This window comes from Asterias amurensis, chromosome 4 (genome assembly GCF_032118995.1).
Source record: "Asterias amurensis chromosome 4, ASM3211899v1".
In the NCBI taxonomy this organism is placed as follows: domain Eukaryota; kingdom Metazoa; phylum Echinodermata; class Asteroidea; order Forcipulatida; family Asteriidae; genus Asterias; species Asterias amurensis.
This window is the reverse complement of record NC_092651.1, coordinates 12999211-13114096: the sequence shown is the minus strand read 5'-3', so window position 1 is coordinate 13114096 and position 114886 is coordinate 12999211. Positions and strand designations below refer to the sequence as shown.

General features: G+C 38.6%; 5 protein-coding genes across 6 annotated transcripts; 4 read left to right on the top strand and 1 right to left on the bottom strand.

Annotated features, from left to right (window-relative positions):
• The first annotated feature begins 22787 nt into the window (after nucleotides 1–22787).
• On the top strand, nucleotides 22788–53501 carry LOC139936628 (uncharacterized). The gene is made up of 5 exons (XM_071931482.1): nucleotides 22788–24989; nucleotides 40391–40535; nucleotides 48453–48682; nucleotides 49321–49598; nucleotides 49949–53501. Exons 1-5 carry the CDS (start codon nucleotides 24477–24479, stop codon nucleotides 50043–50045), a joined length of 1263 nt encoding a protein of 420 aa, XP_071787583.1. The 5' UTR covers nucleotides 22788–24476; the 3' UTR covers nucleotides 50046–53501.
• Nucleotides 53502–55846: 2345 nt separating this feature from the next.
• Nucleotides 55847–65131, top strand: LOC139936284 (uncharacterized). Its single transcript, XM_071931075.1, has 5 exons — nucleotides 55847–56446; nucleotides 61023–61221; nucleotides 61346–61563; nucleotides 62119–62423; nucleotides 63064–65131. Exons 1-5 carry the CDS (start codon nucleotides 56219–56221, stop codon nucleotides 63446–63448), a joined length of 1335 nt encoding a protein of 444 aa, XP_071787176.1. The 5' UTR covers nucleotides 55847–56218; the 3' UTR covers nucleotides 63449–65131.
• Nucleotides 65132–65264: 133 nt separating this feature from the next.
• Nucleotides 65265–70162, bottom strand: LOC139936283 (carbohydrate sulfotransferase 11-like). The gene is made up of 3 exons (XM_071931074.1): nucleotides 69859–70162; nucleotides 69100–69371; nucleotides 65265–68761 (listed from the first exon to the last, which is right to left on the bottom strand). The coding sequence occupies exons 1-3, from the start codon at nucleotides 70013–70015 to the stop codon at nucleotides 67691–67693; spliced, it is 1500 nt and encodes a 499-aa protein (XP_071787175.1). The 5' UTR covers nucleotides 70016–70162; the 3' UTR covers nucleotides 65265–67690.
• Nucleotides 70163–70885: 723 nt separating this feature from the next.
• Nucleotides 70886–89172, top strand: LOC139935731 (sodium-dependent proline transporter-like). The gene is made up of 15 exons (XM_071930282.1): nucleotides 70886–71096; nucleotides 76520–76570; nucleotides 76757–77053; nucleotides 77608–77739; nucleotides 78208–78490; nucleotides 79129–79261; nucleotides 79676–79810; nucleotides 80629–80732; nucleotides 81134–81258; nucleotides 81937–82049; nucleotides 82651–82785; nucleotides 83211–83310; nucleotides 83506–83633; nucleotides 84470–84646; nucleotides 84993–89172. Exons 2-15 carry the CDS (start codon nucleotides 76555–76557, stop codon nucleotides 85506–85508), a joined length of 2394 nt encoding a protein of 797 aa, XP_071786383.1. The 5' UTR covers nucleotides 70886–71096; nucleotides 76520–76554; the 3' UTR covers nucleotides 85509–89172.
• A 421-nt stretch (nucleotides 89173–89593) lies between these two features.
• Nucleotides 89594–114227, top strand: LOC139935730 (sodium- and chloride-dependent glycine transporter 1-like). 2 transcript variants are annotated; one of them, XM_071930280.1, is made up of 14 exons: nucleotides 89594–89995; nucleotides 95104–95338; nucleotides 98259–98390; nucleotides 100885–101182; nucleotides 101511–101643; nucleotides 102088–102222; nucleotides 103885–103988; nucleotides 104494–104618; nucleotides 105674–105786; nucleotides 106781–106921; nucleotides 108157–108256; nucleotides 109819–109919; nucleotides 110844–111017; nucleotides 111685–114226. In XM_071930280.1, the coding sequence occupies exons 2-14, from the start codon at nucleotides 95107–95109 to the stop codon at nucleotides 111844–111846; spliced, it is 1950 nt and encodes a 649-aa protein (XP_071786381.1). In that variant the 5' UTR covers nucleotides 89594–89995; nucleotides 95104–95106; the 3' UTR covers nucleotides 111847–114226. The 2 variants fall into 2 exon arrangements, with proteins under 2 accessions (XP_071786381.1, XP_071786382.1); XM_071930281.1 differs by lacking the exon at nucleotides 89594–89995 and adding an exon at nucleotides 93042–93133 and having other exon boundaries at nucleotides 111685–114227.
• Nucleotides 114228–114886: the final 659 nt, after the last annotated feature.

Genomic DNA, 114886 nt, shown 5'->3' with positions numbered 1-114886 from the left:
CGAGTTATTTTGAAGTAACATGTGCAGACGGAACGGCGAGCTCATTTTACGGATTTGTATACAAATTGGCATAAACCCATTTGATTGGGTGGATCAGTTACGCATTAAGCCCACTTTTGGGCTTAATACTAATCTTTTCTACCGGAAGGGTCTTATGTAGTTGTAATCTATATCAAGGTTTTCCGAGTACCCTATTATGGCACCAACGAGAGTGTAGCGATCAAATCTTTGGAATTAGGGTCTCGAAATTCACAATACATTATTCGATGATTGAGATATTATAGGAAGGGCAACAGAGAGAGAGAGAGAGAGAGAGAGCTAAACAGAGAGTAAAAATTAAAGTTGACACATAGTTGATGATGAGATCAAACTATATAATTACGGGTGATAAACATGTAATGACATGTTGATTGGAACAAGTTGTTATTCCTGAGCATTTGGCCAGCATTCTAATGACGACCAACATATCACACTGTTCGAAACGTCGAGACCTATCAAGGTTCTTCTCAGAACCCCAACAAGAAGTGTACATTGCTATCTTCAAGATAGTTGTAAGGTTCCCCTCATGAAACCCTTTAAGCCTCAAGTGAGAAGAGGGTGCGGGTAGGGTGGTTGGGGAAATACTGTGTACCAGCCGTGACACTTGTGTCCTTAAGCAAGACACGTAACCATCGCTTCGACCTTCGGATGGGACGTAAAGCCGTTGGTCACATGTGTTGTGTAACGCATGTAAAATAACCCAGTGCACTTATCGAAAGGGGTTCGCCCCGGTGTTCTAGCTGTGGCTGCTGTATGCGCCGTAGCAACTTGTAAACCCTTACAATGTGCTAAATAATTGGGTCTCAGAATTCATCACTGCAATAATCTATCTCTCTGAAAGTTTGTATATACTCAGCGCCTTGAGTACCTTGTTTGGTAGTTACGTGCGCTATATAAGATTTCGATGTTATTACCACCAGTGGAAATAGCCCCACGTGCCTCATGTCGGTGAATGTGCCAGACAAACAGTATATCAAATGCTGACGTGGGAATGCATCCCCGTTGCATCCAGTTGCTCATAAAAATAAAAATAAATCATCAACTATGTTGTGAACATTAATCAACATGAATGTTTTCCAACACTAATCACCCTTTTGATTTATGTGCAGTTGCTAATCGAATGTTTGCATAACTCGACTGATCAGTTATGAATCATCGCGACAGCTAACGTTGCATGTTTCATGAATGTTCCAGATGAATTGACATTAAAGTATCATTAATGGCTCTGAAACTTGAATGTTTGATTTTTGTTTTGCACAATTATACTCCACAGACGTCAGCTATTTCGCTTTTTTCAAAACACGATTGCTTCAACATAGGGTCGAGGTCACATTTTTATCTTAAAAATGAACACAATTTTTAGAAATACCTCAACTCCCTTAATGAAACATAAAACGTCACATAAATGTCACATAATTGCTCACCTGTGTCTGCAATTTAACATCGTCTAGTCGAAACAATGCCTTGTCGCACATGCAAAGGAAAAAAACTCGAAAACCTTTCTATAGTAAAATGAAACTTGTGGACCTAGCACGACTTTGAAAAGGAGCAATTACTCTATCACAGGTGCATGGTAATCAAAATTGAAACATTAGCCCGTGCCCCCTGGATGTTGTTCAAATGACATGCTCGGCCTTGACTTCTTTAGTGGCATCGACCTTTTGGGAACTATTATTTACAAGAATGTCATATTATTTATGACAACAATTACCGAATTGACTGGGAGAATGTATTTATATTATAGCTTCGGTGAAGTTGCAAACAAAATTTGGTTTGATTTACTTGAGTTTAAGAGGTGGATTTCGTTTTAGTCCCACGTTTAAACCCTTCAACGTACCTTTTTAAAACTTAATAAAACACATAATATTCCATGGTGACGTGGGTTTATTTGATAAGCTTGTGTTGATAACCCTTCAAAGTGCAGAGCAGTGGTTACAAAATCCCATGGAAAATACTCCCAAATTTGGCAATTCCTTCCATCAGAATTGGTTGACTTTGATGTTGGTTTGTCCAGCGTCCCGATTCCTGAGTAGCATTGACGGCTAATCTTTGGCCGTCAACACTGCTGTAACATCCCGTACCCTGACTGGGATGTTCCCGCTTCGTCCCGTGATCTCCACCAGAAAAGTTGTTATCTACTCACGTCAATGACGGCTCAACTGCCACTTGCAGAGTTTGCATGTAGGTCAAGATTTCATGGTGGTTATTAATGTTTGGAAATGAAAACATAATATTTTGTTTTAATACATGCTACATTTGCATCGCTGTGTGTTAAAAGCTATGTAAACTCAGTGCTTTCCCGAGCTCTGTGACACAAACTTACAAGCATTACTCTGGTGGGATCCGAACCCAAGACCGTTGCAATTCTAGAGCAGTATCTGACCAACTATAGACCACTGAGATTGCCAGGTAGCTAGCTGCAGTTCGAATCCTAGGTTTTAAAGAAAAGTTGTGTTGAAATGTCTGATTTTGAAAGCTCCCTGTAGTATTACACCAGTGGTCAAAAGCACTCACCCATAGGCCTAATGGTCAACAAATCAGTTTGTTCCCTTGTACTTTTTTGATGAATTCTTAAAGAAGTTAATATGGCAGTTTTGATGAGAGTGGGCTTTTCATTGTTCATACCGAAGCCGCAATGCGAAAACAAACCAATGAGGTAAAATGGATGAGGAATTTCAGCACAGCCGACCAGCAGGCTTCGTGAATTGACGGCAACGACTCCGGTCGTTCTTCTTCTACAAATCAATTCGCTAATGGGGTAGTCGTGCTCTCGTCAGTGCGTGAAATCACCGGGGTTGGGTTGGGGGGGGGGGGGGGGGGTTATGGAGAGCCAGTAAACGGCCTTCGTACTTTTCTGATCATATTTTTCTTTCCCTGGAGCTTCCTTGTGATATTAAATGGTGACCTTTATTCGAATAACGTCGGATCATTGACCCGTAGGCTGATACTGGCTGTAATTTATTTGTGCACTTAAAAATATTTTGCTGTTTCGAAACGATGGTAGGCGCGTATGCACGGCCAGACCAGGTTTGGGGAAATTCAACCTTCAAAATCAATTTTCCCCAAACAACTGCGACTTGGGGGTAAGGTGTTAAATACGGTATCACTTGGTGTGTATTATTATTGACAACTTGCGGAACGCTTGACGCAGGTTATCTATTAACACTTTATTTTTTGGGCACAAAAGAACTTATGATAATTAATATTTCATCGAGGGTAGAGTAAACGCAGGGCATTTCAACAGATCGTTAATTGCCATACTAAATCAAAGAGAAAAGTGACAGCCATCTGATGGCACTCCAGTGTCTCGGCCAACAAAAAGCAGTCTTAGGGAGTAAGTATGGTTTAACCAGACATTTTCAGAGTGGGGGGGGGGGGGTCGAGTTAGAAAAAATCCATATCCACGATTTGATGACAGCCTTTGAATTATGAGTCTCAGTCAGCCAAATCCACTTATTTCATTTTATATAACTTATTAATGTTGTTTATAATTCGCACCTGAGGCATCAGTGTGGGGTTGGGGGGGGGGGGGGCAGGGGTGGCGGTAGCCCCCCTTCTAGAGCCTTTGTCCCCCCCCCCCCCACATAGACCTTCATTGAATAGCTCTGAATTTCCACCAAAATGACAAACTAACTGGTTAACAGAGAATTGTGAAAATGTCAGTAGGTCACCCAGGAATCGACCAAGCTGAGCTCTTCATGGGAAGAACCCATCAAAACATAATCAAAATGGTTTCGATGGGCCACATTTGGAGATCCGGGCTGTTTGTTAAGGACTGATTGCTGAGCACACAATGTCTATAAGCGGGATTAAATTTACTGGAGCGTTTTGAAGGTTTCCTTAATACCGGAACTGTTCAAATACTTCGAAACCGGGGTAACGAAGTAGACTTTACGTTTCCCATGAGGTGCCCTAACCTTTAGAATAGTAGTCGAACCTGGTAAACATACGTAGTCAACCCAATTTAACAAAGATTCTACTTTTTTATAAATAGGTCGGGTTTACGTTTACTGGACGTGACAATGTTGAATCTTTGTAACAAGCCACTGACTTTAGATAATATTTTTTTGATATTTTGTTTGTCAAAATATAATGAAGTCCTTGGTTACTTTGCTCGACTTACGTGATCTGCTGTATACATTACAGAACTATAGGAGCTACCCACACGGCATGGACAAAACCACTCAAGAAAATGTGAAACTTTTCGTCACTTTGATTTTTTGCGTGCGAGTTTTCTACTGTGCCGTGGTCGACGAATGCAATAAACATATATAAACTTAACAAAACAAATATTTTGTTCTTATTCTGAAAGTATTGATTTCAAAAACAGTGAAAAGGTCTAACATGTGTATTAAATGTTCTTCGTACTCAATCGAGAGGATTGACATTTGGAGAAAGAGGGAGGATTTCACGCATAGGCATTTTTTTAATGTATAGACCAGTATAATGTTTAGGGCATCATTTTACGTTTAACTCAATGTTGGATGTAATTTACCACGAGCATCCCCAGTACCCAGATTGCGCCCGCGAACATGACTCTTGCATTTAATAAAGCACGCCTCGACACAAGTCTTCTACCCCGAGAAAAAAATCCTTCTCGCGAAATATTGAAAAACTTGTAGCTTGTGTATTCCCTATGCATTGCAAGTAGTCATTTGCAATTAAAGTCATCCCAATAGAATAAAGATTGAACGGTAATACATAATTGCAAGTGTCAGTTGGGCGTGTCTGGACCCCGACTCTAATCAACCGTATGCAAGGGAACAAACGGGTAGATCTCCTCCAATTCAATCCACATGTAGCGGACCCTGCCGCTCCCAGAAATAACATTTTACTTTCCACTCGTGCAAATCTAAGATTATTTTTAATCCGTCCTCGGAAAAAAACAAGGCTCAAAAACAAGGCCGGAAAAGACACCAAAAACACCTCAGAGCGAAAGGAGTGGGCTACATTTTATGAAAAAAAAGGAAAACGTGCATTTGTCTGTCCTCGTTCTCAACTTAGGGCAAGAGTTAACGCAACCCCGACCCCTCATACCTTAATCTACCTGAGCGTGGATACCCCTGGGGTAGATATCTGCATGTGTCTGCCTCATGTTCGCTCATGTTCGAATCCCCTGGTCATTAGATCGTTTTATATTCCCCAGGATACAAATGCATTTTTCTTTTTTTGGCATGGGCGACCAGGTAGTCAACACATAATCTGTGTTTGTTTGTCTACTGGAATAATATTGTTCTGTGTTGGGAAAATCATGGGGTGAAGTGAACGTTGCTGGCAGAGGACCAGATGAAGACGTGCGGACATGTATTGAGATATACGTCATGATCAAGCTCCCGTTATCAAAACAATAAGGAAGGCAGAAGGAATCTGGTATGCGAAAATGTCACAAGACATTAGAACAGTAGGAATGCGGACTGCCGTAAACATACCAGGAGCATTGGAAGAGACCACAAGACTGTCAGATAGAATAAAGCATCGGTTAGACTGTGTGAATATACAGGGATCTTAAAGCTAAGAGTCTTTAACGAGCTTTTCAAGAGTTTTCAACACTAGATCAGTTTACCTTCACTGTACAAACTGGGTCAGTTATTGTGTCGAGAGGTGTGGACCACATGAATAGGGCGGGGGAGGGACACAATGTTACCGTTGTATATGGGATATGTTTTGGGTACAGGTATTTATATTCCCCAAGTCCATGTTTGAAAGAATATCAAACAATGTTTATTTATTGTAATCGAGTAGCCCCTTTCAAGCAACACCTCTGAAAAAAACCCACCCATGTGAACAAGAACTTAACAACCGACCACCATGGGAGGAATTTACCGCTCGGAGTCAACCCCCTGAGCATACGGTTTGTGGCCCCGCCCCTCAGTTACGCTCTGTCTCCATTTCATTTGTCAATCGTATGGAATTCCTTCGACAAACACTCACTGGGATGATCTCATGTATCCAAGTGTAACCCCAGATAAGTCTTAAAGCAGACAGGACTAGCCCGGGGAGAAATCTCTGTCTAATAGATTTTTTTCCCAAGTTGCACTTTTGCTCCGATCTAGATAATAAAACTTCTTGCCGCACATGTACCCTACCCTGAAATTGAAGTCGATACCAACCCCTGGCATAAACACACTTGGGTCTTACACCTTTTGGAGTGCTGTGTTTTGACACAAGACGCTGGGCCGATAGTTCGGGCTATCTGTCCCTCACTGTCACCGGGAAAGTCAACAACTCATTCCAGGTTTTGTCAAAATCACTCAAGTTCAAACAAGTTGTGACCCAATTTTCCCCATATTTCCCTCTTTATTTTTGTCTACTAGTTCGGACCATTATTCACAGAATGCGCCCAAGTCAGCATCCAAGCAAACTTTTGACCCAGTTCAAATTCCCTGGTGCGACCCACCCCTCGGGGAAGATTAAATTTTTGTGAGATGCGGAATCTTAATGTAGTTCCCATCCGGGGAAGGGAGCTATACTTGGGCCCATTGGAGCTCATTGGTTACAACCACATGATTCAACCAATCATTATTGAGCACTGTCATTGATATGTGTGACGACCATTCCTCATTTGCATATCCATAGCTTCAAATGAACCAATCAACGGACGTCGGTTGACCACGAAAGCTTCATGATACAGTCTCTCTTGAACAACCTTTTGTATTACATACTGGTATGGAAAAGAAACCCACTTTTATAATTTCATTTAACAAAAGAGCACACACTAAAGATTGGAAAAGTCAAATTGTCAAAAGGGGTTAATTGTTTCCCCGCTGAATTAGTGACTATACAGATACAAGAATAGTGAAATTGATAAATTTGTTCCCGTTCAATCTCAATATCAACTCAAAAGGGCATTTTCTCAGGTTGAAATATCCATACAATTGGTTATTATAGATTCATCAAGTCCATGCGACATACGTCCCTTGAACCTCCGATTAAGCTCATGTTAAACTCAGCCTACACCATTATAGCCCTTGTGTTTCTAACAGTTAACTGCGAGCGGCAAACTTGAGATAATAATCTAAGCTAAAAATGTAAATCCTTGTTAGATTCATATCAAAGGAAATTACATATGTAACTGTGTCACTTGTCGACCCTGTACAGTGATTAGCATCAAGCGACTCTGCCGATGGCCGTGTTCTATTACACCGATTTATTACTCCATATTTCAGCCCCTTGATTGCCCGCCCCAAGAAACCTGATCACAATGAACAACTACAGCCTCGATTAGCAGAACAAAATGATGTTAATAAATTATAATCGAAAATCGCAGTGCAGAAAACACATAACTCTGAGGGTTGCACTGCTATATTTCATCCAACTAATCGGTTTACATCAAAATTTGAAAGGTTCGTACTTCATCACAGCAAATAAGCTTGGCAAATGTACAACACATTTTTAAACACATCATGAATTATCGGAGAGATTCAGTTTAGTTTAAAGGCGAAGTATACCTTTTGATTTTGGAACCGTTCGGTTCTTTTAATCCTATGATGATATAGAAATATACGATAATAATACCAAAACTTAATAATACCAAAACTTGTATAGCGCCCTAATCATGTGTAAACATGCTCTAGGGCGCTGAACATGGAAAAATAGACAAACCAAAACATAAGAAAATACTGAATTATAACAACGGGAGTAAACATTCTTAAAAACATTCAACAACAAACTTAATCAATAGAAATCCTAAAGTATTAAAAAAGCAATTAGGTCTAAAATCTCAAATACAAAACATTGTTACACATTGCAAGCATTAATAGATGAAAACTAAACCTGTGAACATTTCATTTCAAAAGGTTTTTGAGATAATTATTATTCATGGTTTATTTATTTAAACACTGCAATACAGCGGCTAAAAAGCCGAAATGCACATTTTACAAAATAGTCATTAACAACATTACTATTATATACTGTACGCCAAAATATCTGGAGCGGTTGTATGTTCACGCGAAAAACGTTTCACACATAACCGCTTTTGAAATGCTCTTGAATACCTCTCTTTTAAACCACATTCCCTTGAAGTGAATTGTTTCTCAAAATGGTGAACATTATCAACACCTGCAATTTCTTACCAAGTACATTTTAATGGTCAATCGTACTTTGGAGTAATTTCTAAAGGCTACCCCGCTACCCCCTCTGAATGGATTCTATATCATAAACGCATATTCGATTTCATCCCGATTAATATTTCTTCCTTCATATAATCACAAATAATATAGATTACGTGTTTCCGTAATGTTTTAAAATAGTAATGCAATACTTTATTCATCAAAGGTAGGTTCCGGGAAACACCATAGCGTTATCTATCAATCATTACACAACACATCTATCTCATAGTTGAACTTTAAACTTTGAACTTTTGTCTAGGTGTCAGATACATTTTCTTAACGACACATACATTTACTTTCTATGATGAATGTTGTGTTCCATAGCTACTGACGTCCATCAAATATGATTAGGATTTATTTGCACTTATCAAATGTTATTTAATTATGTTTACCAATGGTACAGTGGGGTGGGGGGGGGGGGGCTGTAAATTAGATGAAGGTTATACCAAGTTCAGGAATGATGTGAGCTTGATGTTTCCCTGTGAAACAAAATTTCGTTCCGTGTGTTGATCGTATTTACTTGTATACCCTCACAACAATTATTTCTTTAAAATTTGACGTTATTGTTTTTAGAGTCAGTATAATTGCTCACTCATGTAAGAAATAGGTTCAGAACATTTTGAACCAAATGGGTTGATTTTAGCCCCAAGAACATCCACTAGAACTAATCTGAGGTTCACATCAGTTGACCTTTCCACGGGCGTCGAGTCGAGTGTCACTTGGGCACTCCAAAGTAACTCAGTTGGAACAAATATAACGACAAAGCAATATTTTTCACAGAGTTTCCATTCTTCGTCGTTTCCATTCTTCGTCGCAAACTCGTCGCCAGCAGCCCACGCAGCCGCAGTTGGCCGATTGTGCCGTTGTCAGGCCCAGTTAACATCATCCGTGATTTACAAATTGTTTGTGTATTGGTAAAGTTATTTTTTTTACGTCTGTGCTTCAGTGACATATACACTGCGCATACAACTCGACCATGTATCCCCGAGTTGAACTTGACAAAATATGTGTTAGTGTCCACAAAGTTTATTCATGGCATTTTATGGCCGATAAAATTCAAACAAGATTCTAAGCATATGCAAGATCATACCAGTTAATTATTCAATTTGAAGTTTACGATTTAACGCATTGACGACCTTGATGTTAGCTGAAGTAGTTTTATGAGCATACCTGTTTTTTTAGGTACCGCTAAGCATTGCAACTTTCTTTTGGAGACGAAATTCTAGTCAAAAACTGTTTACTTCACTTTTTGTTCAAAAACCTTTTTTTTATTGCACTAATGTAGTGAGCACAGAGCTACTTTACGACTAAAAAAAACGACAACAAACTTTGAAAACAAAATATGTACCTTCTATTCAAGCTGGTACAGGGAATTTGATAAAAACATTTGAAAGACCAGTCCCTGTTTTTCCCCAACCCTGTAAATACTTTTCTTATCGCTCAATCAGAATTCCAGTAATGCAAGCTGTTTGTTGTCAGTGAGCCATAACGTTTCTTTACAAGTTACGAAACTATAATAACCTTATCCACGGAATGCGTACAGATTTGAAAAATCAGTTCGTTCACTACGAGAAAACAAATTCAAACTGCGACGCCAACGACAAATGCATATCCATTGGAAATGTATAGTAGCTAAAGGTAGCAGAGTTAAATCAAAGTTCCGTGAACAAAATGCTTCCCTTTCCCTATTGGGTGAGTCTGGGCACCGGCTAGTGTGGTGCTTGCACCCAGGAAAATCAGAGGGTTTTGTGGTAATTTTATGCCTACACGTCCAACTGTGACGTGTTTTTTTATCAACCATCCAGGTTCATGATGACCAATCAATGAAACATTAGAAAACATGTTCAGGTGCAAATACTCCACGTCAACTTAAATTATCAAATGGTTCACAATTTACAATGACTGCCAAAATAATCTGCAACTGTAGCGAGGTACAAAAAGGTAAAGCAATCGACCCTATGAACAAAGTAAAAGAGCGGCACTTGCAAGGCTCACCGTGGTATGTCAATGCATGTTACGTTTCACTTTAGCAACAATCGAAAAATAAAAATAACAACATTTGAGGCACACAAGAATGGCGCCCGATCATTTGTATTCGTCTACTCTGCCCCTTCTCCCTACTTTACCAGCACCTTCAATCCCTTTAGACTGAGCAAGGAAACTTCACAAAAACATGGTGTCTAAAGGCCAATGATTCTTTGCTCAGATAAACGGCAAATTCGGAAGTAAATATCGACTTTCAAATAAGATGTGTTTTACCTTTTAGCCCACCCTGCCGTCTGACTTTACTGTCAAACACCTTTTAGACCCAAAGTAGCACCGACACTTTCCCCCGTTGCAAACCGATATACGTCCCCCTTAAACAACTAAGGGTAAGTCTAGCCCCTGGTCGGTGCTTAATCTTAGCCGGTGTCGTGTAAACCTTTTCTTTGCCTGACCTTAAGATGGGGGGTAGAACCGTTCTCTTCCCGTCAATGATCGCGATTTGCTTTGTGCTCTGAACACTTAATAGCTAAACCAAGTAGTCACCTTTACATAAAACACGGTTTAACTTTATGTAGGCCTGCGGGTGGGATTGTTGCAATGGGGGCTTCCCAAGACGTGCGAATCCACGAGTTCACTTTAAGTGTTGGATAAGTAGGTATCAAAAAGGGTAGAGTTCAGGCCTTGATACGTTCGAGTTTATCTTATACCAAAGTTCTTCCGATTTGGGGAGCAGTAATTTACTTCTTAAAACGGCAATGTGGTTTGTTGTAAAATACGGGTCAATCGTCACAAGAGGTGCAATTAACCTTTCAGAACCAACTGGAAAGAGACCGAAGAAGTGGGCAATATATATGGTGTTTGTTACATGACCCCCTTTTCAATGCGTATGGCCTTTGAAATGCCTGGCCAGACTTATGATCATAAATATATACATAATCATCATCTGCTTAGCCTTCGCTTCGCATGAAGATGTCTCTAGCTTCAACAATTACTTGGTCAATGACTGAGTTCTCATGGGGGTCCAAATACCATACACAGAAAATAAGTGTACGACCTGTAATTCCACTTGTGAATGATTTTCAATTGCGGTAAGTCCTTGGTTTTTCTTTTTGTCGGTGTCTGTTGCAATTATTTCGTGTGAAAGTGGAAGAGCTATTTACCACCCACCATTATGTAGTTCAATCAGTGGGAGTGTGATGCCGGTAATCCAGGGTGAAATGGACAAGACTTTACCTTCTTGCGGTTCCTACTAGACCACTAATTGTAAACCACTTTTGGTTAGTGGAAGGCCCCCTACTACCCATGTGAAAACCATGGCTGAGGGCCTGAAATATTTCACTGTCTGTGTTTATTTTAACATATTAATTAAGCTAAAAATGTCAGTCAAAACTTGCAACTAAGCTTGAGATGAGAAATCAAAAGATGTCCGCCATTCAATTTAAAAACAAAAACCGCGACAAACTATGAATGAAGTTTTATAAAAACTGGGCTGCAAAACAGGGCTGTTGAAATGAAAATCTTGGGTGTTGTAACATTTGGAAACCAAAGAGAGAATCCAAATATTAAAATTTGGAGTTTTAACATTGCTTTCTTTTGCAGAAATTAGTGTTGTTTCAACACCTTGAATGGTGTTAATTTCGATTCCGTTATCGGTATCTATCATGTGACAACACCCATGGTGTTAATAATGTCAACAATCCAGTTCTGAAGTGTATCTTTTGTAAAATAGTTATAATTTACAAAGTTAACATTTGTCAATCTTTGTCTTGTCATCAAAATGAGGTCTTTAAACGACTTTTAAGGTTTGCATTTCTCATATCTGCTCATACTTATATTTTTAAAGAATATTATTAATAAAGGGGGGCCAATGACCTTAATATCAAAATGTAGCCGCCAACTTTACTGAGAATGTTGATCGGTGTCCCATTTTGCAACAACTCAAAAAGGCCACAAAAGAAAGGGTGCTGACTTTGGAAATGGTGCCATGAGCTCCTCTAAATAATTATTGTATGAATCGATCAATTTATATGACGAATGTCGTTGTCAATGGTACCCAATGGAATGAAAAGAAAACTTATTTCATATTATTCACAATGTGGTGTATATTGAAATAGACGATGAAAGTATGGATTTGGTGGTGGATTACGTGCTTTGAATTTGTTTTGACAAAAAGAGAATGCAAAGTGGTTGTTTTACTTTGGCAAACAGCTATGAAGGTATTTTGGTCTACATATATAATAAAAGACGACAAAAGCATTGAGGTTGCAAAGCCGTTGTGGTCGATTTATTTATTTCAATTTATTATCTCTTCTGATACGACAGTCATAAAATATAATATATATATTTTTTTTGTGGCTGCAAGAAAGCCTTGTACACGCTGTAAACCACGATAGATAGAATACACTTTAAGTTCATTATTACTTTAATCTATTGGCTTGAAATGATGAATTATTTTGCTGTCAACTTTGCAAAGTACAAAGAGTTACATTGTGATTTCATGGAGTACATTCATCATAAACCTTCCGCCAAAACCACAGTATCTACCATTGTGACGTCAAATCAGCAGACACCCGTTTTTAACAAAAAGAAAATGTACTACGAAAACCAGTCAATTGTCGATGATACATATTTTTTGTTGGGGGGGGGGGGGTATATGAGATCACAAAAGGCGATAAAATGAAATAAATTGTACCGTGAATGTCGGGTTAGGACTCATGCAGGACTCATTATCAAATTGAATCCAACTTTGGTTTATCAAACACTTAATAAAGGCAGTGGGCACTACTGGTATTTACTGATCCGAAAATAATTATTAGCATAATACGTTACTTGGTAACGAGTAATGGGGAGCAGTGTTGTGAGAAACGGCTCCCTCCAAAGTAACGTAGTTTTCGAGAAAGGAGGAATTTTTCCACGAACTTGATTTCGAGACCTCAGAATTAGACTTTGGTGTCTCGAAATCAAGCATCTTAAAGCACATAACTTCTTGTGACAAGGGTGTTTTTTTCTTTCATTTTTATCTCGCAACTTCGACGACCATTTAACCCTTTAATAATCATTTATCCAAGTCGACCTTTTTATATAGACTAATTTGACTTGTTGGGGCTCTTTATCTAGCCAAGACGACTAATTGTATTAAGTCTGAGTCGTCCTGGTAAGAATATTTATCAGGACAACTCGACCTATGCAGTAAGTGGTCTCGGGGGGGGGGGGAGTTATGAGGACAAGTCGACATCTTACATCTAGTGAGTCGACTTGGCGAGACAATTCATCATGCTACCTGGGTTAGTGGTATGGCACTCTTTGAGCCACGCACTGAACAGACACTTCTGGTCTGGCGCCCATTGATACAGAAATAGAGTAGGAAATGAATATTGATAAGTCATAATTCATGGGGGGGGGGGGGCTTGGAAAGTAGGACTCTAACTCAAAATTCTTGAAAATGTTGAGAACTTTGAGTGACCTCGCAGTTTCCGGGTCAACGTTCTCCATTCCATGGTATACTCGCCCCCTTTTAACAGAACCATTGGCAGCGTGGCATCATGGGACATAACAAACACGGACACCTCAATGTGTTCAGGAGAACTTGACCCCAATGACCTCAAATCGATTGAGCATCCGGCGCCACTAAGGACGTGCTAACAGCCGGTCCCTCAGGTATCAGTCCAGTGTGAGGGCCAACTTAACAACTTGTATAGAATCAATGGCAATGATGTGGTGCCCCCAGAGGCTTAACTGTCACCGATTTAACTCCTGCAGATCAAGACTGAAATAAAACAGACTTTTGGTCGTACGATTTTAATGATACATTTAATACATGAGCATTTTCTTCTCCCGGAACTGTTGCTTGGCTTGTTCTTGAACCCGAGATGGTGTCATAACCCCTGTACCCACTTGTCTTGTATTTCATCACAACTTAATAACAATGTACCGGACAGAAGTGAAAGAGCAAGTTTTCCACTTAAGGTAATTACTCATAAATACCAAAAGATTTGTAAAAACTTCTGTCACATTTTTAAATATAAATTTGTCACCCTTATTGAAATGTAGTGTTCTTAGTTTAGTTTTGTGATTTATCGTAAAATTTTGGGGAAATGGTTTCATTACATTATTCTTGCTCAATGAGATAAAACCAATCAAGGGTTAGGATGCAGAACACATTACTAAAGCATTGTCGATAATGAAGCAATCCAACCATAGGCCCCACGACCTACGAAATCCCTCTCGCTTTTGCTTTCGCCGCAATATATGTCCACGACATATGCTCGACTCTATTCCAAGGCATTCAGTGGGACATAATCACTCGTCGCCCCCAATTGGTTTTACTTAGAATGCTGTAATATGGTGCAATTCCATTACCATTTCCCTTCCCCCTCAGAGGCGGGGGTTGAAGAATTTTCCAATTAATTTATCCGCCACACTGTCGCAGTGGATTTCTATAATGGTTTTTACATAAGTACAAATTGAGACAATAAGTTAAAGTGTCTGATGAATCGTGAAGTGTCAGATATAAAAAGTTCAATTCATGGCTCATCATGTAAACCTACCAAGAACTGCATCGCCATACAGATTTTTGTATCTGTGTCTGAAAGAACATGCAATATCTGTAACGTCATTACCCTTTTAAAGGCAACGTGTACATTTGGTTTATGAACCCGTTGATTGTTTTAATTATATAAAAATATATATATGTTCAACAAAACTAAACCATTTTTTATTCAAAAGGTTTTTGAGATATCGCCGAAAAGGGAGCGGCTATGTATGTCCAGGGCGGTCATTCGTGATTGGAACTTACTACCTGAGAACGGTTTCTGATTGCAACGTTTCTCAGATTCAAATTTTCGGGGGATAAAAACGGATTTATTTTTGCAAAGCCACACTATAATTGAAGTGAAGCGATTCTCAAATACTTAATCGAAAGCTGCTGTACTTCTAACCAATTCAGATGTTATTGCTATTATTAATTTGGTAACCAAACATATACCTCCCCTTTAAGTCCTGTATGACACAAAAGCTAAACGTTCCTTTGATTGGTCTAATACATTTTGGGCAAGTATATGACATGTGATTTGTTCATAGTTAAAGTGACCTGTGGTATTCGGGTGTTTTTTTTGTTTTTTTTTTAACTCGGAACACAGTGTTATTTTCAGTTGATTTGAAGGTTACTTTGCTATATAGTTTAATTACCAATTAGAAGAAACGGAATTAACAAACAAACCTCTCAACCATTTCAAATTGCTCTTCGTCGAAGTTGAGCGCTGAGGTTACACTAGAAAATGGCACCACATTTAAAGTTCATTGTTTCTTTGTGTTAAATATCTCCCCCAAGTTGAACTTTTTACAAAGAGAAAATCAGTGTGCACGAAAATATAAGAGTCACTGAGATTGTTGTTAATTAAACAGCGGAAGACATCTAAGACTTGACCGAGTGTTGCCTAGGGGTATGAACAACAAAAAAGACAATCTTCAAATGAAAAAGGGTTTCACGCGATGAATTAAAAACGGCATACATGAAAGATCGGTTGATATCTATCGGGACTATATATTTCCTCATCATGTCAGGCGAAGGACAATTAAGTTGTTGTCCTTCTAAAAATTAAAATTGTGACTGGATGCGAAAGGTCACAAAAGAAGGTCATGTGTTGGGGACCTTAGGGGAAATGGCGAGAAGTTAAGATGGACATGGCGTCTCGGGTAGCTCCTTTCTTTATGGTCACTATTGTTCGCATGTTCTAATTAATTTTTGTTTAACCACCCTCTGTTTTAAGATTGGTTGTAAACTATCATCTTACGTTATGACAAGGATATTTAATGTCCTCGGTATCCTGCATTGTGTTTGGCCGGAGCGTGGACACACACACATTGGAGACACCATGAGCTGAGCTGAGTAGGCAAGACCCCTGACCGTGTTGTCGCCCTATTGCTTCATACTTCACAATAGGAGTTTAAACCATCTGCAAATAACAAGTGTTTCACTTTCCTTGTAGTTGTGAGGGTAAGCGCTTTGAACCGTCAGACAGATGGCGAAAGCTCGCCCGAACACCGGCAGGGACGTCCAATAGCACGCGGGGGACACCTCCCAAGGATTTGGGGCATCTATTGGAGCACCTTTTGGCCCTCTAGCAGACGCCCAGACTCCCTTAACAGACACGACTAACCTGTTAAGATATGTTCTTTTTATCCCTTTTCTCCTTTTTGAAGGGGGGGGGGACGGACTTGTTTACTCGCCCGACTACCAATTTATCGAAAATATGTTCACCGGTGATCGTGGGTTATTGTCCGCATACAGCATGGGGTCAAATGCTGATTGGGACGGCATTGGCAGATCGTAATGAACACGGTATCGAATATGAGGTGGCAAAATTTTCCCGGTATTAAGTGATGAATTTCACGGCAAATAGAGAAAACAACACACGGTCATCGAACCTGTGACTCTTTATAAAAGGGAAACCACACCGGGGTTTGTCCTCCTGGACAGGGGGGTGACGAAGATGAAAAATGGGACCCATCGATGGGTAGTTCCAATATCACCACAGCGCTTTGAAATGGGATACCACCACATCATTTATTTAATACTCTCCCTTGCATCGCTGCGTGCATAAAAGCAATTCTTTTTTGTTCCGTAAATACCTTCCTTCCATCAAATAAAAGAAAGATTTGGTGAAATTAAACCCATTTGTCACCTCCCGGGGAATGTTTGTCGATATTCCTCACTCAGAAACTTATTGTACAAAACAACCTCAAATTATTTATCAAGTGTCCGTGAGGTACATGTTATTTTGATGAAAAAAAAAAACAAAAAACAAACAAACCACAATAATTTTTAAAAAGTCGTTGACACCAAATACTTAAAAACTTTAAAAATGCAAAATGTGATCAACACCCAAATATGCAAGAGGAGGTTGGCAAACACTGTTTGTTTTATTTGTGTGTTTTCGCCAACAAGAATTTGAAGGAAACGATATAATATATCTTTAGTAAAAAAAAAACCGAGGTTTTGTGTTCCTAGACGACTGAAAAGAACTGCAAACCGCCGGCATTTATGGTAGACTAAATTTGCGGTGGGCGTATTCTGGGCCGTATTGTCAGGCATGTCAGTTTAAACAGCGGAATGTATGGGTGTAGGTAATTTTAAACATCAAATTGTTTGCATTTGGGGTTTGTTTGCTTCGCTCCATTTCAAGATTTTTCTTGGATAGAGTCATGCCGTATTGTTTTCATTTCCTTTTCACCTTTCAATAATGTTTTCATCGAAGTAGGCCAGCGATGATTTATTGGTCTCCTAAATGTGTATTTTGTAATTAGTTTTGCGTTAAATCCAACCTCCATACGGTAGTTTCAAACACCAATGAAACAACATCAACACGTCTATAACTCGGTGGTAAAACCATAAACTAACGTATTAATGTTCATACAGTAATTGGTATTGAAATTGATGTTGTTGACAAAGTGGTTCCTGGAATTGATTGTGTTTGAATTGTGACAATAAAATGCTTTTATTAGCATAATATGATTATTGTGATTTTGCACAATGCGCATAATATGCAGTGACACGAGGAAGTAAGGATTCTACGGAGTAATTTAAAAACTGTCCCAGTCAATGGGTGTGCCTGTACAATTCAATGGATTCTCTTGCAAAATATTCAACATTTATGTTTGACCTTTCCTATCTCCTGCCCATTTCGAACTTCTTGTTGCCTTTCTATTTTGTCTGTATTATTATATACACGCACGTTGTTATAACAAGTTATTGTTTCAATTTTTGTTTATATTGTTTCATTTTTTTATATGGAAATTTGTTTGAATATGAGATTATGAAATGTAACAGCGCAGTGTGGTTCCCATGCAACTTATCAAATTCCCATCCCATCGCTCATATCAATAACATGTAGTAATTACATGTTAAAAGGCAACTTGGGTGTGCCTGTACAATTCAATTGAAAACCACAATTTAGCCAATAACCGCTACATTACAATCTGACAGGCCAGGGAGCATGCCGTGTAAAGTTCGATTGGGGACACCCTCAGCCTGCCATGGGGGTATGCTGTAAACCCCCTCAAGGGTGTCTAAGGTTTCCATCAGAATGGGTATAAATGTCACAGACTCTCTCAGGCAAAAAAGGAACATAGTGCGATTCCTAGCTTAAATTACATGTTGTTAAAAGCTACCTGAATGATCGAGACAATATTCCATACAACATGTACACATATAATACCTAAGCATAATAACTCAACCAAATACCAAAATGCGCATCCGTGCTATATATAACCAGTTGATCTACAAGGGTATACGAGCCGAGCTGTGCTGGGCTCATACCGCCCAGAACCCGAGGAGCAAGTCGACCCGAGACGAGCCAAGTAAACTCAAGCCGAACTAAGACGAAACAGGTAAATTCAAGCCGAACTGAGACGAGCCAAGTAAACTCAAGCTGAACTGAGACGAGCCAAGTAAACTCAAGCCTAATAGAGACGAGCCAGATAAACTAAAGCCGAACTGAGACGAGTCATGTAAACTCAAGCCGAACTGAGACGAGCCAAGTAAACTTAAGCCGAACTGAGACGAGCAATGTTAACTCAAGCCGAACTGAGACGAGCCAAGTAAACTCAAGCCGAACTGAGACGAGCCATGTAAACTCAAGCCGAACTGAGACGAGCCAGATAAACTAAAGCCGAACTGAGACGAGCCAGGTAAACTCAAGCCGAAGTGAGACGAGCCAAGTAAACTCAAGCCGAACTGAGACGAGCCATATAGACTCAAGCCGAACTGAGACAAGCCAAGTAAACTGAAGCCGAACTGAGACGATCTCAGGCCGACCCAGCTCATTGGGTTGAGACGAGCCAAGTAAACTCAAGCCTAATAGAGACGAGCCAGATAAACTAAAGCCGAACTGAGACGAGTCATGTAAACTCAAGCCGAACTGAGACGAGCCAAGTAAATTTAAGCCGAACTGAGACGAGCCAAGTAAACTCAAGCCTAATTGAGACGAGCCAGATAAACTAAAGCCGAACTAAGACGAGCCAGGTAAACTCAAGCCGAAGTGAGACGAGCCAAGTAAACTCAAGCCGAACTGAGACGAGCCATATAGACTCAAGCCGAACTGAGACAAGCCAAGTAAACTGAAGCCGAACTGAGACGATCTCAGGACGACCCAGCTCATTGGGTTGAGGCGAGCTGAGTAAACTCAGGCCTAACTAAGCCGATTTTAGGCAGGCCCAGCTTACACGTTTGAGAAGAGCAAATAAAACCAAAGCCGAACTGAGCCGGTCTTAGGCCGCCCCAGCTCATAGGGTCGAGACGATCCACTTGATCTCAAGCCGAACGGAGCCGAACTCAGGCCGCCTCGACTCATAATGGTCGAGACGAGCCAACTAAACTCAAATCAAACTGAGCCGGTCTCAGGCTGACCCAGCTCATAGGGTATACACGAGCCAAGAAAATTTCAGTTCAGCTGAGCTCAGGCCCGTCCAGCTCATAGAGAGTGTTGAGACGAGCCAAGAAACCTCAAATCAAACTGAGCCGGTCTCAGGCTGACCCAGCTCATAGGGTATAGACGAGCCAAGAAAACACAATTCGAACTGAGCTGAGCTCAGACCGGTCCAGCTCATAGGGAGGGTTGAGGCGAGCCAAGAAACCTCAAATCGAACTCAGCTGGTCTCAGGCTGGCCCAGCTCTTCTGTTAAGGACAAGCCAATTCAGCTTAAGCCGATTTGTGCCGAGCTGAGGCAGGCCCGGTTCAAAGGGTCGACATGAGCCAAGTAAACTCCGACCGAGCTAAGCCGATTCCAAGCCAGCCCAGCTCTTCGGTGTTTAAGACGAGCCAATTTAGCTCAAGCCGAACTGAGCCGAGCTCAGGCCGGTTCAGCTCATAGGCTTAAGACGAGCTATGGAAACTCAAGCGGAGCCGAGCCGACCCCATTCGATCCAACCCCCCAAACCGAACTAGAGCACACCATCTGAACAACATGTCACCACTTAGCTCCCTGTTTATAAATTAGTAAACTCATGTTGAGAACACAAAAAGGTAAACACAACATCATGGTAGAGCGGAAAGGAACATAAATAGTCTTTGCATTGACCGGAAATTTGAGAAGAATTAATGTTCTTCAATGACTTGTGACACATTCGATTTAGACCAAAATAAAACATACTCTCCCGACCTGCTAAAACCCAATCCCTGTCTAGAACAAGAACAGTTATCATTTCAGTCCCCTGGCCGGGGATCTGTTTCAACTCGACCCCCCCCCCCCCCACAAAAGGAAACAGATTTATGTTTGCGCCATGAACGTCTTGCATGAGTTACAGCCTTGTTAACTCTAACATTATTGCAATGGCAGTCTATGTTCACATCGAGACTAGTATACCACCAAGGGATCGCACCGTGTCCTTCAAGCTTTAATAATGTTAGAGGTAACTTCATGGGAAATGAGAACAAACTGAGTTGGTGTATAAACGCTATTACATTGGATTTGTAACATCCTTTGCAAGAGAAACATTACACGTTAAAGTAAGCCTACATACCCCCATTCCGGGCTTATCTTCTCTTAAAGATAATAAAAAGTAAACATCCTAATTTAAACAACCATAACCGTTGACTTAAAAAATGTTCCTCGTTTTACAATGTGTGTGTCAGACGTATGTTGATTCTTCTCCAAAAGATGAGCAACCTGTTAACATGAATGTTTCGGTATGAACTCAACCAAATCCCATCTGACACGCGCTGTCCAGACAAGTGGAACACACCTCGATTAAAGATCATAAATCATTGTGAGTTAATGCCTTGTTTACCGTCTTGTGCCTAATGACCCGTCTTCAAGTTATCTATCACTGGTCCTGTGCGCCATCTTCCTGAGTCTCTAGGGAGTTGCCAAGTGCAACGCGTGAATGACCAACTCTAAAAATAGCTGCTACTTCGGAAATTGCACAAGTCTATAAAGTGGCCTGCGGTTTGCAGACGTTTAAAGGGAACGCACGCTACAGTTCCACCACTGCAGTCGTAGTCCATATACAACCCAATACCAATGTCACCCAAATATCATATCACGAACTGAAAAACAAGTAAAATGGCGGTTTTAGCTTAACAAAATTGCGCTTATCTTGATCAGGAACAATCTCCGTGAAGTTACTTCATTTACAAAGGTAATGAATTGCCGTACGAAGACGTGTTGAGTACAGGATACAAGTCTATGGAGGAGGGGAACGCCCCTTAAATTTCCCCCAGCAACGAACAAATAAAGTTAAACATTCAACAGAAAGTGAAAGCTTCACTAGTGGAGATGTAAAATCATGGTAAAATTAACACAACGAAACAGACTACATAAATCACAAATCAGCATCTAGATTTAAAGCTAAACAGTGATTTATAGTTGCAACAATTATAGAACGTATAATTAGAACAATTTTTGCATGCAAAATGGTGTTTGTTTACCACCTAACTGTCTTGGCCAAAGATGTGCATGGACACTTTGGATTTGGTCGTGAAATTGACGAAGGTATTAATATTCAGCTGTTCCAGTCACTGGTTTTTATTTGATGTATGGGTTATTTACGTCAAACAACTGGTCTGTGAAAGTGTTAGCTCATCTCGTCCAAACGAGGAAATTGGACAGAGTTTGAGGCAAAACAACACTCTCACAATGTCACACGAGACCGTTTCGCAAAAACCCGTTGCGCAAGCGCTTACTGTTGAATGAGGTGCATGCTGGTTAAGCTAGGGTTTCAAACTAGGGTTTTAATACTCTATTTTTCAACTGTGATTAAAAATGGGTGAATTATTTCAAACTGTTGCGACAGCATTCCGGGAATAACAAATCTCTTTATGACTATTTCATGCGTGTAAAATAGCATCGGATCTAAGTAGTTGCCCTGGTTCTAATTTATAAACCTCGTTTGCTTTATTTGTTATTTATCATTATTATATATTATTTTCTATTGCGTGACACGACTGTCTGACGACCTTTTTATAGATACCTATTAAAGCTCCTTGTGAAATCGTTCATGTGAAAACAGAAATCATCCAATCGGTTCCCAAACAAGTTAATTTCATTCTAAATGGTTAATTTACGGCCACAATACTGCACTATTTGGGCATGACCTTCGTCTTTTTAGTGAAACTAATTGCCAGCTATCTTCTAAAGAAAAAGTAGAGATTTCCAGGACTGGAAAAAACAAATTCAGAGTGCCTGGAAAACTGTTCAAATCACCTTGATTGACGGTTTACAAAATTACTGATGTCATGGTAAACGTAATTCAATTTGATTGCTTTCATTTTATGTGGGCATGGTTGATACTTGTTTTGACAAACGGTGAGTGTAATCCGGGCTCATTCAAGAGTGGTCAAAACTCCACCTGTTGAGGGGTATCTGGTGTGAAACGAATAGTAGAAGATGGCTAAAGTTATGTGAAAAGTTATGATAGGTCGATGTGGACTTTGTTTATGCATAAAATGAAGTCCGGTTTCACGATAATGCATTAAATGCAAAATGTGCACTTTTGACTTTTAGCACAAAAGTGTATAAATATATTAAAAATATTTAAATGTAACTATGATGTTTTCCAAATCACACTTGCTCCACACATAAATTGACGAAAACAGCTCTGTTTAGATTCACCTACTGAAACTTGTTTCACTTTATGACTTTCTGAACCCTGAGTTTTCTGCAGGATAGCAGACAAGAAAATCAGGGGGGGGGGTCCTGCCTGGCCGAACTTTCGTAAGCAGTTTGTGTTGCCACGAACACTCGACATGCGCACTGGTGTTGCAGCTTTAGTACTGGGCTCCACTGCCTGTCAAGTGTTTCTGTATGATCGGAAAGAGATATTTCCCCCTAAAAACCTTTACCAGATGTCTGGGGCATAATTTCTCCATTCTACTCCTCGGCATTGGTCGTTGTGTGTATCAAATTGCCTAAATAATATAGTTCGTGCTCCCTTGGCTTGGCTTGGAACGTGGGAGCATGGCAACCCTTTCTGCGTGAAAGTCCCAGGTGAACTGGGGGGCAATCATTTAGCACAGGCCCCGTCGTACATTTCCATCTGTTTCTACGAAGTACATCAACATTGACGGGGACGCCTGGGTACTGGGCATCTATTGGGTTCAAAACTGAATTATTTCAACCAACTTTTTTACAAAGTATGTTGTGGTTGGTGAGCGTGCTGGAGGCTGGTGGTGGTGGCTACTTTGATGCGGCCGGGGCTAGACACCGTTTGTGGATAATGATGGCGTATCACCAAACAACCCGTACTTGATCTTGCCCTTTCTCTACCTTTATATAAACACATGTAGATACATTCAATTGGCAGTTCTAAGTTCGTTCACATGTGGTGACTACGCAACATGAATGGGTGGGTGTATCGTTGACTGTCACCCAATAGGGTCTGATAAAGTATCCAACCTGAAGGGGTTTTCGTCTGCCTTTAAAGGGACTCCGTTACATCTCGTGTAACCTGCAGCTGTGACCTTAATTTGCATTGTGTCACCCAACAATTGGGTCCGCCCTCGCACCCAAATCCAATAGGTTGGAGTAGGTTTGTGGGACCAAGGGCGAAGCGGATTGGAGTTGAGCTCAAGAGCGAGGTGATAAGTTTACATCGGCGTGTGTGGGTCTCTCAGTCTTGATACCTACATCTGAAACAACCACACACTTAAGTAGTTGAGGGCCACGTGGTAGCATTATCAGTCAAACAACTGTCGCTCCCATCATCGGTATCTGCTTCATCAAAGCTAAAGGGCACTTCTTAATGAGGAAACAATGAAAAGTGTGTGACCCTCCTACAGAGGTTGACAACCCATCTTTCTTAGCAGTCACATCCGGACACACTGAGAGAAAAATACTCGCCACAGTTGTAATATTTATGTGTTAATGACACTGGTGTATGGAGTCAGGGAAGCGATGCGCTTGCGTAGGTGATGCACCAGTGATTACAAGTTGGTTTTTCATCGTGGTCTCTCAACCGAGAAGGCCGATTGGGATATTTTTTCTCCATATGAAATTGATGCACCACTGTTGAAATTGTCAGCGCGGTGGCGATACCCATTATGTGTGAGTTTTAAGGCTGGTCGTCGGAGGATTTTTTTTTTTTTTTTCATTTGTGTGAAAAGTTCCAATCGACAGGATAAGGTTAAATGCATACATACAGTGGGGTTGTTCCGCATTCACGACAGCGTTTTCTGATTTTCCCACTTACCCAGAGGAGAACATACCTTTATGAGATTGGAATCTATGAGAAAGTGGAGTTACTGCTTAAGTGAGACGCGTCCTCAAATCAACTGTTGAGGATTTCTGAAAATGTAACACTGGCATCGATGTATGACCGGTTAATGCCTACTTTCTGAATTTTTAAAGATGAACAGTCAACGAAGCGAGACGGGTTTAAATTGGTGCTCGGCCGACTGGGGAGGCTGCACACGGTATTTTGATTGTGGATGCGATGGCACAAACAGTAGTACATCGGCGGTGATCACACCAGGTACATGTACCAATCATCGTCGTAGCGAGACTGAGTCGCATCGTTGTTGCACCCATCGGTGTACCCCTGCCGTCACCGCCGGGACGATACAGGCTACTTGCACATCGTGTGTGAACCGGGCCAGCCCAAATGCAGGTACCGGCATGGCCGGGAGGTTGACTGCCGGAACATCCACGCCGTACTGGCGTCAAGCCAACGGGACTAATCATCGGAACTACCCGGACATGGGCGTATTAACTTTGCTGCAGAGCTGCCTCGCTATCACTTCAACATGGATGTCTTACTCCTCGCGGGCTCTTACCGGCGGTTGGATGGTTTATCTTTTCTTCTACCTCATTATTCTCAATACTGGATTGTCAACTTCTCATTCACTGGATGCTTCGCGACAGGTAAGATTCTTTAAAGTGGCCCAGGTGTGTGTACACTTCGCCCCCACTCTTATACATGCTGAACGGCTTAATTACATGAAATCCACTGCTGACTTGGGTACGTCTGGCTTCATATTAGACTTTATGAGGTTCGTTCATGTTCTCTTATAGGGGAATGGGGCACCGCGTTATCGTATACGAATACACCAAAGTAACACAACTTCACTAATTAGGCTACACTGTGAATCATCGACGTTAAGAGACGGGAAACACAACTTACAGCTAACCGAATTTAAACCACATTTTTTTTGTTTCATATTGCGACAGAGCTTGCTCCCCAATACGTTGCAACTGTTCCTATAGATAAATCACTGGTAGTCAAATTGACATATTTATGAATGTGGAAATACACAAAAATATGATGTTTGGCTGAAAGGTCAAGAATAAACTAGATCACCACATTTCATCGTGGACATCTGTCAGTTTGTGGCTATAGCTAGTTTTCTCGATGCTAATAAAAGATTGAGGGTTCAGAAAGCAATGCGCTACTTTAACCATGCTTTACGGACCTTTTTATGCCCCATCTGTACCACTGACGCAATTATCACCAGTTTAGATAGATTAATTTAATTTAATGGTGGTTGTTTGATACCTTATAACGAGCATTAAACACTGTGTTGTAACACGCAACAACTCTTACCCAACACTTGTTTGTTGTAAAGGAGCAGTCACACAATACACACACCATAGTTAAGTTTTTAAATGAGTCCGACGGGGATAATTTAATTTGAATAATTTGAACCTTACCAAGGCCATGTACGATTGAAGGTTTCACCCGACGAGGTCACGAAATGAATTATGAAAACGATTGTCTGATGGTTCATCGTGTCACGTAACAATAAACTGGAGGTTATAACTTGATGCCGGAGCCAACTTTAAAAACGAGCAAAATCCACAGAGAGGAAATCCGCTCGCCCGTCACACCGCACCCGAATCTTGTTGGAATCAACTGTTAAATTTTAGAAAAGTTTTAGAAACAGTTTTGATGTAGGGATAATCAAAAAGTGAAAAAATTCAAAACTTAGATTGTAGATTTTATTCATGATCATATAACAACCATAATTATGATACGCTGTGTGTTTCACACAATGGTAGGGCCTGAACTGTTGTAACATCTTTGGAGAACACATGAGCTTATTTGATAATGTGAACTTCATATCAGAACTGACCTTTGTTCATTTTTTATTTGTAATCAACTTTTACGAGGTTGAAGAATTTGAAGTATGTTCTCGTAATCACTCACATATTAGATTGTTTTTCCAGAAAAATGAGAAAGTTTTGCCTTAAATTGTGAAACAACACATGAGGCAAATCCTATATTCAGACGTATTGTATTTGTCGGCCTACCAAATAGGCCTAATTTGTTTCATTTAACGTTGTTAAAAAACACTTGATATTTGAAGTCAGCGGGGTAATCTTGAAGAGGTTAACATTCTCATAATGCGATAAACTGGCAAGGAGAATGTGCCCCGGGCCAGACTTTCTCCCCCCCCCCGATCTGACTGTCGAGCCCGCAGGGACGCATCATCCGTCATCAAATTAGGCAATCATATAGTGCCAATACCATGAACGTTTACTGCTAGACACACCAGTCGCCCACTGCTTCAACCGCTCAAAAAAAAAGAACACAAGAAAAGACTCTTTTGGAGTTTTTTCTTTCATATAGCATCAACACCTTATTTTTACCAGTTATGTCAAACGGGTAATAACATTCTTGGGTCTATTAACGTTTATGCACCGACTGACCTTGACTCGATGGTCTTGTTAACTTCTCAAAGTGACTACGTCATCACTTTGAGGGAAGTTGTGGGTGGACTGGCCGATTGCTCGATTTCAAGAGCGACAAATTGAATTTGTGGATCGACTCTGTGTAACAAAAGGCAAGTCGTAGTGTGATAAGAAAATGTATGCGGAAGGCTGGATAACTTGGTTAAAGGTTATCTTTAACTAACTACACGATTAAGGCTTCAATTTGAAATAGAAATACTTAGAGATCAGACCGATTGTAGACTTAGCATGGGTTTCCACTAACAGCAAAACGGTTTGCTCTTTTAGTCTAAATTGGTTAGGCAGTGGTTAGTTGTATGTTCCGGAAATGTAGGAGATATTCCCATATGCTGCGTTGGTACCATACGTACCTAGATCTTAATTCATCATCTGGTTTGTCTGGCAAAGATAAAACAAAAAAGTATCCAACCTTAGTCAGCTCACAATCCCAACCCAAAAGACAGACTAAAAATAGCTCGATGTTACACTTTTCGGGCCTGTTGTAAAGTTTAAAATTCCAACAAGGAGAGTTAGAACCAGCAGGCATCTCGCACACTTTGATTTTGTGTCTTGTGGGGGAGGGAGGGTTGCCTTTTGGGCATTCGGGCCAGGCCAGAGTTTCTCCTTCGTAGCCCGAGGTGTAACTCCTTGTAGCGGCAACTCTATAGCATGGTTGCCTTGGGGAGACGGGAAGTACAACTGAAACTGATTGGGGTCATAATATATATAAGAAAGAGTTGATTAATCTCAGCCTTATACATGGGGAGCTCTTGCTTATCTTTCAATGCGCTCCACCCCTAGTAAGGTACGATGCGTGGCCCCTCAAGTCATACAGTTCTCATTTCACCTTCAGACAAGTGTCAAAGTTTAAAGAGCACTTGGACAGCTTTTATGATGTTGTAATGTCCCCCCCCCCCCCCCCCAGTATCTACTCATTGATACCCTGCATCACTTGGAATGTATAAGTAGCCATGCTGGTAATGTCAAGGGAATAATCAGCATATACAAACAAAATACTCTAGAGAGCTTTCATCAACCATGGATCTCCTCCTTTGGAAGCACGTTATATGTAACTTTATCCCCTTTGTATATAAGATTTAAGAACTCTTCAATTCATAAACAATGCTTGAACAATTTATAGCACTGTGTGTTAATTTGTTAGAACAAACTTCCGATCCAAGTTCAACAAAAGTAATGCTCACATTTTAATTCAAGAAACCCTGATACCTTTGACTCATTTTAATTCAAGCACATCGTGCCCCCCCCCCCACCACAGTGTTGCTCATAAACTCTTGTATAGCAACTCATTGCAAGAATATCTGATAGTAAATTCAACTTCTATTTTTAGAGGAATAAAAATGACAAGTATCGGGTGACAGTGGCAATCAATTCTTGTTATTTCTGCCGAGCGGCAGAGATGCTAAGCGATATCCAGGGTATGGGAGCATAGGACCCCGGATATCTCAGCATATAGTCTAAGTCTGTGTATTATTATATATCTTGAAATGCATTTGGAACAGGACCTTGCATTACTGATAATAGTTCATGTACTTTTTATTTATCTATCTTGGAATAGCTTAGCTTTATCATTCTTTTCACGAATGATGTTGTTTTGCTCCTCGTGTTGCATTTTGTTAATGTCCTCATCACTGATGTTTGCGAACTCTACTTGGACTTGTGTATAATATCACTGCGAATGTGATCGGTCTGTGTACATGTACGTTTAAAGGCAAACCTTTGTTTTTTGGAGCTGTCCGATTGTTTCTATCCTATAAATGTAGATATATACAGCTAAATTAACCTTTGAACATTTTATTTCAAAAGGTGGTAGCGTTTTTGAGATACCGCCAGAAATCTGGAGCGGTTATGTCCACGCAGGAATACTAGTCCGTAATTTAAATACACAACCTCAGAAACGTTTCACACGGAAACATTTTCAGATGTTTGAATATCCCCCTCTCTCTCTCTCTCTAAAAACCTTAGTCCTCTGAAGGGAATTGTTTTTCAAAAAACAAACAAAAACAAAGGTATCCAAAAATACTCTTCCTTAAGACTTGTCAATTTATTAACAAAATATTAAGCGTGCACATAACATTTACACCGTGCTCATCTTGTCGACAATTGAACATGGATGCTTTGTTTAAAGTCGTGTTAGTGTCTTTTGTAGATAATGACTGGCATGCTATAGTAGTTTGAATTGCTTTAGTTAAATTCAAATGAAGTTATTATGGAACGTTTACAACAAAGTTCCGCGTACAAGCTTTTGAATAATAGTATGAGGGAAAGTAACCCGGTAGACAGTGGCTCGGAATAACGATTAAAACAATCTATACTTCGTGCTTTTCTTAAAATTTTTACAAAACAGTTACCGGATATCAGGAAGTGGTTGGGGCAGGCTAAACAAAATATGTCCGGTTGGAAAAAAAATCTCCCTCAACCTATCCACCAAAAGGCGCCTTTGCGATCAATACATCGTCATTATTTCATTGTTTGCAACCATATCAAAAGTGCAAATGCTTTTCTATCGACCCAGAAAGCAAAAAAAAAAAAAACATTTTACAGTAAGTGCAAAGTTATTACTAATCTATTTCCATGCTTTGTATTGCGTGACATGCATGAGGCATTTTTGTAGTCTAACTGTTAAAAAAGTTATGGTTAAGTTGGTATCCAGCCCCTGCCATGAAATTTGAATATACAGATTGGTATGCTGGTGGGATGATAGACTTTTACAGCTGCAATAAACCTGAACTTTGTCTGTCATATCACATTTATCTTATAGCTATATGATCTGCCGCTAGTTTGTAAGCTAAACCATTTGAGAGGGTGTGACTTTTAGCTCGCATTCTGAATGTCTAGCGATTTCATTTGCCAAAGGGTAGCACTGGCCCCCAAAGTAACAGGTTATTGTTAAAATGCCGCGACAAATCACTGTAACATGATCCGAGAGCCATTGTATGCATTCGGTTAATACACCATTAACAATTTATCAAGATGGTACGACTCAAAACGTTAAGAATGATACCAACTGATGACTCTTTTTTAGAGCAACCCTTTCGAATCCAAGCTAACTGCTGATTTCAAAATGACTAGAACAAATAGTCGTCAAGTTACTAAATCACAGTTTCTTGATTAGTGCAATTCATAATTATAGACCAATATTTGTATGAGAGAGATGAGCTGTTGGCAGCTTGGCGTTTATATTCCCTTGTGGAAGTTTGCAGAGTTCCCTTGACGGGAAGACCATCCAAACATCAAACAACAACCCAAAACAAACGGACAACACTCCTCAGTAGAACAGTGTAGGCTTCACAAGACAATGTTGTGACGAACAGTGTTAATTTCATACACGGTGGGACCTTCAATATTTATAAACGCAACATCCTTTGGATATTACCATAGGGCTGGTGTCACAGCTCAAGTTGTACGGCCTCATGTTGAGCATAAACCAGGAGCAACTGTCCCGCCAAAGAATTCAAGCCCTTTAAAAAGTTGCCACGTTTAAAGTTTCCCTCCTACCCAAACATTTTTGCTGGGTGACAAGAGCCAGGATTTATATTGACTGATCTTGGAATACTCCACGGAGACAGCAGGTGTTCCTAGAGTTGGAATACGAAACGCACTGCTCTGGATACTGTGCTTACGGGTCAACCTTTTACAGTTAATGGTTCGGGACATTATTTCGTAGCAAGATATCAGTTCTCTACCGATGTCTGCTGGATTTGTTGTCGTCCACTTAAAGGGATCGTGAACCCTTGTTTTTCTCTTCAAACCGTTCGATTGTTTTAATTCTCCTTAAATTTAAGACCCAACTGTAAATAATAAAAAAATCATGTTAAAGGTTGGTAGCCTTTTTGAGAGCGGTTTAATCCACGCAGGAAGAATAATTCGTAATTGTAATACACACTCTGAGAAACATTTCTGTCAGTAGCGTTTGCAAATCCAAACTTGTTGGGATGAAAACTGATATCTGTTTCCATGACCAATTACCTCGAGGTGAAATGTTTCTCAACATGCTTTATACTATCGAAAGTAACCAAGTAAGCTTTTATTACCATTCATTGTAGGAGTAGTTAGCTGAAACTGTCTTCATTTTCACGTACATGTGATGTCAATGATAGTTCTAGTTTAACTGAACAGAGCAAGGGTGGTTAAATTTCTGTATGGTTATTTTCAAGGCTTGTGTTTTCCTCGGAGCTTTTGGTTCAAACAAATAACATTCACTTGTAACCACATCGATGTTTTGCTCGGCCAAGTTCGCTCTGTTATGCTCCAACATCACTCTACACATGGTGGGTCAACAGCGATCTATTATCAAATTAAGAAGTCGTTTGTTATGCACTTAACCATTCCTTCCAATATGGTTATTAGTGTACAATAACCAGAACTTTAAAGTGGAGAAAAAAAAATCCACTGAATTTACTCGCTGCAAAGAATTGGAACCATCTGTTCTTTACTGAAAATCACTCTTCGAGTCAGAGCATTTTACTAAAACCACTTTGTAAAACAAAGTGATACGTTAAACAGTCATGAAAGATGCCCACGTCAGATGTTTCAACAGATAAAACACTATCCTAAACTCTTACATCGTTTAAAAATGAGCTATGAAAACTTCTCAATACATTGAAAAAAACATTTTCCGTCAAACAAGTATCGTACATAAGTCCTAAGTTATGAAATGGTTCACTGAAACCATACGATTTAAAGTGTGAACGAAGTGGTAAAACTTGAGTTGTAATGCGAATACTTTCCCAGCTAGTAACTAAATCTGCGCACTTCTGCTTTGTGTTAACAAAAGTTTGCAAGTTCACATTGTTTGCATACTTGGATGTTTTGTTCAAAACAGCCACTTTAGAAGTCCTGCCACAGGAAAATGTTAATAAAAACAACACCCTTATTTGTAAAGCCATTGGACCAGGCAACGAAATATAATTAAGTTTTTGCACGACCATCTATCATGTATAGTACTGTGAGTTTAGAAGTCACTTTGAACTGGATCTACGCGCAATATTTTCACGCAGTCTTCGGCGAGAGGAATTGCACATTGTCTGAGTCCCCGGAATGTTTTGAGTTTGCGGGAAATTAAAGGTTTATAGTGTTGTGTTAAACTGTCACAATTTGCTGAAGTGGAGTAACTCATTTTCTCCTGCATAAAAGTGTTATAGGAGTGGGTGGGAAAACATGAGACTAATTTGCATAGGGGTCATATGCAAACGAGGCAAAAGGTCATCTTTATAAGCAATCGTTTCAATACTTTTTTGTAACAGCCACACATAACTTTAAAATTGACTGCCGGTACTGTGTCACTTTGCTGTGTACAACTCTGAAAAGCAAAACCACAAAAGAACAAAACTGACTTTTTGTTAGGCATGCCCTGTTGCCGTTTTGGGCCATAAAGAGCCAGTTTTAGTGCATTTGCCTTGGGTGAAGTTTTATATTCAAAAGGGGATGCATGCATGACTTTTGATTTTGCTCACGGATATCAATAGGTCGCTATTGTTCGGCTCAGTTCCACTGCTGTGTTGCAGACCAAGTATGGACACAATTCATTGCGGTGTACACACTCCCTGCTATTTACTTATTGTCAGCATCAATTCAAAAGTACTTGTTTTTCCTTCACCGAAGGCTTGTCTATAAAACAAGATTAACAACACCAACTCCAATAAAGAAAGGCCGACCATGTATCAAATAATAACTAATCAAGGGTATCCTTGCAATCTACGGGATACAAACATTAGCATATTTAAATTTGCATATATAAATTATACATTATGGAAATAAAAGCAGAACTATAAACAATTACCAAGGCGTTTCTTAATTAAGACCGACAATGACCTTAAAATCTGATATATTTTTCCCTTGGCACCCCAAAAAAAATCCACCATTGGTCATTAGCAATTCCCAATTCTTAAACCTGACACGGGGAGACAAGGGTGAGAAATTCATAGCGTATTGCCAAGAATTAAAGTTTGAGACAAACAGCAGGAACCCGCTTTAAATGTGGGGCTAATGAGACGGGAAACAAAACAAGTCCCCGAGTGAGGAGGGAGACTTTGGCTCCAAGCAAGTCCACTTTTCGGTCTCGTTTGATCCGTCGCTAGGGGATAACATCCCGTGCCCCTTCAATGTATTTCATTTCATATTTCAGAGCTCCCTGAGGATTTAGAGTCAATCAGCAGTACTTAAGATATGGTTACAGTCTCCAAAACCGCGTAGGTGCATTGACTTTAGGAAAGAGAGGAGGACCAAAAATGATTTTGTTTTTGGATCATAACTGAAGATTTTGAATTCAATTTACACTTGTCACGGAATTCATTTGCTCCAGGAGAAATAGCATGTATGCATGTAACACAAGACCGCGGTTGAATTAAGTAAATATGGAATGTTGTTAAACAACCACCACCACAAATTCGTAAAATATTCTGTTTTGTGTATCAGTCCCCTGCACATAAAGGTAGCCAGTGTAATGCTTTAACCTGAGGGCCAAAATGACTGAATTGGAAGGTTATTTTTCACAGATACCCCTAGCCCTTTTAAGAGGTGACGAAGTGTGACCATACCGAATTTGGGGTTGTACTTTTTCCCACTCCCATCCAACTCAATATACGTATTCTTTACATGTATGCAGTATTCTATTATTATTCTCTTTCCCAATTACGGTCGAATTCCTGAATATACCATATGCCCATTTTAGAGTGAATGTGGGCCAACTGGTTCCACCGTCAACCAAGTGATAAAACGCTTTGGGGGAAAAAATTTACTCTGAAGCCCATTGTGTCTGCCTCAACCATTTGAAATTATTTTCTTCTTTTTTGAAAGCTTTTAGGCATGTGTCATATTGTATCTTTTGTTGTGCTCTCTGAGCGGGTATGTGTAAAGGATACGTCTGGTAGGGTGCCTAAAAAAAGTTAGTCTGGAGCGGGGGGGGGGGGGGGGGGCTTTAAGTGGCGCTCGGGACTTTCCAAACTGAAAAACGGAATGATGTATACCACTGACAATCCAACCTGACGTACCGACTCAATTATATATCAACGGCGCTACAAACCGAAAAACAAACATTTGAACATGTTTTTCAAACCTATCTTTCAGCAAATGCTGTGCACAGTATACGAGACCACGGATGTAACCGCTGATTAGTTTGTTCGGAGGCTACAGTTTTAATTCTGGCATCCCCTTGTGTGACTATAAAAAGCTCATCCAAATATACACAGATACAATAAGGTCAAATATTAACGGATAAAAGAAAAATGGTGTCAACAATGTAAAATACAGAACGAAAACAGGTAGAACAAAAGTGTGAAACAAGCCCGCAAGTTGGAGCCGCCCCGACCAATACTAATCGAACAGTAAACACAGTTACATAAATTTGGCAATGTATTATTTAGAAGTTCACCCTATCCATTCTAGATTTCTGAATCTGTTTCTATTTTCTCTCCCCCAAGCAGCTGTCAGAAGCTATTTTGCCGAGGATGACTTACAAACCTCAAACCAACCTTGGCTGTTTGGATTTATTGCACCTTGATGGCTGTGTTAACTATCGGAATTATTCCCTTTGCAAGTTTCGCTTCTGGCCAAATAAGGAATGTTTGATGTATTTCACCTGTTTCGGTTTTCATCATATTTTCCTCAAACAATAAATTATCGTATTTAAAAAAATACCAGCGAGTTCATGTTTGTAATAAAACAAATATACCTAGTAAAAGTACAACACACAAAACAGTTAATAAACATGAAAACATGAAAACGAAGTTGAAAGGGCAATTTTAATTTGTAATTTACCATGGCTGAAATACATTTGGATCGTAACTGGCTCGAATGAAACCACTGTTGAAAATTTTGACTGTTTTGAAAGCGACCTTTAAATCAGTTAAAAATCTATATTTGTTGGTGAACCATAATTAAAACCTAACTTACGCCGTAGCATATCTGTAACTCCCAATTGTCTCCAAAGCCACGAATTTGGTTTAGCATCTACCTTAAAAAAAATGCAACAACAAACCTAACCCTTTTAGACAAATATGCAGTGGATGGCCTCAATGTCACTTGGAATCTCTACATGTTGCTTAGTTTTATCAAAATGGTTTCAAATTTAAGATTTTCTCCGGCCCAGATTTCTGATAGCTCTCTAAACTAGGTCGGTACATGCGACCTTTTTTGTTGAATGTTTCTTCATTTGAAAGAATGCGTCAACACTTCTACAATTCTATCACAGTAATTTACATCATTGTCATACGGGATCTCAATCCATGTTTGGTTTCATCCCCAAGAAACGGGCAAGGACCACCTAGGGTGATCTCAACATGGACTCTGAGGGTAACTGGAGTATTATCCATATACACTCTAGCGTATCGATAGGTCCACCCACGGGACCCTTAGCGGCCCGGCTTGTCACTCCTTGCCCGTTGGCTGGGAGTGGATGATCGGCGGGGCTCAGTGGGGATTGATAGGTGAGACGGGAAGTAAAGTCTTGAAATTCTCGTGTCTTCGAGTCTCTCTGGGTGAGGAATCTTTGAAACAGTCGCAGAACCAATGTGACCCCGTTTGACCTCATGACCAGGTGTCGTTGACCTTTCCAATGTGCTTCATTTTGTTTCAAAAGATCGGAATTAAGGAGGGGACTATGTAGGCCCAGAGAAAATCGTGATAACAGAATCTGCACGTGGTGATAGTCTCTTCATTAATAGCCTTAAAAGCAAAATATTGCTCTTATTATGTTTTCAAATCAACGCCATGTTGGTTTTGTGTATTGTAGAACCAGGTCAAAGTCGTACTTTACTCTAATGGGGAAAACTAAAAGACAATTTCTATTCTTACCTAATGACCTTTTAAAAACAAGCTCATTTGAACCCCATTTTCAATGTATAATCGTATTAATGGGTGTTTTTTCTATACAAACTATAGTGTATTTTTTTCCTGTAGCAAATCGCAGTTTCACCAACTGGTGAATGCGGGGGAGGGGGGGGGGGGAGGGGGGGGGGCCATGGATGACTGGGTGACAGAATCTGACCGGTTGTGGGATGTGCTCTGTCGGTTTGCGTGTTTAGAAACAGATATACTTGGCTAGAATTTAACAAATGGTTGTTGTTAAAGCAGAGTTAAAAAGGGTCTTCCAATATAAGGGTAGGTCTGAAAAAGGTTCTAAAGTTGCCTTGAACCCAAACTGACTGACTTGCAAACCAGATGTACATGTACACTACGTCGTACACACTACGCCATACAAAGTGTATTGTGTATACCTCCTGTTGAACATGAGGCGTACAGTGAATGGATCCACCCTCCTTGAATGGTCACGCCCACCTCCCCGGGTGCACACCATGTTTTATTTGAGCTATTTAAATCCAGTCATCAGACAGGGGGAAAAAAGTTACTGCGGTCGACCGAGTGTTTCCTCTAAAACCCACATCAAACGGTCCAGGCATTGCTCCAGGCCAGTCCCTGTAAATAATCCAATTTTACCCCCATGAGATAAATGGCAACAACATGAAAGCGAGGTTGTTCTATTTTCATTTTTCCAGGAGCCTTTTTTGTGTTTGTGTAGGGGGAAAGAAATATTCAATGGGTGAGCGGTGGAGATCAATTGCTGGCTGTCCCAATTAAACTTGCTGAATAGAGGTTTGGCTCAGACTCTCATACGAGTAATTAAACACCTCAGATTATTTGACAGTACTTTCTATATTTTCATGCACACCATGAGTTAATAAAGAAAACTCGGGCAATAAATCTAGCTCAAGATTACAAAGAGGGCACTGACTTCAAATTTACACAACAAGCGACGCCTCATCAGTTATTTATACAAACACCTTAATCCGTTTTAGCTATGAGCATTTACCCATGAGCTCTTGTTGTGTAAGAATTGAGTTAAAAGTTTGATCAACTGCCTTTTGATTTTCTAGCGGTTTTGAGTTCCCGCCCATTACTAGAACTCTGAAACACAATCCTACACAATTTGCATTACATTGCCGCCATTTGGCAATACACTTTGTCATTACATACCCACCTGTACAAATCTATCGACATAAATAGGTTATAAGGAAAAGTTTGCCAAGGTTCATGGAGTTATTATGGGTAGACATGTAATGGAAAAGGCAGGAAATGTCACAACGCGTTGAAATATCAATCAGTCTGACACGCTCGTCATTGTGACAAACTGCCCTGTATGTCTGCTTCTTTATTTGTTGCTTCACTAGTCACGTGGAACATTATTCCATTTGTATACGGTGTCTGCCTTGGCCTAGTTCATGTTCCAGAAGGGATCTTTGTACAATGAATTGAACTTCGCCTTGATGATGTAACATGGGGTCGAACACTGCTTGATCAAAATTCCCACCCTCCTTAAATGGTTTCGTCCAAAAGACGAGCGTTTAAACAACATCTAAAATGACGCCCCGATATAACTGCATTTGCTCGTCAAAACAACGCCGCATTCAGGCTCAAAGATGGGCATTTCTAATATCCAGCTAGTGATTTTATGTCTTCACTGAAATGCCAATTTTGGTGAGGGTCACAACATGTTGAAGAAGTTCATTCGACATATATCGTTATTGTAGATTTTCAAACTGTAAGCTTACCACAAGTGTAGTGTCTGTTTTTATTTTTATTTTTTGTAAACTTACATCCAGTTTCTGATACAAGTACCATTGGTGAAAATAACAAGATCCAAAACAGCGATGTTTGGGGGCATTAAGTTTTGCTGTTCAACCACCATTAAGGTGCAATTGTGCAATAGGTTTCTAAGCAATATCGCCATTGTATGCATGAATAAAACCCTAATGGAAGTCAAGTCGTTATAAATTGTGAATTAAGTTAATACAAATATAAAAATTCACTCAGACCTTTGATAACAATGCAAGTTTTCTTCTACTATAAAATTATTGTTTGAATCAAAACACAATAAAGAGGGTCATAACCTTTTTCAGAGTTGGAATGTCCATTCTAAGTACACACTTGAGAGCCCAATCCCAGAGCCACAGCTTTTGCCAAGAAGATGTTGTTGTTTACCCGGAAGGAAAGAGTTAAACTACTGCAAATTACAGATACTCAAATAATTGAGTTTTGTTGTGTAAGGGGGTGGTATATAAACATATGGATTGCATTACTATAATTTGTATCAGTTTTTTTTTAGTAACACCTGTTATAAAGCTGGAAATCCTAATCGCGTGTATTGCCTACTTATATTGCCAAAATGTCGTGTAAAAACTAAAACCGCTAAGAAACTTGAATTTTGTCAAAATAAAGTGAACACGACTCTGTATCGATTCTAACGAATGTTCGATGTTTTACTACTATAACATTTACTCTAGAATTACTCAAAATATTCGTTTCGGTAATAATATCCAAACATAATAGATAGTTCAGATAAATTGATATTTGATTGGTATTCTAAATATAGTCCCATGTTAGTACCACACTGCAAGGATCTCCTTCGCATTACGTATACTGTTGAGATTTACAACTGTTGAAGGACCCGAGAAGAGGAAATTATTCGTTACTTGTTGACAAATTCAACAAGGACAAATACTTCCCGAGGAGCCAGTCTCTTTGGAGCCTTGACCGAGGGTAGAGAACTACATTTCAGTACCATTTGCAAGAGCACTCTATCTGACCCCCTTTGTTCGTTTCTACCTAGATTGATACTCCTAGCCAACTTTTGTTCCCTTTTACAAAACCTGTCACGGCAGCAAATTTATAGGTTGCTTAATAGGCAGTGTTAAGGCAAGGCATTCTGCGTACGAGTTATCCTTTTTCAACCATTGTATGCTTGATAAAGGACAATATTATGAAGAAATGAAATAATTTAGCTTTTCTATGAGAGTCAGGGAGCACTTGGTCAATGTCAAAGACGAATATTGATTTGGATAGTTCAAATGGAAACAATTAACATCGCATTGACCTAGAGACCAGTACGGACGGGAACAAAGGCAGATGACGAAAATATTTATTGGAAATAGTTTTTATAATAGATAAAAATCGTCATCAGGAAAATAATTGTCTAACTACGATTAAGGTCATGTCGACATAATAATATCTCTCTGAAGGTTCTTCTTTATCAGTCCATTAACTTTCGTAAATCTAAAGAAACATCAAAAAGCAGTCTAGTTGTACATAATCATCAACCACATTTCAAATTACCTGTCATAAAAACGTCACCCCGCTCTTGCTAGTTAGCTGTCAATGTCGGAGTGTTCACAGCTGCAATGGAATGATTAAACTCGGCAGAAAGATGTGCAGTTAAGCAGCGCAGTGTCAGTCTCAGTTCAATCACAATCAGTTGATTTGATCACATAAATATTTTATGTTGATTGTGTAAGATTGAGTTTAATAGTGTACACTTTTCTTTCAACTCTAGTAGAGTTTACTTGAAAATGTATTAACATGTATTAACATGTTTATTTAATAAGTGGCGTGAACATCGTCCATCCAAATAATGATTTGTGCATCATTCATCCTATTAAAGGTTTTATATTTATAAACATAGTTTAGGGCAAGGTGATGGGCAATGTAATGTTTGTAAATGGTGTAAAAAAGATTTACTTTTTTTAAGTAGAGTTGTAGGGAATATGCAACAATTGCTGTGCAGAATGTCTGCCGAAAAATGGCACAGTATTTCCTCATTGTTAATCATTTATTGTTTAAAGCTCTACAATTAAGCAAATCTTTACTGAAACACACACCCTTACAGAAATCTCTATCCGAAGTCATTGATTGGTATTTTAAACATCAAACAAGCTTACAATTCGAATAAAAAAAATAATCCTTTTGTACAATGTTGTTTGACAATGATGCCGAAAAAATGGCAAATAGACATCTTATGGCGAAAGTCATTGTAAAACATGCCTAACATTTTGAAGAAAAAGTGTGCAGTACTAAACAAAACTGAACAACCTCGTACGATTAAAAAGGCTTCACCTAACCTATTCTTTCATAGTATGCCTGTTTTTTTGTCCATTGCTCTATGGGTAGTCGATGCAGCGTGAAAGTGGCAAGTAAGCAAACCATGGTAAAATCTTGTACAATTTAAAAATGCGCAAAGCTTTATGGACGCAAAGTTTGGTCAGTAGAGCATTGACTCGAAGTGAGAAACTAGTTCAAATCTTGTTGCTCCTTGCCTTGGGGCACTTACCTTAAAGGAAGACAGGCACCTCGGAAGCAGTTACAAGTGACTGCTTTTTCTTGCATGATTTAATAGAGGAAATTGTGTATCCTCACCCATAAGGGCTTCTCTAGGGCCTAGATCCGGGGCACTCCACTCTCGGATTAGCCCCCTATATGGAAGAAAATGACCAGTACAGTAATCCTAGAAAAGTAATAAGTTATCATAACATGTTTCTCAATTATATATTGATAACGAGGAAGTTTAACCTTCGCAAACTTTAAATATCATACAGTTCGGGTAATCAGGATTAGTTTGACGATTATGCCGAAAAATGGCAAACAGACATGTCATTGTGACATTAATGATGAATTAAATATATTAATGTTAATTTGGGTGAATCCGTATCGTGTTTAATTAATCAGTGGTATCACCGGTACCCCATCGCTCAAAATTAAATAACAAATTACCACATTTTGTATAAACCTATCTTGTTTTTCTTTTCCAGCCAACACAAAGATCAGAAGACGCAACGTTGCCCGTCAACACAGTGGAAGATTACTTACAGAAAAATTTCCCGAACAGATCTGGGTCGGACGGTGAGAGCTCCGTTAACAACAGAGTCAGACTCGGCAGAGCAGGGAAATTGAAACGTAAGAAATGTTCAACTTTTTTTTTACTCTGTCTCTTTTCATTTATTTTGGTAAACTTGTAACTCCATGACCAGTCATTAAAAAAATGAAGTGAAGTTTTTTCCCCCTTCCCTTGCCTGTGATGAATCCGACAGTTTTTGTAAGCGCTTGTTTTGTTGTTGCTATACGTTGCATACCTACCAGTCGGAAAAGGTGAAAAGGGTAGATTTACAAACTAACAAAGGGACGCCGATTTCAATGTGAGATATTAGTTCTATTCTTGGTTAGATTGTAGGCAAGGGGATATAGGTAGGGTTCAGGGGGTTGTTTTCAGCTGCGTCACGCTGCTGACTGAAAGGGTACTCTTATTAATACACGTCGGTTAATACTTGCACAACTTGCTTTTTGAGAACATAAAAAACTGCTTTCTGATACCGACATTCCAAACTTGATACATTGATTGTGTGCGGCCATAAATACTTGTCACTATGGCGAGTTTTGTATAATGTATTGAATCGATTATTAGATTGCAGAAGCCAATAATGTGCAGAATTCATAATCGTGCATGATGCAAAGCTGATTGCGTCATCAATCATGTATGAGTTATAGTTAGCTTAGGGTGCTGTCGTCTTTAAGAAGTGTAGAAAAAATGTGAATAATTCAGATGGATTACTTGGAAAGACGCACTTTCTCTACTTCAATGTTCACATGAAGATTGATTGTAAAGTTGATATCTTGTGAATCATGCTTTTACAAGCGAACCAATACCCTAACTACCGTAGTCTTGCTGTAGATGCTGGGGTCGATTTCACAAACATAGTCCTATTAACTCAGGACTAATCCTAGGACTCTTTTAGCAGTTATTGAAAACCACCCAAAGTTCTAAGTAATGACAATTAATTTGTCCTTAATCGAGATAAGACTAGTCTTAACTCTTTGTGACATCCACCCCGTGTACCGTCTTGGTAGACACAATCAAACCGTTGAAAACCGCGCATTATATTTTGTATTAATCATTAGTGCTGATATAGTTTCTCTTAATATCCGTTATTGGCATTTAGCAAAAAAAAATCCACCAAGATTCCCAAACCATGCCCATTCCCCTAAAGCAAAATCTAAGATGTCCTCCTCCAGGGAGATGAAAAATCATTTGAGAGTTCCGTGTAACGGGCCCTGTCAAGTATCTGGCACTTATATGTGATACAATTCGACGTACGTCTACTGACGATAGCAATTGATATCTACACCGTGCCGGCCATCGCTCTTCGAGACCTTGTTTACTTTAGAGAAGGGATGGAAATATGTCGGGTCACCGCCCTCAAATATGTAGATGCCTGGATGCTATGACAAGACATGTGGATCTGCCAACTAGAAAGTATGATATGTGGAAGGGAATATATTTCTAATCCCAGAACGGCAATAACAAAATTACTATAGGCATAATAACCCCTTGATGAACAGACTACAGCTATATATAACAGTCATACCAGTACAGCCAAGAAAAACTGCTGTGGGTTTTGCGGTGAGGTGCATTTTAAAGGATCATGTTTGTATGTTCAAGTGAATCAATTGGACGGATGTTGACGCGCGTGACGTTGTTTGACTGTGAATACTCATTATCGAACCGAGCTAAATGCCATAGACCAAGCCAAGATAATCTCGCAATACCGAACTCTCAAACAACACCATAGCCGAAAGTTGATCTGACTATAACAATGTGACGAAGATTGACGGAATAAGATCATTGAACCCACCGAAAACAGAAAAATAATATGATATGTTTTTTTATGCCACCAACGACTAAAAGTGATGGTTTTGAATGTCGAAAAGGGACACGGAAACAGGTGAAAGTAACAGCTGTTTGACTGTGGTGAAACGAGGCACCAGTATTACTTGACGTGTGGATTTAACCTCAAGTTGTCCAGAAATAGCATCACGTCGAAAGCAGCCCTCATCTTGAAATGCTCGATAACCCACAGGGGTTTCCCCTTCATATTACATCATTTCATATAACATGGAGTAGGGGGAAATGACCCCTGCCATAACTGATTGGATACTTCAACGATGACAAATTCATACCAGCCTGTAATAGATGGACTGCTCTCCCAGGATTACAAATTCTTAAGATGAACATACATTTTTACATGTCCTTATGTTTGACAAAACGGACGTGTTGAACATTGCCACTAATTTAAAAGTACTGTGTTATCTCTTTCTCAGTAAAAAAAAAAAAAAAAAAAAAACATCCAAGGATTTTTAACATGTTTTAACTTTCAAAGTTACTGGCAAATAAACCAGGTTCTAAATCCTAAAACATCAACAAAGTATAAGCACTTCTATCAAAAGCAGTAATACATTATTTTTGATTGATCAAATTGCTCAGTCTCTATGGACATAAGAACGGAACATCCTACAACTTCTTGGATATGGAATCGACGTCTATTTTTATAGGGGATCCTTCATGACTCACATGGATGATGAAGTGTTAGTCATTTGTTGTATTGAGATTTGCTTACCTGTCCTAGGATGTTTTGGCAGAGTTGTTTCGTTAAAAGAGTATGATTAAGGAATGAATTGACTGTAATTGCTGGCTTTGATGGGGCCTTTTACTTGTTTGTTCGCAAATGTTGTAAAGGTCAATTGACACATTGTCAGAAGTAGAAGTTATGTCAACACATTAACATTGAATGTATAGTTTGGTAATCAATGTTAGAGTTAATGGTAATTAAAACTACATTGATTAGAAGTACAGCAGCTTTCGATAGTACAAAGTACTTTGGGAAGTATTTCGCTTTGAAGTAAGGTGGTTAAGGAAAATATGTAAGTTTTCATCACAAAATATTTGAATCTGAAAGACTTAACTGTCAGATAGGTTTTTCAGATTGTGTAGATTTCAAGGTATGGATTATTCTTCCTGTGTTGATAACCGCTCCGGATTTTTGGCGATATTTCGCAAACGCTTCTACCTTTTAAAATGAAATGTTCACATGTTATAGTTTTATAATATACATTCACATAGGATTAAAACTATCACACGGTTCCAAAAAACAAATGTTTACTTTTTCTTAAAGGTACTAAGTACTCGAACTTCTTTAGATTTTGTTTCCACTGTGGAATTGATCACCGACCGGTAATGATTTTCAGACCAAGCACTACTTTCACATTTATAGTATATACTGACTGATCTTTCTCAAACGTGCTTGGAAATAGTTTCATTTTTGGCAATAAATTAACCTTGCAGTAATAAAGAACGGTGCAAACTGTCAGTTATTGGACTGTTTTCGCTGACAATGATTAATTTTCCAAAATTAGAAAACACTTTAAAGTAACATGGTCCTCGTTTTCTAATCGCGCCGGGATTCTTCCGTGGAACTGTATACATGTGCAATTTAGTAATGACATGTTTTCATTTGCTTAAAAGGGGGTATTTTGGAGGAAAGTTCGAAAAGGGTTTACACTCGTTCCACGTGCAAGGCGTACTCACTCTGGTAAACAAATAATTGGGCACCGACTTAAATAGGGGGTTGTTTGATTTTGGGTTTTTTCTTTTAATTGCCAAAACCCAAACATGTTTACCACCTGTGATATCTGGTTTTAGAATGACTATATCATTATGTTGCGAACCCAAATGTTTACGAGATGACTCCATAAGTTATTAAAGGAACATCAAGTTCAGTAATGCGAGTTGTTTATACATTGACACTGCAAGGTATTGGGTGATAGTGCAATAATATGCAATATTGGACAATAGATGTAAACCAATGACTGACCACTTCGTCATCAGTGGTGAACTACGTGACAATACAATCCACGACGGCGCAAAAAGAGACTAGTATAATTAATAACCTCCCCCCCCCCCCCCCCCCCCCCACCCGCGTGTAAACCCGTACCACCATTTTTATTGCTCTTTCTGATCAAATCGAGCGTTGCCTCAAACCGCGGCCTCCAACTCGTGGACGTGTGAGTTTTCAAACGTAACTGCAACAGCTTCAAGGGTGAGCCATTCATAGGGTAATAAAAACTGGGCGTCACGGATGAATATGACAGACAGGGGGGAAGCAAAGAATAAACCGGTTGGGTTGGAGGGATCTCCAGTTTAGTGCGCACGCAGCGAAGCTTGTCCAGTTGAAGATGAGATAATTAATATCCATACTTCTGCTCTCTATAGGAAACGAAATTGGACAATTAAAATCCAACTGTTGTTCACTTTTCACCCAACCTTTCCCGGGCGAAAGTTAAAGACCGCCTTTTTCTCGAACCGACCAAACAAAAAGACTACTGTGTCGGTCGGGAATCCCTCACGCTAGAAAGTGTCCTATAATCATAAGAATCAAAAACATAAAATACACCTCTAGTTTGTGCTGCTTTGTTTTCTCCCCTTCCCGGGTACAATCACATTTTGTTATTTTTTTTCTTAAGATATTAACCAACAATGAACTTCATGCCCTCCAGATAAACACATAAAGTGCAAGATGCATGTCGAGATCAAAAAGAAGGGTTGACCCAAGCCGAAAACCTGCCCGGTGACGATCACACGTTATTTAATTCTCTTAAATTAGTTAAGGGTGTAGTAATTGTCATACCCTGCAGACAAACACATAAAAAGCAACTTGCATGTCCACATCAGAAACGGTGCTTTATAGAAGCCGCGGTGATAAACCCACAAGGTGTGAGGTATTGACGAATGGGTGCCATTTAGTTTTTGAAATCTAAGGCACAATCATAACATTTTGAATATCTTTTTCTTAAATAAAATCACTCAACATCAATCATTGAAAAAAATATATGAAGATCTGAATGTGTGTCAACTCATCATGTAGTGTGACCAAGCCACCTTTGACAGCCACTGGGTGTCTTCTTTAGGCTGATTCTCCAGCTATACAATATTCGTTATTATCAAACCAACACAAATGGCAAACTTATTAGTATCAGACAAAAAGTTAATAAATTTCGTCGGGTTGTCGAAACCTCTCAGCAAAAGCAAATTAGTATTTTTTATATTTTCAAAAGGTAACTTTGAACGAAGCTTTCGAGCATCCCATTTGACCATGTTTTCAATTGTGGCAAGATTGGACGGGAAGTTCTCCAAACGTCCACACAATTGTCTTATAATCCACTTTGCATCTGACCAAACTTTTGCTGAGGTACTTTCGAAACTAGTTTATCCTGTCATAGTATAGCAGACATGCCTGAAGGCAAACTAAAGTTGAATCATATGGCGCCCCTTGAAAAACAACCTGTTGTTAGAAACTTTAAAATCAAAGTGCTACAGAGACTTAACATTGGTTCATTTATATTATAGTCCACATACCCATTACCCACAAAATGTGTTTTTAAAATCAGTGCTCGATTGAATTATTTCATTGATTTCTGACCGTTAAATTTTCTTCGAATTGACAGGTCGTTCATAACTGTCGTATATTATAAGGAGAGACTTGCGTGGTTTCTCGAATCCTATGTCCGTACTTGGGTAGGGAAAGCCCGTTAGGATTATGAGGTCCCGAGCTCGTTGACAGCAATAGTAAAGAGTATATCAGACTCAATGTATTAATAGTAACACACAGGGGAATCTGCTTGTAAAATCCGACAGACTCTTGTACCGAGAAAGGCAGAAAGAACTGACGGGACATTTTTGTGCCGAAAACAGACGCAGACGTTGAGCCGGAATAGTCCGGGATTTATCGACGCGACTCAGCTAAGAACAAAAACATCATCTGTTCGCTTTGCATGTAATGATGGGTTCGTTAAGATGGTTGATTTCGAGACCTCAAATTCTAAACTTGAGGTCTCGAAATCAAATTCGTGGAAAATTACTTCTTTCTCAAAAACTATGGCACTTCAGAGGGAGCCGTTTCTCACAATGTTTAATACCATCAACCTCTCCCCATTACTCGTCACCAAGAAAGGTTTTATGCTAATAATTATTTTGAGTAATTACCAATAGTGTCCACTGCCTTTAACCACTTAAGTCTTATAGAAGGAAGTTTTCACCATTTTGTTGCTCTCTCGGTAGCAGACTTAGACGGAATGAACTTATGCATGAGGTGAAGGTAATGGGGACGTTCATGGTCTTCATTGACCGACCAACCACTATTAACACCCCAGTAAGTTTTATTGGTCATTTTTGAGAATATCAGCTCAATTTCTCGCTATTAGTTTCTGCGGTAACGAGCTAACAAGTGCAGCTGGGCAGAGGTATCAAAGTGTAAATGCGATCGTGCTTGGACGTTTTGACGTGGAAGGTCCAGCGAGGCATATGAAGAGTCTCTTGGGGACAAATTGAATGGATTTGTTGGCCCGGTCAACGCCGCAAAGTGCCCGGGCCCGGTGACTGCATTTTACTGGTGCCGTCGGTGTTCCGATAGGGTGGTTTGGTTTACTGCCGTAGGGCGTTCACACGGACGTCAGTAAGGGGGTACGAGCTTCCCACGACGCCGGCTGCAAAAGCATCGGCTCTACCCTCCCACAAATTGAAGCCTGTACCGCGAATCTGTAATTGGTGCGCGGGAATTTGTCGAACAATTCGAATATTCCGTGCAAACCAAATATTTTTGTGTACATAATTGTTTCAATTAGATACTATGATCTTATTTCAAGTTATACCACGAACAAAATCCTAAAAAAAACTATGACTTTGCATTGGATCAAAACATGCATCCTTTACAAAATCACTTTAACCAACCTACATCTTATCACCTCAGTGGTCTGAGACAGAAAATGTGTTGATATTACTTAATATTTGTTTCCTGTAAATTATTTCATTCTTAAGACGCTCATGGAAACGAATTGTAATGATAATTATAGCCTTAAGGAACACCTATTTCACTCTACCAAGCGAAGATTTCGGTCTCATATTCAGTTTGGAAGAATGTTGACAATCACCAGGACAAATCATTGTTGCCAAAGCAGAACTTTGTAAAAAAAGAATGAAGAACTGTTTAAAAACTGTACATAGGAAAGGTGTTACGCTTCATGTCTAAATGACACACCACGAGGCGTCTCGCCTATGGGAAGGAACGCGATAGTGTTTACATAACGCTCAACTAATCTGCTTTCATAATATTTTGACAGAAAGTATGAAAGTAACTTTTAGAATGTTAGTTTCGACTGTTTCAGATTTCTACGAGGTACCTCAAACTATAACCAACACCATTGATTGTCTTCAGTTAAAGTTCAACTTTTACTGTTCCTAAACTCATACGCCCATTCACATCGTCAATGTGTTTTGTGGAAATTCTGACTCTCTTTCAATACCTCTCCAACATTGAAACCCTTTTAAGAAAAAAAATAAATAATATGTGACATTACGTGTACATGCTATACATCACTTTGGATTGTTATTCTGTTCGCGCCACATAGTCGCATACCATGTGTCAAATGCTTAGGTATAAATGATTACACATTGAAATAGAGCTTGTACCTGACATCAAAAAAAAAGGAAATCTTTTCCCACCTTTCGTATACTTCAGCAGTTCGCCATTCATAGTCAAATTAATGTGTAACAATGGTCTGTATGGTTGTGCCAGTCATGTGAAACGCTATAACTGCTTAAACATTAAATTAATGTTGTATCGGATAGGCTTTAAGGCTTAATTGAAATCATGGGTATACCGTGGGACCTTTGCATACTCTTGCTTCAGCTGAGGCTTTGGAATCCATCAGCCTTTGTGTACGCGACTTCCAATGTCTTTAAGGGCGAGCCTGAGGTAGAGACGTCATTTCGAAAACACCTCAAAGCATGGCCTCATGTTTAAAAACATTCTCTTTGCACCCATTTTAAACTGCTCAGCCAAAGTAACGGTTACGAGGCTGGGATGAATTTAGTCTGGTGCCGTTTGCAGACTGACCACTCATTTATTCTACTGAGACAATACATAGTATTTCGATTGATCAACGTTAATCAGAATACTGATTATTTCATTTATTTCAACATTTCAGCGCCAACAATGTTAAACATGAAGACAATTGAGCGGGAAAACGCAAGGGCAAGCTGCCAACCACGTGACACGGTCCTTGACAGCTACAAAGAACTCAACATCCCCAAGGGTTTCGACACCAAGGTCTTCCCAGCATGCATTGTGGTTCAGCGCTGTAAAAGTGGAGGCTGTTGCCGTGACGACCAGGAGTGCGTGCCCAGAAGTAACGGCAGACAGAATGTTTCTAAACTGGTAAGAAACTGACCCCACACCACAGCTGTGTATTGAGATAGTTGCAACACAGAGGGACCAGTTTTCTTTAGGTCGCGTGTTGCTGAACGCCTTTGTTGGTCCAAATAAAGCACAACCCAATGTGCACACTAGTCTGATACCCTGTGTTCGCCACTGGCTTCTAATCGCAAGTCGCCATAACTTTCTCTAATATGCTTGTAAAGCTCTGCCCCAAACCATCCCCAATAGGAAGGCATATTTATCCAATGAGGATATACTGTCCACAATCGGGTAAACAATCGTGTTGTTTGAACACCCTCTGGTGTGAATGTTGATTGTTTAGTTGGTATCTATAATATAGGACGACATCCATGGTGTCAATTTCAACACTCCAGTCTTTACAGTATGTGTTTGTGGCTCGATTTCACAAACACTAAGATTCATCTTTAAAAGATGAGTTCAGTATGTAGCACCACCATTCACTTAGCAGTGAAAAGTGATTCGCATCGATGATCTACCTTTGTGCTTTGTGAAATCGACCCCAGATCAGTATTTTTGTATTTTGGCCCATCAGAAGGTTGTAAAATAACATTTCTGTGCTAACCCTCTTTTTCCCTTTTTTCGAGTAAACAATGTACATTTTCTTCCTTAACTTGCAGTTCTTGGTGAACACATTGGTCACCACACGTTCCATCGTGGAAGATGTTCACTGCGAATGTGTGGCGAAACCTGATTTCTGTTCCCCGCCCGAGACGGACTGCCCGAACGGCAAGGTGTGGAGTTACGGACAGTGTGGCTGCACCTGTCACTACCGATGCCCCAAACCCTTCCTACAGGACGAGAATACATGTGCCTGTGATTGTTTGATGAACAACCGGGTCTGTAAGAACATCCAACGTGGACGCAAGGACTTGAAGCTATCTGTCGAGGAGTGCGAGTACGTACATTTTATTTGAATCTCAAATAATCTCGAACTGTTCAAGAAACAGTCTTGAACACAGCTGCAGCCGATTTCACGAAACGCTGGGCTACCTCGAGTTAGGACGAGTAACTAGTCCTAACTTGGGATTAATCTTAGGGTTTGCATGTTACAATGCAAGGCTGGGACTCGTCAAAGGTCTTAAGATTATTCCTAAGTTATGAAGAGTTTGGTGAAATTAACGTCTGATTACTTAACCCGTGCATCAACACTCTATCAAAAACAGTGGTTTTCACCTAATGTCATTTCTGGCGATATCAATACTTAAAGTTTATTAATAATAATAATGTTTTTCTCATTTTTTCCAGCTGTGTTCGTAGAGGATTATGCGCCACTCCCAATTGTGTCAACGGACGATTTTCTTTGAACAAGTGTAAATGCGTTCAGGAGCAGCAATCCAGATAACTATTGGTTCAGGACTGAAAAACAAATAAACACACGTCTGGTTTCCTGACGTGTGCACATATATTTATAAACTTTCGTGTGAATAAAGACGCACAGGGAAGAATGGGAAGAGACCACATGTAAGGAAGGATTGGGAAACGATCGGTGAAAGCACACCATAGCGTTGATTAACGGTTCATGTTCACGTACACACGCGTCGAAGGCAACATGGTATCACATTGTAATTCAGAGTATTATATAGGACAGCTTCCAGGGCCATCGGGCGGGCCCTAAAATGTCTTGGACTCGCCTTGTTTGTCTGAATGGACCTTGAGCTGTGTAACAGAACAACGTTACTGCACTGTCAACCGATTGTAACGTCTTTCTCTATGGTTTAGAGTCTCCGAATGTAAGACCACTCCAAAAGAAACGGTTCAGCCATCTCAGTCTGGTTCCCCTCGTATTAGTTCGATCACCAGCCTAAGGGTTGTAAACAGTGCAAAGTTATGTACCTGTAGCAACTAGTTTCTACAACTTAAAATGGGTCATTCGTCTGGGTTTACTGTGACCCAGTAGAACGCATGTAAAATAGCTAGAACATTGATTTTATACTAACAAGTTTTACATATATATTATATATATAAGTAATTAAACAAACTGAGTACTATGCTGGCAACATCGTTTGAGGCTTCTCGTTTTGGTAGACTTGCTCTCTGTCGTTCGTTTGTTTCTTTCCCACGAGGTCATAGGTCAAATGTCTGAGGTAGTGTAAACTTGTATTCAGTATGGAAGTTATATCACCTAATTTTTTATTACAGTATTTATTTGTTTTCCTCATTGTACCTTATTTCAAAATGAAATGACTATAACCAGTACGTTATCCTGTCCTCGCTTAATGCTAAGAAATGAAACACAAAGCAGGGCACCAGTCCACTTTAGGCTGTTGTACGTTGCAATCTTGTCATTCAAAACGCAACGCTAACTACCACTAAGCCAATATAATCGTAGATTTGAGGGATATTTTATGGTGCTTTTTAGGTCATTTGTATTATTATAACATTATGATTTTTTTTTTTAAATATTCTTATTTTGAATACAATTTATGTGTGTATTCTGTATATGATGTTACGAAATGTAAGTATTGGTAATTTAAGCCGATAATGAATTTACCTTGTAACCTGCCTTTATGAATAATTGTAAACTGCAGACAATACATACGCAATTAAGACGAGTTAATTTTTTTTTTTTTAACCTGACTCTAATTTCACGGCAAGTACTTTCTTAGTAATTGGTAAATCTTTTAGGGAAAATCTTGGTAAAACTACCTGGAAATAAGTGAGTTCTATCTTAACTTTGACCAAGGAACACGTATAATCACAAGAGGGCGCAATTGCTAAGTTAATTCCAAGGAGTTTATGTCAAGCGTGGACCCAAATGTTTCTTCAAAGTATAGCGTATATGAAAATGGGAAGGCAACACGTAGGCCTAGCCCCCTCTCGCAGATCTGGGGGGAAAAAACCTATCCCCCTTAAAATATTGTGTAGAGCAGCAACAAAGAAAAGAAAAAAGAGGTTCGTTATGAGTGAGCAGGAAAAACACCTCTGGTTTTTATTTCTATACCAAAACTCTTCGATAGTATGCTACAGTTAATGAGCAATTTTTTTATCCCCGTATAGATACCTTTCTGGAAGTTGTCCCTAACATAGTTCTATATTGACAACGTCACAATAAAATTGCTGAAAATAGTTAATTTTGCTGTTAATGTTCTATTTAAGAGTACAATACATCTAAAAGCAAATTTTACACGATTTTCGGGGTGTCATGATGTATTCATATTATAGCTAGAATAAGTATGCAATCAAACAATTCAGATACATAAGTAATTGAATATAATATTATATGTACGAACACGGTTCGGTAGATACTTCATATAAATATAAAAATATATCTGGATGCTTTTTATACTTCTACTATAACGCAATATCGCAGTCTTTTTGTCCATGAACAAAGTTATATAAAATTTATCCCATTTTTATGCGATCCGTATCATACACACAATCATCGCTATTGCCGTGGCTCTGTGATTTTTTGTTGATTTAAAAAAAATATACTTTTGCTGAGTATTCCCACGTTTATACACTACCTGTTTTTTGTTCAGACTTAAGTTGTAGTCAAAGTGTGAAGTGATCTGTTGCCATTTACATGGTGATCACTCAAAGTGTAAAAATAAAAACCGTGGCTGGACAATTTTAGAATGACCTTCCCTTCAAAACTTGAATACAAATGATTTCAAGCGTAACATTACTTTAATTTAGTGGCGCCACACTCATAGCAGTTAATTTATTTATTGCTAAAAATGTCTGGTGATACAGTTGCAGAAAAGGGTGCAAAAAGGAAGTAGGCACTTGGGGTTTTATTCAATTCTCTTGGATTCTAAGTTTATAACAGTAGTTGCAAGCAAAAGGAAGGTTTCTGTTTTTAAACATGATGTCCTAAACAACTATCTTGGATAGTCAATAAATGAATTTTACAAACTATATTCGTAAGGTCTTATAATTTGTAATGTGCTTCATAGTACTACGTCACCTGTCAGTGACACACTCTGATTCTTTATACCTAGAAAGTTATCTCGACAATCGATCTATATTATTACATTGATCACATTAAGAAAACGCAATATCACCATCGATGGAATAAAATGCAACCAAGATAGCTCATGATCTTGATTTGGTCAAAAAGTAAAATAAATGCAAACATTATATTCGTTAAATGATTTCTTTCAACACAACACCCCTCCAGCTATGAAATGATAAAGCCCTCCGCGGCCGCCCTCGGGTAAACAACTCCTTATAAGGGAATGCTGTGCGCGTCGCGCGTATCGCGTGATGTGGCACAAACTGTTTCAGCTGTTGCTCTCGACCAATAGGAATAACGAAACTGTCTTATAAGAACATGTGCAAGGTCGCGTGTCACGCCCATGAGTTAACACTTTTTACCGGTCATAAACAAAGGTTTATACACACCCACGTGACGCGCTCTCCACCAAAAGGAATAGCGAAACTGTCTGGAGTATTTATGAATGCCGATTTACAGCATTCACTAGGGAAATATAGAAATAACCAATCCTAGATAATACAGTATCAACGTTTTATAAATTGAACTTATAATACTCATGAATGTGACTACTGGGTAAACATTCATCATTTTGTTTTGATGAAACCAGTTGAAGTGATGTATATAATTATTCTAGAAAACTATTTCAAAACTATTGTACATGCGCATGAAGGGGGAACTGTCATGATGTATTATTGTTATCACTTGGCGTACATGTACATATTATTGAAACATGTATCATATAATATTGATATTACATTATAAAACTGTTATTTGTTGAAGTTTTACTTTGAGATATTATTGTATCAACGTACGACTTTTTAAAACCATGTACACTGGTAAAAGGACACTATATTATGTGCATTCATACTGATAAACATCAAATAAACTGGTATGAAACGAAGACTTAATTGGTAGCTGTCTGTTTTTAAAAGTGTTATAAAAGTAATAAATTTGGTGAAACCAATGAACGGCAACGATTCAGTGGTATAACAACGACACTATACAAGTCCAAGTTCTGTAGTGAACAAAAACATTTCAGTTTGAGCGAATGGTTGGTTAAAAGCAACTTAGACTGGCCCCCTGTCCTTACACACAACTGGTTTATGTATACACATGTACGACGGATTTAACTGCGAATCCCAGAACCAATATGAAGGCCATGTGAAATGATGCGAGGTCAAAGATTTGAACTGGCATCATTTCAAAGGTGATTTAAACGTGGGCTCAACAGCAGATCTCTGGCGTAACTCACGAGCCTCCAAGTCTGAAGTCACAGGCTAAAAGCAACCCCTTCGCAGCAATAACTTGGCAGTGTGTTATTTCAACATATTCGACTTAGAGGGCGCCGTCACATTAGTACGTGCAACGTTTGGTCTTCTTCTGCGTATGGATGCGTTGTAGGCTACACTGCAGAGGTTCAGTGCTGCATTTCATCAAGTCGTAGCACGTCTTTATTTCCCAACTAAGTTGAGACTGTCGTAGTGATAACTGGAATTGTCATAATTGTTTTTCAATGTCATGATTAGGCTTATACAGTTGAGACGGTGTCCCAAGTTGGAATTGTCGTGACTATAATGCTGTGCGAACCATAGTTCGGCCTACTCATCACTTGGGACCGGTTTGGCAGGATAATTCTAACCCACATACGGCTCACTGTGTATAGTGTACAAACTTCTTCTGAAAGCGCCATCCTTTGAATCATCCTCTTCAGCCCATTTCCTGTTAAGGAGACAAAATCTCCAGCGGACAGATTTTTCTGAAACACCGGTGCAATTTTCCTTTTTTAAAGGGCATTTGTTCAAATCAGTTAGTTTGAATAACCGATCTCACCTGTTCGAAGGCTTTATGAACTGTCATTATAGCCAATCGGCACGCTTATACAGAGAGTGCTCAATTATTTTGTCATACTTTTCACCGAATAATCAAATGAGACAGTCGCTTCAATTGATGAATACCAAAGCTAGGGAGATAGTGTCAAACGTCAAACGAGGGCGCTGTTGTGTACGGTCTCATGACCCACGATCACCTTTTGAATGATTATGTTCTCACGTTTTAACAACTTTTAAAATGCAAGTTTACACTAAACCATTTCCTGGAAATTTGGTGTTCGCTTTACTTGTCGTTTGTTAATTCTTCATCGAAGAGATTTGTTTCGCTTTTTGGCATCGTATCAATTATTAAACAGATCAGGAAATTCGAGGCGTGAACTAGTCCTCCCCAAGATGCAATGAAACAAGCATTACAACAATCGGAAGCTGTTACTCTTTGGGGAAAAGGAGATGTAACCTCTCTTCATCATAGGAAGGAAACACAACTTACTGAACAAGTGCACTTAGCTGTCGATCTTGATTTGGTTAGATCTGGATTTACTTTGCGTGTTTGTGTGAATAAAACGTTCCGTCATGACTCGGATGCTGAGGTGTGATGCCAACATCACTCTGTAACCCACTGCGGGTTTGTTGCCGTGACTCATGGAGGCCTTTAAGGCTAAAACACCATGCTTCACTTCAACTGCCGTTCGTGCTCTGTACATCTGTGCTTGCATGACCACACAGGACATCAGAACTACGTGGCCATTAAAGTTCGATCAAATCATAATCAAGCTTATTAACCAAAGCCCCTTCAATTATAGTTGTTTTCTTAAACGATGAGCACAATATTATCAGTCAGTATAGAGAAACCCCACCACCCACATACTGTTCCCTTTCTCCATAATAAACGCTGTTCCAAGAACAAAGTCTAAACATGTATTGCGTATTGTTAGTCCGCCATTTGCTATAAAAGCAACCCGGTGAGATAATGTTAGATGATGTCCTTGTAGCTATTGCAGTTATTTTCATGACAAATGACAAAGTTTTTATTTTATGTATACCACCACAAAAAAACTTTCCTGCTTCTCGGGTTTCACAGAAACTCAAAGTGAAAGTGTGCACAGGGTCATCTCATTAAAAACTACGTGGAAAGTGTTTTTGTAGCGGTGGGCTTTTTGTCGTTTTGTTTTCAGCGGGAATTTTTAAAACACCTGACGGCAGTGATCTATTTATAAATCCTCACCATATGACTCAGATGGTAATAGACAGCTGTTCCTAGTAATGCACCATCCGAACTAGAGAGGGGAAAAAAGATTTGTTGAACACTGCCTTGTACTTACACCGCCATGTCAAGTGCAGTGCAATTATGAGCCTGGTTGCCAATCATAATCTCCCAAATCAAAACATACCAGCTGATATCGAGTTGTTGAGGGCATGCCACAGTCGGAAATTACTGACCCCGATGTTGTCTTCGGCTGGTATCAACGCAGGACGGTCCCTCTGCTTTGTCCCGCTAACTTCACTCTACCACTTACAACCAAATAAATTAAACACCGTCATGTAGAGAGATAGACAGAGAGACTATTATGAGCAAGATCAACGTGGTTTCCAGAACATTAAACATTACCCGCTGGTGCTACCATACTGAGTCAACTCGCCAGCACGCTGTTATAAGGTGCCGTTGGAATCTCCCCCAAATGCAAGGAAATTTGAATTCCGCAAGCGTCATAAAGCTATAAACATTAGTTGAGCAAACACGCGGAGCCCATGATGGATGTAATATGCTGTATGAGGTGTGCTGGAGCGCTACTTATATTACTCTATGTGCAAGCATCTCTGGTCCATGCTGAACCGAAATCCAAGGCTGAACTAGGTCATAGAAACGCCAAGGGACGGGTCCAGACGTCGGTGATGATGGCCACCAACAGAAGGAACAATCTACGGCGTAAGACGGGAGCACAAGCATCGCCACCGGTCTCCTCCATGAGCTTAGCGGTAGGTCATATTTCAAAGTTATGTTTGACACACTCGGTGACTGGCACTGTCAGTTCATTACGGGAATTGCAAACGTCTTCCCGTATATAACTATTGACCCGTAATTGATTCCCGTTGATCGTGCATGTTAATTTGATTGCCCATTATATGTTAAACCATATACTTGCTCTATGGTTAAACATTGTCATTATATAAAACCACAGGCAACCCAAGTTTTGGCCACCATTCAAGTTAGTGCATGAACATCAAGTATAGATTTCATCAAACCCACTTTATAACATGTCCTGAAATAATGTGCCGAGTACTCACAGTTCAAGGGTAGACCATAGTACTATAATATGAATGTGCAAGACACTAACAGACCCCTTGCGTCTTCAAGTTCAACACTTTTGGTAAAACATTGTGTTGAGTGACATGTTCGTGAGCAGGCAAAGTCCTTGGGGAGTATATGTATGTACACGAAGGTCAATGTTGTTTAATTGTTTCAGTGGTTTCGCGTACATCGTTGCGCTGGTTGAACTGTTTGGTAAACCTTAAATTCACAACATTCATGCTCGCTCGTAGGGCCTACTTCTCATCGTTTCAAGTGTAACGACCTTTCCTTGGATCTTTCCACAAAAAGGTGGCTTTTACTCGAAAATCGAAGGAGAGAGCAAACAGTTGTGTCTCCTCCTCAGAGAAATGTAGCAACCTTGAGATAATGAATTTATATGACAGGTTATCTGAAGGGGATTGGAGGGGGGGGGGGGGTGGGGGTGGGGTAAAGTTCTGAGATGTACGTGTCAATACTACGTGTACTATCGGAGTGTGCCACCACGAAAATCAACGCTTAGCATGCGAGGAGACTTCCTAGGAGATTTCCTCGTGTGACCTTGGGTCGGGATGCTCACATGTTGTTTGTATGCTCCACACATTTCTAGCTCAGTTGTGCGACTGTCATCTGTCATGCACATGCAGAAATAACATGGCCAGAGTAGTAATTGGCAATCACAATTCACAATAAGGCCACTGAAAACCCACTCAGTAATGGTTATTGCCAATGGGCTGGCGTCTTGAACCATAGTATAATTCCCCTCTGCTTTGTCTGTTTGATTTTATCACCCAACCATTGCGCAACAACTAATTCAAATCCATTTTTGTGACACGTGCTGATTTACGTGCAGGCAGTCAGCAGGGAGACATAAAGAACAAGTTAGATGTAAAATCGGATAGTCTAATTACACGCAGGGGCTATGTCTCATGTCTCGGTTATTAATACTGCTTTTCTCGAAATAATGTTGCTCAGAAATGTCGGTGATTCCTTACCCGGTTAGACCTGGACACTATTGGTAATTGTCAAAGATCAATCTTCTTACTTGAGGTATCTTAACATTATGCACAAAATAACAAACCTGTGAAAATTTGAACTCAATTGGTCGTCGAAGTTGCGAGATAATAATGGAAGAAAAAGCACCCGTGTCTCATGAAGTTGTGTGCTTTCAGATGCTTGATTTTGGGACCTCACATTCTCATTCTAAGGTCTCAAAATCAAATATAGTTACTTCTTTCTAGAAAACTACGTTACTTCAGAGGGAGTCGGTTCTCACAATGTTTGTAAAATCAGCAACTCTCCATTGCTTGTTACTAAGTAAGTTTTTTGCTAACAATTAGGCATATTTTGAGTAATTACCGATAGTGTCCACGAACAGATGAGCACACACTAACTGAAACACACCATATTGTAATCGCTGTAAAAAAGTTGTTTCAAATCGATTATCCTTATTAACTTTCTTTTAAAAAAAGAGTATATTATTTCACACTTAAATCACTTACAAGGGGATTTAACCTTGATTTCAAAGAGGAAATAACAAATCAATGTCTCTCCCATTGAACATTGACACTGTATGCATTAATCATCACTGAGAATGAGGATGGCACGTTCTCATAGAGGAAGTCTCTGTCATCCCGTTTATCTGTTCGTCGACTGCTGATGTATGTAAGATGGAAACATAGACGATTATATTCATGTCAAAATCAATGACTCTAGGCATTTTGGGCATTTTAAAGCAGACAATAATAATTTTTCACGGTTTGTTTTGAGCGATCCTATTGGAGGTCACACGACCTTTTCTAAAATGTCTTGTGACAATCTTCTGTCTTGCTGTCTTACTCTATAGTTTTCCGATTTTCCGATTTTTGCACGAGTTGTGGTATTTTACACCTTTTTAAAGACACTGGACACTATGGTAATTGTCTAAGACCAGTCTTCTCACTTGTACCTCAACATATGTATGAAAATGAAATAACGTACCTGTAAAAATTTGAGCTCAAAATTGGTCGTCGAAGTTGCGAGAGAATAATGAAAGAAAAAAAACCCATTGCCACACGAAGTTGTGTGCTTTAAGATGCCTGATTTCGAGACCCCAAAATCTAATTCCGAGGTCTCGAAATCAAATTAAAATATTTTAGTGAGAAAATTACTTTTTTCTTCTCAAAAACTACGTCACTTCAGAGGGAGCCTTTGCTCCCAATATTTTATACTGTCAACAGCTCACCATTACTCGTTACCAAGTAAGGTTTTGAGCAAATACCAATAGTGTTTAGTACCTTTAATGTGGGATTAGAAACTTAAATTTCTTTGCCCATTTTCAACAGGACTCTACCTATTTGAAAATGTGTGCATTACAAAACTGAATTTGACATTGGGCCCCATTTGTGTGTGTTGGTTGTGGCTTTAGTGAAAGAGTACACTGGCCTGAAAAATGTGACTGCTTCGGCATGCCTTCACGGTACAGACATACAATTCATTACAATAGTAATGTTGCCAGACACGGATTTGAAAATACAACTAGCAATATATCATTATTGTGTGCTCACAATCAGCACATAAGCACCTGTTGCACGTAAATATTCGTACTAAATGTAATGTTGTAAAACTTAATTTGTTCAAGATTTAGAGGTGCAAGCAAAACAAAGTGTCATTGTTATAACAATAGTCATCAATTGACCTTGTAAAAACTGACAATTATTTATTTGTGTCGATTGTTTTTTAAATAGATTTCCGCAATTAGAGAGCACAGGTCATTCAGTTGTTGTTTTAATTAATTTCTTACATCTGTCTAAACATTGTTACGGTCAACCCATTGTTTTATGCCATTCAGTACAAGGAGACATTTTTTAATTGTTATTTCAACGCGAATGACGTGTTCCCGGTGTGGGTTTTGATAGAGGAAGTTCAATTTCTATATAGTATCAATTGCGTTATCATTTCACTCTAGGTCGAGTTCAATGCTGGCATTGTTTATACACAAAGTAACTTCCTTGTTTTCTCATCCTTTTACTACACGAACCATGACAATGACTTATCGCAAACGGGCGAAGAGGGCAGGGTGAAAGTTGCATTTTGAATTTAACTATGTTTATAGACCTTTTCGAAAAAACACGGTGTGCAAAAGTTTCCCATAGAGCCGCAGTGCATGCTGGTCTAGCTAGCGATCACAAGCAATTTGATAGCTAGCTAGACCAGCATGCACTGCGGCTCTATGTGAAAATTGTGCGCGCTGTGTATTTGCGAAAAGGTCTATTATGATTATACTGCAGAAATGAATGAAACGTCATAGTGGGAGCTGGTAGCGAGGGGGGGGGGGGCGGTGGGGGGGGGGGGGTATTGATATATCACTTGGAATGGGGTCATGTGTCAAATATTGGGGCCACAAACACCAATGCCCCCTGGTAAGTGGATTTTTCACCGGCCGCCCATTAATAGCATTTCTAGCATTTTAAAGATTTTCAAATACAACAAAAAAGAAGAAGCAAGAAATAAGTGGGGATTGCCGGCGCCAAGATATCCTCTCACGCCCCGAGAGTAACTCTTAAAAGGATTAACTTGAAGAGAACTATTGTAAATAAGTGAAAGTTTGGAATGCGAAATTACATTTCGACTGCTCTGCCCTACTTTCCCAACCCCGTTAAAAGGGCATTGACACTAAGCATAGAGCAAGCACTAAGTAATATTTACATCTAGGGTTCAAGTATTCGATAAGGCACATATCCTCTTCAGAACTACTATCTATTGGGTCACGAAAATTGAAGTCTACAAAATATCAAGAAAATGTGTACATAATAGAGTGGAACTTTCACCTATTTACACATAAATGGCAGACTTATATGCCTGTTTGAATAGTAACTGACTTCCCCGGGGCGAGCGAGAATAAGGAATGTGAGAATACAAGAATGTTGAGTCTCTTTGCGGTCAAAAAGCCATAAGGCAAAAATGAATAGCTCCTGTACAGAAGGCATTATATTAGGGTAAATGAAGGAAGTGAGGAACTAAACAAAAAATCTGTCTTTGGAATGTATTGCTGAAAGTTACAATGGGGTGGGGTGGGGGGGGGGGTGCCGGAGAACCTTAAACTGAAACTCAAACTGAATTTAAACTGTGTTCTCACCTAAAAGCTGATTTAAATTGAGGTTACAGGGCAGGGATCTGCGAAGCTCTTTGAGGCCTAGTTCTTATCCCAATTTGTAGGGTAAAAATTGTCTGGAACTGCTTGGTTGGTTTCGCGGAGATTGACATTTTGCTTTCATTCATTTTTAGGACTATAAGATGGAGATCACCCGGAAAATGACACAAGTACGGACGCCACTTGGATTTCTTCGGGTGTTTTTCCCCGCGGAAACGGTCAAGAATCGCTGGACGAACATGGTCAATGAGTCCGTGCAGAATGCCTGGCGAGCCGGCCGGACCGAAACAGATGCAGAGCGGCCAAACTTCACTGCTGCAACAGCTAACCGACGTAGGTTACCTCTTGTCACCTTTTTAATAGAGTTTGAATAAATATAATTTTAGTCTTTTTTAGAATTTTTAAATAATTCGCCAATATGTTGTTGTGACATTGTTTCTTTGTCTCACTTGTACAGTGTTAGAAGAGGTACAGAGCCACGGTAAGAACATCAGCTGTAGCGAGCCCAAACTCGTCCTGATTGACATGTACGAGGAGTTGAACCTCACACGAGGTAGCCTTGTGTACCTCTACCCTGAGTGCACCATGGTGAGGCGATGTGAAGGTAGCGGGTGTTGCAGTGGAGGTGCTCCTTGCGTCGGGAAAGCCAACACAAGAGAGAACATCTCCAGACCCGTGAGTATTTGTGACGTCATCTATGAACACCTTATGGTAGCGATAATTCTCATATTTTTGTGGACACCAACCTGATTCGCATAACTCATTAAAATACGTGTTTTGACAACATAATTGTTTGTTTACTTATTAGTGTTGTTTACAAGTGTGATTTACAGATCAGAGGGAAACAAAGTAGATAAATGTTATAACCTGAGCATTAGGCCATACGGTGTAAATGAAAAGGTACCTTGAAAAACTAATTTGCTGCGTCAAATTACAGTTTAAATAACTACTCAAAGTTTCCACCAATACCCTCTGGTGGTCTTCAGGAGAAAATATATCTAAATTTTTAGTTGATTTATTTATTAAGTCTGCACTGTAAAATGTCTTCAGTAGTCTCTTCTGTATTAATTTGAAACCATAAAATCACCGGAATTTGTTTGAACCCAAATCTAAAAATTTGCCCATGCCGGCATGGCACGTTTTTCTGATTTTTGACAAAAAAATCAATTTCACATAACTCTTATTATAGCTCAATTTTTGGTTGATTGGTTTAATACTTTTTGTTTTTAGTTCATGGTTGTGAGGGTCATCCCAGACGAAACAATTAAAAGGGAATCTAACTACATAAGACACTCCCTGTACGCTGACACAGAGTGCGTCTGCAAAGAGCGCCCTCTGACGCCCCGATGCCCGGTCCAGGAATGCTCGGACACCATGCGGTTCGACGAGGTGCTGTGCCGATGTGTCTGCACCAAACGCTGCCCAAAGCCATACCAGCAGAACGAAGAAACATGTGATTGTCACTGCGCTGATAAAGATGGCGGATGTAATAAGATAAAGAGAGCACGTAGGCGGCTTTTGGCTGCTGAGTGTAGGTGAGTCTATCAGGCATTAATATTAGGAGTAATCATTTTAGTAAGTATGGGACCAATCCTCCCACACCCTTCGTAATAAGCCTCGATAAGACAATCTATTTCTACCTCCTTAATCAGGCTCAATGTACAAGAACTAAACATTTAATTGTCGTTGCCTAAAACGGAAACATCCCCGGATAGACTTTGCATCCTTGAGATTCAAGTTCAACTTGTCCTTCCTCATACCCTTGGCCTTGTCCACCGGATTTCAGATTAACCTCTGCTTGTTTGTGTTTGTTTCCTATTAACGTTCATGTTATAAAGGTCAAAATCTGTGGCATTGGATTCTTGTAATTCGTTGTTACCAAAACTTGTTGACTTTTTGTATTTCTATCACAACTTTATTTCAATGGTGTTATAATTTATATAATGTTTAATTTGTTTTTGCAAGTTGACCCGTATTTAAGTATAAGTCGTATTAGTTATTGAATTGTCTACTTGTAAGCAAATGTTTACTTTTTTGCAAGTTAAATGAAAATTAAACTTTGATGTTCTCTCTTTGATAATGCTCAAGCAATTTCAGTTTCTCGGTTTAGAATTACTTAAAATTCGAAATGAATCTAACTTTGTTTTTTTGTGTTATGTTTGGTTTTTCATACAGATGTGTGATGGACCAGCTCTGTCTCCAACCAGCCTGCAAAAAGGGCTATTCCTTCAACACGTTTACGTGTAAATGTTCACAGACGGACGCGAGCAAGCGAAGAGAGGCCAATCGGAACAACAGAAACGGCCGGACCGACAACCAGCCGTATCCTCCCCGTAGCGGGCGCACTGACGTGAACCCATCGCAGTCATACGGCTCAGAGTCGGAGCCCCAGCCAGTCGACCCATATTCATCACACAGTGAGGGTCAGGTTACAAGGATGATAGAGGATGAGCTGTTGGTTACTTGGGAGTCTGAAGACGCGACACCGGATTCGTGCCATGGACCGGCATGTCTCGAACCACTCGAAGCAGACATCGGTAGCGGTGCTAATGGGAACTAAACGTTTATCTTAACGGTCCGGATCCGTTAAGCTAACGTGTTGGTCTGGTAAACCATGTGTATACGAAAATTTTGTGTTGTCTTGTACTAAAACCGTTTATTATAACTTAAACTGTTGGTTAACTTGAAACATTTGGTGTGGTAAACCGCAGTGCTGTTCTGGTTAACCGCTGTGCTAGAACTGATAACTATACTGAAGTGAAACATTGTTATAAATACACTCTTTACTTTGAGGTTCATAAGCTATCATTGAAATAGTGAGATTGTTTGGGTGTGGTTTGGTTTGGTTTGGTTTGGTTTGACTTACCTTATCTACACTTCAGCCGTCGATTTCACAAAACTCTTCCTAACTTAAGACTAATATTAGGACTTAGGACGAGTCTCAACCCTGCACTGTAGCATGCAGACCCTCAGATTAATCCTAAGTTAGGACGAGTTACCCGTCCTAACTTGAGATAAGACGAGTCCTAACTCTTTGTGAAATCGACCCCAGGTCTGGTGGTATTTTGCGGGTTTAATTGCTAAAACTGAATTTGTTTTAGGCCTTCTGTGAAAAAACACCATTGGCCGTGACTTGTTTGAGATGCTAATAATCACTCTCCGAAACTTTTCCAAAATCTATATATCAAACTCACTAATACACTGACGTGAAGAACAAAACAAACTCACATAGGACTCTCGTTATCTTATACGTAAAACCACAAAGCTCCAGTTAAATAACTTGCATACTGTCTTTTGTTTTACAGCCATTCTCTACAAGAAAGATAAACTCACTGATTTCTATACTGAAAGTGATAATTAATTAATGTTGTAATTTACCCCGGCAATGTAAAAAGCCTGTCGCTATATTACCTGGGAGTTTTATTTGACTCCAACTTGCTTAATAAACTATTGGTATTTCTTCAATTCAAGTGTATATAAAATATATTTAAGAGATAATATTTCTATAAACAGGTTTTGAATGGTAACAGTGGAGCCCGAATCCAAAGTAAAATTAAGTTGAAAAAAATGTTTGATAATCACACAAAAATTGATTCTGAAATAAAGAGTAAAAATTGTTATTAATTTAAATTTAGACTCAGTTATGTCTTTGTGATATCCCAAATTTTGTAAAATTCCCAACAGTGACATCTTCGTTTCCTATGACATTTCTATTTCGATAAACAAACCGCACTGCTGGTTGGCATGGAGGGCCGACTGTGAGCAACACATTCAATCTTTAACATTTATACATCCAATCTTGCTACACGTGTTTTGTCCAAATTCAACACCGATTGCACTAGACCGGTACGTAGCACGTGCACTTGTAGAAGAATTTCTCGCCTTTGAAAGACATTGGTTCAGTCGACCTCCAATGAGAAAGCGTGTCAATTGAACACGTGATACAACTAACTATCGAAGCAGGCTCTGTAAGACACCAACAACAAGCTGAAGTTCTGGGTACTTATTGCACCTTCTGCGACTGACGATTTACTCAAAATATCACATGAGAGAAAACCCCCTAAGGATTGCTAATTGATGTGACCAGGTAAGTTGTGGTATTAACTTGTGTTTTGTGTGCATTTTTCACTTGAAATTATTACAACTGTACACCACAGTGATACACCAAGCAATGTATTGCATCTAATTCGTGAAAACAAAAGTTGACCCCAATTTCTCGCAATGCCTTTGGGAATCTATACGTAAAAACGTACAATTCGGTGCTTCTCGAGAGAAGGTTGCAATATACGGTTTGCCCGAGTGTGTTCTGATTTTACATTATTAATGGATGGGAGTGCAATTTTGTAAACAAAATCAATGAAAAATTCCATGCGGTCTCACTTAAAGTGCGCCCTCTGGCATATTATTCGTCATGGAAAAATATAAGTACAGATGAGTCAATACGACTTTGACCAAGACTAGTGAGTTTTTGTGTGGCAATTTGTTTACGTGATTGTAAGGGTTAATGATTGGGCCTAAAAATTAATTGGTAATGAGAATTAACGAGAAGTCATTGTAAAAAAAAAAAAAGCAAAAGAAAATACATATATATGATATATGATTATAATACAACCATTTTGTCCTACGTGGTTGTTGCCAAACTCTAAGAAATCAAATACATTATTTTGTTCCAAGTTTTGTAATTATTAACATCCAGAATTATAATTATTTCCTAATCACAAATGTCAATGAGAACATAATTTTCTATATCCCCTGTATTTCACGGTATTCTGAACAGACACATGTTACATAGATTGAAATAATTAATTTTAGAATGATGATAATAATAATAATTTTATAACCCTTTTCCAGGCTTGCAACATTTGTTTTTCCCTCAAAACTATTTATAAACATAAAAACTTACTTGGTTTAAGAGAAATGGAGAGCTGTTAACCAATTCAGTAAAAAACATTAAAGATTTGGTATTTCATACATATGTTGTGATAAATCAAGTGAGAACTCTGGTCTTTGACAACTTACCAAAGGTGTCCAGCGCCTTTAAATAACAATTTATAGTCATTGCATTATTGATAGACAATTCATGCGTGACCTATTAATCTGTCTACACATTGGATTTTGAAGTATTATATCATTAACATCATAAAATATTAATATTGGGTATAGAAGGCACACTTAAACATTTAACCGTATACTGTAGACGAGAGGGGGGGGTGCACAAAATACAACTGTTACCTCAGTGTCTTTTTATAACTTTTATTTTCAAAATACTGGAAAAGCCCAATAATATCAAAATAAATTAATTATTTGAAAGTGACGTGAAACAACGTCATGTTTGACAGTGACAAACACACAGGCTCTTCTGTTTTATTCATTTTTATTTCGAAATAAATTAATCAATCTCATCCCAATTAATGTACTATTTCAAAGAGACAGTGGCGTGAAAACAACGTCAAATTTGAAAGTGACAGAAACAACAAGCTAATGATTTCACTAACTATTACAAAGGAATGGTGCTAGTTTTTAAAACTTGCCTTAAAAATTACTGTTTAGACCCTAGTCTTTCATAAAGGTAACGGTTGAACTTATATATTGCAATTGTTAAGGTGCTATCATTCTAACGGTTAACCTTCCTCAAACATGTACATGTATAGGCAAGTTCAGAATGTAGAAAGGGACATGTGAATGTATTTCCAATGTCATCTCGGTGGGATTAAGATGGAGTCTGGTTTGGTCTTTCAGACCAAAACGAGGCACGTATGATTACTAATCATTGTGATTTACTTTGGGCAGCGTCGAGATAAATCAGATAATGCAATACACTGGACATTAAATAAAAGCACACAACAGGCAGTTCACTTCAAACAGAATGAAACTTAAGTACAATATTGCAAGTGGTATGTATAAAGAAGACAAAATTAGCTCAGAATATTAACTGATTGCAACTACATACCGATTGTATATAGTTTGATTGTACACGTATAGTGTGTTATCATGCATGCAAATAAAGATATAGCTTTATGCACATGCTGATAATACATTAGTTCTATATCATGACGTCATCACCAGTCCTTCAGCAGAAAACAAATGTGTTAATAAACATAAATACTTCTTTAAATACATTAACGCAATATTGATAAATAACCAAACTTTTGGTTTAACAAACAAGATAACTAACAAGTGGATTTCAATTCAAATAGTTCGGTGCCGTGAATTTAGAAACAAAGGCTCATTGTTTGTCAACTTAGGAACACTTTCTTCATACAACCTACTTCCTAATGGTTGGCATTGGGAGTATCTGAAGAAAGACATTATATTAAATAGCCTGAAATGTATGTTAAACTCACCGACAGGCTCGCCAAACAAGTGGTTAGACTGCAGGCCTTGCAACCACAAGGTTGTGGGTTCGAACCCTACCAAGCTAACCGCTGATTTTACAATGACTATAGAATAAGTGATGTCGTCTAGTTACTGAATCACAATTTACTTGATTAGTTAAATGCATAATCATAGACGCTGAGCCGATGTCCGTTTGAGAGACATTTGATGTTGCAAGCTTGGCAGTGCCTTCACAACAAAATCACATCTGTCAAAGTTTGACAAAATTATTAAGTTTCAACATTGGATGTGATGTGACAATGTACGGTACATGAAGCTGCGTCAAGGTACCAGACATAACTCAAATTAAATGATTTTGTTTTGTTTCTTGTTTTGTCTGTTTCCCATTTTGTTGTTCCCCATTTGTCTGTTCCGACCTAACGTAAATGGCACTTGAACACATATCTTGCATGTAGTACATCAAACCTCAGACATTTATTCCGTTGGGTACACTGTATCCAAATAAACTAAAATCGATGGCGTATCGTTTACGAAGCTGCTGGATTTCGGCAGAAGTCAACTGCGAGAAATAACGAAGCATCCTCTCTGAGCTCCCGGTGGGGTTGGTGGAGGCAGGGTACTCTTGGTTCAATCGTGCCAATTCGATGATTACATTTGCGTCTTCGATCAGTGTACTATAGTTTCCTAATATGTCATACTGTATCATGCAAGGCTGACACTCGCTGTACATCTCCGCCCAGTGCGGTTCAAGAACTCGATTCTTAGGGTCACTGACGAACCGGACAAACTGCTGAAAAGTCACAAACAAAGTCCCGTCTTTCATCTTTCGTGGGTTGCTCCTATCCGCCGCGTCACCATATCTCATGATTTGGGGACCTATCTCTCTCCTGAACTTCGTACTGCTCGGGTAGTCCATTTCAAACTTATCGATGTAAGCCGAGACGATTCGCTCAAAAGGATGCCGTGCGAACATGAATGTTTGGTATTCCTTCAGCATACGTTTTGCTTCGGTGATGGGATATGAGCTTAAGAGACGCATGTGCTTATCCGTTTGCGTATGGGCCGTTCTTTGTTCGATCTCTTTGGCAGAGGGGTAAAGCCCTTTGGCAACGAGGAATATCCGCTTCCAGTTGGTGCACCCAACCTTTGGGATGTAGCAGTATATTAGCTTTTGTTTATCAAGGACTAAGAGGTGGGAGAGTGAGCGAAGAGATACTGGGTTCAGGTTGAAGTTTACAGACGGACTCGACTGTACGTTTCTCAGGTCGGAGCAAGTCTCCTGGACACGACGTTGTCGGTTGGTTTGCTCACGCCACCAACGGCAGGATTTATTACAAGATGTTGTGGCAAAATGGTCGACCACAAGGGAGCGAGTGCTGTTCATTTGAACTGTTGGTCGAACTGTTTGTGTTTGTGGTTCTTGATAATGTTGCATCGCAGGTAAATAAAGACGGGGTGTTTGAAGTATGGAGGAAGGAAACGTTTGAAGTGACTTAAAAACACTTGTCGCTGATATACTCTGCTCTTCTTCTGGTTCCTGAAAAGAACAATAAAACAAAAGGGGGAACAAGTCACAAACTGTCACAGATTAAACTTCTCTAGGGATAGTGTCCATGTATATCACATTAACATCCACGCATCCCCTCCAATATTTTTTAATAAAATACAAAATGATTATGTGCATTTATTGATTCGATTCTAGGAACAAAGAATTGAACATTAATTGTGGAAAACGAAGACATACAGCAAGCCTTGATTTTTAAATAATTCAAACGACCAAAAATCGAAAAACAAAAAATGTACATCTCGATTTCCCCACCGGAATTCTATCCAAAATGATATTCCCCCCTACAAGTTTTATTGTGTGTAACTCGCCTGATATGATGACGATCTAATTTGGGCTTCAGGTGGGGCCATCTTGTATACACTCACACTCTGCTGACGATGTTGAGCAGTGTCACTTGTATTCATCAACCAGTCTTCGTTCGATTCATCTAACAAATTCCGGACCCGTGAACCTGTCCCCGCCTGCTTGAGCTTGTGTACGGCATGGTTGATCCTTTTCTGCGTCCGTTCTTCGGATATGTTGTGCTGCTTCTTGGTAGTTTTGTGGGATTGTTCACCTCCGTTGAATGACGAATGTACATCTATGAGTCAACACGAAGATAATCCGTACTGAACTGTTATCACATGAATCGTAGCCTTTAATCACACATGACCTTTGAACCCACTTAAACATTAATACAGGTGTAAAAACATAGTTGAATTTGTGTTGATCTATCAGGTCATGAATTTATTGAATTACATTTTTAAATAATTATCAATAGTCATTGTTTCTTATTCAATTTGATAACAATTACAACACGATCAGGAAGTTGTGGCATGTTGGGCTGTTCCTGTAGGCCTATTGAATTTACTGTAGAGTTATTCCGCTATAAGCTGAAAAAATATTTCCATATCCTGCTACCACTTTTTTTTTAACTCATTTGAATAATTTGTTTCAAAATGAAAACAGTGGTGGCAGGATGTGGAATTTTTTCTCAAGCAGAAACAAAAGATGTATAACTACATGTATTACTTAATATACAATACATCCATGCTAGGCACTTGTTATTATTTCTTCTTAGCACTTACCCAGTTCATAAGCCCCCGATGACGAACCGTATCCGCCATTGTATAGCACCACCATACCCGCTACCGTAATAGCCAACAAGATAAAACCCTTGAAAAGGTTCGAGTACGAACAGTGTTTAGAGATAAACTCTACTCTTGGCATTCGTGCTACTGCCATTCCAATACCTTGAAGATTTGATCTCAAGGAACATGTTGTTTACGGTGGCATTTTTATGTTGTGTTGTTCGCTGAAGCTGAGCTAGCAAAGGTGTGCTGTTTAAACATAAACGCCGCCTCAGCACTAGCAGCACTCGGTAAGTCTATGGTCCAGTACATGTACTTCATTCTGAGTACACTGTACACTATGCAGCTACATAAAAAGTATCCATGCTTTTTTTTCTCCGCGAGCTGTATTCATATATTATAATATAGGTCAAAGAGCATGTCTCAGTTTCCTGAACTGAGCAATGACATTTTAGACTTTACCAAGTCCTTCATGTGCCAATTCATCAAAACAAAACATTGCGTTTGCGTTTAGTTATCAGCATGTTGAGTTTGTTTGTTGTCTTTGTTGGAATTGGTTATCTTATCCTTATACCATCTTTTACAATACGCGAACGTCGTAGATGCAGTAGTACCCATTGCTATTTTTTTTTTTGCATTTTCACCATCGTCGGTATAAAATAAAAACTTGAATTGCACAACTTGTACTTTGAAGCTCAGCAAATTTTGAGATGGGGATGATGATGAACCTTTCAGGTTGCTTTTAACGCCATTGCCTCAAAAGGGTTTAAATTCCTTTGTAAATGAAATTTGATAAGGGAATTATGTCTGTATGAGGGAGAGATTTATAATCGGATATCACAGCCGCGGGAGGGAAAGGTTGGGGACGCCCCAACCATGGTGAGAGACTTTTTGGAACCAAAGTGCAAGGAACCCAACCCGTGGGTAGCACCCATAATATTTGTACCTCTGGAGCGTTTTTGGAACCGTTGAAGCCTGCACGGCACCCAACAAAGGGTGAGTTATAGCTTATAGCACGGTCGTAGAGTCGCTACCATTGTATTCCTCTTCGCTCCAGTGGAGATTTCACCAAGGTCAGGCGAAGGGACCTCTAGCTGTCGTCGAATAGTGTGTACACAAACAGCTTGGACTGTTACTCAGTAGATGGACTGGTGAAGTGTGTACTTTCCCTATCCAATAATAACTGATTTGTGAATGCTTACTTCATCTTCACGTCAAAGTCTTCCACATTTTGGGTAAGTTCATTTGATTTTGTGATTGCATATTGGTCCTTGCTCTATGATCTTAATATAGTGACACATAAATTCAAACGAAACTTGGGAGTATGGGCGCTGTTATTTACGGTTGCACTGCGAGCACTGGTACTGGTATGGGATGAAAGTCTATTGATTGAAAATGCAAGGTGAAATCATTTATTTGCAATGATTACGTCGTAATGTACAATCATTCTACCTCCGTGGTACAATACACAACAAAACACCAGTTGTTACCAGCTTTATGTTGTGACCACCGCCCATAATGGGGGATTGGTGTGTTGAAAAAGTAACTGACAATGTTTGACTGTTGGATAAAATTGTTCTAAATTTCTGCTCTTCCTTCCTCCATGGATTAATGACCAATTGCTAAATATTGGCAAATTCACTTGTCATCTGCTTAAAAAAATATAAAAAAATAACTGTGTGGAATATTGAAACTAACTTCATCCTCCCTCTCTGTCAAGAAAGTTAGTCTTCCTCATTGGTTTTTACCTCCATGGTTGAATGCAACTAGGGACTTCTGGTGTCACTGTCAAGTCACTTGGTATCCTTACCACGTCGTACCCTGAACATTTCGTAACTTTTGCAAGGTACGGTATGAAGTGACTTTGTACCTGTACACGTCTTGAATAATCAAAGTTGGCGTTTGAACATTTCCTCCTGAGTAACCTCGTCCACGTTCATAAACAAATTGTATACACCCAAATCGCTTAAATTGTTGGCTAGAATTTTTTTTTCTTCGTTCAATTTGAATGTAGTTACTCAGAATTCAGAATATTAACACATGCACAGGAACATGTACATGTATATACAGCGTGTTTACACTCCCTGTGTACTTTTGCGTTTTTGTAAATAAACGCGTAGCATGTTTTGTTTTGTTAATGAATTAACCAACTCGTTGTTTGCATATGTAAAAAATGCACAGAGTGATACCATTCTAGCCGTTGCATTTCAGCAACCTTCCCTCTCCTCGGGTTATTACCAGCGTCCAATTAAAGCATGTCTCCCATTGAAACATTGACAGATAAATTATTAACGCTGTTACAGCAATATAATGAGGAGCGTTGTATCGCGTTAATTATGAGATGAGATATTGGCGATGCATCATATGGCTAAAGGTGCAGCCCCCCTGGTATTGCCTTACGCATGACCGACACATTGGAATTCGCTGCATTCCTCGTGTGGATTTACGATCAGACTTGAAACTACCATGGGGGCCATCGATGAAGCATTTAGATTCTCAGGCTGTGACGTACACCTGCCGAGGTCTCTTTTTAATTGCAGGACTGAAAATATCCGAAATCATCACAAACTTTAACTACTGTATGATTATTGTCCGTAGTTCAACGCTAAACTAAACATTGTCAACGTATCTTGGTGAAAGGTGGCTAGCGTGTTAAAAATGACCTGAAAATATAGGTTATTGAACTTGTCGAATTTTCTCCCAAAAACTTTCCTTTTTTTTTCCCGTTTATGGTGTATAAATAAATGCCAACTCTAGAAGTCTTCAATCTGTGAAACGATGGGCGGACGTAGCTTAACACTAGGGTGCCAATTATTGGGAGTTACCACAAACCCCGGTTTCCTGGGAGTATTTTTTTACTGCCACTGCTTCCAACAAACCTTGGAGTTCACACTTTGGAGTTCAAACTTTGCGTGTCTTTCAACCTAGCCAGCAATGTGTGTTGTGTTTTCTCCATCACGATGCGATCAAAATACCTATACTTTTGTATACAGTGAGCATTCTCAAGGAGGGACCGCCGTTGAAAAGCTATGGTGATGTAAATTATTTTGGGAAATATTACACGCGAGGTCATGTAGAAACAGCAGGTTGTGGGAAACAATGTCATAGGTGAACATCGTCTTTAATTTTGGGCCAAGGGCTTGCGCATGCATCAGTCCCACTCTGCGCATGTAAACGCTCTCAAACTTAAAAGCAGCACGCTGATTGGTGGTCCATGGTTCAAATATGTGTTCAGCCTCCAATGCATTACATGCAGGGTATACTTTGTCAAGGGTGCCGTCAATTATTGTAACCCATTAAATAACAAACCTGTGACAATTTCGGCTCAATCATCGAAGTTGCAAGAACATAATAAAAGAAGAAAAACCTTGTGTTTTCAAATGCACGAGCAGAATGGCTGATGCATTCAGGCCTAGTTGAAGCTTATCTCAGACTCAAATGTTCGGGTGAACAACCTATGTCATTCTCTAAAACTGTTTCAAAAAGTGTCGTTTGCTCGTTTGATCTTTAAAAGTCACACACAAAACGCATGGCTAATATCTCGCGTTTGATGTGTCAATTTCACAGACATAGAGGGACTTTTCTAAATTCAATGAAGTAGTCTGTCAATTCTTAAAATCATATTTATGTTGTTTTTTAATTAAATGCCTAGTAAATCCTTAGTTTAATTTTTGGTATGTACTTTGAATGTGTTATGGCCTATGTGTTTCATTTTGCCGTTTAATATTTCGGCACTATTGCCGGCACCATCTTTCTAGCGTCATTTTTCGGCATTTGTCTGTGACGCCTTTTCGGCACATTGTTTTAACCAGTAAGTTTTTCGGAAACTTGTTTTAAATGTACATTAAATGCAATGATTTGACTGACAAAATTATGGAAACTGGTTTTTTCTTCATGAGCAGAGGTAATTAAGAACCGCAATTGGTAGAAATTGTCTCAAATTGTCCTGAAAATGTGTACTTTTAGCATACGTAATATTTTAAACTATGAAAATAAAACAAATTGGAATTTATATTTCTCGTGTACTAAACGAAAATGCAAGCCCTAAAAGTATTGATGGCTCTGTAAAATCAGGTTTGAGTTTGTAGAAAAAAAAAAACAGTCTACGTCCTACACCACGTTAACATTTCTGTTTTCAAGAACGACTCCCACTCTACGGCCCAACCCCCCGCTCCGCAACACCAATAATGTTGTTTACACCATTCAGCGTAATATTTGTTCTGGCCTTTAGATTTGACCTCTGTCTAGTTGTAGGTATACTCCAGTGATTGTGGGACTACTGTAGTCTATCGTGTGACTTGAAGGCAAGGCCTTGGTCTGTGTTTGAGGTTTAATGACGCATGTAAACAAATGAAGTCATATTTCAGCTATACACATAATAAATTGGAACCTTCATAAATCTTTGCTCAGGAGTGTATACAAAGTCCCTGTTCTATGAAAATACCTTGACCTTGGATAATACACTCAAACTTGTGAAGAATATTTATGTACTAACTAAAGATCATGGAGTATGATTTGGTAACAAAGCGGGATAGCTTCTCAGTGGGAAACATTAGCTGTTTAATTGGTTTAATAATAATATATGATTAATACTTGATCTTTGATCAAAGACAGGGAAATAAACACATGTGTAGTTTCCTTGTAAATCTTCCATCCCTGCCAAGTCACATGCATTTCAAGTTGACTTGGCTTACCCTGGTCGTCGATGACCCCTTTTCTTGTACTCTTGAACTGAGTGACCTCAGTGTATCCGTATCGTGAGAAACTATCCCCTAATACCAGGCACCTTGGCTAACACACACACCCATGATGTTGGAACTTGGAGTGCTCAGTGATAGTCTATTCAACATTACATAGTGATTGAATAGAACTTGATGTGATCTTGTACCCCATACCCGGGCCCCTTGTGATTGTGAACCTTGGAATTTGAGATTTCAAAAATAAATTCCTTGGGTTTAAAACTTCTAGTCTAGAAGTGAAGGACATAATATCACCTCAGGGGATTGAGACCGAATTGGAATAAAAACCTGATGCCCCCTGAGAGTGCATAGACAGCGTTGTGCATCCATGCAATGTCAAACTAATGAGAATCATGTGGTGTTGTGGAATAAGGCAATATTGTGTTCATTGTCGAATAACGATGAAATTTTGAGCTGTTTGGTTATCAGTCACTCTTAAAATTAATGGCAAAACAAACTTACTTGGTAAGATGCAGCAGCTTTCAATTATGAAGCATTTGGAGAACCTTCACTGCTAAGTAATGTGGTTATCGATTAATTTGTCAGTTTTTACCCCCCCCTTAAAAAAAACCAAAAAAAAAAAACACACCAAAAACACCTAAATTTAATATTGATATACATGTATTGTGCAGAACAACAATTTCGTCTCGAAATCAGCATTGACTAACTGAAGATTCATGATTTCAGGCCTTACTACGAGGATTGTGAGTTGTTGGTACATTGGATGACCCAATTCCCCTATATTGATTCCAAACTGCCCTCCTCATTGAATGTATATTAAACCTTTCCTTAAAAGTCCACTATCACCAATTGACATTTCTAAACTCGGAGGAGGCGTACGCGGAGTGACGACCCCATGTCATCTTCCTGTAGCTACTTCAAAAACCCCAACGAGAGAAACTTGAGCAAATGATGCTGGCACTGGCAGTAATCTGTTTAGTAACCCATGGTTGACCTGGCCTTAGCTCAGTGGTATGTAAATAACATCACGTTGCGTACAAAACCAGGTGCTGTTATCAACAGAGCCCAGTGAATAAAACACATTTATTATATCTCATTCAACGAAATAAATCTCATGTTTATCGAGTGATCCTTAAATTACTTATGCGAGACAGGTGTGTGTAAAGACCCATCGGTATGCAATTGCTGTAGAAATTCTATACTTTACTTTTATTCAATTTATTTTGTTAGAGAGCGGACTGGGTGCAGTCTAATTTATCGCTGGATTGTTTAATTGATTCTGTATCAAATAAATATCATAGGCTCAAGATACATGGCTATTATTATTACTTTTGGATGAATTTTACTAGATTCTCCATGTGTATACAATACACAGGCCCCTACTTCGTGTGAATGACATTTGGAAATATTTTAAACGGGTATACCATTAAGTTGTTTGAAAAGTTGGTCGTTGTATACTCACGCAAAACAGAAGTGTTTTAAATTGAACTTGTAACGTAGCACCATACGCCCTTGAATGTTTTTTTTAGAGCACTTTTGATAATGGTAAATGTGTTGTACAGGACCGGAGTGGCAATGTAGGGCTGACAAAATAGTCGCTGACATGTTGTGTGTGATCAACCATATGAAATAACAAACCTATACAAATTTCGGCTGAATCCGTTGTGTGAGTCAGGGGAAAACACAGTGAAAAACTGGAACAATTTTCATCTTGTAAAACACACTGTTACTTAATTTTGGTTTGCAAGCAACCGAAATCACCTGTTGCGTTTATAGGTTTTCAGAGACAGCTTTCTAGAATATGACTTGCATTATGATGGAAATGTTGCCCAGAAAAAGAAAACAAATTCCGTTTGTGATATACCTTTACAATGTGTATTATTTGATAAAATGTGATTGGCCCGTGTGAGGTTATCAATTTACTCTGTTCAATAACTTTATTCTCTTTATCGAAACAGGTTACGTTGGGAATAGATCAAAATTCGGAGGCACAATGAATGGAACGAAAGGTATACCGTCTTCGCCTCTTTTCAAATACTTATACATGATGTAATTTACATACATACTTCGTATACATTATTTCAATATTTAAAAAGTCTGCAATTCGAGAAAGACTGTTCCAACCTCTTCGATGTCCAGTTACCAAATTCAAAATACTTTTTAGTCACTATTTCTGTTTCTTAATTTGATTCAAGGAGTTGAGCCGAACAACAGAGGCGTCACAGACGGCAGCCGGTTCGTCTACGAGGATCCAGAACCAGTGACACCAGCCCCCGATAATGGAGCCGGTAACCCCGTGCCCGCGAGCAGGCCTTCCCCGGATGCCTTCATGCCGCGTCCCACTCGCCCTTTCCCCATCTCGAGCCGAGACGAGAACCCCAAACGTGGAAACTGGTGGAACAAGATTGAGTTTATCTTCGCATGTATTGCCGTTTGTAACGCCCATAGCACGTTTTCGGTATTGCCCTACCTGGTGTATTCCAACGGAGGGGGTAATTGATTTTGAACGTTCTGTTTATTAAGACATATTAGCCTTATTTTTTATATATATCACAGGAATAATGATAGCACCATTGTCTCTTTACTGGAGACTTGCTTCTATGCTCAAAATTGATGCAGCATATAAGTGAACTCACTTCATTCACAAACAACATGACATTGAAATCTCCTGTAGCAGGGAGTAGATGCTCGTTTGGGTTAAGATCGTTGCATTATATTGATAATTATTGTCGGAATCATTCCGTATAGTAGCTGCAGCTTTCCCAGCTCCTCTGTAACATACAGTGGTACTGCTGTCGGAACAGCTAGTAATAATAACTAGTCATGACAATAACTAGACAATCTGGTGTTTGTGCTTTGGACGGACACGAAGCTGTTCCAGTCTTATCGTATGATGGACCTTAACCCAATAAAACCTAACACAGACCCTCAACTTGACTCTACCCAGCAACTTCGCAAATTAATTGAACTACTATTAAAGCCAGCTGTGAAAAATGAGAGGGTAAAAAACAGCAGTCATTAATCTTTCTGTAATCTGTTTTTTTAGGCATCTTCCTGGCCGTGGTCTGCATTCTGTCAATCCTGCTGATGTTTCCATATTTCATGTTAGAAATGGCACTTGGTCAGTTCTCCAGTTCCGGGTTCATCTCGGTTTGGAACTTTGCGCCGTTGTTCAAAGGTGTGTGGAAGTTTCCCCAAACACTCGGTTCTTAATCAAGACAAGCACAAAGGGTTCACACAAAGTGCACATAATCCATGAAAAGTCATATACAACTGTATACAGACACTACCACTTTTAATTTTGAGGAACCTTTTCAGAATACAGTGATTTATTATTCTATATTTTTATAACCTCTTATTGTAAATTTTATTATGTGCTCTTACTCTTTGATGTTCGAGTATATAAGTTAAGATTGTTACTTAAACGCAATTCAGCCTTTTGGCTGCAAAGTTTGGTTTTAAATAAAACAATATCTATAATTTATGATGTAGTTACTGAAAATTCAATGATTGTAATTTTATGGTTTTCACTTCCACAACACCATAGTTTATTTTCTCTTTTAATGAAATAAATAAATGATACAGTTGTTGCATTTACTCAATCCAATGACGTTTGTATATTTTTGTTCTCCTTTATGATAACCAGGACTTGGCTTGGTAGCAACCCTCTACCTCGTTCTCCATAACGCACTTTCCACCGTGCTGTCATCCTTTTATCTTCTGTATGGTTTCTACACCGTCTCGTCAGAGACTCTGCCGTGGGTAAGCTGTTCCAATGATTGGAATACTGTTCACTGTTATGATGGTTCCAGCGCGATGACATCGCCAGGGGTCGTTCAACAGAATGTTTCCTTGCAGAACCAAGGGTTTTCCTACCAGTCTGGTTTTTACGTTGATGCGCAGATCAGCCCTGCGAACGAGTTTGCCAGGTAAACTAATCTTCTTTAAGGGACCCTGTACGGAATCAATCAATCGTTAACATTTGTTTTTCTTCATCTCGTCGGAATCGGAATCCGGAGAATGCTGATCCCAGTTAGATCTTAGTACTGATAAAGTTGCAGTGTGTTTACCATTGCGTCTCTGCTCAACTGTCAACTGTCAGAAAATGTAGTACCCAGTTACATCACTTTATAGAGGGAGGTACATTCAAAATGTGACGTCATCATTATATACGGGGTCGTTGTCAGTCTGCTGTGGACGCCCTCTATTTCTGCTGTCGACATGCCTGTATGGCTCAATAACTAAATGTACTTAATGGAAATCCTGCTTTAAATACTGGATACTATTGATAATTTCTCAAAACTCTTAGCTAAACAATTTGCTTGGTATCAATGTAGAGTGGTTGATGGCATAAAACATTGTGAGAAACGGCTCCCTCTGAAGTAACGTCGACCTCCGAATTTTTTATTTTTTTTTGCAACTTCGACAACCAAATGAATTCAAATTTTCGCAGGTTTGTTATTTTATGCATATGTTGAGATACACCAAGTTGAAAGACTGGTCTATGACAACGTGTGTGATAATGTTAAACTCCCATATTCAATATTTGTGTGGTTTTGTTTTGCAGTTACCTTGTTATTAACGAACAGAATGACTTGACAAACATCGGTGGGTTGAAACCAAACTTAGTGTTCGGTCTTCTTTCTACTTGGGGATTGGTTCTGTTCTTGACATGTCTTGGAGCGAAGCTGACCGGGAAGGTAAGTGAACAGAAAAGCTTCAAGGGAATTTTTTTGTTTTGAGAGTGAAGCTAACATGTTTTTTTTAAATTGCAATACATAACTTTACAGCGAAACAGTAAACTATATCACGACACAGGACAGCAGTGGTCCCCATACAGTGAAAACAACTGGTTTATTTTATTTCTTATTTAAGCACTTCAAGTGTGCGTTCATGTATTGTGCAATCAAAATAAGAATTGACTTTTATAAAAATATTGTTTAACCATTTCCTCGCTATAGACGATATTTCAGCTTTGTACTTTTTCTTCTAGTGTTAATTCTGGTGGTATTTTGGTGGAGGTACCGGTATACATGTGTATAATACTGCTTTTTGATCAATGTCACCAATTGTTGCTGAATGATAAAACTATCTTGATTACCATTTTGTTACAGGTTGCCTTGGTTCTCTTGCCCATCACTATCATCCTAACTTTCGCTCTTCTCATACGCGGAGCCACCCTAGATGGTGCCTATGAAGGCCTCCGATTTTATTTTTTTGTTGACAAGCGGCATGTTGGGTCATTAGAGGTGTGTTTAAATATTTTCTGTTTCAAATGTTCGTAAAATATCGGTTTTGTAAGTCTTTTTCCGAAAATAAGCGGTCAATTTAGATGTTCCGTTATTTAATTTAATTAAAGCCATTGGACCCTTTCGGTACAGAAAAAAAAAAAAGTTCACAGATTTACAAATAATTTACAGGGTTTACAGAAGGTAATGGTGAAAAACTTCTCTTGAAATATTAGTCCATGAAATGCTTTACTTTTTGAGAAAACGGTAAAACAATATAAATTCTCGTTAACGAGAATTACGGATTTGTTATAAACACATGTCATGACACGGCGAAACGCGCGAAAACAGGAGTGGGTTTTCCCGTTATTTTCTCCCGAATCCGATGTCCGATTGAGCCTAAATTTCCACAGGTTTGTTATTTTATATATAAGCTGTGAAACACGAAGTGTGGGACTTGGACAATACTGTTTACCGAATGTGTATAATGGCTTTAAATATTACCTATTTTGTATAAACATTTGCTCTTTAACGCCATGCCATTAATAAAGATGCAATAAGTTGTTCCCAAGATGCAAATGTTTTGGAGTGACAAATTATCGATATCCAAACCAAACGAATCCTTTTTCAAAGTAGCGCAGGAGTATACAAATCTATGACCATGTAATTTAGGAGCTTTTGTGAGCCTTTTTTTTTGGGGGGGGGGTGGGATTTGCCTTGTAAAATCACAGACCTTCCTGAATTATATTCATTACCACAATCTTTAGCAAAAACAAGAAATAAATATATTAAACAAACCTTCTTGAACACAATCATTTCTTTTTTAAACTGTCGCCCAGTTCTGGAGGAATGCCATGGGCTGTGTAGTCAGCATAGGATTTCTTGGAGCAGGTATTTTCTCGTCACTTGCTAGCTACAACAAGTTCCACAACAACTTCTGCCTGTGAGTTCAGTGGTTTTTTCAAGTATAATTATACATAAAAAATAATAATAGTGGCCTCTTATAGAGCGCACAGGTCCGTCAGGCATGTCGCTCATGGCGCTGCACAAACAAAGTAGAAAATAATTTTTCACAAGAAAGTACAATACATGTATATCTATATAACATTGACATTGACATTATATATTGACTAACTTACATAGAGATACATTGTTAAAACAGTTCAATGAAACATAAACGTGTATATTGCAATTTAAGCTGGAAGATGGAGGATTTCGTGCCCTGGATCTGTATGATTTGTGTCTTATTCAATTTTCCACATGTAAGTTACCTACTTGCATGTTACTCACTTGCTGAAAGTTATGTCTTGATTTGTTGATGTGTTTTTACTTTTCTCTATGCAGTGATGCCTTCCTTGTGGTGTTGGCAGTGATTGTCATCAACATCGTCCGTGTGCTGACGGTGGCTACTTTAGTTGGTGGCCATTCCCGCGTAGCGAATCTTGATGTTGGATCCATTGCTGGAGCAGGTACTTATTAGAAATAACTTTACAGAAGATGAATAAATGTTTCAGTTATGACAATACTTCTGTTGTCATCTCTTTTCTTGAAGACAGACAAATATTTGCCGAAACGTCATGATTAACATCGACACCGATTTGTTTTCACAGATACCAGACCCCTATTATGTTTTATCTTTTCGTCACAAACCACGAAATATGTAACCCAAATTATAATAAGATCATTTTTAAAGAAGAAATAATCACTAAAATACATTAAATGAATGCCATCTGAATGCGGGTTCTCATGAGCCTGGACAATTAGCATAACATTGCCTTCCCATAAGACGGTGTGTTCCTGTTTAGATTATCCTACAAGCAGGTCCCAATAAGTGTTCATTTTCCAGGTCGTAACCAAGATCTGTTACGGCGAAACTGTTATTGGCAACAGCCGGGAAAATGTACCACAAGCAAAACTGGCAACATTGTCGCGGTGATTTTGAAGCAACACACAACTCACAAGCTTCAATAATTGTTTTAAACTGTACTCCGTTTCATAAGATGTCCTGCGGTATATTTTTAAGATGGAACTTATTCATAAGCTGTGAAGAAGCTGCGGTTTATTTTTGTTTAAATAATCCTACTACTTTATGAGCCGATATTGAATTTGAATGATATGCTGATTTGACCATGTGCTTTATTCTGCAGGTGTGGAGTTCTTGATCGTAAACATGCCACAAGTCCTTTCAACTCTACCGACTGCCACTGCCTGGTCATGTGTCTACTTTGCCACACTCTTCATCACAACTATAAGCTCATCCGTATGTAATTGCCTATATATTCAAATCAAGAATGTAACTTTGCATAGCAGGCAAATTGGTTTTCATTTAAGATCAATCGTTGAGAGAAATCATTAATCTTTGATTTCACAAAACACCAAGATTTATAATGAAAGAGTGATGAGTTGTTAGTGTTTGATAGTGATTTATATTGTGACCTCACACTTTGCTTAGCAGATTGATTCGCACAGAATTAAGGTAATATACCGGATTGGAAGAGCCTTTATACAAAATAGGCATAGGCAAGATTCCTGTGTTGTGTGCACTGGTGGTATAAATGAAAAAACAAAGGTGAACATTTCGGTTTAATTCGTGTGTCTTTACTTTTGGTTGTAGCAACCGAAATCAGCTGGTGCATTTTCAGATTTTCATTCCATTTGTTTTCCTCCTCGCATAAAACTTCATTTCACATGGAAATATTATTTTCTAAGTGTTAAAATTTGGGCACTGAATCAACCCTTAGTGTCAGCCGGGGCTGGCATACTCTGCACACAAACCCTTACTATGTCGTCAGACACCGTGTTTATTATAATTGCAGACTTTGATATGCGTGTTATATTGAATGTACAATTTTATGTCGCAGGTGTTTGTGGTGCAGTCTTTACTGACGACGTTTCTTGATGTGTTTCATCTACCCCACTCCTGGATATTCCTCTTACCAACTAGTGGTATCATCTGCGTGCTCAGCTTCTTGATTTCTCTCCCCATGGTAACAGAGGTGAGACAAACTCAAACAAATAAATAAAGGGTACATGTTCATTTTGTTGTAAAAGTTTTTCATTTTAAAATTATGCTGTATTTTCTCTATTAAACATTTCGGGGAGGACAAAGTAATAATTGAGTGTACAAACCCAGCCGAAATATGGAAATGATAGTTTTTGTTATCACTTGCTGCTAAAACCAAGCGGCAAAGAGGAGTGGATAGAATTGTTTATCTCTTGAAACTTTTAGTCCGAACTTGAATTTTAGTTGTTGTTTTGACTCAAGATTATATTTTTAGAAATCTGGAGGCTAAGAATGCACCGGCAGCCTGCAGTCGATCAATAATTCGTAAATATTGAAAAGAACCATGACATAAAAGCTTAGTTCCTTTTCTAGCTAATAATGACTGTTGATGTTTGCATCTTTTGGCTTGTTTTGCAGAGTGGCTACGCCGTGGTTGGGGCAATCGACGCTCATCTGATAGTTTGGGCTACTCCTTTTGTTGCCATTTTGTTGCCGCTCGCTGCAATCTGGGTTTATGGTAAGATACCTCAGGGACTAGATCAGCTAATATCTGTCTGTTTTCCAACATAATATATTATTGTAAAGGTGTTTGACACGTTTGGTAATTGCCGAAGACCAACACTTTTGCAACTTCATTAGAGAAAAGATCTTCCGAAACTCATTGCAAGCTGTAGGGTGAGACAGTTACATTATTCAACTTTTTCGCTTTCAGGTACGATTCCTAAATGGGACATTTTGAGACTTCCACAAGAGATGCAGATAATGGTTAATTTCTTCCCGAAGTTGTTGCAAGTGATCTTCCTTCCTTTCTGGGCCGTCATCATCCCGCTGGTCATGGTGGTAAGATGTACTTGTTGTCTTTAAAGGCCAAAACTCAAAGAGCTGCTTTTATAAGAAACGACAAAAAATTATGAAAGCACAAATCAATTTTAAGAATAAGGAGCAAACAAAAGTACCATTCTTTATCACACAGTACCATTTGCCCTCTTTGACTGGTGAAATTAGGCGTAGGCTTCGGTAGACTGTGCAAGTCTCGCACATTAGAGTCTGCACAAAAGTGCTTTACAAACGGGTAAACCTATCTGTCTTCTCCTAATTACGAGAGCCATTTTTTTCTCAAGAGTAGAACAAATTGAAATATTTAAAAATAAACTTGATTTAGAGTGGGATTCGAACCAACGCCCTCCGGATTAACGTGCCGGCGCTCTACCAACTGAGCTATCTAGCCCTATATTGGCGGTGTCCCCGGAGGTCGTTGGTTCGAATCCCACTCTAGTCAATTCTTTGTTCAACCCAAAAATCATTTACAAATTTACCCTGTCAGTTTCCCATGTGGTTTATAAAAATAAACTTAACGGGATTTCGTTTCATAATAATATTGAAATCATCCTACTATAATATGACAACAATTGCACACTGGGTCACGAAGCTCAGTGGCACTCGGTCGTGCATCCTGATATTATTTATTGTCATGCTTATAAACCAAATATATTGACCGTGTACATGGCATGAATAACAACGTTTAGAGCTTCTATCACAGGTTTCATGTAAATGTTTTCAAATTACATATACAGCTCTGAACCGAACCGCTGACCTACAATGCTTTTCCTATTACTTATACCTCTGTCCTATCATGACGTTACCTAATACATATCAAACTGTTTTCTTTTCTGCAGTTGTATTTCTGTCACAGCTTCATTGTGTCTATAAGATATTTGGATCAAGTCAGTCACCCATATTGGATGGGTTACATCATGTTGGCTATTGGCATCGTCCCTCTATTTCTCATACCAATAATTGTTGGCATCTACCAATTGGTCAAACAGCGGAGGAGCTATACCTACTTAACGAATGTGAGTATAGCCTGCAAGCGTTATTGATATACAATACGTGGCGAATGCTTCATTGAGATAAATAAAAAAACAATGTCTATTTGTCTTTGTCGTATTACTTTTCCCATTTTCAGTTCCTTTCAGATGTCCTTTTAGATACTGCCTTGATCGGCATAAAAATGAAAAATTTTACAATCTTAATTTCGTAAAAGTCAGAATACTATTCACTTTTCTCTAGCCATCTAGAATCGATTCTCAGAGACAATGTGAGGCATGAGCAGGGAGTGACATCATGTCAAAACTTGCAATTGACATAATTATTGAGTAATTTTATCTGTATTACTTTCTCTATCTCATTTGTTGACAGTTATTTTGGAAGGCTGTAAGATCCTCCCCAGAGTGGGGTCCGGCCGTCGAGGTTCACCGGCAGCAAGCAGGCTACTCCAACACCGACACCAACCCCCATCTGCTCAACTGTGATATCCACTATAACCCTACCACAACGTCCCCAACAATCTACGTGCCACCTCCACAGGGTGCTGTGGTGTACACACATCCCCCGTCGCATAGTCCACCTCCACCGGCCTACAACGGGTACTCCGAGCTTCGGTCTGCTAGTCCCGATTCCACCAAGAACATCTCGCCTGCTCCTAGCTCCGTTGGGTCCCCCGGTCTACCCTCGACGTACCCGACCCCTCTGGCGGGGTCTCAGGTCCCTCCAGCCTCCCCGGCCACTGTTTCAGCCACGGACACTATGGGTTCCAATCGTGTGTACCCATCACCACAATTGGATTACACAACAGGTGCTGAGACTGATCTCGGTCTGTCTGAACAGGAAGATTTACCCTTCATCAATACGTCCTCACACGAAACAACTCTTTGAGATGTTTAAAAAGACCGTGAACATTTTTCTTCAGTTTAAACTAATGTACCAGCTCCTATTCAAACTAGTTTTTTAGTTTAACATAATGGATGAGTCAAATGCAATGTAACTTCACTTTATACTCGTGTGCTGCTCTACGAAGCCGTTTTGATAGCAAACATGGATAACTACTGAAAAGTGGCAGCACTTGGATTTGTATACTGACCACATCAAAAGTCCCAGTAGTTTAATACAACATGGCATAACACTTTTTGTTGGTTGTTAGTGTAAAACATGACAATACGGTTTTTGAAATGATATCTGTCCACATTGTCATCAAACTCTATTCTTGAGATTAGACGCCTTCCAAATTATTCGTAGTTTAATTGCTGACATAAGCAATACTTTTGTAAATAATGATTGTAAACGTCACAAGAGGTGGGGCTATCATTGTCAAAAGTTTTTTTTGCATGTAAGTAAAAACTGTAAATCCAAAGGTCGGTGGTGAGAATCCCAACAAGGGCAACTAGCAGTCTCCATGTAGCTGAGTCAATATTGTAATATTATTGCAAAATAGGTTAAAAAAAATCATAGACTTTAATTCATAATCACCATATCGTAGATGCAGCGCAAATTTAACTTTATAACAAAACATGACACGCCATTGTTTATAATCTGGTGTGCATTTTTAAATAGCGTACTACTCTACTTGCCAATTTTTGCGCAGTTAATTTTTACTGTATAGTATTGCAATAATGTATAAACTGTAAATATCATTTTAAAAGTTGGTTAATATTATTAAGAATGTTGTGCATGCGGTGTGGGTTTTTATGAGTTGCAAGCAGCTCTCTATATAGGTTTGCTATGCAAATGTGTTTCCCTATTGACACAAGAGGGCGTGATTTCCTTGTTTTTTTTCTTCTTCTCTAGAGCTATTAACTAAACTTGCGATAAAAGCCACCAATTAGGTTTTGATGCATTTTGACCGAAAAAGCGCCCAGCAACCACGTGCCCAATGGTCATAGTATATTTTGCAACTATCGTAAGACATTCATTCCTCAAATTGGTTGGTTTGAGTTAGCACAAGATAAATTTGCCAAATCTATCAATTGAAAACCATTTTAATTCTATTTTTGCAATTTGTAATCATATTATGAAGCCAAATTGTTTTACTATGTTGTTGGTTATTTGATTTGTATTTCATTGAAATCACCATAGACACGCCATTTCCGAGTTTTAATTATTCTAACCATAAGCTATTTTTTAATGGTTTTTCCCACATGCTGGCACCTCTTTATACTTCTTTAAGGTTGCATTTAATAAAAACAAATAACAAAACTAGAAATGTTATGTACACTTCTTAATTGGTAGACTACTAAATATTAACGCAAGCAAATTCAGAAATTGTTAACTTATTTAGTTAGTCTGATTTGTAAAACTCAATTCTTCAATGGTGTGGTATGCTAATTGGTATGCTAATTGATATGTAAATGCACATGTTATTATCATTTTTCTGCCTCATATTTAAGAAATATTTTCCTCAGGCAGATGAAGTCTTTCTCGTAATGCAGATGTGGAATCTTCCACTGAAAGCATACTGTTTCACATCTTCATAAAACCCGTACGAAATATTTGAAGGTGTTTTTTCCCCAGGCTATTTCTCATTCCAAATACCTTTAAAGGCAATTAATACCTTATTATATAATTTGTAAAATAATTATTCGTTAAAGGGAAGCTACACCTTTGGTAATTGTCATTGACCAGCCTTCTCACTTTGTGTATCCGAACATAAGCATACAATAACAAGCCTGTAAAAAATTGTTCTAACTTGGCCATCGAAGTTGCGAGAAAATTATGAGAAAAATAACACCCTTATTGTACGAATTTGTGTACTTTAAGATAGGAATAAAATACTTCTTGTTATGAAGTCTTTTATTATTTTTATGAGAATACCTCTTTCTCAAAATCTATGCTACGTCAGAGGGAGCCGTTTCTCACAATGTTTTATACCATCAACAGCAGCTGCTCTCCAATGCTCGTTACCAAGTCAGTCAGTTGATGTTTGTTTTGAGTAATTACCAAACGTGTACCTTCTCTTCAAAAAACGTAGTCGCGTTTGGAGATATTGCTGAAAATCTGGAGCCGTTATGTCGCGCCAGAAGAATAACCTGTTGGACACACCATCTGAGAAACACTTCATGAAGAAACGTTTCTCAGATTGAAATATTGTTTAATCTCTCTCTCTCTGAAACCACATTCCTTCTGAAATGATGTTATACATTATCAACAGATGCAGTGCTTCTCTCTGCCAATTTGTTATGTTCATTTGAAGCTGTAATCCATATTATGCGATTTTTCCCTTCAATTAAGTTGCGAACCATAAATTTGGTACAAAGAGGAATTATTACACTTTGTATTTTAATTTGATTTTAGCTGCGGCCCCCCCCCCCCGGTCTGGTAAGTTATTTTTAAATTTGAATTTTAAATGACTTTTTTATCTTTGAATTTCTGCAAAAATGTCTTTCTCGATTGTTTTTTAATTTAACTTTTTATATTGATATGTGCCATTTAACAGTATTGTCTTGTGTCAACTTTCATGAATATCTCGTCCCAAGTCACAAAGGGGCACGTTTATGTCTAGCCCAATGCGCTTGTTATCATGTTCATTTAAGTAAAGAGAATGGCAACATTTTGCATGCAGTTGGTGGAACTAAAATACTTGGCAAACCAGTTTCTATAGGTCATCTACTTGTGTTTTTATAATATTTCAAAACTATGTCAGCTTTAATCCATAATTTTGTAATCAATATTTTGAGCTGTATTGTATTTATAAAAAAAAAACTACACTACATAGCATAACATACGTATAAATATATCCCTGAAGTAGGTTCGATAAATTAAGTATTTGTAGTTGACCCGTTTCACGTTTATCCAATGGCATTAGACCCAAGTAAACCACTTTTAGATTTAGTTTTGTTGGAACTACGCATTTACATGTTCTTTTCCTTAGCATCATGTGCTAATATTCAAGTAATTCCAAACAAATTATTTCAGTGCAAGTTATACGATGATTGAAACTAATTTGAACTTCAAATTTTAATATGTTTTAATTCAAGCTATCAAATTATCCATTTTTAATGACACATTTAACAATCTTTAAATATACATTGAGATGTCACACAGGCTCTTAAAAGTATACCTTACAAATCCAATACTAGGGCCAAAAACAATCAGTTCATATTTTAAATTTACTTGCACAATATTGCTGGTAATTGTTTCGTGTCCCATTGTAGTTAAGTGAAGCATAATGTTTATCTAATGCGTGCGTTGAAAAATAATACTTGACCTTTTTTGTATGAGGGGTTCATGTTTATTAAAAGATATCAGCTTGTAACTATGTATATATTTCTGGCGGTAGTTCATTTTGTAATTAAACATTATTACTAAAGGCTAGACAAAGAAACAACATTTGATATTCTCGTTGAGTTATTTTCCATTGCTAAATCTTCTAAAAGCGATTGTGCTTGTTTTAATCCCACGGTAATAGACATAATATACAATTTAACTACCCTGTAAAAAAAAATCATTTCATAGGGTGTCAAGGTTTTTTTATGTTGTTTAGATTTTTGCCGAAAATCTGAAGCGGTTATGTCCACGCATCTGCAAATAAATGTGGAATACACTACCTGAGAAACGTTAACGCGGTAACGCTTTTATGTATCTAACATTTTTACTAATTTTGATTATGTTCCAGTCTAAATTTTAGGTATGTTTTTATACTTTATTTTTCGTTGATTGTTTAAGGGGATGTTGAACGTAGACCCACGTGATTTACATAATTCAACGTGATTTGTCCTTTTGATATTATTTATGCATACATGCCCATGGAGCATCCGTGTTGCCATTGGGCACCATCAGTGTTTTCCCCTCTGCAAATAGACTGAGTTTTGGCTCTGAGCCAACGTCCGTTCAATTACCACTCATGCTCAATTGCACACCCATCAATGAAAGTGCTAAATGGAAGTATGCGCATGCGTGCACTGCAACGTGGCCCGCTGGAATGCGATAATGTGTACACTTTCACTGAAATGCCTGGTACCCACACTACGTTGTCTGGTGTACGGATGTGTACTAGACATCGGTGGTGTACGTGTGTAGAATGCAGGATTAAGCCTGGATGGTTACACTACTGCGTTTGTTTACAATCAAGAGCACGTTCATCTATTGAATCATATTAATATCCTATAGTTTGTGATAACGGGGTGTAAAAAACGTCTTCCTCGTCTCTTCTGAAAAGGATAGCAATCCACCCAGGGAGGGACAGATTAAAAGGCGACATTGCTGACCAGAACATTGCCCTCTTGTTGGGCGAATTCGTGTTAGGCCCCCCTCTGTGTTTGAGGTGTTATCCCAAAGGGAGCTCAGAGCACGTTGTGTTGATGTGCTTTGGATGCTGCCTGTAGAACAAGGGTCTTTTGGACAAGGGACGTTAAAACGCGGGATAACAAGTGAGTATTGACTAGTCGATTATACTTGCCGATTCTCCTTGAAATAGTATGACATTCATTGAATACTTGGTGGCCATTAAAACAATGTCTGGTCTGTGCCAAGCCAAATTTACAAATTCTTCCCGCTCCATGAACCATGGAGGTATGAACTAACCATAGCTAGTACTACAGTGTAGTAGTGCAATAACCAACTATTCCCTCCTACATGTAATCATGTGTTAAATGTATCCTTGTGGGTGCGCACCTCGTTGTGGTTTTTATTTTTTATTTATTATTATTTTTTTTTTTTTTTGGGGGGGGGGGCTGCTGAAGGGATCACGGTAGGGGTGGAACGCGACACCACTTTCATAACTTTTGGTTTTATGTGGAAATTATGCCATAAAATGTTAACTTTCCCACATGACCAGTGTAGTATCTTGCCTGCCAGAATACTCAAAGAATGAAGACAGGGCGCCGGTCTATAGTAGTATGTTAGTGTTGTAGTAAATTATGTCACACAGATTTTTTAGAGCAAAAACTATAACATACTCAACGAGCCCTCTTCGAACATTTTGAGAGCATTTGCAAAATAATAAACTAAATAATAATATAATTGAGCCTATTAAACCCAATGGTGTTTACTTAAACCCAGTGCTGTTTACTTTACTATAATATGACAGTATTATTGATTATTAGATCAATCCACAATGTACACCCATACACAAATGAACCTTGCCTGACGTAAACCTTTGAAATTGTAAACAAATAATCAAAAATACCTATTAAAACATTTAATCTGTCAAGTTTACCAAAGGCAAACATTTGTGACAACTTGTGATGGACAGCAAACATACAAATACGAAAAATAAATCAACGAATACAAGAATATGCAAATAAATAAAGAAGAAACAAAACATCTCAGAGGAGATCTATCGAAATCAGATCATACTCAAACCAAAACGCCACACAAAGAACACTTAGGGCGTAAGTTCAACCTTTCGCAGACAACACCAACACACAGACAATGTTTTGATCCATGCTGGCAAACATCTGTTAAACGAGACGACGCTTGCTTTGGCACTTATCCAAAACCTGACGCTGCGGATTTTTCTTAAACCGTGTCGGGGTCCTTCACTCCAAGGGGATGTTATAACACTCGGATGCCGCTGCACCACACAGCTTTGCGAATAATTATAGAGCAAAGACTTGACTCAAGTCTCGAGCAGGAACTGGAGAAGACGTGACCTGTTCGTGATAGCCTTGCTCAAGGCAGTCGCATTATTCGCTCCGAAAAGACGCAGCTGTAAACCCACCCGCCGTATACCCTGTGCATGGTGTGTGCGATCACACCGAATGACCAACCCGTATACACACTGTCACATCGCACGAATACTGTTCACACAAGTCATCGCACTCGTACACCACTAACCGCATGCGGAGGCCTCCGCATGCGGATAGTGTACGGGGGCATCGTGTCGTGCGATGTTACGCACAGTGAATACGGGTGGGTTTTACGCACAGTGAATACGGGTGGGTTTTTATACAGCGGCGGTCTTTTTTCGGAGTGAATAATTCGACTGCCTTGAGCAAGGCTATGTTCGTGACCGTACTTCATTTATTTGAAGGACTTTATGTTGGTCAACTCGGCTGCTCAGCATGTCGACGTTTTTTTTTTATAATAACAATTGCTTTAATATTCATATTAAAGGGAAAGTTTTGTACACGGTGACACATTTGTACTTCTTTTTAGAAAATTAATCTCCCGAATTCCCAAATCTACTTTGCGGCAGTAGAATCATTATCAAGACAAGTTTTCAAAGAACAAATCTGTCACAACAAATAAGATACATTGGTGTTATTGCAAACTGAATGTCAATGATACCTCAGCAGGCATGTGCCTTGAGCCCGGAAGTATAAGATCGATAACTTTACAACTCTTTCCGGTAACAGTTCCATCTTTACAACATGTAATCATCAAATAATAATGTTAAATTAAAAGCTCAAAAGTTAACACTGTTCACATCAATTCGAAGTGCCTATAGACGTGTATGAATGCAGTCGGTATCCGTGGCATGTGTGGGTCGGTTCTTATAGCTTTCTTGGCACATGATCAGTCGGAATCCATGCCAAGTTGATCCGATTTCACAGATCGAAGTGACACCCCGCAAACATTGGGCTTATATGAACATTTTTTTGTTGTTGACATTTTATCACATCACAACATTTTAGGGACATGTGTACCAGTCACCATCAATGTTGTAAATATCCCTCTGACGTTCACACGCACCTCTTGCCAAGAGTCCTCGTGCACAACAAGGGAGTGTAGCGTTGTGTTCCCATGTTGGGTTGGGGAGGGGGTGTTATACGTTAGAACATGGAGTAGCTAATATTGGTCAGATGTAAGTCTTTTCTCTGGAAAAGGGACCACCAAAAATTAAATGTCAAGTTAATTTTATGGAGAGACTTGGCATTTGACCCTATCGTACCCGTTGATAATGATTGTTTTTGTTATTGTGGGGATTTATACCAAGAACAATCGATTGATTTGAAGTCATTGACACGTATTCGTTAAAAAGACATGTCTTCCGGTTTATATACGCGTATCTACGGGCATGTTAAGTGTGCAATCAAGAAGAAAGTGACATGTGCGATCGTAACAGACAAGACAAAAAAATGTTATGTACACACAAAAGGTATCTGAAAATCCAAACTTTGGCTTAAAGGAATAATCGAACAAGTAAGCTATGTAAGTAAGAAAGTATGTACATGCTATTCTCGATCAATTGTAGGATAACACACGCACTATCGAACATTTCCAATACATTTTGACCACGCAGCAACACATTACTGACTCCTTTGTGAAGGTGTTAAACCCCCTGGAAATATAATGGCTAATGGCAGCACCTAATGGACACTCCTTTCACACACCCACGAATATTAAGTAGCTGTTCCGTGACGTCAAGGCCTCTTTCTCATTGACGCATGATGCCACTTCAGTCCTGTGCACACATAAGCCTACATAAACGGGCAGGAATATTATTGTGTACATTTGTGGTATGGTGGTTGGTACCACCACGTGCTTTTGTTTTGCGTGCGGATGTGTAAAAGCAACGATCGAATTTACCTACTGAAAAATTTTAAACAACATCATTTCTATGTGTAAGTATTATAGATTTTATTAATATCAATTGTTTATTGCAAACACTGCATAGACGCAACACGAAATGTAAACACACGTCGGTGTGCATATTGATAATATTGAATTTGTTTTGATAAGAATAGCTATAGTTATACAGTGTTGTAGATAAGAGTCAAATAGAAGTACGTCACCCTATCGAAAGTACTCTTTACTTTACTCTCCTTGAGTAGGGCTTATTTGAAAGTATCTGACTTGTTCAAGGCTCTTAGGGAATTGTAATCCATGTAAAAAATATTCAATTCACCGAGACGATGTGACCTGTGACATCACATGTTTACAAAAGAGCCACCAAGCCTGGACTTCCTGCAGGCAGGATTTGTACACAGCCTAATGGAAGAAATCATAAAATCTATTATTTTATGGAGATTGCACTGTGTAATTCTTATCAACTGTTGATATGATGAAAGGGGGCACATCCAAAAACTTGTCCAGCTTTTACTTTCAAATTCTTTGATTTGTGTGGAAATTATGACACAAAATGTCAACTTTCCCATAGACATGTGTAGTGTTGTGCCTGCCAGAATACTGACAGAATGTACAAGGTCACACTTATTGTTAACAAAGTTCACATGGTCTATAGGACTGACTCTGAGAAGCATTTCTTATCTTTTGGTGTACACTGTTGACTCCGCTGTTTTCGAGGCAGGGTAACCAGTACAATACACTGTTGCTGTTAAACGTTCATGCAAGACATGGCAAGTTGTTACTGTTGTTGACACTATTGTTCGATTGGTTTTAGAATTGAAATGGTTTCATTTATGATATAAATAAACACTTGTTATGCTGGCTCATAGCGTGACCTGCCCGACATAATATGATCGATGGATGAATCATACCATACAGATGAAGTTGAAATGTCTAAACTTAAAGTCACCTGGAAACATAATTACTTTTCTTCAAACATGTTTCTAAAAAATAAAATAAAACACCCTCCGAACAAGTTATGTGCTTTAATGTACTTGATTTCGAGACCTCGCGCGTGAGGTATCGAAATCAATTTAAATATTTAACTGATAAATCATTTCTCTCTCAAAAACTACGTTACCTCAGAGGGAGCCGTTCATCACAATAGTTTATACTATCAACAGCTCTCCATTACTCGTTACCATGTTAGTTTTTTTGCTGACAACTATTTTGAGTAATTATTAATAGTGTGCAGTGCCTTTAAGGGGTTAATTACAGTATGCACTCCGTCAAAACAAGAAGTTGGAGTCTCTAGAGGATGCGTGTGTGGATGACTTTGAGATAATCCTCTCCTTTGGGGATTTCCAAAGAGTTGGTCACCATGAAATACGCCAGGAAGTAAGTCTAGAAGTTTGATTATCAAGGATGAGCAGTGGTTTAGTAACTGCACGAAAGATACATCTTGAAATTATAGGGCCAGCTATGGGTTTGAAAATGTGTTTTATGTAATGGGTGAACAATGATTGATTGTTTGTCTCTATACTTCAAAAAAGAAACGAAGATTCTTTCTCCGTGAATAATAGACACCCATTAGAATCATAACTTTTTAAGTTTTTCTTTATCTACCTATTTTGTCAGTTACAAATACCTTACCAAATGTGGAATACAAAATTGCCATTATTTGTGCATAGCATTTAAGCTGTGTAACCTTGCGTGTCATTAATTGTTAAAATCAAACACCTGTGTTGTTAACTTTGCAAACTCAATGTTGTTGTTCTGGTTTTGTTTGAACTATTTCGTTATTATTTTCAATTCAATCACTTTATGACAAGGAAGCACATTTTGATTGAAGTTTTTTGTTGTTGATGGTTTAGGTTGGATGTCTCCAATAGCTACGTAATACCGTCAGACACGACTTTCAACCCTCAGAACATGGACCTCATTTCCCAGAGTGGACCTATCAAAATAAATTGACAATTTCGTCTGGTAATAACAATTAACTGGGCTTTGCTCTCCTCCCTACTAGAACATGACGGGTAACCGTGAGGACTTTGAGACCCCGATGGGACCGGAAGAGGGGAAAGATATAATAAGGGACGACTCCAGTCTTCAGACCAGCAAAGTGGTCGAAGAAGGTGACGAGAATGAGACCAGGGGCAACTGGTCTGGCAAACTGGACTTCGTCCTGTCTTGTGTCAGCTTCGCGGTGGGACTAGGCAACATCTGGCGCTTCCCATTCCTCTGCTTTGAAAATGGAGGCGGTAAGACATTCAATGCCAGGCAACAATAATATCACAGGAAGAAACTATAAATACTAAAGAAAACTTGCGGGTACACAAACCATGTATAATAATAATTATAACCGTATTTATAACGCGCCTTTTGCCAAAGGATACAAAGCGCCAGGTATTACTACACTGTAAACAAATTGGGTAAAAAAATGCCCAACTTTTTACCCAATTAAGGGCGAATAGTGAACTCCTCCAACTTTTGGGCAAAATATTACCCATCAAAGTTGGGCACTCTGATTGCCAAATAATTGGGTAATATTTCCTCATCAATAGTTGGGTATATTTTGGTAACCAACAGTTGGGTAATTTTTTGTTTACCCATTTTCTAGGTATTTAATACATTATCAATAACCCACTTATTGGGCGATGATTTTATTAATGATTTAACCCTTTTCGGTGTTATCCAACAAATGGTGAATGTATTTAACCCTTTGATTTACAGTTTCTTCTGTGACACGTCATACAACCAGGCGTAGAAAATATCATTTCCACGATGGCAAACGGTGGTGAGGTGTGACCTTCCAAGGCCTTGGCATCTCTCTCAAAATCGAGAGGGTGCTCAGTGGTTTGTAGATGCTTTGGAAGGTTAGTTTTCAACTAAATATAGTTTGTTTCTTGTTCAGTTGTTGTACACAGTCGTGACAGTTGCAGCGCAAGCACACGCATACATGCCACAACCGGCGTTGCACATAATGGCATGATAAAACTGAAACTAAAAACTGAAACTAATTCAACAGTAGTGTCACTTTGTTGCTCCCTCTGCAACTGTCACGACTATGTACGACTAAATAGAAAACACAACTTCATATTTAGTTCAAAACTAACCTTCAAATTTGATCTACATCTACTGGAAAACCCCGCTCGTCACAGCCATTCCTCCACTCGCCATGTTGGAAAATATCGTTATGTTATTTCATACCTTGCCCAACTTTTGGGCAACTCTTTGATCGTAGTGCGCATGATCGGATGATTTTGACCAACTAATGTGCATCATTTTAACCAACAATCATAATTAACTAAAATTACCCAAAAAGTTGCTCCAATAAATAAGCAAAAGTGTAACCAACAGTTATGATAAATTCAGATTACGAATTATTTGCCCATCACTTGGCCAAATTTTGTTCCGCTTTTTAAACAAAAAATTGGCAAACAAAATGTTTGTCCAACACCAATTATTGGTTTTGTTGGGCAATTATCGACCAATAACTGTTGAAGTTACTTTGCCCAACAAATGATTTGACCAACATTTTTGCAGTGTACTGCAAGGAGTGGGACGAAGTTTGAGATTATGACATAATCCTTAGCAACCATGTAATGGTTTACAAGGTGTTGTGGCGCAATATGCTGCCAATCCAGCCAGGAACACCGGGCGAACCCCTTCTCTTTGCGATAAGTGCACTGGGTTCTTTTACATTGCGTTTACACTTTACACAACACATGGGACCAACGGCTTTATGTCCCGTCCGAAGGACGAAGCAATGGTTAAGTGTCTTGCTTAAGGACTGGGGATTCGAACCCACACTCTGCTGATCAGAAACACCATAGTTTGAATTCAGTGCTCTTAACTGCTCGGCCTCGACGCTTCCACGCTAATACTCCTTTCATGGAGTGTTGGTCTCCATAATTCAAACAGTATACTCTGCTCGTCTTCAGGAGAAAGCTTCTCCTGCGAAGACGAGCAGAGTATACTGTTCGTATACTGTTCGAAACGTCCAACCACACCAGTTCTTTTCAGAGGCATAAGTTATTCGACTTAAGTGTAAAAATTCCTTGACATTTGCTGTTCTCTCAGCAAGTATAGAGACTATATTCAGTTGACAATTGAACACTTCAATGTGTGACGTTTATTGTATTGTTTTTATCTAATGTTGCCTATAAATTAGCATTGCATTGAAAACAACCAAACAATTAAAGTTTACCCCCAAAATGACCCTCAATACACGAATACGTGTTCGGTGCAATGAGATTTTATGCGTAGGTGTGAGTGCATTATCCGTAGATGCATTAGCTTATTAAGAATCCGGAAGGCTTAATCTAGATTTCTGTCACAATAGATGAAAATGGAATAACTAATTGAAATTAAACTAATTATCCCGGACATTGTCGTGCGTCAATAATTAACGGCCGCAGCTTATTGTTGTGTTTAATAGTCAATTTTTGCTCGAGGACACATCATTCGAAAATCATGTATCACCTTTGTTAATCGATTGTTGTAATTGGAATGAGCCAAATATAAAGTGCTAGGGACCCCGACAAAGTATGTGTTCATGGCCCGATTTCCATAGATAAGAGCTGCGAAGCACAAAAATGTACTTAGCATGAAATTTCTTCCTCGATAAAAACAGGATTACCAACCAAATTTCCACTTGATTTTCAGGATAAGCAATCATGCGCTGAATACCAGTAACAAGCAATATGCAACAAATGGAAATATGTAATCCCGTTTTTATCAAGGAACAAATTTCACGCTTAGCAAATTTTTGGGCTAAGCAGATCTTTGAAATTGGCCCCAGGTGTCCACCGAAAAGTGCAGGTTGGTTGAATGGTGTGCCATTTATTGAAACAAGAGAGCGGGATTTAATAGACTTTTCTTAGACAAAAATACAAAAGCTAATGATTCAAATAGACAACGTTCTTTTGTGATGAACCATTTATACATGAAATAACAAACCTGTGAAGAAATGTACACGCAGGACCACTTAGATCTATTTCCAAAAACAAAATCTGTCAAAGTGGGATCTGAACCATAGTATAGTTGCAGATTCCAACCTGTTCGACGTTGTTTTTAAGAGATTGACATATCTATAATTGTTAATTATTGGTATAATATATTTTATATTTGATATAATTTGAAATATAATATTGATTGATTGCTTGGTTTCTGACACAGGTGCATTTTTGATACCGTACTTGATCATGGTATTGGTAGCAGGCCTTCCAATGTTCTTCATGGAGCTTAGCTTCGGTCAGTTTGCCAGTCAAGGATGTCTCACCATCTGGAAGATTTGCCCTCTCTTCAAAGGTATATTGCTGGGAAATTAATAGGGCCAAACTGTATGATTATTTTTGTTTTGATAATTCACTTTTATTTGGCCTCGCCAAAGAAAGACAGTTTTGGATTTGAATGTATACCTGCACTCCAACACTGATTTCAAAACTTCTAACCAAACAAGATGGTCTATCAAAAGCCTAAAGGTTGTTTTAAATGGTCCCTCTGAACAAACACAAATTAAAACGTATCAAGGAGAAAGCAAAGTGATCAAGCTTCAGTGAGAACAAGTAAGAGTACATAATATACATTTTGACAGGATTAGAAAAAGGCTGTTTATATTTTGAGTTCACTTATACCTTTAAAACACATTTTTTTTGTTAATTACTTTAAATCCATTGCCTATACAAATGTCCCTCGTTTACTTTTACTCATTGGGTGTAGTGGGATGTTTGGATATGTGTACATTCTTGGAAACTCCCATAATCTGAGGTTGTAAAGGCGGTACATTACAGATCCTTCTTAAATCTTAAGTAAAAGATTAACGTGGGTATATACAGTGAAAAGTGAGTCGAATGACGTCACAAGTCTCACGTATTCATCTTTGTGTTGGTTTTCCGTTTTGAGAAACTGGTGTACATTCTTCGTTCTGTTTTTTTTTTTAATAAACGTTAACAAAAATGAAGCACGATGGTTGGGTTTTACCATGTTTCTTAAAACAAAAAAATAACTGTGATGTAGTAGACGTTCTTTCTTACCCATCTTGACTTTAAACTTGAAACTTCTATACCCACTAGAACAGACCGGGATTAGAAAGTCAAGGTCGATTCACAAGAGCCTTAGGGAGTCGGTGACTGATCTACTCTCCATTAGACCACAGAAGTTGAGTTGAGTTGAGCTCTGGCAGAAAAGTGTTTAAATGGGTCAATGCTATAGAGCAACTTTGCTTATGATCATGAGACTACAGCTGGTGCAATCATCAAATAATTGTTAACAAGAAAGTTGTTTTTGAGGTAAACGCTCCACCTCCTTGCTGTCATAGGTCACAAATAAAATAACACACGAGCAAAGATAACAATTTTCAAACAAGGAGACCGACAACACTCAGGCCAGTTGGTAGAGCGCCAGCACGTTTAATCCGAAGGTCGCAGGTTCAAGGCTCACTCACTATAGTCAGATTTTCTTTGTTCAGCCCAAAATTAAAATACAATGAGCACAGGAGAAACTGCTTGAGTTCTGCAGGCAGAAATAAGCGATTTCTTGATTTTCTGGGATTTTTTTTTTTTTTTAATTGCCTGACCTCAATTTTTTTTTATAGAAAACGGCATGAATAATATTATATTATGTGTACGTAGTGAATGGAGCTTTCTGAGGTGATCCCATTCCCCCATTATAACGGACACGACCGGAACCAGACTCATTTAACAGCCAGACTCATTTACAAACCAGTCGTTTAAAGGCAGTGGACACTATTGGTAATTACTCAAAATAATTATTAGCATAAAACCTTTCTAGGTGACAAGTAATGGGGAGAGGTTGGTGGTATAAAACATTGTGAGAAACAGCTCCCTCTGAAGTGCCATAGTTTTCGAGAAAGAAGTAATTTTCCACGAATTTGATTTCGAGACCTCAAGTTTAGAACTTGAGGTCTCGAAATCAACCATCTAAACGCACACAACTTCGTGTGACAAAGGTGTTTTTTTCTTTCATTATTATCTCGCAACTTTGATGACCGATTGAGCTCAAATGTTCACAGGTTTGTTATTTTATGCATATGTTGAGATACACCAACTGTGAAGGCTAGTCTTTGACAATTACCAGTAGTGTCCACTGCCTTTAAACTGCGTGTTTGACTCACGATGCAGTCAAATAGTCCTACACTACATGTATGTCTTGCGGTGTGGTTAGGGAAGGCATAAGGGGTCAACAGCCGCTGTAGTTTCGGGCACTACTGTTTTCCCCGTCATATCGCGTGCACCCGTTCAGTGTATGCTCTATAATGCGTTCGTTTCCGTACATAATAGATCCAGACTGCGTCAATATCCGTTCCTATAGCAACGTGTCAGAATTTCATTTAAGACCTATAACCACATTTCAAATTTCCAAGAACTTCGGTCGTGGTTTAAAATGTTACCCATGCCGTGTGGGTTAGATGACTATTTACTTTGTAAAATGGTCCCTCTATTTGGCGCTAAATGTAGCGTTACAGAGAAACGCAAAATGAAATGAAATTAGTGTCTTAATTTCTCCAATATTATTGCCCAAAGGTTCTAAAAACAAGACCTTTAAAAATGAAAGAAAATGTGAGTTTGTGTGTGTGTTGGTTTGTACAATTATTTTGAGCAACACGCCTCAATGATTGAGAGAGAACACAGATTGGCATTCTCGACGATCCTTGATTAATGTTTTAGAATGTTCGAAGGTTGCTTTTGTCAGTTTATGTCAGTCAAGTTGTATCTTGTATTTTTCATAAAAAACTACTTATCTCTGTTTTTTTACTTTTCTTTTATAATCCTCGTTTCCCCAGGGCTAGGTTATGGTATGCTGATTGTCTGTGCACTAGTGACTCTATACTACAACGTCATCATTGCGTATGCGTTCTTTTACCTGTTTGCGTCCTTTACGAGTGAGTTACCATGGAAGACATGCGGAAACGAATGGAATACTGGCAACTGTACCATTCAAAAGAAGGGAGAAAATGGCACCTTGGAATACATCTTCCAGAATGGAACCTCCCAGAATGAAACACTCTACAGTGAAACCTCACAAAATGAATCTTTCACGAACATCACCCATCCAGTTCGTCCCAGTGAGGAGTATTTTAAGTAAGTATCCCACTGGAACAAGTAAAATCAGAACTTTTCATTGTTTTCTTCAAATTAAAATACATTAGGACCATTGTCTTTTTTTTTCGAAACAATTTCCTATGTCGGTTTGAAGACATAATTGGGGATAGTGATAGAAACGAGGATCTCGGAACAGTGCTATAAAATGGAAAAAACTTTTACTTGCTCAACTCTCTTTCCTTCAATATGTTGCCCAACATGCAACATATTGAAGGGCAAGAGCCTTATGTTTGCCAAAGCTAGGAATACTTTTTATACTGTTCATTAGTTAAAATTGTATTTATTAATTTTTTTGTCTCTAATGCAGTAATTACGTGTTGACCATGTCAGACGGTATGCATATCATGGGTCCAGTCAAATGGGAGTTAGCCTTGTGTCTACTCTTGGCTTGGATAGCTGTGTTTTTCAGTCTCATCAAAGGAATCAAAACATCCGGCAAGGTAAGTAAAATATTACATTCTTCTACAAAATCTTGTTTTTAATATTGAAGAAGAAAAAAATTAAGCAAAAAAAAACTGTTGAAAAAGTGAAATTAGACCTACTTACAAACAAAACAACACATCTATCATCATTCGAGGCTATAGAAAAGCAGTACAACAGATGACACCTTCAAAGCTCCGTAAACTAATCTTCCAATAATTTGTAGCAATCAATGAACCGCCACATGTTTCTACAAATTTGGAAAGATTTATTCCAGGGTTAATATTTGACACTTTTTTTTTTATACTGGACACCACTGACAATAATGGTGTGTTTCATCAAGGTCAGAGTATAGCAGTATTATTAATTCAGTAGGCATATACAATATTTGTGTGTGTTATTGTTGGACCCTGGCTGTTTACCTTTTAACACTGTATTTTTTCTTTTATCTCCCTTGCTAAAAGGTGGTATACGTCACATCAACTCTTCCGTATGTCGTCTTGCTGGCTCTGTTTATTCGAGGTATTACACTGGAGGGCGCTATTGATGGTATAATTTATTACATCGAACCTAAGCTGGAAAAACTCGCACGTGCGAAGGCAAGTCACAAGTATTTACATGTATTACCACTAAATCTCTCTTACCTATTTATACCTCCTTAGTTAATATTGCTGACAATATCCGTAATATTAATTCCACTATAATATTAATTACACACTGTACTAAACTTGTTTATTTTAGTTAGAGCGCCCTCTACCTACAACTGCCTTTCCTTCTGCCGAACGTTTTTTTCTTTTAGTGTTCTGCCACAAGATAAGTAGTTCCAGTTAATTCCCTTTTTAAACTTCAATTGGGGTTTTGACTTAACCTTTTTTAATTTTTCTTGATCAAAATTTTATTTAAAGTATTCCGCTCAGTTACAAGTTATGGTTTGTTTTGAAGTTGGTATTTATAAGTATTTTTTATGTCGGCGCAGTAGTTTTAAGATGTGGTAAATCGGTCGCACCTTTTTGCGAACAGACTTCTGGTGAGCAGACGACATTTTGACAGCGGAACGAAGTCTACCTAAAATATTTAGATACATGTTCTCTCATTTTGTTTGATAAAATGACTCTGTTCATTAAACTTATACCCAGCATATTGACGACCACACTTTATGGAACAAACCGTGAGTATTTCTGTGAATATTTGTTCCTGTTTCCGTGAGAAACTGGGTTGTTCTTTTTTGTGACACTTTGTGTTTACTAAAAAAACAAGACTCAGTTGTACACCATCTGTGTAGGCCTATACAAAACACAGTGTCGTGAGCCAAATATTATTTTCAATTTGGAGGTACCAACACCTCAATGCAAAAGGAACACTTCGGTGGGTGTTACTTACTACAATAAATTTGTTAAATCTTGTCTTAACTAGACTTTGTAGCCTGTCAGTGTCTAATTTTTATAATAATACAAATGTGGAAAATGAATTATGAAATGAATGTTTTGTTTTCTTGGGCTGAAAATAATTTCCTGGTAGCTGTATTCTGTAAATGGACACAGTTGACATAGTCTGCCCTATAGTTTGGCATGTAATGAGTGCATTCAAAAGTCCTGTTCTTATCTTGGCATTTTGTTGGTTGTTTGAAGCTCTGCCAGAGTTTCTCTTGTAGTTTTTTTGTCTTTTTGAAAGTATCTGGAAAGTTTGGTACTAAGCCAGGTTCATACTTTCTGTAAATGCCAATACCACGTCACAAATTCGCAACAAATACTTGGCAGCAGTTGAAATGTGCTCAACTCCTGCAAAACATTCACAACAAAAATAGGGCTGTGACGCCAACATTTGAAAACAGGGTAGCATCAAGACTCAACAGAAATTAAAGGTAGGGCAAACCTCTGCAAACCAAAAGCAGTGCTCAATGAGCACCTTGTGACCTTGCTACATTGCTAGTTTGGGTACTATTGTATTCAGAAGATGACAAACAACAATAAGGGCCTAAATGTCAGTTCTGGTCACATTCTGCATTTTGAAGACATGACTTTGCGACAGCTCATTGCAAAAGCCAAGTTCCTTGTGGACAGTAAGCTCAGGTATCAACCCCCCTGTATCACAGTACACTGTCATGAAAAAGAGGTATCTGTACCTTTGGGAAATTAAATGTAAGTAAAAGATGAATCGGGAGAAAATGATAAAGCATTAAAAACCGAATGTTATGCTTACAGAAAGTTGTAGCAAGGTTGAATTTTTTTAAATAAAAACATATCGTTCTTTTTGTGATACAGGTTTGGCAAGATGCTGCCGTGCAGATCTTCTACTCACTTGGAACTGCCTTTGGAAGTCTACACACACTGTCGAGTTATAACAAATTCCACAATAATGTTTATCGGTGAGTTTTGATCTTTAACCGTCCTCTCTTTTTTTCAGCCAAACTTTTCCAAACTAAAATACAGCGGATGTTTATTAACACCCGGAACAACTTTGGAATCGGAATGCCCTGTTTTGGTTGAGCCGACCGGTTGACTAATAATTACGCCCCTGGACAATCCATTGTGTGTCAAACCTGAACTAAAAAGCCTGATGATGAGATCAAAAGTTTCACATAGACTTGAAGACTCAAAGACAGACTTTAAGACTCAAAGACAGTATACTGTCTTTGAGTCTTTAAGTCTATGTGAAACTGTTGAAAGGGAACCAAGGCCAAGACCAAAGGCAACATGTAGGCTGTGACCTCTGTGTAATTCTAGGCTCTTTCTTGAAGTCATGGAAACCATTTATCTATAATCTATCACTCGTTCTTGAAGTCTTGAAAACATCTTTCTATCATTGTGGAACTAGTGCTGGTTAAGGTGGGATGATTTGTATATAAGTAATGTTTATTTTTTCATTTTCAGAGATGCGATAATTGTGACTTTCATCAATTGCGGTACGAGTGTCTTTGCTGGGTTTGTCATATTTTCCGTGATTGGATTCATGGCAGCTGATGCTGGAGTAAGCATTGAAAAGGTTGTAGCATCAGGTAAGAGGAAGATAGACCATTTCAGGTTGATGAGGACTCGCATTCTTCTCTATGGTTGAGGAGTAAAGCCTGGTTCGTATTTCATGCGAATGCAAATTTGATACAAAATTTGACGTCACAAATTTTACGCCAAAATTCACTTGGCATTCGCAGGAAGTTTGAACCATGCTTGAAGCTTTGAACAAGTTCAAAGCAATTTTTTTGTATTTGTATTCATGATTGGGTACCTATCTCCTAGAAAAAGTGTTTAGAAAATAAGACTACTTTTTTATATGCTGAGTGTGTACACAATTCTGTCATTGTAAATGTGTTTTTTTATGATTGTTTTCAACTTGTTTCCTAACTTCTGCTAATTTAAAAATGACATTTGTGAAATATTTCCATTTTTAATTATAAGTTGTATTCACACTTTATTTGTTGTTCATTGTTTATCAATTGCTTTTTCTATCTTGTTTAATGCATTATTACACACGATGGAAATGGTTTGCACACTTTATTTTCTTGATTGATCTGACTATGTTTTTAGTTGTGCTTTTTCTATCTTTTTTATATGCATTAAGGCTTGTTTTTAATTTGCTTTACTCCTTGATAATAGGTTTTGTGTCGAATAAATGGAATCTAATTCAATACCAACAAAGATAATGCTGTGTCAAAACCACAGTCCAATTTCATAGCAAAAAAAGTAGCTTTAGCCCACACAGATGCTCACCGACCGCCACATTTCCACGTGCCCCATTTGTGACTGACATTCTGCCTATTGTTCTGCCTTGCAAACAAAAGTACCTTCAGCTTAAGCAGCGCTATTAAATTTGGTCCTGAATCAATGTTTTTGTCGATATATTACCTTAATACCAACAATAGACCTCTTAGCACAGGGTTCCATCACAAAGTCAAACAAATGTGTACACACCTCTCACCATGCAGTCTCGTGGCCAGCATAGGTCCTTCTCACTTCAGTGAGGGTGCTGTTTAGGAGTGTACAAAAGCATCATGTAAGGGGTCTATTGGTACAGTTTATGTTATATTAACTTGAGAGCATGAAATTTGTCTTGTAGGTCCTGGACTAGCATTTATTGCCTATCCTGAGGCTATTGCTCGTATGCCTTTCTCAACCATCTGGGCACTGCTGTTCTTCGCCATGATTCTTATGCTTGGGATTGGAAGTGAGGTAAGGCATACATTTTAAGATTCTTTAATCAGGAAGAGGTGACATAGGGATCAGGTTTAGGGGAATAGTCCAATGCGCATGTGCATAATATGTCGGCCTACAGAGAAAACTTTCTATGGCACAATCTGCTGCCAACCTGGCCAGAAACACCTGGACAGGTCTCTTTTCTAAAGTGAACTGGGGTCGATTTCACAAAGAGTAAGGACTAATCCTAACTTAGGACTTGTCCTAGGAGATATAAAAAACATATAGGTAGTCCTAAGTTAGGATGAGTAACTCTTCCTAACTCGAGATAAGACTAGTCTTAACTCTTTGTGAAATCCATCCCGGAGCTCTTAAGTGTGCATTTCACAAACAAACCAGACCTACAGGTTAAGTCCCATCAATAGATGAAGCATCTATGGTTACAGGTACTGCTTAAGTATACAAATGTCAAGCCTGGGACTTGAACCCACACTCTGCTGATCAGAGACACCTGGGCCAAATTTCACGGCTTTGCTTACCGCCAAATTATGCGCTTATGGTCACCAATCACTGCTTACTGTGCTAGCACAGAAGTTCTCCGTTGTAATGTGGAGTAGGCACGTGCACAAGCAAAAATTATCCGCTAACTTGGAAATTTGATTGATGTAAGGGCAGAATTTCCTGCTACGGTAAGTGCTGACTCTTTGCTTACGGTTAAGCAGACCCATGAAATTGGGTCCATATCTTGAGTGTGGTGCACTTGACTTATCGGTCACGACATGCCCTATAAGCACCATTCATAAATACCTTGGACAGTCACTCCATTCTGATTGGTTGAGAGGACATCACCTGGGGGTGTTTAAATGGATGATATAACCACACTTCGTCTCGGTAAAATTATCAAGAACCAGGCCTCGGTGGGTTTAAACCACTAGTTTGAAACCTCTTCACCTCACATTGATTCCCTTATTACATACTGATTTTGAGAACTGGCATTTAATTTATGATTGCTCACATTTTTCTATTTTAGTTTTGTATGTTCGAGACTGTGATCACTGGAATCGTAGATGAGTTGGAGACATATAACCCCATCTTCCGAAAGAAGAAATATCTTGTTACTTTAGCGATGTCGGTATTGCTGTTCTTATTGGGATTACCAATGGTTACTCATGTAAGTACCTTGAATCTGAAAACTTAATGCAAATTAAACCTCCCCCTTCCTCTCAAAAAAGAGAGAAAAATACAATGGCTCATTTATAGTCAGCCCAAGATGGTGTGTTGTCAGTTAATAGGAGGGTATACTCTCTTAATGTAAAAGAGTGAAAATGTCACTCTCTCGTCGGAGTTGTGTCAGTTTTGCTCTTTTGTGAGTAAAAGTAAATCTGCGTCACTCTTTTTGAGTGAAACTGGAACGAATTTTACTCTTGATTGAGTTGAAAGTACTCGTCTTTCACTCTGAAATGAGTTGTCGGTGTATGACTCTTTGCAAAAGTGGTATGGCAGACAAAACAAGTTTTTAAAAAACTCTTTTACACTAAGAGAGTACCTTTTTGGGTGCTTGCTCCAAAAATTAATGGACGTAAAAACTTACTTGGTTTTAGAGCACTGGAGAGCAGTTATAAAACTTTGTCAGAAACGACACCCTATATAAAGTAATGTAGTTTTAGAAAAAGGTTAATTTTTTCACCTGAAATCTTGAATCTGAACAATGTTTGAGACATGAAGCCTTTCTTAAGTGTCTGAAAGCACACAGTTCTAAGCAACAAGGGTGTTTTATTCTTTCATTATTTGCTTGCAACTCCCATAACAAATTGAGCCCGCATTTTTATAGGTTTGTTATTTTATGCATTTATGATGGGACACACCATGTGAGGATACTGGTCTTTGACAATTACCAAAAGTATACCCTTTCTTCATGTGTTTTGGGGGCTTGCAAAATAGTACGGGATGAAGTAGTGATTCTGCTGATGATAAACCTTGTTTAAAGTGCTTTGTATTAAAGCCATTATATACTTTCGGTAAACAGCATTGTCCAAGTCCCACACTTCGTGTATCACAACTTATATATAAAATAACAATCCTGTGGAAATTTAGGCTCAATCGGTCATCGGAGTCGGGAGAAAATAACGGGAAAACCCACTCCTGTTTTCGCGCGTTTCGCCGTGTCATGACATGTGTTTATAACAAATCCGTAATTCTCGCTAACGAGAATTTATATTGTTCTACCATTTTCTCAAAAAGTAAAGCATTTCATGGACTAATATTTCAAGAGAAGTCTTTCACCATTACCTTCTGTAAACCCTGTAAATTATTTGTAAATCTGTGAACTTTTTTTTTTTTTTCTGTACCGAAAGGGTCCAATGGCTTTAAGACAGAATAACTATTTCTCTTGCTTTGTGCACACAGGGTGGGATATATCTTCTGACGATTATGAATACATTTTCGGCGGGCTTGTCTGTCCTGATAATTGCAATGCTAGAGTGCATTGTGGTTGCGTACATTTATGGTAAGTATCCAATTCAAAAGACAAAATACAACAGAAAACATGCCATTTATTCATGTGTGTTTTTTGCCCCATATTTCATAAAATGTGTGTTTTACCTGTGAAGTTTGCCAATTGGTAGCGTCTATACACATTTCATGACCATGGCTTATAATTGACACTGAATTTACCTCATCTTTTAATTTATATCTAAACATGAGTTTCGATTCTTATTTCTGCTTTTGGTATTGTTCATTCAATTATCCAATTGAAATGTTTTCAATATCAGGCATGTGTCATTGTCTGAACATAACTGAATTTATTTGCATCTCATCACTGATTTTATCAAACTTTTTGTGAAGTGTGTTTGCGATATTGACATTGAATTGTGTGTAAATCTGAATATCATTGTTGATCACAAATGCTTTATGATTTTGTTTCATTCGTTTAGTTAATTCATACACAGGGATTAACATTGTTGTGCATTTATTTGTGAATATATTGAATTTAATTCTTTTATCTGGCAAATGTCACTGTATGAATATGACTGAATTGATTTGAATCTCTTAACCAATTTTACAAAACTTTTTTGTGAAGTTGATGTTGACATTGCGTTGTGTGAAAATCTGAATGTTATTGATGATGTTCTTCGAAGGCTTTAGGTTTTTCTTGCTTTCATTTAGTTCATTCATATACAGGGATTTACTTTGATGTGCATTTACGTGTGAATATATTGAGATGTATTAGGCAATAATGTCATTACCATTACTGAATTCATTTGAATCTCATAATCTTTTGCTATAAAACTTTTTTGTGATATTCATATTTGAAATTGACATTTGATTGCATTGTGTGTAAATATGAAATTTAATGTTGATGTGCATATTATGTAGATCCAGCCTCTGAATCTACACTGATATTGTGGTTTTTTTTTCATTTAATTCATTCATATTTATTGTGAATTGTATTCGTGATTTCCTATCATTCAGATACCGTGATTAACAGAAAGTCTAACAATGTCTTTATTGATTTTCTCAAATTTTTAGCAAGAATCTAAAACCGTTTATAAAACTGCAACTGATGATTGCCTTGAACTTCTGATATTTTTTCAAATGAAAAACAATTAAAACTGCATATTATTGTTTGTTTTACATGATTTTATGCCTAACAATATTGCAAACATGTTGTTCTCCCATTTTAAGTAATTGTTGAAATTGTTTCTCTGATTTGTATTTTTGCTTGCAATCTGGGTCCTGGTTAGAAAAAGAAAAGAATAGTCATTGTTTACTTTTAAACTGCATAATTAAAATAATGCAGTCACTAGTCAAATACTAATTATTTTATAATGTTTCCAGGCTATTACATTGATAGTGTAGGCCTACTCCTTATGTAATATAGTGGGTCATTGTGACCTGGCCTTGTATTAATTACATGCTCTTAAAGTAGTTTTTTTAAATGAGTTAAATATTCTGACAAAAATTAAAATTTGTTGAATAAGTATGAACAGCGCCTTCTCTTGAGTTGCATCAAGATGATTTCTGCATTCCTTTTCCATTAATGTTTTTTGCTTATTCCATCCCACCCAGGTGCTGATCGCTTTTTAGATGATATAAATGTCATGGTGGGTTTCCGACCTGGATTTTATTGGAAAGCATGCTGGAAGTTACTGTCCCCTGCCTTTATTTCTGTAAGTCACTTATGGATTCCAGATAAACTCTAACTCTAAAAGTTAAACTGATTTAACTTTAGAGTAATGTTTTCATGATTCTCACTTGAAAGGGCACGTGAACATGATATTTTTGAAACACCTTGTATGGCCAAACCATTGAGCATACGCAACTTGTTCACTTGATTAATGAATATTTATGTTCCAAGATATGAAATATAAGGATAACTGACTGTGAAAATTTTAAATTACTTGGGGGGTTTAGCATAGACAAATTTATTAGAGCGGGATTTGAACCGATGTCATCCAGTTTAATGTGCCGGCACTCTACCATCTAGCTTTATATTGGCAGAAGCTAGGGATCACACCCAAATTTGGGATATGGACTGGGAAGCGGCAGCCAGGGGACCACCTAAAGGGATGATACTATTTTATTTCAGGGTGATCTCCTGGCTGCCGCCAACAGGGCTAGATAGCTCAGTTGGTAGAGCGCTGGCACATTAAACAAGAGGTCATTGGTTTCAAATCCCACTCTCAACCCCAGAAGTCCTCAAGGAAATCTAGGCACAAAGATCATATCACATGATCAGATTGGCTATTGTGCTAAGTAATACCCTCTGTAGTCAGTCACGGTTAGGAAATGAGACGCAAAAAGCTTAATACATGTACGTGTGTTGGTATAGAATACTACCTTTTTCAAGTGGTGATGTGGGCTAAGTGTAGACATTAGTGGCTGGGCTATCATTTAAGCTGTAAAGTGTCTCACATTTCCAAGAAAATATAATGGCAATAATGCTATTTATGCAATAAAGCCTTTTTAGTTAATGTTATTTCACCCTCATGATGTGTACAAATTCAAATGAAACTTGACTTACTCTCATCACACACCTGCTTTCCAGTTTATCTCACAAATTTGACTGATTGTTTTTTATTATTGTCTTTCAGTTCATCATCATTTTCACCTTTGTTGGTTACCAACCGATGACATACAACAATACGTATGTGTACCCGGTATGGGCTGAGATATTGGGATGGTTAATGTCAATGTTTTCGCTGGCTCCTGTCTTGATTTACCCAATTTATTATCTATATAATCATGTGGAGGGCACGTTCATGGAGGTAAGTTGCACATTTTGTTTTCAACTTAATTGTGGAATTGTCCATTGGAAAATCATCCTTGAGCATTAACTGTACATGGATTAAATCTTTATTATTGAGAAGTGTATGTGTTGTTAAAAAAAAAAGGGTAGATTTTTTGTGTGCAAAAATGGTCTCATGAGTTGAGTCTTATTTGGAGGCTAAATGACGACACAAGACACCTTAGCGGGCATACTGGTTTAACAGAAGCAGTCACTTTGTTTCAAGACATGATTTTACTGGGCATTGAGGCACTAGCTAATATCAGAGAGACAGTTTGTCAGAGTAGAGAGAACCTGTCGAAAAGGCGCCTTCAGATCATTAAATCAAATGGTCTGAACACCCAATAAGGAAATGACAAGGAACCTTTTGTCTTTACCTTCTCCTGTTTTGAAAATATGTGTCTCCTCTTTATGTCAGTCTCATCTGTATCCTTCTTCATTATTCATCTCAATTTGTGTTCTATGTGCTTTCTGCCTTTCTCTGTTTATTTCTTCCAAATAGACTACATCTATTACACCAGTATGCCTGCTTATGTGAGTGTAGTTGTCATTTTAGCCTTCAATAAACCTTGGCTTGAAACTATTTTTCACATTTTGTTGGTGCGTAGTTTGCAAAACCTAGTTCTATTTTCTATGTTTAACCACAGCGTCTTCGTCAGTCCCTGTGCCCAACAAATGAATGGGGGCCAGCCCTTGAGCGTCACCGGAAAGAGGCAGGCTTCCCTATACTTCCAGAAACTGATCATGGTATAACACTAGAAGAAATAAAGAAACTGCACACAGAAGCAGAGACGAATGTGAATGTGTAGAAGCATTGGAACGCCGAAAAGAAAGTTTAAAAAGAAGCAGAAACAAATTATTAGAAGGTCTGGAACACCGAAAAGAAATTCAAAAGAAGTGGATACGAAATTGGAAAAGCACTTGAACACCGAAAAGAAAGTTAAAAAAGAAGCAGAAACAAATTATTAAAGCACTGGAACACCCAAAAGAAACTTTGAAAAGAAGTAGAGACAAATTTGTAGAAGCACTGAAATACTGAGTACATTTACATCACAAAGTTGAATTGGTCTTGCCCCTTCTTTTTTTAAAAACTGATTAATTTCATTTACAAAAAAAAAACCAGCTTTCCAAATGTATATAAAGCATTACAAACTCTAAAGCTGTACAGTTAATTGAGTTAAAAAATTAACATTATCTTATATACAGGAACCTATGGCCTGCAGTTCCATCGCAATTGAATGAAATTTGGGATGGGGTGACCCACTCTTCCAGTTTGTAAACAGTTTTAATCAATTTGTTTATAACAAGATCAAGGGATCTGGAAAGCTTGATGTGACACTTTGCTACAGACAAAATGACTGTTTCATGGAATTATACATATACTTTATAAAGCACAGTATAAATTTAAAGCAGCAGCAATGCAAAATATATTTTAAATTGCGTTATCAATGCATTTTACTAAATTAAGCTAAATATGAGATTATACGAGTGTAGTATTTGGCGGTGTATATTGGCATAATTTCTAATGACGAAATAGTTAACAAATTCGTTAAATTCAACCAGAGTATTTAGCTTTATTTTATTTTATTTACCATGCTAAACTTTGTCTTTTAAACTAAATATGAAATAGCTTTTAAGGAACAGTATTGGTGTCTTCGGTGTTGTTTTATGAGTCGGGAGTCGTTATTTTATACCATTGTTATACTGAGATGAAACCCTTTTACTAACACTGGACACTATTGGTATCTGTCAAAGACCAGTCTTATTATTATTAATACAAAAACTTGGTGTATCTCAACATGTGCATAAATAGTAAACCTGTGGAAATTTGAGCTCAATTGGTCGTCGAAGTTGCGATTTGATGAATGATGAATGAAAGAAAAAACATCCTCGTCACATGAAGTGGGTGCCTTCAGATGCTTGATTTCAAGGCCTCAAAACCTAATGGAGGTCTCGAAATCAAATTTGTGGAAAGTTACTTCTTTCTAGAAAACTAGGTTACTTCATAGAGGGAGCCGTTTCTCACATTGTTTTATACTATTCCACCTCTCTCCATTACTCGTTACCAAATAAGGTTTTATGCTAATTGTGGTTACTTTTTAAGCATATTGTCTTCCTTTAAAGCGATATTTCATTGAATTTAAGTGACACAACTCTGGATACTTTTTCAAAAAAATGTGCTTCCATGTTGAAGCTCTAACACTGTTTCTTAATAAATTACTGATAACTTTTGATTATACGCAGCGACCGGAATACTAATTTATGCAAGCAACGTATGCTTAAGTACCCCCCCCCCCACCAAAAAAAAACCCAAAAAACATCAACAACAAACTGTACGAGTTTCGTTAATCAACAACTCTTCTTCACAAGCGGCCTGTATATAATATGGACATATTTATCATAATAGTTATTTTCAATAAGGAGAAATAAGAGTTGATAAAATATGATTTTTGTTGAGGGGGAGGGGGAGACCGAAGGAATTGTAAAAATTGGTATAATTTTCAAATACCAAGAATGGGATTTTGCATATATTTTTCATTCTTAATTTGCATGTATTTTATTTGTCATATTGTGTCAAAGAAAGCGACGACAAACATAATATCCAAGGGCTCATTCATAAAACACATCTCGATTAAACAAACGTCGTTCATGTTTTAATTTGAATGTGGAATCCAGGTCGCGGCACTTAAATGTCCTTGAGCAAGACACTTAGCTGTAATTATTTCTCAACGTCGATGAGTAACATGTTGGTGCCCACTTGTGAAGAGCAAAGTATTGATGTGATTGATTAGCTAAATAATGCGCCCTAGGAGTTGAGATGGTCTAAGGAAAGCAATCAGTCTCTCGAAGACGCTAAAAGCTCCAAAGTGCTTCACATAGTTGCATTCATAAATGATCACCGCGAAAACCATACTCGTATTCTGTCGGTTGGTGCATTTTATTGTAAACGAATGTTGTTTCCCTTCATATCAATGCAATTAAGACGTATGCTTGACGTCACCGTGTTTGACAAGAAACACGATTCTCTGCACATTTACGGAACATATTGTGTTCTGAATAATAAGCCTGTACAAGGTTACAATGTATATAATAGTTGTACAAATATCTAAAACGTATACTTTGTATATCAAATAAATTTACCCAGTCATCCTCCCTTGTGGTTTATAATTTGATATTTCAAAATAAAAAAATCGTGAAACTATACAATGTTTCAAGTGTTATAAGTTTGAGTGTGTTTGTAAATGACACCCACCTCCGCAATACTGGAGGGTAACATTACATGTCTTGGATGCCATTTTGTTTGGGACGTTCTGAAATTCTATAGGTTGGTGGATGTCTATTCTTTGCAATGAACTAAAGTGCCCCGAGTTCTGCGCTGTACTCGTATAATGTTTAAGTGAGATCCATGGACTATGACATTCAGCTCCAGCTTTATTCACTGAAACCTTGTCATTTAATCTTACTTTAAATCCTACTCATCAACTTGTTTGACTTGTTTTTTTTACAAATTGGTAATCTCCTTCCAAATAAAAACACCACATTTTCTAAATGTCCGAGCATCAATCTTAAAAATAATTGCAAACTGCTCCGCAAATGGGAGTCTTGCGGGACCATTTATTTCAGAGCCTATATGTTATCCAAAATACCTCAAGTTAGAAGTCAACAACCCCCAGGTTACAATTTGGGAATTCTCTGTTACACTGTACATGTATCCCTTTCTTGGACTCGCCAATCTTGATATCGTTTATTATTTTGCGGGCCTACATTATATCAATTTTCAAAGGCTGGCGCTCTGTTTTCCACGTCAGAAGTCAGCGTGGCTTGTGGGTGACACCAACAGTCATTGTA

What these genes read in the sequence shown, in the direction of transcription:
- LOC139936628 (XM_071931482.1), top strand. Translation starts at nt 24,477, where the DNA reads ATGAACAGTCAACGAAGCGAGACGGGTTTAAATTGGTGCTCGGCCGAC. An exon ending in CAGAGCAGGGAAATTGAAAC is followed by an intron (nt 40,536 to 48,452) that starts GTAAGAAATGTT and finishes TCAACATTTCAG; the next exon opens with CGCCAACAATGTTAAACATG. An exon ending in CTATCTGTCGAGGAGTGCGA is followed by an intron (nt 49,599 to 49,948) that starts GTACGTACATTT and finishes CATTTTTTCCAG; the next exon opens with CTGTGTTCGTAGAGGATTAT.
- LOC139936284 (XM_071931075.1), top strand. Translation starts at nt 56,219, where the DNA reads ATGATGGATGTAATATGCTGTATGAGGTGTGCTGGAGCGCTACTTATA. An exon ending in TCTCCTCCATGAGCTTAGCG is followed by an intron (nt 56,447 to 61,022) that starts GTAGGTCATATT and finishes ATTCATTTTTAG; the next exon opens with GACTATAAGATGGAGATCAC. An exon ending in GAGAGAACATCTCCAGACCC is followed by an intron (nt 61,564 to 62,118) that starts GTGAGTATTTGT and finishes TTTTGTTTTTAG; the next exon opens with TTCATGGTTGTGAGGGTCAT.
- LOC139936283 (XM_071931074.1), bottom strand. Translation starts at nt 70,015, where the DNA reads ATGGCAGTAGCACGAATGCCAAGAGTAGAGTTTATCTCTAAACACTGT. An exon ending in ATCGGGGGCTTATGAACTGG is followed by an intron (nt 69,372 to 69,858) that starts GTAAGTGCTAAG and finishes GTTGACTCATAG; the next exon opens with ATGTACATTCGTCATTCAAC. An exon ending in TTAGATCGTCATCATATCAG is followed by an intron (nt 68,762 to 69,099) that starts GCGAGTTACACA and finishes TGTTCTTTTCAG; the next exon opens with GAACCAGAAGAAGAGCAGAG.
- LOC139935731 (XM_071930282.1), top strand. An exon ending in GGTGTATTCCAACGGAGGGG is followed by an intron (nt 77,054 to 77,607) that starts GTAATTGATTTT and finishes CTGTTTTTTTAG; the next exon opens with GCATCTTCCTGGCCGTGGTC. An exon ending in CGCTGCAATCTGGGTTTATG is followed by an intron (nt 83,311 to 83,505) that starts GTAAGATACCTC and finishes TTTCGCTTTCAG; the next exon opens with GTACGATTCCTAAATGGGAC.
- LOC139935730 (XM_071930281.1), top strand. Translation starts at nt 95,107, where the DNA reads ATGACGGGTAACCGTGAGGACTTTGAGACCCCGATGGGACCGGAAGAG. An exon ending in CTGCTTTGAAAATGGAGGCG is followed by an intron (nt 95,339 to 98,258) that starts GTAAGACATTCA and finishes TTTCTGACACAG; the next exon opens with GTGCATTTTTGATACCGTAC. An exon ending in CCCAGTGAGGAGTATTTTAA is followed by an intron (nt 101,183 to 101,510) that starts GTAAGTATCCCA and finishes TCTCTAATGCAG; the next exon opens with TAATTACGTGTTGACCATGT.